Raw genomic sequence first — 129,530 nt, forward strand, 5'->3', positions numbered from 1 at the left:
CCAAAGTTGAACTATCATGATGAAACACAGATGAAATTTAGCCTTAAGCCATAATTTGATACACAATGGGAATGCTGACTACATGCTGTTAAAAACAATTAGGTTCCATTTATACAAGATCTGAGATGCACTGGGACAGTTCAGCGAAACAACACTCCCAAAGAAGGAGTGAATGATGGTCCAAAATGATATTAATTTTGAGTTTTTACAATCCACATTTATTCGGTAAGAGCCATTGCTCATGTATAATTAAAAAGTAACAAAATATAAGGGAAACGGACTTGGCCCAGTGGTTAGGGTGTCCGTCTACCACACGGGAGGTCCGCGGGTCAAACCCCGGGCCTCCTTGACCCGTATGGAGCTGGCCCATGCGCAGTGCTGATGCGTGCAAGTGATGTGGGCTATGGGTGGAAGGCTCTTTGTATCTTCAGAGATAACTAAGCTGTTTGACTTGTGAGTGTGGAACGGTAAGAGGCTGCAGTCCTGCCCTTAGGGAAAATGGCAACAGGCTCCAGTCCCAGGAAATGTTTAACAATGCAAGGGCTATAAACTTTAAGTATTTAGGGGAAATGCAAAAAGTAAATATGCTAAAAGCTTATCTAGAATATCTGGAGTCCATGCTAAAAGCTTACCTAAGATATGGAAGATATATGCTAATTGAAGCCTATTGAGAACTGAAACAAAGGGACCATTTGGCCTTTCCTATCTGTATAAAAGACGTTTGAAAATCTTGTTCAGGGCTCGGGATTCAAACTGAAAGCTCCCGAGTCCAGCCGGCCGTCAATAAACCATTTTTCCTTCTCAAAATCATTCTTGAGTCCTGGCCTCTCTATACTCAAATAATTGAACTTCTCTCAAATTCCACAACATTTTTGGCGACTCCGCCGGGACAACAAACGAAGGCCAGAGACGGTAGCATTTTGCTGCCCCTTCCAAATCCCCGAGGAAGCCGGGAGAACTCGGGTGAACCCCAAATCTGGGGGCCCCTGGATTAAATTTAATCCAGAAAAGATGTGGGCTCCACCAGAATCTTCCCGACAAAAATCAAGGGCAATGGAAGGTCTGAAGAGAAAGATTCTGGGAACGAGAAAGAACTCCGAACATGGAAGAAGGTAAGACTCCCCGGGTGAGCACAGTCTGGAAGGCCCTAGCTTTAATTGCTAGGAAGGGGAGGCTGATCACCTCCTGAGAGAACCCTAGTAGCCCCAGAAGGCTGGGGGGAAGCCGTTCTCTCTAGGCTTGGGAAAAGGAGGAAAACCGGGGAAAAGCCCTGGTGTTTTGGGTTTGTCTAACTGCATGTTAGAATGTGGTACTGGTCTTATATCCACTAAAGGAGTGGAGTCTCGATTTTAATAGGAAGGGCTATTTATAGGTTCAAGTCCTAATGTCCTGGAAATTGGTCTAGATTAAGGAAAACAAAACTTGGTCGCATGAAAATGGATCGGATTTTCTGGTGGAGCTTGGTCTGGGTGTAAAGTTTAAACAGTGGAAAAGTCTAGCTGAAATCTTTTGTTATGGTGCTAATTTGTGAATGAATTTGCTTTATACCAAATGTTAAGTGTTCTGAGGTTTGTGATGGCTGTGGGGGCAGCCATGGTGAAAATAAATATATAAACTTGTGAGTCCGATTAGTGACCTTTGTGCTTCTGTCTGTGTCAGCTCAATGCTAGTGTTGGAGTTGTGTCCTTATGTAAAGTAGAATTACAGCTGAGCTGGAGCCCTCCCTTGCCATTGGCAAGGGGGTGAAATGATTCTGGGGCAAAAGCTGAGGAGTCTGGATGTTTGCGGAGTCTAGATGTTTGTGCATGCTCTGCTGTCTTGTCTCTGGTCTGGCCCTTTGCCGGGGCTTGGAGGCCATCTGTGTCCGCGCCACGCACCCAAGTTTGTTGGGGATGTCCCAGTCAGGGTGGCTGGGTCCCCGGGAGAGTTGCCAAATTTGAGTAGGTTCTGTCTGTCCATTTTGGCTGAAAGCTGGAAAGGGGGGAGCGGCTTGCCCCTTTCCAGTGAGTCCACCCTTCTATTCATAAGCCGCATTCCTGTTTGTTGTGCGCCTGACTGCCTGGAAGGGGGGGAAGTGAAGAGGGTGAAAAGCAGAATCAGAATAAATGCGGTAAAGTTCCCTCCTTAGGGTGTCAAAGCCAAAATACCTTTGCTTTCTGCCCGGGTTCTTAGAAGGTATTGTAGTAACTTTAAGTAAGAGAATGTGTTCTGTGAAGGTAAAATTTGTCTTAAGGGTATAAATAATTATAAAAGTTTTACAAAGCATTGTTTAAATTAAGGTATTTAAATGGCTAATTGCAAAAGATCATTATTTAACAAAAACTGAATTAATAATAATAATAATAAAAGGCAATTTTATAACAAACATATTCGGCAGCCAGTCTCCCCTGCCAACTTGCTTCCAAAAAAACTGTTTCTGGTATTACATGCTACTAAGTATTTAAAGTGAAAAAAAAGTTCATTATTTTAACAAGCTTGTTTAGTATTAATGGCAATTATATGTTGTAAGAAGTTTGCCTGGTAACTTAGTATGTGGGATATATGGAGTGTGTTTTTATTGTTAAGGAAACAGAAGATGATTTTGTCCTAAGATAAAATGATTGATTATTGGAAAGAGTAGAGTGTGGGACAGAACCTGAATGAATACTGAAAGTGTAGAAGGTTTGTGGAAGGAAAATTTTTATGATTAAATTGAGTAAGATCAATATACAAAGAAAATCTTTTATCAATAGCTTCTTGTGCTTTAACCTCATCATTTCCTCAGTGTTTGAAGAAGAGTCTTACCTCTTTTAAAAACGGACTTTGGCCCAGTGGTTAGGGCGTCCATCTACCACATGGGAGGTCCGCGGTTCAAACCCTGGGCCTCCTTGACCGGTGTGGAGCTGGCCATGTGCAGTGCTGATGCGCGCAAGGAGTGCCGTGCCACGCAAGGGGAGACCCACGCGCAAGGAGTGCGCCCATGAGGAAAGCCGCCCAGCGTGAAAAGAAAGTGCAGCCTGCCCAGGAATGGCGCTGCCCACACTTCCATGCCGCTGACAACAACAGAAGCGGACAAAGCCGCTGACAACAGAAGCGGACAAAGAAACAAGACGCAGCAAACAGACACCAAGAACAGACAACCAAGGGAGGGGGGGAAATTAAATAAATAAATAAATCTTTAAAAAAAAAAAAAAAGAACATTTTATGTTCTAGAAATCAAATCCTGAAAAGTAGCCTTTTATTTCAAACTAACTGCAAGAGATTTATTCTTTTACTTTAAAGGAAAAATTAAAGTAATGGTTAAGTTCATTTAATATGTTATAAGTTGAATGAAAGGTATTTAAAGGTGTTATAAAATTAATAGGTTTTTAAAAAATTAATAAAAACTGTAACTAAGAGTTAAAATCATTTATAAATGCATTTATATTATAAAACAGTGGGAAGACAATAACTGAAATTATAGCTGGGTGAATTTAGCCTGAAACTATTATTTAAGTGTAAATTCTAAACTAACCTTTCCTTTGTTTATGGTTACTTCAAGCCTAACCTCACCCTTTGCCTTTGCCTACGGTTATTTCATAATTGAGAAGAGCTGGGACATCACTGTCTCCTCTCCTGGTATTAGTAACACTTTCTCTCATGAATTCAAGTGTAAACTAAATAAATGGCTGCCTGATGGAATAAGGTTAAATGACCACTGGAGTTTTATTATCTCCAAAATCAAAAAGGGGGGTGGAGGGGGAGAAGTCTCCTGCCTTGACGGTCAGTGTTCCTAAGAGTGGCAATTCATGAGAGAAAGCAGTCTGTCTCCCTGAGGCTTCAAATAGCCTCAGTAAATATATATAAAATTAATCTTGTTGCTTATCCAAAATTCTGCTAATTTCAAAGTAAAATATAAAGTTCTAAAACAAAATGGTGCTAAGACATTGAGAACATTTTGGTTATTACAATCCATTAAGTAAGAAGGAAAATTCTTGTGGTAAACTGCATGGTCATAGTGCAAATTAAGAAGAGTTTCAAAAGTCTTTGAAATGTTTTGCAGTCACACTTGTTTTGTAAGAATTAGAAGTTTAAAGTAACTAAAGTCATGTTGTTGTGTCAAACTATTCATGTCTGCCTATTTGCTCAAATTGTTGAGGTTAAATATGCAGTTATAAGTAATATATATTTCGGGACCCCAAATTAAGCTAAACAGTATATAAAATAATGCAAATTATAAATAATATCAATGAGTTTTGTTTCTGTGTCTAACTCTTTGTGTCTGCCCATTTGCTCAGTGTATGTCTTCATACATCAGGATAATAATATCAAATTAACAAATGAAAATTCTTAAAAGAGCTCTATTCAGATCGTTAATTGAATAGGCAGTTATATATGTAAATAAATATTCTTAAAGCCCAAATTAAACTAAGCAGGATGAAAAAGTCATAGAAATCTGATTATGGAAACAATTGGGAAAGGGCCTCCTCTTTGCAAGAGCTTTAAAGGCAACACCAGGTGTAGCAGATCAAATCTATCTACTAGGCTAGGGAATTAAGAATCAGTTTGCCTGGTAATTTCCCAGTTTAAACCTTTGTCAGCCATAAAATGCAAAAAAAAAAAAAACAACAAAGATTAGGTTAATTTTCACATAAGAAAAATGTTGATGTAACCCGGCGGCCTGCTGCCTCAGTCTCCCACTCCCGGGTTGGACAGCAGTGGAGGAGACCAGTTTAGGCCAGTCCTATGGGCAGTGGAAGGATGCCCAAGAAGGAGCTAACTAAGTCGGTGCCATTTCAGCACTAAATTCTATTCCTTATTTGACAAAGGGGGGAGCAGGTAAAAACTAAAATGGTTGGAATGTGATAGAAGAAGCAGTTAAATCAAACTTTTGTGTGGGAAAGTTAAATCTCAGATAAGCTGTAACTTCTGAAGTATCCAATCTATGGAAAAACAGGAAGAGCTTGCATGCTAGGCTTAGGGGTATAAATTGTGTCATTTTTCTTTGTTCGTGGCACCAGCCATATCTGGCTCTGCACCCCTTCTTGCAAGATTGAGAATAAATTATTTTCTTCTCCTCAATCTGGTGAGCCTTATTTTCTTCCAGAAGATTTCTTTCCAACAAAATAAAGGTAATTAGTGGCTCTATTAACAAATTTCAGTAAGTAAAGGAAAGTCCATAAAAACTATGGAGAGATCTTTCCTGGGTTATGATTTTTAAAAAATTAAGTAATTGTGTAATGTGTTTTAAAACCTGGTAGTCAGTATGCATGTGTTTTAAAACCTGGTAGTCAGTATGCTTTTAAATTAATAATTTTCATAACTTAAAGAAAAGAAGTTTTTAGCTTCCTGGAAGGGAAAAAGAGAACATTCCTTGCATAAACTATTATGGTTTCAATTTTATTTAACTTGAGATCCATCTCCCATAGTTAATTTATAAACTAAATTAACATTATGTACGAAATCTTTAGAGTAATGAAAATTGTAAGTTCACATTGGTGAAATTAGGCTAAAAAAAAAAAGGAGATTGTAGATATGCTCTCTTAAATAAAGAGTAAATTTCTTTGGTAATTGTAATTTAATAAGTTTATTTAAACATGAGGTGTCTAGTCAACGTGGTTATAGTCAATTATAAGGAGTTTGTAAAACATCTGCCAAACTGAAAATGTTTAAATAGTTCTAGTTCTAGAGAAGTCATTGTTAACTAAACTTAGATTGGTATTGGTAGCAGAAATAACTTAATGATAATAAAACCTGTCTGAAGGCCACCGCAAAGTACATATTTAAGTAAATGGTAATAAAAAGTTATCTTGATTATATTGGAAGTCTTCTGTTTTCATTTTAACAATGAAAAATATTTTTTCCTTTATTACTAAAGTAAAGTACCTACTGTTATCTTCAGAGTAAAATTGTGTAAGTAAACAGTCATTTGATATATGTGTTGCGTTAAATTGTTTAAAATATATATATGAACAAGGAAAACGTTAACATTATCAAACTCTTGTGCATTCGAACCAGGCCTTGAATACATTACAGGTGGCCTCTCCATGTGAGTTATTGGCTAGGCTGGTCACTGACCCCTCAATTAAAAATATGTGCTATATCAGTCTCTGGTTCTGCTCCTAAAGTCGATGGAAACTATATTGCAGTTTCAAGCTCCTGCAGCCAATAATGACTCGGTACAGCCAAGTGTACAATGGATATCGCCTCCAGACTGGCACTGTTCCATGGTGCCAGAGAGCACTATGCACCAGGCTAGTGGAATACTGGAAAATCTCTCTAAGATGAAGGATGCTGCGACTTGCTCACTGCGTTGAAGAACATGCTAAGTGGAGCCATGATACCAGGATACTGTAAGTGAAACTTAAACACAATTGGCATTATGGCCTGCTCTCATGGAGAGATAACATGTAAGGTATTACAAACCTGAAACTCAAAACTAATAATTGCAACTCTGAATCCTTATGCATTAAGTAATACATTAGTTAATATTAAGTGCTGTACTTTTATCCTGTACTAAATATATGCCTAATAATTGTAATGTTATCTTTTCTATTTTGGATCAAGTGCAGAAGTATATTAGACATGTTAAATCCCTGGTAAAATCATTTTCTAAACAGTTAATAACATGTCTATAGAATAAGGTGGCAGTCTCAGCCAGTCTCAGTCAACTTCTATATTCTGCTCTACTCTGCTGTGTAGCAAAAGTGAGGCTTGCTTGCTGATGGTGAGTCACCTATTGAACAAGTCAAAATTGCTAGAAATTGTACAATGAAAACCAAGGTGTAAAAATCTTTATTCTGTAGTTCTGATCACTCCCACAGGTGAAGACTAAGAGTATTTCCAAATTAGTGTTCTAATTCTGAGTGAAGCCAGTTGCCCAAGGAGTGCCAGTTCACCAGGAGCATCTGACAGAGCGAATGAGTGTCAATCATTGAACAGCTTGGAATAATATTGGAATGTGTCTTCAGACAAAGCTAAGTGTCTGTTGCAATTTCTCTCTAAAGATGGATAACTTAAAAAAGAATATATATGCTGTTCCCACCAGCTTTTAAGGAATGCCATCTTTATAGGCACCTAACCTTGTCTACCTCTGTAATCCAATGTGTCCTCTTTTAAAAACAGGTATTCCAAATTTTTAATTAAGTTTGTTTCTTTCAGAGTGAACATCTTATTAACCATATGAAAACTTCGTCCAACTTCGTACAGAAGGCCAGATCCATCTTCCTCCAGTTAGAATAAATTAAGAGTTTTACACCTTATTAGGCAATGACTACAGCCCATGCCCAGCAGGAAGCAGTTACAGAAAAGAGATCCATCTCCCTTCAGCACCCCTTTTAAATTAAAGGTGTAAACTCTTTAAGAGTAAAATAAAATTAATAGATGGATCTGGAACCTGACTGGAAATCCACGTGAGTGCCAGTGGCAGCAGAATAACTGCAGGAGGCCCCTGCCCAAGATTCTGCTGTCCAGAATGAAAAGTTCTAACCTTCTAAAAACAGTCCTGGATGCTGTACTAAAGACTGATAAATAATTAATCAAAACAACAAACTGCCATCCACCTCATAGCTCCAACAATAATTATGCCAAAGCTTAGCAAGTTAAACTTTGGCAAAAGGGGGGGAATGATGTGGGCTATGGGTGGAAGGCTCTTTGTCTCTTCAGAGATAACTAAGCTGTTTGACTTGTGAGTGTGGAACGGTAAGAGGCTGCAGTCCTGCCCTTAGGGAAAATGGCAACAGGCTCCAGTCCCAGGAAATGTTTAACAATGCAAGGGCTATAAACTTTAAGTATTTAGGGGAAATGCAAAAAGTAAATATGCTAAAAGCTTATCTAGAATATCTGGAGTCCATGCTAAAAGCTTACCTAAGATGTGGAAGATATATGCTAATTGAAGCCTATTGAGAACTGAAACAAAGGGACCATTTGGCCTTTCCTCTCTGTATAAAAGACGTTTGAAAATCTTGTTCAGGGCTCGGGATTCAAACTGAAAGCTCCCGAGTCCAGCCGGCCGTCAATAAACCATTTTTCCTTCTCAAAATCATTCTTGAGTCCTGGCCTCTCTATACTCAAATAATTGAACTTCTCTCAAATTCCACAACACAAGGAGTGCCCTGCCACTCAGCGGTGTCCCCCGCGTAGGGGAGCCCCACGCGCAAGGAGTGCGCCCAGTAAGGAGAGCCGCCCGCCAGAAAGAAAAGTGCAGCCTGCCCAGGAATGGCGCCGCACGCACTTCCCGTGCCGCTGATGACAACAGAAGTGGACAAAGAAACAAGACGCAGAAAATAGACACAGAGAACAGACAACCGGGGGAGGGGGGGAATTAAATAAATAAATAAATCATAAAAAAAGAGAGATAAAATTTGATCATTCGTTTTAAAGTATTGCACCATATATATTTTTTTAACTTAAGATCACTTTATTGGAAAGAAACTGTTGTAGAACATTCAACAAAAGTGACATTCTAACAAAATATAAAGAATTTAGAAAAGGGAAATGAGAAAGCTTTCATTACTATCAAAGGGAAAGAGTCATGTAAAAATAACTCTGAACCAAATTTCAGAAAGACTATTTTCTAGAAAATTATAGATTGAGGTATATTCTTAATGTGAAGAAAGGTTTTAACAAACTGAGTATCAAACTGTGATTTTTTAGTAGTCTTTATAATACCTCAGCATGGAAAATTCTGAAAGAACTTAAGAATGGATCTAGATGTTTTTTATTTAAACAGTTTATTATTTATATCAATGTTACAAGTTACTCAATAAACACAAGGTAATAACTACAACAACAATAAATCTGCTTTGGTCAGTGGTTACACCCCTCCCTCTACATCGCATTTTTGTTCCTTCCTCAATTTTGAGGTTTGTGGGAAGCTGCCTCTGGCACTGGTGTTGTATTGGCAATCCTGTCGCTAAGTGCTATTTTTTAGATACTAACTGGTTAAGTTTCCATTTCCCCACCCTCGCTGTAGTAATTAAGTTTCTATCCTTGCGCCACTCAGACCGTTGGTTTGTCGGAGAAAAGACTTTGTGACATGGACCAATCAGATCTGTGGTGCGAAACCTCATTCATCCCCGGCTATAAATACCCCTGATTGACCCTCAATAAACGAGACTTGATCAGAATCCTGTCTTGTCTCCATTCTTTGGTCTCTTGTCCCTTTTCATTCCCACTCCCTCCCTCAGGTCTTGGTTCGGCTGTTCCATGGGTCGGGTCAGAGGTTTGGGTATTAAGTCTGCTCTGACTGCTTCAGGCTGAGAAGAGACCTAAATATTACTAAGAAGCAGAGGAATGGAATTGTTTTGGAGGGTTTTTGTTTGTTTTTTACAAAGATGAAATATTCATTTATTCAAAGACATTAGTTAGCAGCAAAAACATCAAAAGAATAATTGACATTCATAAAATTATTTTCCTTCAGACATCTAACAGTAATTTGTAGTCTAAAAGCAATTAATTAGACTCTTAACAGCTCTAGGTGGTAGATATTGTATGATAATTCTATTTTTAACATTTTTTAAAAGAAACTTAGATTACATAAATGTTACACATAAAATATAGGTGATTCCCATATGCCCCATTCCCTAGCCCTCCCATATTTTCCCACATCAACAACCTCCTTTATTAGCATGGTACATTTGCCACAATTGATAAACATATCTTAGAACATTGTCACTAAGGGATGATTATAGTTTACATTGTAGTTTACACTCTCTCCTGCACATTTTGCCATTTATTAAAGATATACAATGGCCTGGATCTGTCATTATAACGTCATTCAGGATTATTCCTGATTCCCAAAAATGCCCCCAAATTATACCTATTTTTCCCCTCTCCCTCCCCTTAGAACCTCCAGTGGCCACAGCCTCTACATCCATGATAAAAGTTCTTCCATTGCTAGGATCACAACAAATCTACAATTGAACAACTGTAAGTCTGCTCTAGTCCATCGTCCATTCCCCAATCCTGAGGATTCTGTGATGGTGATGCCCACTCTGCCTCTAATTTAGAGGGCCTTTAAGGAATGGAATTGTTTTGCTTGCAGTTGAAGCTACTCATTGTTTTCGGGGGTGTATCTGGTCGATCCTCATCATTTTGTTAGTTGTCCGGGGCAGGCCAAAAGAACTGGAGAGTAGGAGAATATCATATATCTGCTGGATTTCAGGGCTCAACCAGCATATGAACAATCTGAAAACTTTGTCTCTGAGAAATATATTTAATGAATAAATTTAAAATTATAGGCTCAGATAAAAGGAATAGAAGAATCATGATTAAGGGATTTGTAAAAAAAAGTATAACTATGTTAAACTGGGGAAATAGAAACAGTTTTACATATATTCCAGATGGGACCCGCTGAGGGGGTGTTGATTTCATGAAACCATGTGGCTTGCCTATGGTGTCCAGATATCCCTAGGACCCTCAGAAGCACTTTGTTTGAGGTTTCATTTACTTCATTTCCTGTGACAGTTTGTGAAGTTTGGCTGAGCTCTCATAAGCATAATCTCCAGAATGACCTCCCATCTCACTTTGAAATTTCTTTGCCATAAAAACTCTTTTTTTTTAACTATTTCCCCCATTTGATCGAATGCATTGCTAATTAACACATGATAATAATCCCTCATTGCAAGGGAGGCTTATCTTGGGAGTCATGTCCCATGTCAAGGAATAGATATTGTTATAAGAGACAATTAAAATAGTGATATAAAAAAAGCAATTCATATGATGAATTAAAATATGTAGTAATATTTTCTGCAATAAAAATTTATCACATACAACCTTATTACAATATTTGAACACATTATGTAATATTTGTGGTTCATTTCTGAATTTAAGTAGTGCTTTAAGAGCTTTATTGGAAATTCATACTGCTACAACTTTTAACAGAGTGATTTTCTCAAATTGAAAGTTAAAAACTATCTAAGAACTTCAATAATTCAAGAAAGATTATTTAGCATTATTGGCAATACAACAGAAATTTAATGAAAATCTTGATTAGAGATTTTGCTGAAATTAAGGCAAATAATTTTGTGTGCAATTTGTGAATTATGTCTGTCCTTACTTTATGACTAATTCAAATATGACTCATCAACAGAATACCCAAGCCTGTGCGATAATAATTAACTGTGGTTTTTAATAATTGGCGACTTTTGGTTATGTAAGATTGTATGTATCTTTGCACATTTTTTGTGAGGATATATTTGTTTGGCAGGAGGATAAAACCAGTTTGCTTAAGTTGCATCTTTTAATCTGTAAAAAACCTGGTATATAGGACCCATTTGTACGTGCACCTTTGGTCCTGAAAATGCTAGGGGCAGGCCTGCCAGGTGTCCCCTTTGCTGAAGGAACACACTGGTGTTTAGCATCACCAATAAAAGCTTCCTTTCTTGTTGCTTGGTATGCAGCTTAATGCAAATGTACAGTCTTCTCTTTGTGATATAGCATCTATCAGAGACTATTGATATATACAAATTTACATGAAAAGCATCATTTTATAATGTGGTTTGTGCCACAATTAATGAATCAATAAGTTAATGAATTAACAATCAATAATGGAATGATTCTGGAAAAAACACAACAGCTGGAGACCCAGTCTCCTTCTCATCGAGGTTCATAATGATTGAACAGGGCTACATCTAGTGACCTCCTTCCAAAGAGTACAGCGGGGGCTGGGGGGAGAAAAGAGTCATTGCAGTAGAGAAACCTGGCAAATGCTATCTCAGCCAGAGGATCAAGGTTAATATCAATAAAGATAAGGCATACTGATAGTATGTACCCTTGATTCTATGTGATGAAAATGGCACTTTTCTTCTGTGGTTCCTCCCAAAATCTATAAATCTAATCTAATCATGAGCAAAGCATTAGACAAGTTCCAACTGAGGAATATTCTACAAACACCTGATGTGTACTCCTTAACACTGTCAAGGTCATTACAAACAAAGAAGGTCTGAGAAACTGTCACAGCCAAGGGGAGCTGAAGGAGACATGATTAAGTATAATGTGGTGTTCTGGATGATATCCTGGAACTGAAAAAAGATATTACAAAACTGTGGAAATCTGAAAAAAGTATGCACTATGACTTTATTTAGTAACAATGGGTCAGTATTGGTTCATTTATTGTGACAGATGCACAAAACTAATGTATGTTGTTGACTACAGAGGAAACTGGGTGTGGGGCATATAGGAACTCTACCAAATTTGCAACTTTTCTTAAATCTAAGTCTGCTCTAAAATGAAAGTTAAAAAAATGTGATGGAACATATCTGAAGGACAAAATGGCCCAACTGAGGCCTTCTAGTAGGAAATGAGAACAGCATCCCCTAAGAAAGCACGCACCACAGAGAGAGGAGACTGGAAGTATGACAGAGAGTAGTGTCAGGGACAGACTGGTCTGGGCATAGCAGGGCACCGATTCTGGAAACTTTTTGCCTCAGCCAGCCTGGCACCATGGACATACTTTGGAGGAAATGGCCATGTGTGTGCCACCAAGAGCCTCAGGCCATTTCTCCTTACCAGTCTCCTCTGTCTGAATCAGACCCTGAAGAAAGGTATGTGTTTCCTCCCGCCTGAGCAGCTGCCATACTACTTGATGGCCACAGGGTGGCTCCTGAGGTCATCAGGGGAGGCAGGCAGAGCTGTCCAGAGCGGAGGCATCTTCTGCATAGCCGCTCCCCTAGAAGGTAACCAGTAACAGAACCACACGTTTGATTTTCTCGTCATTGTAAGTGAACTCGACGCTGATTGGGGATGTGTTTCCATAGTCACAGCAGGTGTGTCTGTGTGTGCTTCCATAATCACAGCAAGGAACACGACACATTACAAGTTATTTTAATTTCTGAACTTTGAACCCATGGCCTCGCTAATGGCAGACAAAGTAACGTTGATGTCTTAGTCTCTTAGGGCTGCCCTAAAAAAGTGCCACAGACTAGTTGGCTTAAAAGAAGAGGAATTTGTTGCCTCACAGTTTCTGGAGGCCAAAGATGCCAACAGAGTCAGGCTTCCTCTTAAACCTGTAGGGGAGAATCCATCCTTGCCTCCTCCAGCTTCAGGTGGTTTGCCAGCAATCCATGGCCTTCTCCCCATCTGTCTATGTCCAATTTTCCCCTCCTTACTAGGACACCAGTCATACTGCGTGAAGAGCCTACCTTATTCCAGTAGGACCTCATTTTAACTTGCCTAATGGCCTAATGCCATCTCTACTGATCCTATTTCCAAATAAAGTCATATCTGGACCAGAGATTAGGACCTGAACATGTCTTTTGGAGGAACCAATTCAACCCACAACTATAGTCTATTAAGGATTAAGTTTTCCTCAGTCTAACAAAGCAAGTGTTCGGGGTTGTTTTGTTGTCTCTGTCACTTCCACTTTAAAACTGAATCAGTACAAGGTCTGTGCATCTCCATCCCAGGGGCCATTCTTGTTATTCAGGGAAAGTTTAAATCACATGGTGGCATCGAATGGGGTTCGAGGGACCCCCACCTGGGCCTTGGTCTTCTCTGGTGCTGCCCTCTTCTACTGCAATTTGTCTGTTCCCTCAGCAATGCCCATGACCTCCCTTGCTGACTTTGCTCACAGCTTGGCCCTGTGACATAGACAATTCTATGAGACTCCAGCCATGTGCTTTTATTGTTGGCAGTTTGGGCTGTCCATAGCCACATCCTTCCAGTATCCAGCAACTAGTTTGCTGGTTCATCCACTCAACTGTATCTTTCCTCAGGTCCGAACATTCATACTACTCCTGTCTCTTCATTTCAATTCATCAACTCTTTGCTGTTACAGCTCAAGTTTCCTTTTGTCTGGTTATTTTGGCTCCTTTTCTTGAAGAAAGAAAATAAATTCTTCTCTGTCTGTCCTGTACAATGCACAGGACAGTTCCCACAACAAAGAATTACTCAGTCTAAAATATCAATATTGCAGAGTTTGAGAAACCCTGCATCACACCAGGAATTTAAAATTTTAGGAGATAAAAATGGAAATGGAGCTGAGGGCAAGAGCCATGGGAAAAGTCACAACACAGTGTGGTCTGCAAGCCATCATCCCTTGCCTTTCCTTGATCCATATTACCAGAGGTCTTCTAAAGAGAAGAAGCCAGAAGCCAACTACCCCCTGGAATGCTGCCGACATTGGGGAGAAAACGTGACCTTGCTGACACCTTGATTTTGGACTTCTGATCTTCAAACCATGGGCCAATAAATTCCTGTTGCTAAACCAAACCCTTGTGTGGTATTTATCATTGCAGCCTGGCAAACTAAGCCTTGACAAACTAGTTTAGGCTGCCGGGTTGAAATACTATGCCCACAAAGTTGCTTAATGTTGCCCACACCTTGGTTCTTTTTCTGCAAAATAGGGATAACTACAGGACCTCCCTACATTATTAATGTGAGGTTTAAATGACGTAACATATATAAAGTGCCAGGTACAATGTGAGTGTACAATAAACCTTCATATTACCACAAGGAGCTCAGTGTAGCTAGGAGGCTCCCAGAATGACAACAGGAGTGGAATATGTAGAGAGAACTAGCTTGCCAATCTTCAAAAATGAAAAGAATATATTGCTTTATATTTCATGTTTTTTAAACTCATGACTTCAGTTAAGTACTTGTCTATCAAGTATTGTAATCACCTTTCTCTCTTCATATATGCAGTGTAACAACATACAGTTTTAGTGCTTAATGATCTTCTTTATTTCTTTAATAAACATTTGAAAAAATATAGACAAAATATTTTCTTCTAATATGTGGCTATTTAGTTGTTCATTTCCTCAGAAGTATTAATATAAAGAGACATATAGAAATATATATGTGTATGTTTGTATATATGTATATATATTTATATGTACGTGTATACCTATATATGTATAGATATATACACACATACTTACACACTTGTGTATATACACATAAATACATACATATTTATACATGCAAATACATGTACACATCTACACACACATACATTTCCCTATTTCCCAGCTCTATGTGCTAAGAGAGTTTACAAACAATGGTACCCCACGAGCAATGAGTACTCCTAACATCTAGACTTTGGTTTATAAATATCATTCCATACTGAAAGGAGCAGAGCTCCTTGGAGAAATAGCTTATTTCAAGGATGAGTCAGGGAAAGTAGAAGTTGACACTGGAACATCTCAGTATGCAAAAATATAAGGATATGGGGAGTGGATATAGCTAAGTGTTTGAATGCCTTCTTCCTATCTACAAGGTCCCAGCTTCAATCCCTAGTACCTCCTAAAAGAATTAATTAATTATATTAAAAACAATAAGTATATGCTCAAAGAATGACAATGACATGTCAAAAGACACAGGATTCGGTTTGAAGGGGTACCCATTGGCCAAATCTGAAGTAATCTGAACATCAAAATAAGTCATGACAGTAAAGGATTATAACCTATTGAATAAAGTAAGAATCCATGGGTCTACAACAATTTTTAATTAATTAATTAATTAATAAGTTCTGCTTACATTAGAAAGTCAACAAAGAAACATAAAAGGAATGCTAGAACTAGAAAACTACCAATTGATAAATATAATTGGTTTAGGCAGGAATCATGCATATACATGGGTGAGTGTTTTAGGAATAATATGATTGTTACAGAATCTCAAAGTATCTCCTATAAGAAATATATTAATTACAAAAGGTAAAATACAGTTACACACACCTTCTAAACCATTATCCAAAGATATCATGGTCAGTAATGGGACTAACCAAGAGACTTTGCCTCCTGAGATGATGCACTGAGAAGAATTCACCATCAATTCTGTAGATTTCTTACCAAAATTGCATCACCTGAACCTGAAACAAAATGAAATTAGAGAATATTCTACAAGATAGAATAAAATATGACAACTGCCTGGTACACTTAAGAAATGTCAAGGTCATGAGAATCAGGGGAGGGGGGAAACATTCCTCAGGAACTGTTCTGGGTTAAAGGAGACTAAAAAGACACAACAAACTGGATGCACTTCATGCTCTTGGATCTTCTGTTGTTAGAAACTACTTTGTGGAGGCAATTGGTACAATCTGAGTAAATACTAGATCATAGTATTGAATCAGTGTTAAATTCCTGATTTTGATAATAGAACTGTGGTTATGTAAGAGAATTCCTTTATTACCTTGTTTTTAGGAAGACTCACTAGGGATGTCTTGGTTTGCCAGGGATACTATAATAAAATGACACAAACAAGTTGGCTTTAAAAACCAGAAATGTATTGTCTCACAGTTCTAGAAGCTACAAGTCCAAAATCAAGGTGTTGGTAGGTCCATGCTTTCTCTTAAAGGGAGAATCTGTTCCATGCCTCTCCCCTGCCTTCTGGTGGGTGGTCTGCAATCCGTGGCATTTCTTGGCTTGTGGTGCCATGACTCAATCTCTGCCTCTGTTACTTGGCTATTTCTGCCTGTCTCTCAATCTGTGTCCAAATTCCTTCTCCTTACAAGGACAATAGTAATATTGGAGTTTAGGGCCCACCCTACTCTAATTTGGCCTCATTTTAACTAATAATATCTTCAATCTATTTACAAATACATTCACATGCACAGGACAGGGAATTAGGACCTGACCACGTCTTTTTCAGGGACACAATCCATGACAAAGGGTAAAATAGCATCATGTCTGCCAACTAGTCTTAACTGCTAAACTGTTTTAATTACATATGTGTGTATATACACATATTTTTCAGACATATATGAAACATATTTATTAATATATTATACCTAACATACTTATTTCTCTTTTGTCCATTGCTAGAAAGTAAGGGCCATGATTTTCATGTTTTATTGATCACTGAATCCCAGCATTGAGAACCATGGCTGTCACGGTGCTGAGAAAGAATAAACAAAGAGTAGCCCCTGACATTCAGAAGCCAGCCAGCTACTCATAATTAGGTCATGTTATTATCCTATTAGACATCAATGTCATAGAACACCAACCTTAGACAAGGTTACTCTGAGACCATCATAAAATGAGACCTGAATTTTATCTAATCACAGACAAAAACAAGGTCCCTGTGTCACTCACAGGTTACCAAATTCCTCCTCTCTTGACATAAATGAGAAACTGCTACTTCTTTATTAATTACAGCTTTACCCCAATCTAGTCTCTGATTTATTGAGACACCACCTCAAAGAAAGCACTTTCTGACAGCATCCAACTTGAAGCAAACCTCTGTTTCCCAAGATCCTCAAGAAAAATCACCCAACCAAAGCCCTAATTACATAACAGGATTTTTGTAATACCCCTTTACTGGGACACCCATGATTCCCCATGATGACTGTTCTTCCTCAATACAAGGAGTAATAAACCCAACTTATTCAACTGCAGGTGTGTTCCTGAAGCCCTTTGACTGAAATGCCTTGACAGTGCTCAAAAAAATATCTTCTGGATGAATGAATGAATGAATATTGTGATGGTTAGGCTAATGTGTCAGCTCAGCCAGGAAATTGTGCCCAGTTGTTTGGTCAAACAAGCACTGGGCTAACTGTAATACAAGGGCATTTATGGACTTTAGCACCAGTGATTTTACTGCACAGATGGTTGATTACATCTACATCAAACAGGGAGATTGCCATCACTGCCATCAGCAGTGAATGATGCTTCATCCAATCAGTTGAAAGCCTTAAAAGCGGAAGTGATTTCAGCATTCAGAAAGAATTTCCCAGCTTGTCTTTGGATAGCCAACATCTCCTAGAAACTCATCAAGGACCTTCACTGAACTTTCATTGGAGCCCAGGTTTGCAGTCTGCTTGCAGAACCTGGACTTGTGCATCCCCATGGTCATGTGGGAGACTCTTATAAAATCTCACACTATTTACAGATATCTCCTATTGATTCTGTTTCCCTAGAGAACCCTGACTAATACAATTATCCTATGAATATAATGTTTCTAATCCAACATTCACTACTTAAATACATTGCCCTCTATTCAAGGGTGGAGAGTTATGAACTCAGTGGGAATCTTAAACTGTTGATCTTTTAAGTTCACTTAATTCAGTTCTTACTGAAACTTAGTTTTAATCCAATCTCTCTCTAGAACTGGCAGTTAATGAATCAATGACGAGAATGATAAATACTGATATTAGGACAAAGGAGACCTGTTCAGCTATTCAGTGCTTTTCCTTTATCTGGTATGAGAAAGAATTACCTACCACCAAAGAAAATGTCACTGCAGGATGACACTTGGTAAACAAAGCCTGAGTCCCCCATTCATTCTATCAGCTCCAAAGTTTAGGTATATTGGATACACTGTCCTACAATCTGCAAGCCATACTCTGACCTTTAGGACACTCCATTATATTCATAGAAATTGACATGAACCTATAAAATGTATTTATTTGTATTACTTCTTATGTACTTGCCCTACACCATCCTGGAATTATGGGGGATACAATGAGGTATAAATCCATTGTCCATTTACTCAAAGAGCTCAGAATCTACATGAGAAAGTGTCAGATTTCTAACTTACTGTGCAATGCAGGGGTTTATATTTCATTTATCCATGAAAAAGAAACATAAGAATCATAACTTTAATTCACATTGCCTATACCAAATAAAAACATATTCTTCTCCAAACCCTGAGGGCAAAATATCCTGTCTTGGCAGAAATGTTGACACAATTCTGGCAGCCTGTGCACACTGCCAACTCAAACAGATCCCTAAGAGTAGTTCAGGAAAAGATCTACTCTACTAGGAGTCAGTGACAGTCACTCCATCCTCAGGGAAAAGTTCTGGGTTGTTTAATTACCACCCTTAAGTGAAAAGCAAGCTGAGTCTGTGTCTGCATCACTTTCAGGAGGTTCCCAATATTTCATGTGATTCATGTCTATGGAATGCATGTCACCTGCCTAAAAAGGTGTTCATTACTACCCTGTGTTGTAATGCAGAAGAAAAGGTTTTCTGCGACTTGGAACTCCTTGACAATGACCTGGAACACCGATACAGACAGATATGAACAGAATATGGACAGCTGAGCAAATATTAAAGAACTCTGTGAATTAATAAATAATATTAACATTTTGTACAAGTGGAGTGAGTACATAACTTGAACTAGGAATGTTGGCAGGAAGCTTTGAGGACTGCATGCTCAAAGAGGATAAAGCTATGGAAAATCTTTTTCTAATTAATCATCATGCAATGTAGCAGGCTGATAAAATAAACTTGGTTTTCCAACACCATGTTCTGGCCTGCTTTGGGGAACTGGAATTTTTCCAGGAAGTCAAAGTCCTAGGAGCATTCTCAGGATATGTCAATTACCCATTGCTGGCTAATAACAAAAACTCTAGTAACTCTAAATCCTTTTCAAAATAAAGGAATGAAACTAATTCCCCTCTTTGCTTCAACCAAACAATAGATAAGAAATAAGAATATTGGTAGAACACTCTACAACCTAGAAAGTACCTTTTCCCTGCATATCTCTTTTGAACCTCACAAAAGCCTGGGTGAAGATGGTATTATTAATACCCATTTTACAGACAATGCTCAGAGAAGTAAAGTTTCTGTGTAAGTATACAAATGCTGCTTAACATTTCCTGAGATCTTTTAAGATTAAAATTAGACAGTAGAGAGCAAGTATTTTGAAATTTTTATTATTAAAATTCTTTATATTTCTGTTGATCAATAATTTCCTTGAGCCTGTAGGTGGCAAGCCCAGTGTTACATATTGATAAGAAGGCAAGGTTCTGAATGTTCTCTAAATATTTAGAGAAATGAGGATCAGTGAGGACTGGCTGGTTAGAGAAGACTTAGCAAAGATAAAATTTGGGTGAAATTGAGAATAATACGAGATTTGTGGCTAAGTAGATTAAAGAAGCAAGGGCAGTTGGGGAAGGAAAAGGGGAGCCCTTGATGAAGCAAAATGGTATTAATGTGGAAATATAGAAAGCAATAGAAAAGAAGAAAGTGATCCATGCAGCACCTAAAACAGGGTCTTAAATGTAAGATGCATTAGGTAAAGAAAAAGTTTTAGGAGGAAGAAGTTGGGCTTTAACTAAGAAGTGAAATTTCCCCATTCTTATTGATCAGATAATCAATGGTTCTCCTGCAGAAAACCGAAGTTTCTTTCCCATACTTCCCTGAAAGAGTAAAAATGTCAGCAGAAATTCCTATTTTGTGAGAAGGTCTGATATTTTTTGATTTTATGAAAAAGATAGCCATTCAAAAATTTTAAATAGAAATATGAAGGCAGTGTTTAAGGAAAAGTAACCTGGTCATGGGGTGTGATTTAGGTTAGAATGGAAAGAGAGTGATGTTGGCAAATATGATAAACTCAGTTAAATTACCCAGGTAAAGAAAGTTTAGGGTCGTTAGGGGAGTTTTCAGCAAAAAAAGAGACAAAACGGTCCCATAAAATTGTCATTACACAGTCAAAATTGATAGGACTCAATGACATATAAAATTTTAAAAGGGGAGGAAAATATACCAGATTATACTCTATGATTTAAAAGCAAGGGAATTCTGAGGAAACATTGCTAGTGAACAGAAATAGAGTGCCAAGGAGGCTGCAGTAGAAAGGAGGATGCTTTTTGAAGATATAATATCTTTCCTTCATCCTCTCAGCTGTTAATGAAGGACAGTTATTTTTGATCCTCTATTGAAAGGGGGACTCTCTCTCAAAGAAGATGTAGGGAAAATGCCCAGAGATGTCAAGCTATACGATCACTGTGAACTTTTCCAAAGTTTTGAACTTGGACAGGCTAAATTCCAGATCTAACTGCTGAGTGTGGGTGGTTGCGAGGGAATGCTGAAGGGCGCAATCCTAACGCAAGGAGAGGAACACCAAGCCATTGTACTGGTTCCCAGTGGGTACATTCCTGGAGTCGGTACTTATCACATGAAACATTCCTGGAGTCGGTACTTATTACATGACTATTTCCGTTTCTGCAGTGCATCGCTATTATCCCCTCAATTTAACCGCCTGAATCCGGACAATGCAGAGGAGAACAATGCAACTCACAAAAAGAAATATTTGAAAGGGTGCTGCAAGGGCTGTTGGCACAGTTTCCAGCTGCTTATTCTCTGGTGGACCTGGAAATGTGAATAAGAGCACTGAGATGATCAAGATTGGGTGGGGTTGATTTCCTTTTGTTTTGTTGGGCAAGGAGGACAGATAGTGAGTTGCACCCCGGTTTATGTATACCACAGTACCGTTTTATCTAATTTTTAAAAATTCCCCTGACTTCACTCCAGCGTGTAGCCTACAGTTCAGACTTTACATTTTTTCCTCAAAACTCCTATAAATGTCTAATTCAAATTTTCTCAATGAAACAAATAGGAAGGGGAGTTCAACACATTACAAGCTCTTAACCTTATAACGTGTATTCCCTGATATTTATTTGGGGGGGGGGGGGGGAGGCTGTGGGCTCATGGCTTCGAGTTAACGTCTAGTCCAAGCATTAACCATCTCTTGACTTCAGTAGCCAACGGCGCCTGTAAATCTTGCCCCTCAATGGACTACCTTTCCCGAGACGCCACGCGGAGTGAGTTGCACGGAGTGCCTTGTGGGAATCGTAGTCCTGGGTGACTTTCTTTTCTCTCAACTCTTAACTCGCACTCTGATTCAGGGACGGGTGAGCCCAAGAGCTACCAATTAGCTGGGGCCATGTCGGTGCGGCCGTGGTCCAACCGGGATTGCCGATGTGATGAGCTTTACACAACGATTGGTCAATGTCTGACCCGCCTCAGGGGCGGGGCAATGGAGCAGGCCACGGCGATTGGGCGGGGAGGCCGAGGCGGCGGGCGGGGATTGGCTGTGCCCTGGGACAGGGAGGCCTGGGAAGGGGCGCAGGAAGGAGGCCGGAGCAGGAAGAGCAGCGGCTAGACGGCGACTGAGGCAGTGGTGGCAGAAGCGAAGGCGACAGCACCAGGGGGTGCCAGCGGCCCCTAGAGCAGGATGCGGGCTCGGGTCGGACTGACGCTGCTACTCTGTGCGGCACTGCTGGGCGCGGCCTCGGCGTCCCCGGGTCAGTATTTGGCTCTTGGTCTGGAGGCCCCGAGCCGCCGCCCTCGGCCTCCATCCCTGGGCAGGGCTGTGGGGGCTCCGGGCTTGGGACTGTGCTCTGGTCACACCGCTCACCGGCCCCTCAAAAGTCCTTCCTCGGGCTTCGGTTGGTCTGGGCCAGAGAGGCTTTTTAGGGATGGAAGGAAAAGAAGGGGCGGACACCCTCCCACACCTCTCCTGCACGTAACCAACTTTACCCGGATCCTTCTCAAGGATAATGACTCCCTACAGCTGGCTTAGACCCACAGTGACTCCTAAGCCCTGCTGGAGCTTCCTCGGTCCTCCTCAGGTCTGGAGCCCTGGATTTGGGATTGGTAGGTGAGGCAACTGTCATGCCCGGGACTGTCATTCTGGACAGAACAGGATCCTTTAAGACTAGGATGTTGAGAGTGGTTTCGTGGGTTTGCTTTGCTCCTGAGATGGTCAGATGGTCACTGGTCTCTTTTCTATTAAGAAATGAAGACTCTTGATGTAATTGTATCCACCTCTGCCACCTTTGTAAAAAACATTCCTGAGAAAGTGGTGTTTACCTCCCTCATGGAGTTGCCACTTGCTTGTTTACAGAGATTCTATGATTTTGAGAAACTCCTGATCCCTATAAGTTTAGAATGATTAGTAAATACTTTCAACATTATATCAATAGATAGATAGAGAAATTTGTGTGCTTTTGGTTTTCCAAAATCTAATTAGCTGATTTATACGCAGGTTCTGAAAATGATTATATTTTCTTTTTAATGTTTTAACCGGTCTGCATCTGGAAACTTCTGTTTTGAGAGTGTTGTTTGAGAAACAATTAGTACAATAAAATTTTGCAGTTTTAATCAATTTCAGTTAATACTACAGCTGTTGCACAGCTTTAAGTCATTTTTGGAACAAGGCAGGGTATACATTTAGCTTTTTTTATTTCAACAGAAAATTTCCCAGGTGATTTTTTTGAATCTCCAAGTTACCTGGCCTAGTTATGGTCAATGCCATAAAGTTGTTCTTCTTCCAAAATAAGAAATCTAAGTCTAAAATTCTCTTCATAATGTGACTTGAGATACCATTTCAAAAGCAACAGGCACAGGCATATGCTAGTTACTTTACTGCCAACATCATGCTGAGTTTGCATTCATGACGAAGTCTGTAAAGAATATACATAATTCTTGAATTACTTCTAGCAGTTATTTGATCATACTAAGCATGAAAGAAACTTGATTTTTATATGTTGAGTACCAGGTAAACTGTGAAGTGCCTGCATCACAGTTCCTCTGAAGGGTTTGCTAAAAATGTAGATTTAGGTCTGGGACAGGTCCAGGTATCAATAGTTTAACAAGCAACACCAGTGATTCTTCACACTAAAGTTTGAGAATACTAGCCAAACAACATGGTGTGTATTCCTTTGAATTCAATTTGCAGATTTAAAGAAAATTAAAGCATACATTTTCCTGCCTCTTGCATGACTATATTTCATTTACTTAGAGCTCTGTGTCAAAGGAAATGATACTTGAAGTTATAATAAGGTTTACTCTTGGACAGTTAGAAGACTGATATGTTAAAACTGTGGGTTGTGTTGATGTAAATAGAGGATTATATTCAAGAAATTTCTTCTCTGATGGCCATCATAGTTAAAACTATGTCAAAACATTTCTTTTGTAGAGGCAAAAGTCTTACTTAACCAGAACTAAAATAATAGAAATGTGCATGCCAAAAGGTAGTAAAGGCAGTACTGTTCTCACATAGGTTCAAAGATCATGAAGCATTTGTGTGGGATAAAGTTTATAAATTGATTTGTGTGGGATAAAGTTTATAAATTGAGTACATGGATTTTCAGTTGATCTTTTCTATTTATTAAATTGCTTATTTAAAGAGAGTTCAATCTTGTTTTTATAGTTTAAAGATTTGTTCCTATATGTTCCTATCAGGTTTTTGTGATAATTTTGTGTTGACTTAAAATTTGAAGGTTTTAGTGATTACGCAGGACAAGTTGCATTTATCATTGGTAGAATGTGGTCAGCCAACAAATGGGATCACTGTTAGAAGCTGATTATTGAATAGCTTGTTTCAGTGGCATGTAAATGTTTTTATTTATTACAAATGTTTTATTTTTCCTGTGAATGAATTAATTTAAAAGAGAGTAAACAAATTTTTCTCTTTCATTTTCTCAAGATAACAGTGAAAAAAGCTATACTTTTTCTTGCTTAGAAATACATGCTATCTTATTTTTGCGGAGAAGAGGGAAATGCTTCACTTTTTTTTCCTTTGCGTCAAACGATGTAGTAGTAGTCTTTATAATTAGGCCCACTATCAGATATTGTAGAAAATAGTTATACTAATTCCATAAATTTATAGAATAGCTTTCAGATTACAGAGAATGTTTAATTTCATTCTTTTCTTTGTTACTTAAAACATTACTGTGAGTCAGTAGAACAGGTGATACTATCTCTTTTTGACAGATTGAGAAAATGTAGACTGAACAAGCTTGTGAAGTCAAACTACAGGTGTCAAAACTAATACATAGTGAAGCCAGGTCTCAGAACTAGCTCTCCAAGCCTAATATTTAGAATAATTAAGAATCAGGAGTATCATAAGATCTGTACAGAATCAGTGGCAAAGCAGAAGACAACATGTGTCTGGTCTCTTTTCACCAAACTCTAGGCTTACTGTGTTTGAAAATGGAAAAAAGAATTTGCAATGGTCACTTTTCCCTGAAAGAATACCACTGGCACTGTGCAGTATTGTCAGCTGATAAAATAAAAAGGAAAATTGATATTTTCAAAGGGAGATGTACAGTTACTAAAGAAATCTAAATCATTTATGTTTTTGATGTGACAGTATTGAGAGAGAAATTCAAAACCCTTTTAATCCTCTTGCATTTTTTCTCATTGCCTGATATCTTTGATAAAATCTTTACCATCACCTTTTTGTTTGTGCAGAACTTCTGTGTTTTTGATCCTTACCAGAATATTACATTATCAGAGGTTCTTAGGTTATAAGTGGCTTCTTTAAAAGTGTTATGTGAAGGAGTGTGTCAGTTTGAAAGAGAAAATAGTTTTATGTTGTAAGACTACCATCTGGAGCAGGCTTTCCCAGTTTAGTAAATGAAAAAGAGTTATCTTATTTACCAGTAATCTTAATATACATTCCTAGTTGGTGAAGAGAGAGGGGGAGAAAGAGGGAGAAGCATGATGCAATTCACATGAAATAACCCTGATGTCACAGTGTCTCCTAGAGTTCAAAAATACATTTGCTACTGTAATGCCTAACAGTTTGTGGTGTCTCAAACTTGCATGTCTTTAAATTTATTTATAGTATCTATATTATTTACCTATCACTTGCCTCTGTATCCTTTTGTGATGAGGTACTAAATTTAGTGATATGGTTACTAGCAGTTTAAGAGTTCTACCTAATCTGAAATTTCAGTGTTTGGAGAGAAATGATGTATTTCTGCACATTTAATATATGCTCTTGATAAATTAAGTAGTTAATGTTTGTGATTAATTAAATACATCCACATTCACAACTTTGATATATAATAATGATGAATTTTTTCTTTATCCAAAAATTTGCTGAGAATGGAATCTTTTTTCATCTGCTTACTATTCTGCTTTGATTTGAACTGTATGTTAGAACTTGGAGTAACTTATGAATAAGTTAGCATGAAGGATGATTGTTAATTAATTGACACTACAACCTAAATGTTAAGGGAACCCATCTACCAGAAATAAAATATACTTTGAAGGTAATGTAAAAGTAGTGAATATTAGCCATATTGTACATTTTCTTTGTATTAACACTTATTGTTTGGCAAAACTTATACACTGGTTTTCTCAAATGCTCATAACTTATATAGTTAATGGAGCAGGCAGTATTGAAACTTGCTTCTGGATAGAGTCAGGTAATTTTAAGACCAAGAGGGAAACTTGGAGATCATCTAGCAGTTGTTTCCCACCCCCACCCCACCCCACTGGCAAAGAATACAAAGATCAAACACTGGGCATGAATATAAGATTGTTGCATGTGTTTATATAAGAGCCAGAAAAAGAATAACAAGCAGCCAGAATTGAAGTAATAGCAGGAAGGGACAGAAAGAATAGTAGAGAGAAAATGTAATTGGAGAAAACCAAAGCAACCTCTTTGATTTTGGAAGAAAGTTATAACTAGTTGATTCGATTCATTATTTATTTAATATAAGCTATTTCTTAATAAATAGACCTCATGATATTTTTTTACCTGAATCTGGTTATCCCTTCAGTAAACTAGAGCACAAACCCTAAATACCTTTGCCTGACAATTCTGCTCTCAAATAATAATAATTCTTAATTTCCATTCTCAATAGTCTTAGTGAACAATAAAAGGCTAGTCACCTGACCAGAGGAGCAGAAGAGGTGGAGGAGGCCCAAGCCACAAAATCAGATTTATTTTTATGAACTAAGTAACTCATCTTCAGCAACAGACTAAATTTATACAGAAGAATTGGATGTAATCTGTTTTTGGTGGTCATTGTTGTCATTGATTTTCCTACCTATGTAACAAATAAAAGTAATATGGTTTTTTTCCTGGAAAAACAAAAATACTGACCCCCCACCCCTCTTTTCTTTTTACTTAATCTTTCCTGAACAGTCAGTGAATACAACCAATGTTCAGAAAACTATGTCTTTTCAATCCAGTGTCTGATTATTAGTTTTTGTAGTTATGAAATGTCTTTTTAAAATGATGTTTCCCAATAAGAAAGATAACTAAGTTGTCTTCAATTTCTTTTTCAGATGAAGAAGGCAGCCAGGATGAATCCTTAGATTCCAAGGTATGTAGTAAGGTTTGCATTGGCCAATATTTGCTGCCCGCTTTAAAAACATAAATTATGTGAAATCTACATTTGAATAACAGAATTGAAATTCCTAAAAAAAAAAAGAAAGAAAAAAAAGATAGGTCAATATTGAACATAGTACTTCTGAGGGGAAAACCACTGACCTACAAAAGTATCTCGGTTTTCCACATATTGTTATGACTTGGAGCCAAAGAATAATAAAAAAGGAATAGTAAATATTTTCCCTTAAGGTTGGTTATTAGATTTAATTTCACTTTGAATGCAGTATATTTGTGTGTGGTTTTTTTTTCAAGAGTGATTGGTATTTTTTTAATATAATATTAAAAAAATAAAGACAAAAAAAGAGTGAGACATTGATTTTATACCTATTTTCTTTAGTTTTTAGTTTAATCTTTTGATTTTTGGAGTCTTAACCTCAACCATTTGTTTCCACGTATGTCACCACTCTCCCCCACCAAAAAAATGTACTGCGTGAATGTACCTATTGGTTGGTTGAACAAATAAGGCTGATTATTACGTATCCAAGTAGACCAATCAGTTATGGTCCCTGATCTCTACATTAGAGGGAGTACAAGTAAGAAACATGAGGCTTCAGTACAGTGTAGTGCTACAACGGAAAGTGCAAGGTACATAGAGAGCATGTCGCAGAACCTAACCCAGACTCAGTGAATTAAGGAAGGCTTCCTAGGGCAGGTAACATCTAAGTTGAAATCTGAAGAAAAAGTAAGGTTTGGACAGGTGATGAAGGGAAGGAAGAGTATTTCAGGCAATGAGCAACACATGCCCAAGCCTAAGGAGATGAGTGAGTGGGGCACATTGAAGGAGCAGAAGGAAATATGTTTGGATTAGTGAAAGAAATGGTCAGATTGGGTTGGGAGAAGTCTTGGTATTGTTGGTAACAAAAATAATTTATATCCTCAGAATTCCTTGCCATCAGATGAGTCAGTAAAGGACCACACCACAGCAGGCAGAGTGGTTGCAGGTCAGATATTTCTTGATTCAGAAGAATCAGAATTGGAATCACCTATTCAAGAAGAGGAAGAAAGCCTCAAGAGCCAAGAAGGGGAAAGTGTTACAGAAGAAATTAGCTTTCTAGACTCTCCAAATCCAGAAAACAAGGACTATGAGGAACCAAAGAAAGTATGGAAACCAGGTAGTCTGGCCATTTTCTTTGCATTTGCCTGATGTAGGAAGGAGTCAACTGAAATTTTAAAGCTAGTGCAGAAAGATGCTAAATAAGGGTGGCTTTACAGATTGTTAACCAGGCATAATGTAGAGAGTGAAGTCTTATAAGTTTTAGTATTTTAAAACATAAAAATTATTCACTTAACATATTGTCTTTATGACCCAAGTTATATAATCCAAATTATTGTAGATGAAAATGCATTTGTATTATATTAATAACATAATTTTTCTTTCTGGACTCCATTATGTAAATAAATTTCTCTCTGAAAATTTTAGAAAATTAATATTCCAGGGGTATATGAAATAGAAACTAAGGAAGAATTATCTGATGTGTTCCTTTGGTTATTTTCAGAATTGTGTTAGGATTTTTATCACAATCCTTTTTAATCATCCTAGGTAACTTGTTTAGGTGTTTATCCCTAACCAATTGAAACTTATAGGAACTTTACTCTTCTAATTTTCACCTCCTTGATACCCTCTACTTTTATATTTGTAACCTAAACATTTTTACAATGCAGTATACCGCAAAGACCTGTCTTTTTAAAAATTAATCATTAACATGTTTACTCTGCCCTGTCCCATCACCCTTTGGTCATTTAGTTAATTTTGTCAAAGATTACTCCTCTGCCCACTTATTATTCCATTATGAGCCACTTTCAGGAATCGATCTAAATTTAAACTTAAGAAATAATTTTTTATTACAAGTGTACCATACTCATACATTTTTTTAAAAAACAATTTTAAAGTTATCTTAATCCCATCAATTAGAAATAAGAGCTATAAATATACATGAAGAATAGTCTTTCAGGCTTTTTTCTAGGTTTATATATAGTTTTTAGAAAAACTAAATTTGGTCAAAATATATATATTACTTTATAGCTTATTTTATTTTTTCCCCCGGAGGTACTGAGGATTGAACACAGGACCCCACACATATGAAGTAGGCACTCAACCACTGAGCTACACCCACTCCACCATAGCTTACTTGTTTTTTACTTAACAATTTGCCACAAACATTTTCCCATGTCATTTTAGTGTTTTTTTACTAAGAGAATAGTTAGCAAATCCTTAACCAAAAGTGGTTAATGGCTATAAAGATATTTTATATATAAATTTTATAAATAATTTTTAGAGGTTATTTGCCATGTTTTGCCAGGAGATTGGTTCAGATGTATCTTACACATATCTCTGTTTTCTTAGAGTTAGTTACTAAAAATAAGTTTACTGGATTGAATATAAAAAATTTTGAAGATATTTGATACCTATTGGTAAATTGTTCTTCAGAAAAATTATTCTTTTTACTTCCTTTGAAACTACTCTGTTTTTCTATACCTAAGCCAAGTGTGTCTTACAACTTTAAAAATTTTGCAAAAATATAATTTTTCTTTTTTTTTTTTTTATTAGAAGATTTCCAATCATGCACAGAAGGAGAAGGTATAATGATCCTCTTTTACCCAGCTTCAACAATCAGGAACATTCTGCTGCTCTAGTTTCATCTTTACTACCCTTCTGGGTAGAGTAAGATAATTTTAAGAGCAAGAAAGAAACTTTTTTCATTTTTCTTTCCTGCAGTATTTTAAAGCAAAATCCAAACATTATTTGACCTATGCATATATCTCTCATAAGCATTTGTTTTCCAACAAAACCGCAATACTATTATAATAACCAAAAAACTAACAATTATTTCTTTATCATCTAATACCAGACTTGGTTCAGTTTTCCAAATAGTTTCAAAATGTTTTTTAGCAATTGGTTTGTTTGAATCAGGTCCAAGCTGAGATCTTAGATTTCTTTTCATCTGTAACAGTTCTGCATTTTTTTCTTTCTTTATTATCCAAGTTTATTTTTGGGGTCATTTTCTATCTGCTTGGTATACCACTATGTTGCAATGAATGCTGTAGTGACTCTGCAGTTCTCTAAATCAGTTGAACTGGGGCTCTCTTAGGAATAGATCATAATTAAGTCAGGGGTAGAATGAGCCCAGAAAAACACTAACAGTAGAGCCCTTTCTCTAGGTAAGTTCTTATACTATGCAACCTGTAAGGCATGATCTATCAGCTGATAAGACTCAAGTAGTTGTTGGTGGAATAAAACAGAAGTTGAACCCATTTTCTATTCTTCTTGGCAAGATAACTATAGCTCCAATGCAGGAACCTTAAATTCTAGGTCTTGAAAAAAATCCCTAAGCTCCCAAAGCAAGTGAAATAAGACATAAAGAGGAAAGGACCAAGAACTAGGTCAGTGAAGGATACAGTAAGTAGAATTGGAGGGAATGGAAACTTCTGGAATGGAAAGTAGGTGGATTTAGATGCCATCTGAGATGACAAAGAATATAACACAGGTAAAAGCAAATGAGAAACAGTTCAAATATTCGAAGTTGTTCAGATACCAGAAGTTAAATAAAATTTCCTCCCTTGGGCAAAAACTGATTTTTAAAAATTGGAAAAGTAAATTACTAACAGGGAAATGAGTACCTGAGTAAAATTAGTAGAATCATCTATGCCAAGAATAGTTTATGATATACAGGAAGTCTACAGGAAGGAGAAGTAGATATGGTAGCTTGTTATCCAAACTTGATTTGGAGTAACATGTCAATATAATGGCTTTGTCTTTGAGTTTCTGGTATGTTTTGTAGCACAGATAGCTTTGAAGAAATATGTTCATAACAGTTGATATAAGTGATGTGTTTGCTGAAGGCTGCCAAATCAATACACCAGAAATGGGCAGACTTTTATAATGGGGATTTATTAACTTATAAACTTACAGTTCTGAGGCTGTGGAAGTGTACAAATCAAGGCATTATCAGGAGATGCTTTCTCCCTAAGTTGCAGCTGTGGGGTGATCCGGCACATGGTGGCGTCTGCTGGTCTCTACCTCTTCCTCCAGGCTCCGTTGATTTCAACTTCTGGCTGCTCCTTCTGTGACTTTCTCTCCCCTAAATTCGGTTTCTGGCTCCCAGGGCCTTCTCTCTCAGCTTCTAGGAGTTTTTCTGTTTCTCTGGAGTATTTTTTTCCTGTATCTCTGCAACCTTGTATTCCTCCACTTATAGAGGACTCCAATAAGAGTAATAAGATCTACCCTGGGCTATGCTTTACTGGAGTAATCTAATCAAATCGCCCCTAACTGAATCAAACCTAATCAAAGGTTCACAATAGGTTCACACTCACAAGAATGGACCAATTTAAGAACATAATTTTCTGGGGTCCACAAAAGACTCGAACAACCACGTCAGAATGCAAATTACTATAGTATAAACATTGTTACCCTCTTCAACCTATTCCTGCAGGGTAGAAGGTATTGCCATGCTGGAACAGCTATGACTAAAGGTTTAAGCCCTCCCACCACACTTGTGAGAAAAATATTAAAGAAGGTAACAAAAAAAGTATCAAACGAGTTAGTGGACCTTATACCAAGTAAAGAGCAGATAATTTATGGTGACTTCTGCATGCAGCCTGAGAAACTGTTCTGCTTTTTTTTTTAAGTGCCATTTTATTTGTTAAAGAAATAATGTCTTGTCCTATACAGTTTCCCACATTCTAGATTTATCTTATCATAGCCTTTGTAGCACTTTGAGATTATTTATGAATCCCAAAAAAAGAGAAAGATTATGTTTGTAAACTAATCTGTTCCTCTGGGCATGATACCGTTTGATTGCATTAAATTCAGTTTAGGGGCCTTTATTAGATTATTTGGTAACATTGCTTTGGGCTTTTGAGTCAACTGCCGGTGGGCATGACTAGGGTTGAGTCCCACCCCATTGGTAAATCTGATATAAATGGACACTCAGAACACACAGGAAGAGAGTGCTGTCATTTTTGATCCTGCCATGTGACAGAAAGGACAAGGCTCAAACAGCCGAAGCCCCAGGAAGAAATGAGTCATTTTGCCTGATAGCTTACAGCTGAGTTTAGGAAGAGACCAGCCCAGGCAAGACTGATACAAGAGGATGGAAAGAAACAAGCCTTATGCCAGGAGAGAGGGGACTATAGGATCACTTAAGCAGGAAGCCTCAAGAACCTGAGCCCACAGAGCTCTAGAGGAAAGGGTGAACTTGGAGGGGAAGGCAGAGACATGCCAGAGATCAGCAGCCGTCTTATTCAACACGTGGCAACTGACCTTGGTGCGAAAGCACCTCCTATGGTGCTGTGAGTTGTACTTTTTATGGCTTTGTAACTGTAAGCTTTTATCCCAAATAAATCCTCTTAATAAAAAAAACCAACAAAATTTTTTAAAGAGAAAGAAAAACACCAACAGATTTCTGGTACTTTGCATTGGCACCTCTTTGGCAGACTAATACATCCTTGTACTGTCATTTAGTTTCTCTCTCTGCTGTGTATTTTATAAACTGGAAGCTAGCTCTGGAGGCTTGGATAGATTTGGTTCTGTTTTTATTGAGACTATTTCATAAGTGGTGTTTACTTCTTACTGCTTTACATTGGGTGGCAGATGGTTCCTGGCTGTCCTAGTTTTAGTAATGTGTTAAGATTGATCGGTGTCCAGTTGTCAGCTTACTCTAGCCATTATAAAGTTCATTTCACTTAGAAATTTTGGCAACTATTGATGTCCATTGTCTGGATCCATTATTTCATTAGGGTTGCAAAGTAGTGGTTTTCTAATTGTATCATTCCTCCTGCATTTATTACCTGGGTTCTTTTACAAAGAACTTTACCTCATCAACTATTTAGGTACCCTGAAATATAGTCCACACAGGAGAAGCAAATAAAGGGTTTATTTCCCTTTAAATGTTTTCGAAATAATGTTTTGGTGCCCTAGCAACCTCCAAAGGAGACCTGTGAATATATTTTTATTGGTTTTGCTTGGTTTGTTCTTGAGCTTGATTACAGACTCAGGAATTTATGCTGCACTTGACAACCATGCTTTTTAAAATTGTATTGTCGTAACCTGTATACAATGTAACATTTCCCATTTTGATCCCCTTTAAGCCCACAATTCAGTGGCATTAATTACATTCACAATGTTGTGCTACCCTCAGCACCATCCGTTACCAAAACATTTTCAGAGTCCCATCAAAAACTCTGTACTTATTAATCATTGATTCCCCATTCCCTTTCCCCATCCATGCCATGTAACCTGTAGTTTACTTTGTGTCTCTATGAATTTTGTGTCTAATACGAATTTTCATATTATAGTTATTTAGGTAAGAGAAATCATATCATCTGCCTTTTGTGTCTGACTTATTTCATTAACATATTTTCAGGGTTCACCCATTTTGTGCTATGTATCAGAACTTCATTCCTTTTTTGCCTGAATTTAGTCTGTGTATTTATATACCACATTTTGTTTATCCATTCATCTGTTAATGGACACTTGCTTCCACCTTTTGGCTATTGTAGATTATACTGCTATGAACATTGGTGTACAAATATCTGTGCAAGTCCCTGCTTTCAGTTTTTGGGGATATATGCCTAGAAGTAGGATTGCCACATATGCCATGTTCTAAGTTTAAGTTTTTGAGGAATCCCCAAACTGTTTTCCACAGCAGCTGTGCCATTTTACATTCCCATCAACAGTGTACAAGGGTTCCTATGTCTCCAATTCCTTGCCAATATTTGTTAATTTCCATTTTTAAAAATATTAGCTATTCTAACGGGTGTGAAGTGGTATCATTGTGGTTTGCTGTCAGCAGTTTGAAGTTTTATGAATCCCAAAAAGAGAAAGATTATGTTTTTGAACTAATTCATTCCTGAGGGTCCGAGACCCTTTCATTTGGACTATTCCAGTGAGGTGTGACTCAGGCTGATTTCCCGCCCTCTTGTTGGATCTGATTAAAAACAAAGACAAAGAGAAACACACACACACACAGGAAAAGGGAGGTGCCATATTTGATCCTGCTATGTGAGAAAAAGGATTCCAGTTTCACACCCTGAGCTTGCGAGGAGACAAGCCCCCCAAGAAGCTCAAGAAGCTGAAGGAGCTGAGGTCCAGGGAGAGATGAGCCCTATGCCTGTTAGCTTTCAGCTGAACTTGGGGTAAAAAGCACAGCAGCTGAGAGTGATAAAGGAGACCTGGAAAGAGCCAATCCCTTTGCCTGGTTGCTCACAACTGAGCACCAGTAGACTCTTATAGATTCTATAGGGCAGGTCTTCTTAACAAGGAGTTTGTGAGCTTGAGTTTAAATTCAAACAAAACATTTTTGTGGGGACTTCTTGGTGCAGGTGTGATATATTTATTAAATAATACACAGTATAGTGTGGACTTAGTAAGGGGTCCATGGAACAAAAACTAAGAACCCCTTCTCCAGGGGAAGGCAGAGACCTTAGGAGAGATTGCTGGCCATCTTGCTTCACCCTGTGGCAGCTGACTTCGGTGAGAAGCACTTCTGATGTCATGATTGGACATTTCATGGCCTTGGAACCGTAAGGTTTTACCCCATATAAATCCTCCTTATAAAAGCTAACTCATTTCTGGTACTTTGCATTGGCAGCCCTTTGGCAAACTAAAACATTGGCATTTCTAATAGCTAATATTGTTGAGCATCTTTTCATGTGCTTATTGGCCATCTCTGTATCTTCTTTGGAAAATATTCAAGTTCTTTGCCCATTTTTTTAAATTGGCTTGTTTGTTATTGAGTTGTAGGAGTTCTTTGTATATTCAGTTCTTTGTATATTTGTATATTAAACCTTTGTCATCATGGTTTCCAAATACTTCTTCCCAATCTGTAGATTGTATTTTCACTTTCTCGAAAATGTCCTTTGATGCACAAAAGTTTTTAATTTTGATGAAGTCCAGTTTATCTTTTTTTGTTGCTTACTGTAAAGTCTAAGAAGTCGTTGTTTAATACAAGGTCTTGAAGAATGTCCTAGAAGTATGTTTTCTTCTAGAAATTTTATAGTTTATTTCTTTTATTTAGGTCTTTGATCTATTTTGTATATGGTGTGAATTTTGTGTATGGTGTGAAATAGAGGTCCTCTTTAATTCTCTTGCATATGGATATCCAGTTCTCCTAGCATCATTTGTTGAAGAGACTTATTCTTCCCCATTGAGTAGACTTGGCACCTTGTAAAAATTAATTGACCTTAGCCCCTCATAGTTATAGTTATGAAGGTCAAGCTAGCTGTGCCGTTTCAGGGGGTACAAGGTGTATCCTGGACACAGGAGGCACTATGCCTGGACCAAGGGGAAGGTTTTCCAATTTCTTAATGAAAAATGTGAGTTAATATTCCTTTCCAAGAGGAACCCTTGGCAGATAAACTGGACTCTCCTATACAGAAGAAAGTGCAAAAAAGGGGCAGTTGGAAGAAATTCAAAAGAAAACTCCATGCAGTCAGTCCAGAGAGCTGTCACTGTGCATCTCTTGCTGATTTTGAAGCCAAGAGGAATCAGAAATCTGAAGTTAGAAAGGCTCAGTGAGAAAATTCTATGAGGACTGCTAAGGGACTAAAAAAGGCTGAGCAAACATCTAAAAAGATAGCAAGGGCTGCTGCTAAGTCCCTCACAAAGGTAACACTTAAAGAAAAGATTGTGAAGTCTGTGAAGGTTTCTGCTTCCTGAGTTGGTAGAAAACACCTTAAATTGGCACATCATATTTTTGAATAAGGATTTGGCTATTTTTAAAAAAACTTGGTTTTAGATTTGTGGGTTTTTCTGAACTCTCAGTTCTGCTGCATTTGTCTATAATATATCTGACCTTGTGCCAATACCATATCTTTTTTTTTAACATTTTAAAAAATTATAGTGTTAAAAATTACTTGTTAACACAAGATAATAACAACAATAAATCCACTTTACTTATTGGTTACACTCCTTTATTTTTGTTCATTTCTTAATCTTAAGGAATTTGAGATGATGTTCACGCTGTTTCAGGCTGAGAAGGGACATAAATATGGGGCAAAAGAAAGGAATTGTTTTGCTTGCTGTTGAAGATGCTCTTTGCTTTTGGGGTGGGGCTTGTCCAGCATCATTGTTTTGTTAGTTGTCCAGGGCAGAACCGAAGTACCATACTATTTTGATTATTGTTGCTTTGTAATAAGTTTTGAAATTGGCAAGTATTGGGAAGCGGATTTGCCTCAACTGATAGAGCATCTGCCTACTACATGGGAGATCCAGGGTTCAAACCCAGGGCCTCCTGACCTGTGTGGTGAGCTGGCCCATGTGCAGTGTAACCCTGATTCCTTTTTAATGGGAAATTATATTTAGGTACCACAGTTTAGGTACAAGGACTGTGTGATGCTACTGTGTTTTCATTACTTTCTTTGGTGGACAGAGCTAGGAAACGTATCAGTGATTCATGCTGATACTTCCTATTCAAATTAACTATTGCAGGTGAGATAGCACAAAGAGTTGGGTTTGTCAAACTAAACTCACAAGAAACAGAAATCTTAACCAATGTTAAACTTTTAAAATCAATTTTATGAAACGTATTTATAAACCATGTAAAATGTACAATCATTGGCTTTTGGTGTTATCATAGAATTATGCATTCATCACTGCGATCAATATTAGAGCATATTCTTTACTCCCTTAGTAGTCACCTTTCAGTCTGTCTTTCCCCTGCCATATATAACTGCCAATCTATTTTTGTCTCTATATAAAATTTATTTTACTTACATTTTGTATAGATGGAGTCAAATAATATTTTGCACTTTATATCTGTTTTCTTTCATTTCACCTACTTTTTTTTTTACCATCAATAGAAGAATATTATTATATTACTATTTCCTATAGTCCATAGATTGCTTTAGTTGTATTTTTGCCCAGATATCACCCCATTATTAACATCTTGTAATGTTAACATGCATTTGTTCTATTGCAGGAAAAAAACGTTCTTAAACATGTACAATTAACCATACTCATTGTCCACAAAAGGATTTGCTGTGCTATATGGTCCCACATTTCATCTTTTAGCTTTCCTTCTAGTGATACACTTGACCTTAACTTTCCCTTTCAACCACTATCACACCCCTATATTAGTGCTGTTAATTACAAACACTATAATGTGCTTTCATCACCTGTCCATTTCCAAACATTTACAAAAAAGCTTTTTACAAATTCTGCACAAATTAAGCCTTAGCTTTTCATTCTCTGGCCTAATTCTGCCTTTTGGTAATCTTTATTCTAGCTGTTAATGCCATGAATTGGCTCATTATATATAGTTCATATTAGTGAAATCATGTGTTTGACTTGTTTCACTCAACATAATGTCCACAGTATTCATCCATGTTGTCATATGGCTCACAAATTCATTCAGCTGAATAATACTCCTTTTCATGTATATACCACAGTTTGTTTATACATTCGTTGGTTGATGGGCACATGCATTGCTTCCATCTTTTGGCATTTAAATAATGCCACTGTGAATATCAGTGTGCAGATATCTGTTCATGTCCCTGCTCTCCGTTCTCCTGGGTATATACCTAGATGTGATATTAATGGATCCCGTGTCTGATATGTATTTAACTTCCTTAGGTCCTCCACAACAGCTGTACCATTCTACATTTCCACCAACAGTGAATAGGCTTTCCTGTTTCTCCACATCCTCTCCAACACTTGTAGTTTTCTGTTTTTTATTGGGAATCATTCTAATAGATGTGAAATGATACATTTTTTATTTGTACTTCCCTAATTGCTAGTGATGTTGAACATCTTTTCATTTGTTTTTGTTTTTGTTTTCCATTTACATTTCCTCTTAGGAAAAGTGTCTATTCACATCTTTTGTCCATTTTTTAATTGGGTCATTTGTCTTTTTATCGTTGAGTCATAGGGCCTTTCTATGTATTATGGATGTTAAACCTTTATTGCTTATGTGATTTCCAAATATTTTCTCCCATTGAATAGGCTGCCTTTTCATCCTCTTGAAAATGTCCTTTGAAGTACAAAAGTGTTTAATATTGAGGTGTCCCATTTATCTCTTTCTTCTCATTGTTCATGCTTTGGATGTGAAGTCTAAGAACCTGCCTCCTACTTCCAGATCTTGAAGATGCGTCCCTATATTATCTTCTAGGAGTTTTATTGTCCTGGCTTTTATGTTTAGGTGTTTGATACATTGCATTGATTTTTATATAGGGAGTGAATAGGAGTCCTCTTTTATTCTTTTGATTATGGATATCCAGTTCTCCCTGCACCCAGTAACATAAACTTGGTAGACTTGTCAAAAACCCATTGTACATGGAGGCAAGGGTCTATTTCTGAACTCTCAGCTTGATTCCATGGATCCATGTACCTATCTTTATGCCAATATCATGCTGTTTTGATCACTGTAGCTTTGCAATATGCTTTTAGGTAAGCGTATTACAAAGTAAGTGTATTCTTCCAACTTCACTCTTTTAGGATGTTTCAGTCTATTTGGGACCCTTTTCCCTTCCAAATAAATTTGTTAATTGACTTTTCTAATTCTGTAAAATAGGCTGTTAGAATTTTGTTTGGGATTGCATTGAATCTGCAAATCAATTTGGGTAGAATTGATATCTTAGCAAAATTTAGTCCTCCAATCCATGAACATAGAATGTCCCTTCCATTTGTTTATGTCCTCTTTTGGTTTCTTTTAGCACTCAGAGAACTAGTAGTAGAAACTAGTAGTTTTCTGAGTACAGATCTTTTTCATCCCTGGTCGAATGAATTCCTAAATATTCGATACTGTTAGTTGCTATTGTAAATGGAACTTTTTTCTTGATTTCCTCTTCAGATTGGTCATTACATTCTAATGTATAGAAACATTCCTGATTTTGCATTGATCTGCTGTTTTGCTGTTCTCCTTAGCTCTAGTAACTTTTTTTGTATATATTTCAAAATTTTTTAAATGTAGGATCGTGTCATCTGTGGGATAGTGAGAGTTTCACTTCTTCTTTTACAATTTGGATGCCTTTTATTTCTTTTTCTTGCCTAATTGCTCTAGCACAATGTTTAATAACAGTAGTGACAGTGGACATACTTGTTTTGTTCCCGATCTTGAAGTATTCAACCTTTCCCTGTTTAGTATAGTGTTGGCTGTGGGTTTTTCTTACATGTTCTGTATCATGTTAAGGAATTTCCCCTGTTAAGGAATTTTCCCCCTTGTGTTCCTCTCTTTCAGAATATTTTCATCGAGAAAGGATGCTGGATCTTGTCGAATGTGTTATTTCTTTCTTCGATTTGTTGATGTAGTGAATTACATTAATTGATTTTCTTGTGTTGAACCACCCTTGCATACCAGGAATAAAACCCACTGATTTTGTTGTATAATTCTTTTAATACACTTTTGGAGTTTTTTCATCTATATTCAGTAGAGAGATTGGTCTGTAATTCTTCATTCTTGTAATATCTTTGTGTGGCTTTGGTATTCACTTCATAAAATGAATTAGGTAATTTCTCCTCTTCAATTTTTTGGAAGAGTTTGAGCAGGATTAGTATTAATTCTCTAAATGATTGATAGAATTCACTTGTAAAACCATCTGGTCTTTGGCTTTTCTTTTTTGGGAGATTTTTGATGACTAATTCAATCTCTTCACTTGTGATTGGTTTGTTGATGTCTTGCATGTCTTGTGGAGTCAATGTAGGTTGTTCTTGCCTTTCTAGGAATTTGTCTGTTTCATCTAATTTGTTGGCATACAGTTTTTCATAATATCCTCTTTTCCTTTCTATTTGTGGGAATTGTAATGTCCCCTCATTCATGATTTTATTCATTTGCATCTTCTCTCTCTGTTTTCTTTGTTAGTCTAGTTAAAGGTTTGTCGATTTTATTGATCTTTTCAAAGAACCAGCTTTTGATTTTGTTGATTCTCTCTGTTGTTTTATGTTCTCAATTTCATATATTTCTGCTCTACTCTTTCTTTCCTTCTGCTTACTCTGGAATTAGTTTGCTATTCTTTTTATAGTTCCTCCAGTAGTTCAATTAGGTTTTTTATTTTAGCGCTTTCTTCCTTTTTTATATAGGCATTTTAGGGTTATACATTTCCCTCTCAGCACTGCTTTTGCTGCACACCATATGTTTTGATAAGTTGTGTTCTCATATTCATTCATCTCAAAATAATTGCTAATTTCTCCTGCAATTTCTTCTTTAACACACTGAATGATTAAGATTGCAGTGTGTAGCCTTCATATATTTGCAAAATTTCCCATTATGGACTTCCACCTTCATTCTGTTATGATCAGAGAAAACACTTTGTATAATTTCAATCTTTTTAAATTTCTTGAGACCAATTTTGTGACCCAGCATGTGATCTCTCTTGGAGAAAGATCCATGAGCACTTGATAAGAATGTATAACCTGTTGTTTTGGGGTGCGGTGTTCTGTATGTTTCTGTTAGGTCTCGCTCATTTATTATAGTGTTCAAGTTCTCTGTTTCCTTGTTGATCCTCAGTGTAGTTGTTCTGTCTATTGATGTGAGTGGCATATTGAAGTCTCCAACTATTATTTTAGAGGTGTTTATTTCTCCCTTCAGTTTTACCAGAGTTTGCCCCATCTATTTTGCCTCATCCATGTTAGGTGCGTAGATATTTATGATTATTATTTCTTCCTAATGGATTTCCCCTTTTATTAATATATAATGTCCTTCTATACTCTTATACCATTTTTGCATTTAAAATCTCTTTTATCCAATATCAGTATAGCTATCCCTGTTCTTTTTTGGTTACTATTTATGTGAAATATCTTTTTCCATCCTTTCACTTTCAACCGATTTGTATCCTTGAATCTAAGGTGAGTCTCTTGCAGACAGTATATAGGTAGCGCATATTTTTTTATCCATTCTGTCGGCCTGTGTGTTTTGATTGGGGAATTTAATTTATTAATATTTAATGTTATTAGTGTAAAGGCAGATCTTACTTTCCCTATGTTATCCTTTGACTTTTATATGGCATATCTCATTTTTTCTTTGTTTGTACCCTTTTGGTTACCCTTTCTGATAATCTTCATCTCTGTACTCTCCTCCAAGCTTCTCTCTCCATCTTTTTCTTTCAGGCTCCAGAACTTCCTTCAGTCTTTTTTGCAGAGCTGGCCTCTTGTTTACGAACTCTCTTAGTTTCTGTTTATCTGTGAATATTATAAACTCAACCTCATTTATGAAGGACAGTTTTGCTGGATAAAGAATTTTTGACTGGTTTTTCTCTTTCAATATCTTAAATATTTCACACCACTGTCTTCTCACCTCCATGGCTTTTGATGAAAATTACAGAGTCTAATTGGACACCCCTTGTGTGTGATGGATCACTTTTCTCTTGTTACTTTCAGAATTCTGTTTATTTTTAATACCTGACATTCTGATAGCATGTGTCTCAAAGTAGATCTGTTTGCATTTATTCTTTTTGTAGTACATTGTCTTCTTGGATGTGTATGTTTATGTCTTTCATAATAGTTGGGAAGTTTGGGGCCACTGTTTCCTCAGATACTCTTTCTACCCCTTTTCCCTTCTCTTCTTCTGGAACTTCCAATCTGTACTTCTGTCTTCTGGGTTTAAGCTGTTCTGTCTTCTAATTCACTTACTCTTTCTTCTGCCATTTCAGATATGTTGTTGTATGCCTCTGATGTTTTTTAAATCTCATCCTTTGTGTCTTTCATTCCCATGAGCTTTATTAATTTTCTATTCAAGTTTTCAGATTCTTTGTGCTCACCCAGTGTCTTCTTAGTGACACCATCTCTTTAGCCATATTTTCCTTCAACTCCTTTAATTGATTTAGGAAATTTGTTTGAACATGACTGATTAGTTGTTTCATATCTTGTGTCTTGTCTGGCATTTTGATTTGTTCCTTTGACTGGGCCATATCTTCCTGTTTCTTAGTATGGCTTGTAACTTTTTGCTGATATCTAGGCATCTGATTATGACGGTGAGTTAATTCTGAAGGTGAGTTTCTTTCTCCTGCCTAGGATTTTATTGTCACGCCTTGTGTTACAGCCCTTTGATTCTTGCTTCAGCTTATTCTAGTCTTTAAAACTGCCACTAATTATTTTTTGGACTTGGAATTGTCCTGAATGATATTGCAGGGACAGATGCAGTACATTATATATCCTGCCATAACCCACTGAATGGACTGGAAGAAAGTGTAAACTACAACATAAACTATAATCCATGCTGTGTAGCAGTGCTCCAAAATGTATTCATTAAATGCAATGAATGTACCACACTAATGAAAGAAGTTGTTGATGTGGGAGAAGTGGGGGATATGGGAACCTCTTAAATTTTTTAATGTAACATTTTGTGTGATCTATGTACCTTAAAAAAAAGAAAAGATAATAGAAAAAAAATTGCAACTAATTTATCGAAACAAGGTCAGGGACCCACTAATGTCATGTAGACCATTTTCCAGTGGTCTTGGGGAGGGGGACAGTTAAGGCATCAAAAACCCTTTTTCTTTTCATAAAATGCACTTTCATGACCTACCAGAAGATGGTGCTCTTTGGCAAACCTTTTTGCTCAAACCCTATGGGGAAATATGTTTACTGGAACTATGAATGGGCAGGTGGTTCCAAAACAGTGTCCTGGATAATTACCCCTCTGGGTGGGCCATTCATAGCCAAGCCTCTCAGTTCAAACTGGCTGATCAGAAGCCACTCAGTGCAACTCCTCAGCTACACGCAACTTTCCTTTCCCCAAGGGGGAAATAATTCCCCATTCCGCTCTACATCAGCCACAGCCAGTCTTGGTCAGTAAGGAGGGTGTTTGAGAAGGCAGGGTATCTTTAGATCTCTCCTGAATGCTGGGTGGGAACAATGATGTGGCCATACCCAGGCAGGATGTGTGGAAACCTCAGGACTCTACGTCCAAATTCACTGGCCACAAGCTAGATCAGCAGCAGGCTGTGTCCCTCCTCCCTGTTCCTGGGGAAGTGGATCCCTGCAGCCCTCTATCAGTCCATAGCTGCCCAACAGAGGCAGATGACATCAAGCTGTCTGCCCCAATTATGGGAGATGGGCACTAGCAGCAGCAGCTGGAGTTAGAGCTCCTCACTGCAGTGTTTCTTTCTCTTCCTCCTGTTTGTTTCTGTGCTGCCCAGTGCTCCTCTGGTCTCCTGGTCTCCAGAGCTCCAAAAGAGTTGTTCCAGACAGTTTCTGCTTGTCTGCTGTTTCTCTGGGAGAGAAATGAACCCTGTAACTCTCTAATCCTCCATGTTCCTGAAAAGCCCAGTGGCCTTGATAGTTTATCCAGTGAGCAGCCTAGAAAAGATCAGTACCTTTCTGAGGATAGATGGATTTAATAATCAAATTATCCTAAGGTGTGTGTATCAGGAGAAAGGTGAGGGAAGCAGTATCAGGTTATCAGTCAATTGTTGTAAACTGCAACTAATCTGGAAAGCTGAAAACTACAAGTTTACAGCAATGAGACGCCCCCAAAGGGAGGATGGAGAGTGCGATCAATCTGTCAGTCTATCAGCAGTGAGTGGAGGAATCAGTCTTTTGGTGATGTACCTTCCCCCAACTTGCAACTTTTGGCTATAATCACAAGTTAGAAATGCAATCATTTGCATTTGACATCAGAAATAAAGAGCTAGCCGATGGCTCTATTACAGATGGTCCCATCAGAAAAGAAGTCCTTTCCTTTGTGACCCAGCCAAGAATTCCTGATGTCGTGATACTTTCTGCAGTGTGGGGCCCCACAGAGGGCTGTCCTAAATCTACAAATGTCCCAGAGTCCAAGTTATGTTCATTGAGCCTTTACCTGCTTACAGTTCAGCACTTCTTGTGCTTGAGGCTGAAGCAGCCTTTAGCAGACACTATCAGGTTTTAACTAAGAGTCAATTCTAGGCAATTAACATGATCTATGGATTCAGAATTAAGAAAGAAAAAAGAGACTTTTCTTTAGCAATAGAAAGCCAGACATCCGTGTTTACTTTCCAAGTGACATGCAAGGCTTTCCTAAGCCTTTTTTTTCTTGTCAGTCTTATAGTCCAAGTCTAAACTTGTCAGTTTTAGAGCCAAAACTGCACTTCAGTTAGAAAATCATCAGCTTCTAAGGGTCAGGCATCTGATTTTACAAGAGCTGATGAGCAACAAAAACTTCTTTTTTTAAAAACTCTGAAACTCTATTTTCATTTAGAGATTGCCTTTCTTTTCATGTAGTCTCCCTTTTTCCAAAGACTCCATTAAGCAAAAATCTACATCTTTCATAGCAGAAACCATTAGTTACAGAAACTTGTTCTGTTTCCAGTACTCCCAGAGTTTAAATTCCAACCCACACACCGGTGGCCCAAAAAAAAGAAGTTTTATCCTACTAACATGTTTCTTTTTTTGCAGTTTCTCTAGCATTTTTGTAATTACAAGCACTTGACATTTTTTATCAATTTTTATCATATATTAGATGCAATAGGCACAAAATATAAAGCCCTTTAAGAAACACCACCACCACCTTTTTTTTTCCATTGCAAAACTACTGAAACCTCTGGTAGTAAATTTAGCATTTTCAGCATTAACATAAAGCTTCCTGGAAAGATCTGGTTGTAATGCCAGGGAGACAGAGGGGAGGGAGCACTTATGGCAGCAGTGGTGGCAACTAGCCTAAAGAAACTGGAGTGCCCCCCCCCCTTTTTTTTTTTACTGGTTTTTCTAAACTTTTTCTCCAGCACTGGGGAATGATTTAACTTTTATCTGCCCACTTAGGGAAGAGAGTATTGCGAATGTTTAATATTTTTGGCCCATCCAGAACACACCTTTTGTAAATTTTGGGGCCCTTCTCACTTGGAGAAGAGGATAAAAACCAGAAGTATCATTCCGGCTGCACATTATTTTCTCTTCTTTAGCCAGCGCAATCAAAAAGCAGCAAGGGGTTCCATCCAGTGAGCCCACTCATTCTAAGTTGTATCTGTTGTTTCCGTATTCCATAGGTAACTTCACTTCTCACAAGACAGCAGCTCAGCTGCTATTTCATACCATGGATGACTCCATAGCCACCCAAGCAGCAAAGAGTCTTCATACTCTACCCTTTTTCCTTCCTTTTCCTAAACAATGCTCTCACCAGATTACAGTGAGTCAGGGTCATTGTAGCAAATCCCATTTCTGATGCCAACTGTGTTGGGGATACCCAAGGCCACCCACACTGAGTGATTCATTAGGAGTACTCACATGACTCCACATTCAGTTGTCATCACAGCTATGATTTATTACTTCAAAAAAATCCCATGCAAAATCCACAAAAGGAAAAGCTACATGGGACAAACTCCAGAGGAAACGAGGTGCAAACTTCCAAAGGTCCTCTTACAGAATGTCCATAATGCCCCAGCAATGAGTTGTGATGGCACATGTCAAATGTCTACCAGGGACACTTGCTAGAGACTCAGTGCCCAGGGTTTTTACTGGGAACTGGTAATGTAAGCACTCTCTGCCTATCATATATTCAAACTGCAGATTCCCAGAAGGAAAGCATGGGTTCAGCATACACCACATTATTAAGGCACAATGAATTACTTTTATCATTTAAGGTGATGGGAACCCTCTTGAGATCTATGTTCTCAGATGCCACCTAAGGGCCAACTTTATAAGCAGGCCTGTCAAAGAATAGCTGGCTGTTATATCAACTATTTTTGTCCACTATTTCAGTAAACCCTTATTGAAAATGAATGAATAACTAATTGGCCATCAGGAGGGGAATGATTACAATGTTATCGCATATAATACTTATAACTAATTTTTTAGGAGGTACTGAGGATTGAACCCAGGACCTTGTATGTGGGAAGCAGGCACTCAACTAATGACCTACATCCACTCCCCAAATACTTACAAGTAATTTTAAAAGAACGGTTTTGTTGTGAGTAATTAAAAAATCCTCCAAGTAGTGGCAGAAACAGGTTTGTTTGTCTTATGTAACCAGATCTTCATACAATAGACAGTTACAGCTTGTGGCCTTTAGGGATCCTGGCTCATTCTTTATTTCCTATTCAGCCTCCTTAGTAAATTGGCTTCATCTTCATGTTTGTGCCAACTGGCTACACCTAGAGGTGGCTATACCTCCATATCTTGTGTCCTGAGAAGGAAGTATTATAGTATCTTTGTCTCAGGAGAGCAAAAGCAGAAGCTTTCCCAAGTCACTAGTAGAACTTCCAAAACACCTGGCCATCCCTAGCTCAAGAGAAGGTAAGGAAGAGGTAAGGAATAGATAGTGTGCCAATCTGCATGGTCTGCCACTGGAAGAATTCACTTAGAATGATCTCTTATGTGAAGAAAAGTCATTTTTTCATATGTTTGCAAATGAGAAGAAAAAGTCTGGAACTTCTTTTCTGCCAACAGTTACGTGTGGAGAAAAATAATTTAAAATGGTAGGAAAAGAAAACTAGGATTTTTCTTCAACTTTGTAGTCTTTCTTATTGTTTGCATTGTTTTTTCCTGCAATAAGCACATGAAAAAAATGAAATAACCAGAATCTTGCTCTATTTCAAATAGCACAAAAAGAACTGAGTTTAAACTTACTAAATTTTACTTAAAATTGGTTTCTGACGTAAGCAAATTGGTTAAGTAACAGAATAGTATTTATACTTTACTATTGCTTGCATGGAGGTGGCAGGCAAGGAACAACCCATAATCTGGTAGTAATCAGATGAAACAGAAGGTAAGAGGCTAAGAAAGTACAGGCAATTGCTTACAACAGGTCTTGATTTTAATGAAAAGGTTTCTAAATTGTTTTATTTTGTTTGGTTTGGTTTTACAAGAAATTATCTGTACAAGGAAACTACTCTAGGAGACCATCCTTGTGGAAGAGACTTTTCTAAGAGTCCTTCTTCCTTACCCTCACCAGGGCTTTTCAAAAAACTATGTTTAAAGCCATTTTTTAAAACAGGTTTTACTCTATGGTTCTTTACAGTGCCTGTTACCTGATTCTTATGAAGCCTGTCACTTTGTTCTGGGTACATGGGCTAGTACTTGCCTCTATTTCTAAACTATTTATGGTATTCAGTACTATAAAATGATTAGTTATTCCTCACATAGAGAACTGAGCTTGGTTTGAACTCTTATGTTTTGTTCATGTTCCATATAACTACATTTCATTTTTCTTCTGAAAATTGTATTTGAGACTATAAAGCAATGACTTCCTTAGTTTTTCCTTCCTTCCCTCCCTCCCTCTCACCTTCTTCCTTCTTTCTTTTCTATTCAACCTCCTTAGTAAATTGGCTTCATACTTAATGTTTGTGCGCCCTGGCTACACCTCGAGGTGGCTACACCTCCATGGATCTTGGGTCCTGAGGAAGAAGTAGTACCTTTGTCTCAGGACAAGTAGTACCTTTTTCTCTCTGCCTCCATTCTTCCTGTGTAGCTTCTCAACTTTAGCTAGCAGTCCTCAACCTTTGATAAAACAGGTTTGTAGCAAATCACATAATATCGATATTTTACCCCAAGAGATTACCATAGCATGTTTTCCAAGCAACAGAAAATAACCTTTTTATTTAGTCTACACCATTTACTTTATGCCAGGCATGGTTTACTTTAAATCATCTATGCTAGTGCTTTGCTCTTAGTGTGTTAGGAATTTGGGAGAGGTGATCAGTGGTTTCTTAAGTTTTTAATCTTGGTGTTTACTAATATTAATAAAGAATGTAATAGTTGTCTTGAGTTTGGTAGCCTTTTAACATTAAATAATTGTGTCTTAACCATGTTTGACTAGAACACTATTTCCTGCTCTATGTTTGTAGGTACAGGATTGCTTCAGACAAGCAGCATGATTAAATAGGTTAATTTTCTTATTACAGAAACACCCATTTAAACTTAAATATCAATCTTTAATAATCATGTGAAAGCTCTTGAGATATTTGCAAAATGAAATCATTTGCTTTCATCTGTGCAAATTAAGCTAATCTTTCTGGTTTTTGCTTTGTTTTTATTTTACAATAAAAAATCAGGAAAAAATGAATGTTTATATTCCCAAGATATTTAATTCTGTAATATAACAACATTCAAACCACATTTACTTACTCTCATTCTCTCTCTCTCTCTCTCTCTCTCTCCCCCTCCCTCTCTCCCCCCCCCTCCCTCTCTCTCTCTCTTTCAGATTATTTCCTTCAACATGTTGTAATATCTTATACACTAAAAGGAAAAACTTTCTGGCTCCAAATCCTTCTCCAACTACCACTCTGCTACTCTACACTCCTTTAAAGCAAAACTCTTGAGTTTTCTACATTTACTGATTTCACTGCCTTTCTTCTTCTCTAATCTAGTCCCCTTCTGGCCACTAAATCTACTCTTCTCATGGTTACCAATCATTTTCTAATTGTTGGTATATGGTCAGTTCTGAGCTTCATCTTACTGACCCTGGCCAGTGGATCCCTTCCTTTTTCTGGAGATTCTTTCTTCACTTTCTTCACATATCTCAGAACATGAGCTTGCCCCAGGGCCTAGCCTTTGAGCCTCTCCTCTGCCTACACTACCCTTTGTGATCCTTAATCCCATCTCTCCTGATGATGTCCAGCTTTTCATCTGGATCTGGCTACGTCATGTGTGATTTAACCAGTCTCATGTCCATAGACGTTTGATTTCTTTTTGGTTGTTTTTAAAATTACAATAGAGTACTGCACAAGTATTCTCTTACACATCTCTCTTTGTCCTTATGGAGAATTTTGTAAGTAAATACCCTAGAAGTGGAAAAACTGCATCTAAAAGTACAGACCTTTTTGATTCTAGATGTTGCTAAATGCCCCTTTTAAGAAGTTTTAGTAATTTTATGCTCCTGCCAATAGTACGAAAGTGCCCATTATGTCCATACTCTGGCCAGCACTGAATGTTTTCAGTTTTTTTCACCTTTTCTATCTTTTTTGTGATTTTAATTGACTTTGCAAGAGCAGATTTCTACTAGTTTAAATATAAAGCAGTCTGTTCATTATTACAATAACTTTTCATGTGCCATAAAGTAAATATCTGACTCCTAAGGTATCAGTAGATTAGGATACTATTTTACTTTCGTAGAGCCAAACATGAGTCCTTATCTAGAAAATGTGAATTTTTACATTAAAGTGCAGAATTGACTTAATGATACATTTCCCCCTACCCAACCCCTCATTTTAAATGTCAGACTTGATTACTGGCTATCATTAAATTAAATTGCTTAATCAGTCAGCATCATTATACCAGAGTAGTAATTACTGTTGTTTTAAAAACTGGTACTGTTTTGTGGAGGTTTTATAAATGATTGCTTTGCTTTCAGAATTTCTCCATGGAAGGAAAATTAACTGAAATTAACATTATTGTGAGAAATTTGTACTTGAGATAATTAGCTTGAAACTAGAAGATCTCTAACTTTTGGAAGATTTTAAAACAGGTTTAAAAGGTAGTAACAATTATGATTTTGTTTGAAGAGAGGATAGTGGCAAGATACAGATTTTCTTCTAGCAGTGTGCTAATAAACACATAATTTGGGAAAGCTCAGTTTTTACTAAATTGATGAAGCAGGTGCATCTTGTGGGTTCTTGCTTGGAAGTGCTGAATCAGCAGTTTGTTAAAACCTTTTGTTACCAAAACTTTTCATCCTTTTTAGTTTCTTTTCTGCTGTACAGGTCCATCATATGAAGGAGAATTTTTTTGTATATTTGAAACATTTAGAAAGTCTAAGTTTTGACGAACTAGAATTCCTATGATAACCTCTTTGTCTTTAAAACAAAGATTTCTATTATCATAGAAAAATGGAATATTCTCTTACATATTGTAGGTTATTTAATTTAAAGTTAAAGTTTACAAACTGCAGTTTTATAGGTAACATATTTCTAAAGCAGATTTGTATCTAGTAGCAGTGCATAGGAATAACCTTTTCAAATTCTGTAGTCAAAATAACCCCTCTGATGTTGTTACCATAGGATACTTTGCTTATATTTTGTATTAAAGATCATTTCTTTAAAATGTGGACATATCAAAAAAAAGTAAGGACATTATTTGCTTCTGGACTTTGATTACCAGCATCAAGAATGGCATTTCCTTGGCAGTAAACCATTTGAAATTCATTTTGTCTTTCATAAATTAACTGAAAATCTTTTACAAATTAATCTTAGGATATATACTTTTTCACACTGGAAAGAAAAGAGGGTACTTTATAGACTTTCAGAGCAGGGGAGCCAGTAACAACAGTAGCAACTGACATCTCTTGAACTCTTTTACCTTAAGCTACATGCATCATGGTGAGGCCTTTACAAGTGTTATCTCAGTTAATCATTGCAAATATCCCTTTACAGTAAGAACTGTGTATTAGTCTGCTAAAGGGAAGCTGCTGCAAAGTACCAGAAATCTGTTGGCTTTTATAAAGGGTATGTGTTTGGAGTAAAAGCTTACAGTTACAGGCTGTAAAATATACAACTCAAGGTTGCTTTCTCACCAAAATAAGTTGCCACATGCATTAGTCAGCCTAAAGGGTACTGATGCAAAATACCAGAATTTGGATTTTATACAGGTATTTATTTGGGGTAGAAGCTTGCAATTACCAGGCCATAGAGTATAAGTTACTTCCCTCACCAAAGTCTTTTTCCACATATTAAAGCAAGATGACTGCCAACATCTGCCAGGATTCAGGCTTCCTGAGTTCCTCTCTTCCCAGGGCTTGCTTCTCCCTGCGTGTAGTGTTCCTCTCTTCCCAGGGCTTGTTTCTCTCCGAGCTCAGAGTTCCTCTCTTCCTGGGGCTTGCTTCTCTTTCCTCACAACCAAACTCCTCTGTGTGCTTACTTCCCAGGGCTCCAGCTCAAGACTCCAGCATCAAAACTCCAACTTCAAAACTCCAACTCCTTCCTTTGCCGTATCTTTTATCTGTGAGTTCCTACCCACCAAGGGTGGGGACTCAACACCCTATTAATGTGGTCCAGTCAAGGCCCTAATCATAATTTAATCACACCCAGGTACAGACCAGTTTATAAACATAATCCAATACCTGTTTTTGGAATTTGTGAACCATATCAAACTGCTATACCATATGTTGAAGCCAGATGAATGCCAATCTCTGGCTGGTCTCTGCCTTCCTTCTGGGCTTCCTCTTCCTCTTGAAGCTTGGTAGGCCCAGCCTCTTAAGGTTTTGTACTTAAGTAAAGTCCTCTGCCTCCTGGCAGAGGGCTTGTTTCTTTCGGGGCCTTCTCTGTCTCAGCTCTCTTCCTAATCTCATCTATAAGCTCTCCCCAGGGCTTTAGCTGTTTGAGCCTTCTCCTTTCTGTCACATGGTAGAATAAAAAATGATGGAGCTCTCTTCCTATGTGTCTCCTTGAGTGAATGTCCATTTATATCAGACCCAGCACGGGGGACTCAACCTGAGTCATCCCCTCCTGACATGGTCGAATAAAAAAATGCCCTAAAAGCAACCTTAACAGGTAATCTAATCAAAGGGCCCTCAACTGAATTTAATACAATCAAAGAGTATCAACCCAGAGGAGCAGATTAGTTTACAAACAAAATTTTTCTCTTTTGGGGATTTATAAAATAATGTCAACCTGCCACAGACTTTTATCCTTATTTGTAGTTAATTACAAATAATTTTACAGATAAGAAGGGTAATTAAATAACTTTCTTCTCAAAGTGCATGGCTATTAAGTGGTAGGATTTGAATCAGGCATTCTGACTCCAGAACCTATGCTCATAATCACTAAACTCTGCTACCTAATTAAATTCTCCATGTAAGAGTGACCAGTGAAAGTCGTCTCACATCTAATACGTATATTTCTAGGCTCAGTCCTGGTCCTCTCTGTTCTTCTCTTATATATTCTCATTCCACATTCTTATGCATATATCTGGCTTCACATGTTTTCTGTTCACTAAGGAACTGTCTCTGGCTTCAACCAAAGAAATGTCTAACCCACATCCATGGGTTTCTTGTTTTTTTTTAACTTGTCATCTTGAATGTAGAACTATAAAAGCCTAACTTATCTCTATCCTGATTCATTTCACCCCCTTCCAGTAACCTACCCCTCCTCCAGTGTTCTCTTTAGTACCCATTTTCTCAAGTCTGATACCTGGGAATCTTCCTTGACTCCTCTTTCTTTTCACTTGCACATATCTATCTCCTTAGCATCACTTGGGTACACCAGTTTCTTTCACCCCCTTTTCCCTATTCAGGCCACCATTACCTCTTGACGAGACTTCGGTACGATCTCTAAACTGGTCTTCCTCTGCTTATCTTCTCTACGTTCCATTCTCCCCTCTCTTAATAAAAAAAATTAAAAGTTTGAGCATGTCACTCCCATTTAAACTCTTCAGTGATTTCCCATTGCTCTCAGGATCAAGTCTAAATTCCTTAATAAGACTTGTAAGACCATCCCTGTGTTTCTTCAACAACTTCTCCTGCTTACTTTATACTCACCTTACATGTTCTGCAAATCTGAACTCCTTTTATTTTTTGTAATGTGCATATTTTCTTTCATCTGATTCTTAACACATTATTCCCTCTGCCTGCAATACTTCTGTCCACCCCACCATCCAACCTTTCATCTATTCTTTACTCCTGCATTTCCCTGAGGTTTGATTTAAACCTCAGTTCCTGGCCGGGGAAGCTTTCCCTCCCATCACATCCACATACTTTTGTTTAATGTCTCTCTTCCTTGCTAGGCAATAAGTTCTGTGTAGGAAAGACCTCGGCTCCACCCAATCTCCACCACCTGGCATATTTCCAGCACCTAGGAGATACTTGGAATGTATTTTTGGAATAAATTAGAGTTATCATCTCTACCCTTAGCAAGCTCAAAGACAAGTGTAAACTAGAGTGTGATAAAGAAATAACCTCAGTGCATATGAGAAGTGCTCTGATGAAATGCTGTAGGATTGCAGAGGAATGTGTGCATTATTAACTTTCCATGGGAGGTGAATTTTGCCTGTATAACTTTAGGTTACTGAAGAAGCTGGCTTACAGTATTTAGATAGAAAAAAGAGCTGTGCCAAGCAGTGTAATTAATTCAGGTGTATTTTGCCTATTTTTTGCTCACTAGTTGGGCAGGATTTTTACAGTAGACTTTTAACATCTTTGAGGCCATATCTCAAGATGTTTAGAAATTCCAGGCTACATATAGCTGCTGGGTAGTCAGCTACGCATGTTCACAAATGATTTAACCTCAAATCACCCCATATTAAAATATCTGCTAGACTCTTATGTTCCCAATTGTATAAATAATGTATCATGGATCTTCGTTTGCAAATGCTAATAGTTGAAATTGACAGTGTTGAGTCCATGAATACCAGAGTGCTCTTCATGTTCTGATTTTTTTCCATATCTTTCCAGCTTTGACTGCCATTGAAGGCACAGCACATGGGGAGCCCTGCCACTTTCCTTTTCTTTTCCTGGATAAGGAATATGATGAGTGTACATCAGATGGGAGGGAAGATGGCAGACTGTGGTGTGCTACAACGTATGATTACAAGACAGATGAAAAGTGGGGCTTTTGTGAAAGTAAGTATTACACAGAAGGAGACTCATCCACATTGTTTTATGTCTAGGCCAATATTTTTAAGGCCTTTTTCTAATGGTCCTTTCCACCTTTGTTAGTAGTCATTGTTGGTGATGTAGTTATAGCTTTAATGAATGGGCTTAGGAGCAAGAAGCATACAGTGTACTTATTTCCAAGCTACCTCAGGGACCTTTCATAGTCATGTCTTGTTTAGAAATGGTTTTTAGTTGGTGTGTACAGGCTGTTCTTTGGATTTTACAGACAGGCTACTAAATTAATTAATGTAAAACAAATTTTTGGCAACAAAGGAAACAAACTTTTTTGGTGAAGGTTAATAGTGGTTAGAAGAAAAATAACACCTTTTTAAAATATTTTGAGGGAGATGTGCTATGCTGAGGTAACATTTGGCAGCAGGTATAGTATATTTAATGATCTTAAGTGTAATGTCAGTATAAAGGGGCTAATTATTATACGGAAACTATTTTCTGGAAAAAATTTCTGTAAAAGAACAACAAAATTTTGAAAAATTTCTCTTGATATTAAATAACATTTTCAAAATAATAACTCTAATAGAATATTTGGGCATTCCTAAAGGATAACATCAGATATAGTCCATATTTTTGGGTATAGTTAAGGTCAGTATGTCTGGGTACTCCAGTTTAGTACATCAGATTTTGTTTTTATATTACAAGAAGAATTCACTTCTATTTCTATAAGTATTTACCCTAAAATGAAATATTCAAATGTCTGTTGATGCAGTGTGTATTTATCTTTAAAATGCTGTATTTTAATAGCAAAATAATTTTTGAACAATCTGTAACTATTCTGTGATTTTTAGTGTTGTGTCAGTGAATAGGAAAACATTTAGTGAACTCATTTAAATTAGTACTTATATTTAATAAAATCAACTTTACTACTGTTTTATTATGTAAATAATCACAAATACTTTCTACTTATAAAGTAATACAGTATTTTAGATAAGACTAAAATGTTCTCTGAGTACAGCATATTTTTCTGACTACTATTTTGTGTCTAATGTCCTTTTGTTCTGACTTTAGCTGACCTTGGCATATAATCCTAATGTAGTTTCCTTCGCTGCTCAAGCAAATACCATACAGTGAGTTGGCTTAAACAATGGAAATTTATTGGCTCATGGTTTTGAGCTTAGGAAAAAATTCAAATCAGGGCATCATCAAGATGGTGCTTTCTTACCAAAGATAGTTATTCTGGGGCTAGCTGCCAGTGATCCTTGGTCCTGGGCTTGATCCTTACACCATGGCAGTACATATGGTGGCCTCTCTTGGCCTCTGCTTTCTCTTTGGGGTTCCTTTCAGCCTATGGTTTCCCATGGCTTTCTCTCTCTGTCTGAATTGCATTCCACTTATAAAGGACTCCGGTAATCGGATTAAGACCCATCCTGATTGAGAGTTGGGCCACACCTTAACTGAGGTAACTTCATCAAAAGGTCCTACTTACAATGGTTTTATACCCACAGGAAGGGATAAAGCTAAAGAATGTGTTTTTCTGGGATATATAGTTTGAAACCACCATACATAATCTACTGAAATTTTAGTTGAGCTGTATAAAGGGTTTTAGAATTACTTGCAGAAAAAAACAGCCTCCAAAAAGCAACTTGATAATTGCTTTCTCTAAAAGAAAGTGACTTCAATGAGTTTTATTTAAAAAAAAAAGTCTTAAGAGCACATTTAAACCAAGCATCTTTCAAGTCAGATTTGGAAATAGTGAAGGCTCTTTAATTATGTTTGTATGACTCCCCAAAAGAAATAACAATTATTCATGCTTTATAAATAATTGGTGTAAAATTAAAATCCATTTAAATGCATATGACATTGACTTTTTTTTAGCTGAAGAAGAGGCTGCTAAAAGACGGCAGATGCAGGAAGCAGAAATGATGTACCAAACTGGGATGAAAATCCTCAACGGCAGCAATAAGAAAAGTCAAAAAAGAGAGTAGGTAGCACTGCTAAGTCCACTCTTCCCCAGAGAAAGGCACTACTGAGATAAATAGCTAATTTTTGTTTGTTTGTTTGTTTGTTTAAGGATACTGCTAAAGACAGAGGATTTCTTAAATTACATTACAAGAAGACTTAGTATGATACAGGGACTTTAACGTCATTACTTTTATCAGATTTTAACTTGTTGGAATAAAGGCGCTACAAATATTGATCACAAAAATGAACAGATAGCAAAATAGAAATAATTGACTAAGAACTTTCTAAGAACCAAGAATAGATATACTATTTAGAATTCAAAATGAATTAAACAAAATAAAAGGAATTGTTATAGAGTGTTTTGTTTAGTTTTTGTTTTGTAATGTTCTTCCAGGCAAAGATTGAGATTTAGGAATTTGCACTTGGAAAGAATGTAGAACAAATGACTTTATTTTCTAATATTTTATGTCCTATTGATTTCAGCTAATTTTTTATATAGTCCATAGAAAGATTTAAAAAGAAAATTGCAGCAGTTATCATTGGATTGTTTACTGGGCATCATGATGTTACTTTAGTTCTTCCATTGCAGATTTAGTTAACTTTTACAATAGAAGTTTTTAAAATTACTGTTAATGTCATTGTACTGTTCTGAGAAATAGGGTAATAGAACTGATTAGTGCCTTATGTAAAAACAAAATATCCAGGAAGTTTTCTGCATGTATGAAATAAGATATCAGAGGGATTTTATTACATAATGAAATTATTGATGCATTTTAGTCAATTTTGAAAAAAACTTTAATGGTGGTTTCAAAACATTGCTAATTTCTTAAAATTTACTTACATTTAAAGAGCATATCGGTATCTTCAAAAGGCAGCAGGCATGAACCATACCAAGGCCCTGGAGAGAGTGTCGTATGCTCTTTTGTTTGGTGATTATGTAGCACAGAATATCCAGGCAGCTAAAGAGATGTTTGAGAAACTGACTGAGGAAGGATCTCCCAAGGGACAAACGGTCAGTGCACTTTTTTTCTTTTAATGTATTGAAATACTCATACGTAAACATACATAAACAACAAGTGTATAAAAGTTGTGAACTTACAAAACAAACGTATATAACATCTCACCCTACCACTAATAACTTGCATTGTTTTTAAACCTTTTTAACTAATGATTAAAGAGCCTTGTCAAAATATTACTACTAAACAAAGTATTTTCCCCTAATCAATCCAATTATTATCTTTATATCATTTATATATGAATATATATAAACAATTATATAGTAAAAGTTGTGAACTTACAAAGCAAACATGCATAACATCATACAGAGGTCTCATACATCCACCCTCTACCAACGCCTTGCATTGTCATGAGACGTTTGTTACAAACTATGTAAGAACACTGTCAAAATCTTACTACTAATCATAGTCCTTATCTTACCTTTGGTGTGTTTTTCCCGCAACCCACCCTATTATTATTTTTTAAATATATTTTTTTATAACAGAAGTTGTAAACTTATAAAAAAAAATCATGCACATGTGCAGAATTCCCAAACAACACCCCTCCATCAAAACACCACAATGTGGTGTGTCATTTGCTACAGATAAAACAATATCATCTGATTATTACCACGTCCATAGTATACATTTGGCTCACTTTTTCCATACTGCCTCAGTATTAGTACAGTACCTCTTTTGCATAGGTATAAGAATATTATATCATTACTACTAACCTCAGTCCATAGGTCACTCCAGCTGTATTTTTCCCATGCTTTTCCACATTCCCATCACCCTGCAGTAGTGATATACATTTGTTCTAGCTAACAAAGGACACTCTTGCATCCATACCATTAACCACAATTCTCACCCACCTCTTGGCTCACCATGCCATCCAGTTCCTAGATTATTCTCAAGCATTCTGCCAATTGGCATTCACATAACTAGACTACCATTTTCAGTCACATCCCCATTTATAAACTAGCTGTTACTCACTGTGTGTTACCATCCACTCTATACATTTCCACAATTTTACAGTAAAGCTAATTAAAACGTCTACATACATTAAACATCAGTAGTCCACTCAGTCCTTCTCTTATCTCCTTTAAGAATCCACCACCTACCATCAGGTCTTGAAGATATTTTCCAATAATTTCTTCTAGCAGTTTTATTGTTCTTGCTTTTATTTTTAGTTTCTTGATCCATTTTGAGTTAATTTTTGGATAAGGTGTGAGATAGGGGTCCTCTTTCCTTCTTTCAGCACCTTTTGTTGAATGGATTATTCTGTCCGAACTGTGTGAGTTTGACAGGTTAGTTAAAAATCACTTGACCATACCTGTGAGGGTCTGTTTCTGAACCATAGATTTGGCTCCATTGGTCTGTTGTGTCTGTCGTTAGGCCAGTACCATGCTATTTTTACCACTATAGGTAGGTATTATGATTTAAAGTCTGGAGATGAGGATTCACTTTTCCTTTTTATGATGTTTCTGGCTATTCAGAACTCCTTACCCTTCCAGATAAATTTAATGATCACGTGTTCATTTTTTTCTGTAATGCTGGTGGAATTTTTATCGGGATTGCATTAAATCTGTTTATCAATTTGAGTAGAATTGATATATTGATGATATTTAGTCTTCTAATCCATGAGCATGGAATGTTCTTCCAGATATTTAGGACTTTTTTGATTTGTTTTAACATTAAATTGCTGTTTTCTGAATACAAGTGCTTTACATCGTTGGTTAAGTTTATTCCTAACTATTTGAGTTTTATCTGTCATATTTTATTTCCACCACTTTTGACACTTTCAGTTACTTTTATTGATATAATCTTCATTTCTACACTCTCTTCCAGGCCCCTCTTTCCTATCTTTTCTTTTCAGGCTCTAGCACACCCTTTAGTATTTCCTGAAATTCTGGTCTCTTGGTTAGAAATTCTCTCAGTTTCTGTTTATTTGTGAATATTCTAATTTTGCCCTCATTTTTGAAAGACAGTCTTGCTGGATATAAGTTTTTCTTGCTGGAATTTTTTCTCTTTTAGTATCTTAATTATATCAGACCACTGTCTTCTTGCCTCCATGGTTTCTGGTGAGAAATCCGCACTTAATCTTATTGGATATCCCTTATATGTATATGTTATGCATTGCTTTACTCTTGCTGCACTCAGAATTCTCTCTTTGTCTTTGGTCTTTGACATTCTGATTAGTATGTGTCTTGGAGTTGGTCTGTTTGGATTTTTTTGTATGGGAGTACATTGTGCTTCTTGGATAGGGATATATATGTCCTTCAATAGGGTTGGGAAATTTTCTACCATTATTCCTTCAAATATTCCTTCTGCCCCTTTTCCCTTCTCTTCTCCTTCTGGGACACCCAGGACATGTATGTGTGCATGTATTTTGCTGCCATTTAGTTCCCTTAGACTTTGTTCAATTTTTTCCATTCTTTTCTTTATCTCTTCTTTTGTATGTTCACTTTCAGAGGCCATTTCTTCAAGCTCACCAATCCTTTCTTCTGCCTCCTCAGATCTGCTATTATATGATTCCAATGTTTTTTTAATTTCATTTATCGCACCTTTCATTCCCATAAGATCTGTTAGTTTTCTATGTATGCTTTCAAATTCTTCTTTGTGCTCATCCAATGTCTTCTTAATATCCTTAATCTCTCTAGCCATCTCATGGAATTTATTAAGGAGATTTGTTTGAACATCTGTAATTAGGTGTCTCAACTCTTGATGTCATCTGGAGGCTTATCTTGTTCCTTTAACTAGGCCATAGCTTCCTGTTTCTTGGTGTGGGTTGTAATTTTTTGTTGCTGTCTTTGCATCTGGCTTACTAGAGTATTTTTTCTGGGTGCAGTTTTTCTCTTTAGTTTAGGGCTTCCTATCATTTCTCCCTTGATGGTTATGCAGTAGGAGCCAAGCATGTAGTTGGTGCTGTAAGCTGTGGAGGCTTAAGCTGCCCTCATTGCACCAGGGACCAATGAAGCTTCTTCCAATTTTCTCCATTGCCAGGGCAGGGACAGAGTCACAGCTATGTGGAATAATCCAAATTGTGCAGGCCTAGGCTGCAGTTGCCCAGAGAGACTGATGAAGCTTCACATCCCTTTCTCCCCTGGCTGTCTGGGGCAGGGATGGAGCTGCAGGTGTGGGCAGCAGTCTATGCAGTACGTGTCCAGGATGACCGCAGTTGCCCTGGTAGACTTCTGATTTTCAGTCTATGCCAGCCAAAGTTACCGGCAATTACCTATATAGGCTGGTGCAGGGCTCCTCAGCCTCCTCCCTGCCAGAGGCAGGGCTGAAGCCTAGGCTAGGGCTGCAGGCCGATCTGGGTGAAAGAAACTGGTTCCTGCTGACACTGAGAGTTTCAGTCAGTCCGGCTTCCCCTCAGACTGGTGGTGGGGTCAGAGTGGTAGCTATTGGCCTCTTTCTGACTTGGGCTGGTTCTCACCCCAGACATTCCCACGGTTATCTCTTAGCCAGTCAAGTCTCCTATTAAGTAGCTGAAATCAGCAGCCAACAGTCTCCTCCTCCCGTGTTTCTGGGAAATGGAGCTTCCAATTCCCATCACAGAAGAGCTCCTGGGGCAGCTCGTACCGCCAGAGTAGGATGATCACCGGCCTCCACAGCTTGGCCAGTCATTTCCCAGAGAGCCTCACACAGGTCCCTGCAGCTTCCTTCCTGCTGGAGGTGGCACTGGGACCTAGGCTAGACCTGCAGTATAATCTGGATGGGAAGAAGCCGGTCCCCACCAGCACTGGGATTTTCACTCCGCCCCGCTTCCTCTTGTGCCGGGTGCAGAGTAAAGATGGCAGCTCCCAGCTTCTTTCTGACTCAGACAGTCTCAAACTTTAGCTGTTCTCAGGATTATACTGTAGCCCACTGAATTTCCTCATCATAGCTGAAATTGGTGCCTAACTGTCTCTTCCTGCCCTGTTTTGGGGAAGTGGAGCTTTCAATTCCAGCCACGGAATAGCTCCTGAGGCGGCTTGTACCTACAATGGAGGATGGGCACCGGCCTCCGGGGCGTGGAGCGGTCTACTTCTGAGTCTTCTCTGCAGATGAGCAACCTCCTCCTTCCATTCCTTCAAGGACATTGCAGGATGCTCTTCTGGTCTCCTGGAGCCCCTGAACAGGTGCTTCAGCTAACTCCAGAGAGCTCTGGGTGTTTGCTAACTGCCCTGTAGCAGGAGCTGACTGTAGGAGCTCCTTACTCCGTCGTCATCTTGCTGGTTCTCCTCAGTCAATGCACTTTTGATGGAGAATCTCCCTGCACAAAGCCCTGTTTATTTTAACAACAATTCACTCTCTATTCCCTGACTTTTTTTTTTTTAACAAGTAAGACTTTAAGGTAAAATACCTTTAAATATTAATTTTGTGGCAGACCATTTTACCAGTCTTCTTAGACAGTCGTTCCGCTTGGTCTAAGAACATTAACAGTCAACTGAAGCACTTTTGCAATTGCATCCTGCCACAATTAGATTAATAGTTTTACAAATTTGATTTGCAGAGAATGAAATGAAGGTAATTATTTTTTATCTAATCACTATTTCATTTTTTCCAAAAGTTTAAATGTTCCAGCTCTTATTAATCTTTTTGTCTTTTTTTAGAAATAGTCTTTTCTTACAGATGAGGTACATGTGTATTAAAGAGAACTGGAAATGCAAACTAACAAAAATAAGAAATTAAACTTCACACATGTACTACCCCAGACATTACTGTTGTTACTATATTAGTGCATGCGTACCCTTCTAGACCTTCTCTATGTGTATATGCATGTGAATTTTTTATTAAAATGAGATTATACTATATGTTTTCCCACAACTTCCTCTTTTCAATCAACAGACTTCATCTTTTCATTCCAGTAAATATTTGTCTTGTAATACCCACACCATATTCATACGGTGTTGAATCAAATTTTTTTCTTTAAATCTGTTTTAATTTGCTAAAAGCTGCCAAAAGAAATATACCAGATATAGGTTGGCTTTTACAATGGGGTTTATTGACTTGTAAGTTTACATTTCCAAGGCTGAGAAGTGTCCAAATCAAGGCATCATCAGGTGCTGCTTTCATTCTGTTTCTTTGTTCTGTTGATTTCAGGTTCTGGCTTCCATGGCTTTCTCTGTCAGCTTCTGGGGGTTTTTCTCTATGCTTCTGTGCTTTCTCTCTCTGTAGTCATCATGTTTATAAAGGACTCCAGGAAGAGAATTAGGGCATACCCCAGGCCTCACCTTACTGAAGTGATCTAACCAAAAGGTCCCAAACCCACAGGAATAGATTAGCTCTAAGGATATGATTTTCTAGAGTCAGTCCTGCATCAAACCATCACAGTATCAAACCTTGTATCTAGTTGTTCTTTCTAGAGTAACTTCCCTAAATACACACTTTTTTTTTCTGTGACACTTAACTTGATAGTGCTAGGAATTGTTTTTATGCAGAATGCCCTACTCTAGTTGTCTGTTTGCTTCTCCATGATGTCATTTAGTTTGTTTCTCCATGACCTATATTTCCTGTAAACTGGACATCACAGCCAAACACTAATGAATTCAAGTAAAATATTTTTGGCTACATTGCATTTTAGGAGACTTTCTGTATTCCACATTGCATCAGATCATTTGCTTAATATTTGCTTGATAGCTGCTTGATATTGAATCAACCATAATATCTGCTTGATTCACCATTAGCAGAGCTAAGATTGTCCTAGATTTAGGAGGTCACCACATTTATTTAATATGCCTTCAATAATTAAGATTTATTCAAGTTATGTGATTTGCTTAAAGAAATAACAAAATTTCTAACCAGGGTTAGAGGAATTCTCTTTTCAGACTATTAAAGTAACAGGAATCTTGACCATTGTTCTCAGCAGGATTGAATATTCAACTATGTTTAGGACCTTTCTGTGCTGAAGAATGTTTTTACTTTATATAACATCTTTTCCCCTTACTAATAAGGCCTTATAATGCTCCAGTGCTTTATACACTGTATAGCACTCTCTCCATCATAATTAATTTTAGCTGGCACAACAGATAAAGCGCTAGCATCACAGTGGTTAACAATTCAGACTGTTGTTAATTGTCATGCCAGGTTTGATGCAGTTCTCCTACCTGCATCATTCTTTTCCAAGTGATAACTGAAGATTGTGGGCTGCTTCTGTCATGTAACTATACCATCTGGAACATGGTGCTTCCAAGCCATTATGAAAGGAGAAGAGAGGGCCAGTGGATTCTCCAGGGTGTTTTTAAAGGCCAGACATAAAAAATGGCTTATACTTCCAACTACATCCCAGAGACATGGCCCTACCTACCTACAAAGAAGCTGGAAAATATAGAGGTGCTCATGGATATTTGATAAGCATTAGCAGTCCCTGCCTCATTTGCCTTTATATTACTAGCTTTAGCTTACACTTTCATGTCATGAAGGTTGATCCAACAGAAAGCAAAGGGTAGAACCTTACCAATGCATTTTGTGTGTGTGTGTGTTTTCAGAAAACCTTCAGACTTTTCTCTGATTCCTTCAACTAGACTCCTGACTGCCTCTTTTTATTCCTAGGACACTTTATCATGAAAGTCTCTTGTCTTTTTTCATAATGTATCCCACTCTTCATAATAGATAATATGTGTATATAATGCTATAGGAATTATTTTGTCTTAAAGATGAAGTCAGATTGATGTTTAAATGTGTTCACCTTTAGTTAATATTTTATTAAATCTTCAAGCTAAATTTTTAGACTTGTTTAAAGTTGTATTTCATTATGTAATTTGCAAAACACTGAAAGCATTTCTGAGGCTCTTTAATTCCACAGTTGTATATACTTACACAGTTCAGATCTTTTAGCAATTAACGACTCTTCTTTCTTTTCATAGTGCATAAAACTGTGTCTGTCTTGGATAAACTTTGAAAAACTAAAGAATTCTTTTATCATTTTACTTCAGGCTCTTGGCTTTCTCTATGCCTCTGGACTTGGTGTTAATTCAAGTCAGGCAAAGGTAATACTATTAAAATTTCATTGTATATTCCAATTTGAATTGGATAGTGATGTGCCTGTATTCAGTCAGACATCTCTTTTTCTTTCACAGGCTCTTGTATACTATACTTTTGGAGCTCTTGGGGGCAATCTAATAGCCCACATGGTTTTGGTAAGTAAGACAAGTAAAGTGAAGGCTGGTAACATTGAGTAGTAGAAGAATTTATTGTTTACAGTGGTCACAACTGATTTTTTAGATTGGCTTGTTAGAGAGTATGCATTTAAGCTGATAAAGAACTTACTATACAAAAAAGTGTGTCCTATAAAGGACACTAAAGCGTATCTCTGTGTGTTACCTGGTAGCATTAATTAATGGAAAATATATAATCTTTCCACCAGATTCTTTACCTTTTTTTTTTTTCTAATTATAAACTGACTTTGGATAAGTTACATGATTTCTGACCCATGTTACCACGTTCCAAATGAATGTTAGTTCTTTCTTGAAAAAGAGAGCCACTGCCATCTTTACGTTGCCATGCGTGAGAGAGGACTAGAACTAGAGGACTGCTAGCAGCCAAAGCTGAAGCATGAAGCCCCCAAGAGGCTGCGCCCAAGGAGCAGTTCAAGGGGGAAGAGACCACCATATGCCTGATCACCCACAGCTAGGCTCCAGGAGACAGTGAGCCCAGAGGGGAAGGCAGGGACCTCAGCAGAGATTGACCACCATCTTGTTTCACCATATGGGAATGCCAAGATCACTAGCAGCTAACTTTGGTGAGAAAGGATCTCTGCTGATGCCTTGATTTGGAAATTTCCTGACCTTGGAACTACTTGAAAAGGGAATAGTAGATTGAAAAATCAACTAGATACTTTGTACAACATAGACCTCTTCTTGATCCAATGATGAAAGAAGTAATTTCTGACAAAACAGGAAGCTTCAGAATCTCACGACAGCATTGTGACTGTAGGTCCTTAGGAATGTTTCAGGAGTTGCATTCAGTAATGTATAGTCCTCCAAAAGTGGCCATCATTTCTGTCTCATTTATTGAATTGGACTGTTCTGAGGTCCCATCCTATCACCAGGAAGGATGCTGAGTATGAAGTGGAGACAGTAAGGTCAAAAGGCAGGAAACCAAAAACATAATAGGGATGGCATAAAGGAAATCTTACCAATCTCAATAAATACCCAACTGCAGGGCTACATTTTATGACATCCTGGCATCAGTATATTGGATACCCTGGTAATGCTCCAGTTTCCTCTCTTTGAACCAAATGTATACACCACCCTTTGTTTCCATACAGTCATTCCACTCTTTGGAACTTCTGATAATGCTAAAGTTCATTACCTTGTGGTAATTAATACATCAGTCATGCAAGCCTTTTTCTGCTTCAGGTATCACTGTTGATCAAAAATTATAACTAAAAGGATAAAAGTGATTGATGTTTGGAAATGTAAAATTTACACTTTCCAATTTCTTCTCAAGGCAGACTTTGGAGGGACATTTTGAGAAGACTTTTTGCTTTTTTTATTCCTCAAAGAAGAACTCGTTTTCCCTTTTGAAAGGAAAGAGTCGATTTTGCAGATTTTTCTCATAGGGAAATAAAATATAAAATAGAATAGAAAAAGTATTTCTCCAGCAAAAAAAAAAAAAAGAGAGAAAGGAAAAAAATTGTTGAAAAGAGGCTCTTTAGCAATACCTAACTCCCCAAAGAAACATTAATAAGAAATTATTTATTGTGGAATAGGAAGACCTGTAACCATAAAAGTATTTTCATGCACTATACTCTTAACCATATACTAAATAGCCCTGGGGTTCCACATCTGGCTCTTTCCCTGGCTAGCTGTGAACCATCCTGACCAGGGAAAACAGCTTCCCAATAAAATGCAAATAATTACAGTTGCTCTTCTTGCAGTTCAGGTATGCTTTTAGAACCTTAATTTGTTATTTAAATATGTACTGTTCTTCATGTTGTTGTTGGTTCTCTTAATCTTGCCACCTTAATTAGATATTTTAATGTAACATTCATTCATAAGTTACTCAGTGAACATTTATTGACTACCTTAAGTGAAGAGTTCAAATGAATGTTTCCACTGATACAATATTCTACATATACAGATAAAAGTACATTCTGAACCATTATTTTCTGTTCTCGTTTCTAATGTTCTGTGAGATGGAAGAGGGAGAGGAGGAGACAGATGCACAATAATTGATAAGATGGTTTAAAAGGGAAATTAAAGCACACATAACTTTTAATAATTTCATTTTGAAAAAGGAATAAAATGAAAACAAATAGGGAAAGGACAAATGATAATACAGAAGGGGAAATCCTGTGTGGCAGTGGAATACATGAAAGTATTTAAAGGATCTGGTACTACTGGTGGAATTTGCCTGATACTGACTTATTACCTCTTTTGCTCTTAGCTGATATTTACTAATCCCCTAGAATGTGCAGTGGTTAAGAGCAAAAGCCACAATGCAAGGTTACTTGTGTTTATAACTATATCTTGGCTCCATTGCTTATAGCTGTATGACCTTAAAAAATTAGTTAAAATCTCTATGCTTCCATTTTCCCATCTATAAAATAAGGATGATAATGGTACTTACCTTATAGGCTTGTTGTGAAGAGTAAATAGGTTCTTATGTGGGAAATGCTCAGAACAGTGTCTGGTACATCTTAAGCACCATATTAGCTGCTAAATATTATTACTATTTCTACATTTTGTCATTATAGTTTCTAAATGAAAATCACAGCATGATAATTGATGTTAAGGTCGATTATTTGAAATGAGAACCATCCCAGAAAATTTAGGACACAAATCATAATAAAAATAACTACTTTATATAAAGAAAGAGATTAGTTTTGCCTGGTACTGTCCTAAATTTGTTACATCACACACACACATGCATGCATGCATGCACAGAATTTAGTCAAACTCTTCAGGTTTTTTCACTGTAATTTCTGTGGTTGTCTTAAAAGCTGCATGTCATATCACTGTACACAAATGCTTTGTTGTTCATGCACCATTGATAGTGATCTGTATAATTTTCCTCTTTAATTGTACAGTAATATGGAAGGCAGACTATCCTCAGGCTAGAAGAAAAGTATATCGTATATTTTTGTGTGTGCAGCATACATTTTTAATTATTTTAGAGTAAGCACATGAGATTTTTCACTGAATTCTGTTACTTATTTTATTATTCAAGGTACATGTACTTTTAATATGCAGAATTTGTATTTTTATGTTTAATCATTTTATTCCTGAATAACAGCTGATTATATAGTATATAGTTGGAATTTAGAGAAAAGTGGAAAATGTAACAAAATGCCCTCTTCAAAACCTTGAATAAGTACGGTAATTACTTCATTTTACATGTAACAAATTGAGGCATCCAAAGATACTTCCTCAAGGTCTAACAGCTAAATATTGGTGGAGCTGTGGTTTGAATCCAGACACTCATATCTTGCACTAACTTGTATTTTCTCTGAAAATGCCATATTGATATAAATATTTATATCTGCAGTATTTCAAAGCTTCTTAAACTAATAGCAAAAATATCTAATTTCTCAAATATTCTAGAAAAATAGAATTTTATGATACATGCTTTTGGTGCATCATTAAACTTTCTAATAAATTCTAAATCCTGAACTTTAATAGTAATCCTACATAGTAAATTGTATTAATAGATTTGCCATAAGATGGCAAACTTCACTAAGAATTTCTCATGCTTGTCAGGTGCAAAAACCTCTAATTAGTTATTTTATAACAGCCATGGAAGGAAGAAAAAAAAAAATGAGTAGCCTTCTCTGAGTGTTCTACATAAGCAATGATATTTAATAATATTTTAGCCATATTCACATGTGCAGGCAACATGCAACAGTTCTTTTCAGCTCATGCATTCAAAGCTATGTTTTTCGTTTCTCTATTAAAATCTTGTATTCTGTTTTATATATTCATTTTTCTGGTTTCAAGATTAAAGCTGTTGGTCTGGCTTTGCAATGCTTTCACATGAAATATTTTGATTATGCAGAGATTATGTATCCCCTGGGAAAAGCACTCTTTCAACATACCTGTCCATATGGGTGCTTTGGATGGAAATAAGCATTTGCATTTGGGAAAAAAAAAAAGAATTCATTCTTGCAGGAGTGTAAAGAGTAGATTGAACAGAAATGAGACTAAAAGCAGAGAAACCAGTCAAAAAGCTAGAAAGGAGGGACAGGGATAGGTGTTCAGTTTACAAGCTTGGTCACTGATGGGATATAAGACTTAACCAAAAAGAAAAAATCTAGTTCTTTGGCCAACTGAATGAATCCTAGATCATTTTCCCCACATGTATTCAATAAATAGTTATCGAATACCTATTTGCTAGTTGTTGGGATTTCAATATGATATTATCACTGCCCTCAATAAGCTTATAATCCAGAGAGACAGAAGGAGACCATTACAGTACAGTGTGAAAATGTTTGGGACTCACCTAGAAAGATACCTAACCTACCTGGGGTTGGAAAGGAGGGGGATTTAAGGAGCTACTAAAGTGTTCCAGAAAGACAAATAGGAGTGAGTTAGTGGAAGAAGTAGAACCAGGGGTACACAGACAGCAGAAGCAACATGGGAAAGGGGGCAGAGTAAAGGGAATGTTGTGTTTGCAAGAAACTACAAGCACTTTTAGTATGGCCAGAGAATAAAATGCCAGGTAGTTCATAAGTAGGACAGGTAGGGAATCATTTAAATGGGCTACAAATCATGGTTAGGAGCTTGGACTTTATCCTGTTACAGTGATAAACCACTAAAGGAGTTTAAACAGGTGAAAAGCAAGGGTGTTGCTTTAACTTTCTGAAACATTCCTCACTGATTTTGAAGTTGTATTTTTTTCCCATTTGTTTAATATACAGTAAAATTTATTCCTCGAACAGTAATTTAAAAGTTGCTTTTTAGGTGAATTTTCAAGAAAATACAAGTTTTCAAGAAACATGAAATTATTTAACATGTTTTGTATGGCAAAAATATTTTAAATATTTTTATCAGAATCTTTTAAAATCATATTTATCAATCTTAAGCAGTGGCTACTTACGAATATTACATTACCTGTTGTTATTCAGTAATACTGTAAAAATTATTAAGTTTGGAAAGTTATTTGGGTCTGTGCCAAATGACTTCAGCAAACTCTCCTTTGTGTTTTCGGCTTTTTATAATTAGCTATCTTCCCACTTACTCTAAAGTCACTTATTCCTGGTATTACCGTGTCTGCTTTTAGTAGTTTCTTATCTTCCTTATTTTTCTAATTTTTTGCTTCTTTGCTAGCTTGGATGGCTAACCCATTTTTGTTAAAAAAAAAAAAAAGAAAAGCATCTAAAATAAGATTAAAATCAGTTTAAGTAATTTTTCATGGGTAAAATGTACACACTTCTTACATAAAGTTCATGGCATCTGTTTTGATTGCTCTAGGGACTATTATTTGTTTTCTAGTTCTTAGCTATTATGTAGTTCAAGTTGCTGAATAAATTAAAACTCAAGATAAATGGCATGTTAGTATACTAACATCAAGAACAGCAAAATTACATTCTGATTATGGTTAGCCTTCTTTGTTCCAACAAGAATTCCAATAAAGCACATGAAACTGCTGTTATCTCACTTTTTTGTTTTATATAGGGTTACCGATACTGGGCTGGAATCGGAGTCCTCCAGAGTTGTGAATCTGCATTGACTCATTATCGCCTTGTTGCTAATCACGGTATTTATTTTTATCCCTTTCACCTTTCAGCGAAAAAAAACATATACAGAATTAATTTTAATCACAACTATTCTTGAACAATTTGAAATATCTTGAATGGCTGTTTTAAGTGAAATCATCCTTATGCTAGTTGATTAAGGGAAAATTTTTAACATTAATTTTACTTTGGGTTCCACTTCTAAAATATTTGTTGGAGAAAGTGTGATTTATTAGTAGATTGCTATTTTCTAATCCATAGACTATTATAGAAACTGTTTTCTTTAACATGTAGTCTCTGACAAGATTTGGCAGCTAGAATTGTACGTACTTGTCTCTCCAGTACAATCTTTCTGACTTTCCTCCATGCTATTTCTCTTGCTCTATTTCAGTTGCTAGTGATATCTCACTAACAGGAGGCTCAGTAGTACAGAGAATACGGTTGCCCGATGAGGTGGAAAATCCGGGAATGAACAGTGGAATGCTAGAAGAAGATTTAATTCAGTATTACCAGTTCCTAGCCGAAAAAGGTGATGTACAAGCACAGGTATGTTTAAACAAGCATTCATATCCATAAGTGCACATGTTCATTGCACTAAGCAATTATTAGCTCCATATTAGAATCACCTGAGGAACATAAAAAATTATCACGGATCCCATATTCTCAAGAGATTCCATTTGGATTTGGTGCAGGGTTGGGCCTAGGCATGAATAGGTCTTAAAAACTTACCAGGTGAATCTAAAGAACCCACAGTTGAAAACCTCTGCTTGAAAGGAGTAATATTAGCATTGATGATGATGGCTCTTACTGGATTCACCAGGAACAGAAGCTGTCACTTTATAAGATCACTGGAATATTTGGAGTTCAGATGCTTTTCAGAGCTGATTACTGTTAGTGTTTCATTTGCTTACCTTAGACCATGGTTTCCTCAGGGTCAAGGACAGAAGGAGGCTTATTTAATGTAAATTATATTATGTCTATCAAAATATCATGTATAATTTGCTGCTTCTGGGGTTATTTTGATGATATTACAATAGAAAGGAGAACGTCCACATCAATTTTTTCTATTAAATTTACAGTTCTTTCTGATTTAGAAATATAGAGAGATGAGCAATAGATACTTATAAGAACAATAATTTTAAGACTAACAGAAGGGAATCTTAAGTTAAAAAAAAACTACAGTCAAAGATGCAAATCTTAGCTCTGGAAAAAAGTGATCATATCCTTTAACATCTTCCTTTACATTAGAGATCAATTAAAATTCAAAATAATGTAAATGTACAATAACAGGGAATTATCCATCTTTAATATGATGCTCTTATACAATGGAATACTATACAGCTATTAAAAATCAATAGAATGCTACTTAATATTGCGGAAAACTAATTTCACTGTATTAATTGGAAAGCCCCAGTTAAAAAGCAGTGTAATACAGTGTATGTCATTTTCTTTTCCTTTTTTTTTTTTTTACTTTACTGAATTATGACACAGAAATAGGCATACATCTGAAGTGTACAGCTTAATGAATTATCATAAAATGAGCCTCTTGTATAGCATAACAGGCTTCCCAGAAGCCCCTTCATCATGAACCCTTCTTCCTTCCCAAATATTACCCACTCAACTGACTTCTAACATTGGTTTGGCCTGTTTTTGAACCTTACATAAATGGAATCATACAGCAATCTTTTGTAAACCTGACTTGTTTTGCTCAACCTTACGTTTTTTAGTTCAATTTGTGTTTTTTCATGTAGGTGTAATTCATTCTTTTACATTGTTATTTATCATGAAATGAGCGTTATCTATGGAAATGTTTTTCACTTCCAGTTGTATTTTCTTATCTTAGTATAGCTATACCACTTTCTTTCAGTTAGTATTTACATAGAATAGCTTTTCTTTTACTTTCAACCTTCTTATGTTTAAGGTATGTCTCTTGTTTTATTTTTGTCCATTCTGACAATCTTTTATTTGGAGTAATTAATAATATATTTGGGTTAAATCTTCTACCTTACTTGCTTTCTCTTTCTCCTGCTTTTCCATGTTCCTTTTCTCTTTTGCCCTCTTTGAGTTTGAGTGCTTTTTGTTATTTATTGTACCTCTTCCTCTCTACTAACTTGGTGGTTGGACCTTCTTTTACTACCCTTTTAGTAGTTATCCTAGAGATCACACACATATCCCTGACTAATAAAAATAAAATAAGAATGAGTACCTTCACCATTTCCTGGATGATGCAGAGACCTTAGAGTACTCTGGGTATGTTTTAATTCTGTAAAATTTTGAGCCCCGTAAGATATCATTATTTTGTACAGTCCATATTAATTTAGGTTTACTCACGAATTTGCTTTCAGTTGCTCTTTATTTCTTACCACATTCAAGCTTCTCAGGATGTTTTCATTCTGCCTGAAGAAGAACACTCTTTAGTATTTCCTTTACAGCAGGTCCTGTGGTGACAAATTTGATTTTTGGTTTTCTGAACATGCTTTTATTTTACCTCCATTTCTGAAAGATAATTTATATTTAAAAGTAGACATTTTTAGTTTTTGACATTTTTAGTTTTAAAATATTTGATTAGAGTAATATTTTCAAGCGTTAAGGCTAAATCTTTAATTTATTGAGCCACAGACAAGAACGTGTGTATGATCAAGTACTTTCCTGTTGGTCTAATTTTAATTGCATGCCAGATTTGTTAACTTTCAGGTTGGTCTGGGACAACTGCATCTCCATGGAGGGCGTGGAGTGGAACAAAACCATCAGGTAACTTTCGTGCTCCTAGGGTTTCACATTTCATGTTGTAGCAAGAAATGATGCCCCAGATGTATTTCTTGCTAAGGCAATGCCAATATCGTTTGTGTTATACACCCAACAAGTGACCTTTCAAAATCTAACTAAATCCTGAGTAAACTGAAGAATAAAAATGGAAATATATCTCATAGCGGTAGGAAAGATTTTATTCTAAAACCCTAATTCTCAGTATTGCCAAAATAATAAACACACAAGATCTTGATTTCTGTGTATGATACAAGTATGGCTGAAAACTCCTATTGGAAAGTTATTTTTGAGCACTAAGGAAAATTCTGTTGTACAGTATGTGTATTTATACTGATGCCAGTGTGTTTAAGTGTGTGGATTTAAATAAAATAATCTTTCTCTAATATGAAAAGGAAGATTTATTCCTTTAGATAACTTTGAAAATATGTCCATGCCTTATAAAAGACTAGTTTCTCCTTTTCTCCCTGGTTACTGGTAGAGAGAGAGAAGAGAAGTTGAGCTGCTGGTAGATGTTTTTTAATCAGTCAGATGCTCACATTCCCTGTAAATATCAGAAGTTTTCTTGGCTCTTAAGTTTAGGAAACAAAAGAAATTTTTTTGCACCTGTAACTATGAAATGACTTAATGATAAATGGTACTTTGATGCACCTATCTGATGAAATAAAACTTCTGGGTTGCACTAATGTCTATTTTGAAATATTGATAACTGGGTGATGTTCTTTTTAAAGCCACCACTACACTATAACACCATTTTGTAAATGTTCCCTCAACAATTATTATGGTTAAAAGCCAAGGAGATTCTATTAAAAACTAATTATTTTCATAAATTCTTTTCTCACAGAGAGCATTTGACTACTTCAACTTAGCAGCAAATGCTGGTAATTCACATGCTATGGCCTTCTTGGGAAAGGTACTGTACATCCTGTGAATGTATTATGCAATAGTGAGAGAAATTTGTGTAGTTAACATAAATTGTATTTAGACTGTACAACTTACCAGAAATAAATTTTAAAATTTCCAATGCAAAAGTATTATATTTTGTCTTAAGATAAACATTATTCTGAGCCATTTTTGTAGGCATTATAAATGTAGCATAGCATTTGCCCATCAGTATGTTAATTCTTTGTTGAAATTATCATGATCTGAGCTCCTACTTGTTTTTATTTTATGACATAATGAGTATTTCAGTTTCTTTGACGGCTCAAGCAAATACCATGAAATAGGTTAGGTTAAACAATGGGAATTTATTCACTCATAGTTTTGAAGTTAGGAAAATGTCCACACCAAGGCATCATTAAGGTGTTGCTTTCTCCCTAAAGACTGTGGTGATCTGGGGCTGGCTGCTGGCAAATCTTCGTCTTTAGCATGATACACGGCAAGGAAGATGGTGGCCTCTGCCTTCTCTTGTGGATTCTGTTGATGTTCAATTTCTGGCTGCTTCCTCTGTGACTTTCTCTCCATCTGTCTTTCATTCCACTTCTAGAGGACTCCATTAATAGGATTAAAACCCATCTTGATTGAGGTGGGCCGCACTTTAACTGAAGAACTCATAAAAAGGTCCTACTTACAGTGGGTTCACACCTACAGGAATGGATTAGATTTAAGAACCTGTTTTGCTAAGTCTCTTATAATTGCCTGTTTCCTTCCATGCAGTATAGAAGCAGTCAGTGTTTGTTGAAATTTATGGGCAGACCTTTTAATTGCCTTAAAACGTTCACCATCATCCACTGCTCAATCCATTTCTTTTCTTGAGCAAGGGAACATTTAAGTCCAGAGAGTTCATGAATAGATTCCATATGTCATGGCACAATTTGAAAACCTCCTTTATCATTATTTCAAAATTTAATACAGTGTTAACCAGTGAGTATTTTCATGCCTAACTAAATCCTAAGGTATGAGGAGGTTCAGATAGGATATATCTCAAAGATTTATACAAATAGGAAAATCTAATCAGTTTTTACCACATGTATACAATTAGAAATTGGGACCTGGCAACTTTACATTTAAACCTTCCAATCTAAATATTAAAGCATAGGAATTGCTCTTGCGTCATCTATTTTTATTAAACATTTGAGCCCTTTTGGTTCTTGCTCTGAATTATCACTTATTGCTATTTCAAAAAAAGATTTCATTTATAATTTCCTTAATATGTACATGGATAAAAACAGTATTGGTCCAGTATTGGTCCATTCTGTTTTCCTTTTTCTTGGCCCTTTCTCATGTTCCGTACCTGTACGCGAAGTGTCCAGTATGTGAAACTTTAAATAACCTTTTAGTTACTTTTTTTTTCTGAACTTGAGACCCAGTCTTTATCTTATCTTGGGGAAAGGAGAATAGACATTTCTAACAACTCCCTTTTCCTTGCTTAATCATTAATCCAAGCAATATTTTAAACCCTGGGATAAAGAGTAAAAAAAAGAAAATCTTGGGGTTAAGATTTCTTCCCCTGACTCTGACATATGAATTGGCTTTATGTGTGCATGTTTCTGTATTCATAAGTTTGATATGACCTAGAATAGAAAATAATATAAAAATGTTTGTTTTTAAGAATCTTTCATTCTAAACTATCCTGTGGGGAATTCTAAACTTTGTTGAAAGATTCCATGAGATCTAACAAAAATCAGAATGAGATGAGGTGGGAGAAAATTGCAAGTGGGTAGAGGGTTACAGATCTTAATGAAATTGGGGTCTATTTTTCAGATGTATTCAGAAGGAAGTGATATTGTGCCACAGAGTAATGAGACAGCGCTTCACTACTTTAAGAAAGCTGCAGACATGGTAAAGACGTTATGACTCAGTGTAATGAAATATGTACTGTATTGATATGATAATATGTATATTATATATAGTTATTGTTTATAAGCAGCTCCTCCCAGAACTTATTGAAAGTGCTTATGTAAATGTAATGTATGTGAATGAATTGACTAGGAAAAAATCTTCCAGTAAGAAGCTATTTTTTAGGGATCAGATTGTTGAATAGTAAATCTCTGTTTAAATTTCATTAAGAAGTTTCTTTTTTATATTTTTGTACTTTTTTTTTTTATTAGAGAAGTTGTGCATTTATAGAACAATCGTACACAAAATACAGGATTCCCATATGCCACTCTGTTATTAGCACCTTACATTGGTTTGGAATGTTTGCGACAATAGATGAGAGCACATTTTTATAACTGTGCTATTAACCACAGTCCATGGTTTAACTTAGTATTTGGGTAGTATAGTTCCATGGATTTTTTTTTTTTAAGTTTTATTCTGTTACCATATATACAATCTAACATTTCCCCTTTTAATCACATTCATATGTATTCAATGTATACAGTGCTGTTAATTTCTAGATTGTCACTCTATGAGTTTTTGTCTTCTAATTGTTTCAAAGCTGTGAGATCATACAATATTTGTCCTTTGTGTCTGGTTTATTTCACTCAACCAGTTATCTCCAAGATTCATCCATGTTGTCACATGTATCAGGACTTCACTCCTTTTCATGGCTATATAATATTTCATCATATGTATATATCATATTTATCCATTCATCAGTTGGACACTTGGATTGCTCCCATATTTTGGCAATTGTGAATAATGCCACTATGAACATCAGTGGGAAAATACCTGTTCGAGTCCTTGCCTTCGATTCTTTTGGGTTTATCCCTAGTGGTGGGCTTGCTGGGTCATGTGGTAGTTCTATAGACATAGCTTTCTGAGGAAATGCCAAACTGTCTCCCACAGTAGCTGCACCTTTTTACATGCCCACCAGTAATGAATAAGTGTTCCTATTTCTCTGTATCCTCTTCAACACTTATTTCCCATTTTTTAAATAACAGCCATTCTAATGGATGTGAAATGGTAAATTGTGGCTTTGATTTGCATTTCCCTAATACCTCATGATGTTGATGTTGAACATCTTTTCATATGCTTTTTGGCCATTTGTATATCTTCTTTGGAGAAGTATCTATTCCAGTCTTTTGCCCATTTTTAATTGGATTGTTTCTCTTTTTGTTATTGAGAGATTTCTTTATGCCTCTTGGATAGCAAGCCTTTATTAGATATGTGGATTCCAAATATTTTCTCCCATTGTGTTTGTTGTTTTACTTTTGTGATAAAGTCCTTTGAGGTGCAAAAGTTTATAATTTCGATGAGGTCCCATTTATCTATTTTTTTTTTCTTTTGTTGCTGTGCTTTGGTTGTAAAGTCTAAGAAACTATTGCATAACAATATGTCCTGAAGATGCTTCCCTATATTTTCTTCTAAGAGTGTTATAATTCTGATTCTTATACTTAGGTCTTTGATCCATCTTTTAGTTGAATTTTGTATATGGTGTGACTTCATTCTTTTGCTTATGGACATCCAGTTTTCCCAGCACCATTTGTTGAAGAGACTGTTCTTTCCCAATTGAGTGGTCTTTACTATCTTGTCAGGAATCAATTGGTTATAAATGTGAGGGTTGATTTCTGAGCTCTCAGTTCAGTTCAGTTGGTCTGTTTGTCCTTGTGCCAGTACCATGCTGTTTTGATTACTGTAGCTTTGTAATACATTTGAAGACTACGAAGTGTGAGTCCTCCAACTTCATTCTTCTATTTCAAGATGACTTTAGCTATCAGGGCCCCTTACCTTTCCATATAAATTTGATGATTGGCTTTTCCATTTCTGCAAAGAAGGTTATTATTGGAATTTTGATCAGGATTGCATTGAATTTATAAATTGCTTTGGGTAGGATTGACATTCTAACAATTTAGTCAGAATCCATGAACATGGGATCGCTTTCCATTTGTTTAGGTTTTCTTTATTTCTTTCAGCAATGTTTTATAGTTTTCCATTTACAAGTCCTTTACATCTTTGGTTAGATTTATTCCTAGATATTGTTTTTTTCCTATTGTAAATGGAATATTTTTCTTGATTTCTTCTTCTCCTTGTTCATTGTTTGTGTATATAAACACTACTTACTTTGGGGTGTTGGTCTTGTACCCTGCCACTTTGCTGAAATCATTGCTTAGGTCTAGGAGCTTTATTGTGGATTTTTCATAATTTCCTGTATATAGGATCATATCATCTGCCAATACAGAAAGTTTTACTTCTTCCTTTCCAATTTGAATACCTTTTATTTCTTTTTCTTGCCTAATTGCTCTGGCAAGAACTTCCAGTACAATGTTGAGTAAGAGTGGTGACAGTGGACATCCTTGTCTGTGTTCCTGATCTTAAAGGGAAAGCTTACAGTCTTTCACCATTAAGGTAGAATGTTGGGAAATGGACTTGGCCCAATGGATAGGGCGTCCACCTACCACATGGGAGGTCCGCGGTTCAAACCTCGGGCCTTCTTGACCCATATGGAACTGGCCCATGCATAGTGCTGATGTGTACAAGGAGTGCTGTGCCACGCAGGGGTGTCCCCAGTGTAGGGGAGCATCATGTGCAAGGAGTGCGCCCCATAAGGAGAGCCGCTCAGCATGAAAGCAAGTGCAGCCTGCCCAAGAATGGCGCCGCACACACAGAGAGCTGACACAGCAAAATGATGCAACAAAAAGAAACACAGATTACTGGTGCCACTGATAAAGATAGAAGCGGTCACAAAAGGACACACAGTGAATGGACGCAGAGAGCAGACAACTTGGGGGTGGGGGGAGAAATAAATAAATAAATCCTTTTTTTTAAACCCTATTTTTTAAAAAATGGAATGTTAATTAACTCCAGTCTTTTCATATATGCCCTCTTTAATGTTGAAGAAGTTTCCTTCTTTTCCTAGTGTTCTAAGTGTTTTATCAAAAAGGATGTTGGATTTTGTCAAATGCCCATTCTGCATCAATTGAGATGGTCATTTTTCCTTCAATTTGTTAATGTGGTGTATAACATTGATTTTCTTATGTTGGACCACCCTTGCATACCAGGGATAAATCCCGCTTGATCAGGGGGTATAAATCTTTTAATATGCTGTTGAATTTGGTTAGTTAGTATTTTGATGAGGATTTTTACATCTGTATTCATAAGAGATACTGGTCTGTGGTTTTCTTATAGTATTTTTATCCAGGTATGGTATGAAGGTGATGTTGGTCTTGTAGAATAAATTGTTCCCTCCTCTTTACTTTTTGGAAAAGTTGGAGCAAAATTGGAATTCAGTGTTCTTGTAAGGTTTGGTAATATTTCCCTGTGAAGCCATCTTCTTCAACCTACTGTCTGTTTGCCTCCATTGTTTCTGATGAGAAATCGGCATTCAATGTAATTGGGATTTCGTTGTATATAACTTGTTTTGGGTTTTTTTTTTTGTAGCTTTTAGAACTCTCTCCTTGTCCATTGCATTTGATAGTGTAATCAGTGTATAATGGGGAGTGTATTTCTTCATGTTTGACCTGTTTGGTGTTCACTGGGCTTCTTGGATGTGCATATTCACATCTTTTGCTAAGATTGGGAAGATTTTTGTCATTATTTCTTTGAATATTCCTTCTGTCCCTTGCTCTTTCTTTTCTTTTTTAGGAGTCTCATGATGCATACATTGGTATTCTTAATGGTGTACCAGGGGTGTATTTGGGTATTTTCATGTTTAATCATTATTTTCCTTTCTGTACCTCAGCCTAACTCATTTCAAGTGTCTTGTCTTCAAGTTCACTGATTCTTCTTCTGTCAGCTTCAGTCTGCTCTTGAAACAACCCTGGAAATTTTTCACTTCCATTATTATGGTCTTCAGCTCCAGTACTTCTGTTTGGGTCCTTTTTATATTTTCTATCTCTTTATTAATATTCTCATATTGCTCATTCATTGTATTACTAATAGCCCTTAGTTCTTTCTCTGTATTTTCCTTCATCTCCTTCAACATTTTTAAGATTTTTTTAAAGTCTTTGTTGTATGTCCACATTCTTGTCTTCTTCATTAGTGTTTTCTGGGTTTTTATTCTCTTCCTTCCATCATTTACAGTTTCTTTGTCTTGTACTCTTTTGCTGCACACTGTATAGTTTAATTTTTTAAAACGTTAACTCTAGGATTTATTTCCTGAGATCTCTGTTTCTTGATTTTGTAACCAGCAGGTAAAAACAGAGATTTTCTTGAGGTTCAGCCCTCTTTTCAGGAAGGTCTGACCAAGGCAAATGCAGTATGCAGGATTTTCTCTATCTTTCTGGTCCTCTGTCTTGTCAGTTGTTTTGGAGTTGCCCTGTTTACAGCAGTTTGGTTTTCCCACTCTTACCCACGAGACAGACCTCCCTCTCCTGGGAGTTTGAAGCCAGTAAGCCTTTGCCCCAGCTTGTCTGCCCCTATTGTTTCTTACAGTCCTTTCGTTGTCTTAAGCTGCTTTTGCCTAAAGGCAATATTATGGGAGAAGGGTATGCTGAGACGACTTTTCCAAGTCAGTCTTTCTCAGTCAAAACATGTCCAGGGATTCACAGTGAGCAAGGACCAGCCCCAGAGTGCTCTGGGGAGGGGATTAGGAAGGGCACCATAGCTTCTGTGACAGCTCCACAAAGCTGAGCTTTCCTGGCCTGCCCAACAAATGCAGCCCTTCAACTAACTGTGTCCCGCATCGCTGAGGAAGTGCAGTGTCCTTAAGTCTTTACTGCCACTCTTCCTCTTAGGGATAGGTTGAAACAATGACTGCCCTCAGAGCCAGGCCCCCAGCAATCCAAAGTCATTAATCAAAAGCCTTTATCAGTGAATAGCTGTGCCCACTGTGATCGTAGAGGATTTTTATGTCCTTTCTGTCACCAGTGAGCAAGGCAGAGGCTGGACCCTGCAACTACCTGCTGCAAGAATAGGGAATAGATACTGGTAGCCACCATGCAGTGAGAGCAATTTACTGTTCTTTACCACAAGTTATTCGCCTCTCCCTCCTGCTCTTCCCTGGATGCTATATAGTAGTCTTCTGACCGGCAGATTTTCAAAATAGTTGTTTCAGTTCCTGCCTGTTTAATAGTTCTGGTGGAAGGAATGAGTCCTGGAACTCCTTACTCTGCCCTCTTCCCACACTCTTCCCTATTGAGAGGTTTCTTGATCAGGGAGATAATTGATTTTCATAGTAGAATTGTGAGTTATATAATCTACTCCTATTTGTATTGCAACTTGAGGTTTAAAGGCTTATAAAATTAGGTACTTTTAAAAATCTGAATGCACAATTTATACTTTCTTTAGCCCTTAGTATACTTTAGAAGATTATGTATGAATGATTAAGATCCTCAGTGCCTACAGTGTGTACACTTATCTCTTTGCCAGCTACTTCCCCTAAGGAGCATTGTACCATTTTTTTAAAGACGTGTTCAGATCTGTCTGAGTTTAGGCATATTCTAGATTTTTCTCTTTTATTTCTCAAAACAGTGATTATCTTTGCTCTACAATACTCCAGTAAACGTTAGTATATCTTTGCCATCTGATAGCAATTTTGTTGTAATTACATTACTTGTTGGCTATCCGTGGCATCTTGCTTTTTTACTGAGGTAGAGAGTTACTAATGAAAATCTCCAACAACAAGAAAAATGTGACTTATCTAATTGAAAGAGAAAGGTAAAATAGTCTTATATTTTGTGTTAGAAATCATGATACAAATAAGGTAAATCACCAAAACTTAATTTTAAATTTGAATTTACTGTTCTTTTCAGTTGAATTTATGAAAGCCTCCTATGTATGTAAACATCAGTATTATGTTTAGTCTGATGGGAAGGAGGAGGCTTTGTTTTGAATTGCAAAGTACTAAGACATGTTTTTAATATGCTTATAAATGATTTATTTTGCAGTCATTTATTCTTACCTACGATTTTAATGACTCCTTTTTGCTCTTTTGTCTGATTTCTCTGGTTTGTAGGGCAACCCAGTTGGACAGAGTGGGCTTGGAATGGCTTACCTCTATGGAAGAGGAGTTCAAGTTGTAAGTGTTCAATCTGACATTCTGACTTTAATAAGCAGTTAGCTGATGAGTTAGAAAGATAGTCCTTAAGTATCCTTGAGTCAGCCCAGGTGAGGCCATTTCATTGTAGCCAAAATGGAACCTTTTCCTATTAACTCTGAATTTAGTTCTTTACCACCCTACACCCCACCCCTGCCGCCTAGGAGGGTTCAGTCTCTGGCATCTACTTCTGAAGATGTGAAGCTGGACCTCTTCTTCCATCTTTGTTCTTTACTGTGTTCTACACTTGCCATCTCTTTAGAATTTAAACAATCTCCCTTGCTACTTCTTCATTCAAGACTAAGAAAGTACATAAATGTCTCCCATTTAGGAGAAAGAAAGCTTTCTGTTCTACCCTTTGCCCCTTCTAGCTACCTTCTTTCCTCTCTCCAGCCCTTCATTATAAAGCCAAATTCATCTAAAAAATGAACTACATTAGCTGCTACTACTCTTAGCTCTTAGCAGTGAGGGTTCTGTCTTGTATAACTTACTTGTGTATATCAACATATCCTACATGTCAACTTCAGTTGACATTTTTTGGTTCTACGTCTCTTGGACTCTCTCTTTCCTGGGGTTCTGGCTGCAGACTCTCTTGGCTTTTCTTAGCCATTCCTTCTCATCTTTCTGTGGGTCTCCTCACTTTGGCTGCCCCTGAATTCTCATTACTGCCCTCTTTATCTTCTCTATATGATGTCTCCAAGCAATATGATCTTTAAGTTGGTTCTGAAACTAAGAGCAAGATTCTGGCCTACGGGTATTCCCCAGCACACACAAAGAGACATAATGTGATCTCATTTTCGTTCTTTCTGGTTGTTTTAGATACTAAAATTCAGTAGTAATTTTTAACTTTTCTCTGTGGGCGCATATGTTTGATATCTAATAATTATATAGTACTTGATAAACTACACCGGTAAGGAACTAACAATGAATAAATAAATTTTTTTATTTAATATTAGTTAAATTGAGACTTAAAAAGGAGTGGTTGCGTCACCCAGTGTCCAAAGTGTAGGAATCATTTCCTGGAGAGCTGATGAGGTCATGAAGCATGCAGTGGTGACTTGTAGAGGAACCTGTCTTTGAAGCTATTCCTGAAGTGACAGCAGGGAAAATCCAGGCAGCCCCAGGAACTGAAATCCAGGCATGGATATGGAGTCTGCAGAAGAAATGGGTTCATTATGGCAGATGACCTAAGTGATTTCCTGTATAAAAAATTACCAAGTGTCAAAGGGTTCCATGCTATTGTTGTATCAGGTAGAAATAAATTATCTTTTATTAAAGTTACCATTGATACTGCCCCAGAGCATGCTTTAAGACTGGTTTCTTATCTACTTTTGCCCTTGCAACAGACCAAGGGAGCAAACTTGGACTTTAGAAAAAACAAAAGTATTGTCTGTTGCTATAACACCTATCAGGTGGTTCAATTTAATCACTTGCCTTTCGTAGTGAGTTTCATAGCCAGCAGTAATGCCAGCATAGGACTAATTGGACTAATTGTCAGCCTAGAAAAGGAACTTCCTTCATTGTTTGAAGAATTGAGACAAGTTGTGGAAGTATCTTAATCTGACAGTGGATTTGAAATGTACTTTGTCTTCATTATGCCAGATACAGTATCAATCCAGTAATCTGTAGACCACAATATTATACTTGTATCCATGTATTCTAGAAAGGGCCCCTTTTCTACCTTTATTAAGAAAGGGCCTATAGATATTACTTCTGGATAGATTGTTATGTTTCCTTGTTTAGGTTCTTTTCTTAGAAGATCTGGGGACACTACCAAAATGGTTAGGTCTATCTCAGCTCCCATGGACTAAGTTCAGTCACCAAGTACACTAAGTTTCTCTTCAGTGGATCACAATCAACATGGTATCTTCATCCACTTGATCCATTAAGTGATCCCTATTGTGTAAATACTCCCAGACCTTCAGAGTAAAGTAGACCCTTTTATTGTGAATTACGAGGACATATTTTTCTTCATATTAAGTTTTATTTATTTGCATCGAATGTGAAGAAGGTAAGATGGCTTAGCAAAAGGAATAAAGCCAGTACAATCACTAAGTTTCCTATGTATATACTAATATAGATGAATATCATTAATTATTTGATTCTTCTTAGAGAGTGCTGCTTTTTACCTAAAATGCAGATTATTAGCTGATGGGTTTTCCCCCACTTTGCTATCTATAATTAGTCAGTGTTTTAATATTTGTGTTTTCTTTATAAAATTTAGATGTGATTTGTTATTGAACTCTGTTTCCAATATTGGTATGTTTGTAAACATGATAATACAATGACTTTTTACATACATGAGTATACTGAAAAGTATTTTTAAGAGTATAATTTGAGCACTAACAAAAAACAAAAAGAAAAAAAAGAAAAAAAGTAGTAGTTGGTTAGGAGTAAAACAATGACTTTCTTTCTTTCTTAATTCCTGGCTTGGTGTCCTGCTGATACTGTTTGTGTTTCTCAGAGCTAACACACAAATTATGTCACAAAAAACTCTATTTGCTTTTCTTCACAGTCTTTAATACTAATTCCCCTCATGATCATCTGTGTATCATAAAAAATAAGAAGGTAATCCTTCTAGTGTCTCTTGGAGGGTGTTTCATAAGTATGCTTTGTTAATTCCTTTTAATGAATGAATATCTAAACTTATGTGTATATCAGCTTTTGAGCTTTCTGGTCATGTGGCCTCTTTTTCAACAGAATTATGATCTGGCATTGAAGTATTTCCAGAAAGCTGCTGAACAAGGCTGGGTAGATGGGCAACTACAGCTTGGCTCTATGTACTATAGTAAGTAACATTGGAATTAATGATAAAGTAAGATCTAAATTACTTGATTTTCCACAAGATGGCACTATGATATGGAAATGAGAACCATTCAATTCTGACCAATTCCTCTTCTCCCAATTGATTTGTACATCTTGGTTTTCATTGTAAGTTATTATTAATCAGGTTCACATATTTCTTAAATAAGAACTCTTGACCTTCATTTATAGTTTTGTTCCTCATATATAAAGCTTAAGACTAGTACTGACCTTTCATGTGGTTTTTCTTACAGATGGCATTGGAGTCAAAAGAGATTATAAACAGGCCTTGAAATATTTTAATTTGGCTTCTCAGGGAGGCCATATCTTGGCTTTCTATAACTTAGCACAGATGCATGCCAGTGGCACAGGTGTGATGCGATCATGTCACACTGCAGTGGAGGTAAGGTCTTCTCTACCAACTTATAAAGGAAATTAATTTGCCCAGTAGGAAACGCTACCCTTTTAATTCTGGTTTTCTTTGCATAATTTCTTCTGGAAGAGAAATAGACTCAGCCTACTGGCATTGATATACATAGGGAAGATTCTGAGGGTCTGTGTTTACAATGTACTCATTTATTTAGTTTGTCTCTCCCTATTAGAATCACCATTTATAAGGGTAAATATTAGTGTCTACAATATCTCTGGCACCTGGAACAAAATGATGCACATGCATATACATTATAAAGGGAAATGTTAATATTTCCTAGTCTAAAAATTTCCTCTCAAATTGCTCTTTAGTGTACTTAGAAGAGTTTCTAAACTCCTCTGTGCTTTAGTTTCCTCACTTATAAAATGGGGTTATTAATAGGACTTACCTCATAGGGCTATTGTGAGGATTAAAAATGAGTTAATATACGTATATCACTAGAATAGTGCCTGCTTGGCACAGAGTGAACAGTATATAATGGTTTGCTCTTATTTTATGAACCTGTTGTTTTCTAAAGACTAAGTAAAAGCTTCAAACATCTCAAACCTTTGTGTAGATTTAATACAGCTGCCAAAGATTCAAAGAGCAAGCTTAAGAATCACATATAGCCAAAGTGCAAACATTATTTTCTAATATAGATTTCCACTTCTTATTTTTCATTTTATTTCTTTCCCCACTCACAGCTGTTTAAGAATGTATGTGAACGAGGCCGCTGGTCTGAGAGGCTTATGACTGCCTATAACAGCTATAAAGATGGCGACTACAATGCTGCAGTGATCCAGTACCTCCTGCTGGCTGAACAAGGCTATGAGGTGGCACAGAGCAATGCGGCTTTCATTCTTGATCAGAGTAAGGTTGAGCTGAGTCTTGCTTTAGATTTGGATTACAAGGGTTCACATCAGATTAATCTGTTGAAAAGAAGGACCACAAAGAAACCTTCCTTATGTTTGCAAATGCAAGGTTTTCCACTTTTATTTTACCTCAGATCTCTAAGCCATCAAAGTTAGTGTTATAGAATTGACAATAGGAATAGACTTGACACTTACCGTAACATTACCTGCTTTCAATAAATACATTTTTAAGAATACAGAGGACAAGAAAACATTGGGGATTTTTTTTCAGCAATATGTCTATCCTTAAGAAGTAGTTTGTTAATTAGTTTCATTGCTGGTTCTGTGGATAAAACATGTTTCAGAAATTATGCTGTCCTGAATCCAGGGATTTCTTTGAACTCAGTATTCTGTTACTCATTTAATTTTAATACTTGTTTAATGTAATACTTGTTTTATTCTAATTCGTGTTTAAATTGTGCTCCATTTATCCACCCTAGTTGACAAATGAAGCCTAAAAGTCTAGTGCATTACTGTAAATGTTGTCTGACTTGTATTTCCTTTCTTTACTGTAGGAGAAGCAACCATTGTAGGAGAGAATGAAACTTATCCCAGAGCTCTGCTGCACTGGAACAGGGCTGCCTCTCAAGGTGAGGGTTTAATTCTAGGATAAGAGTTTCATCTGGGGACCTCTCTGAATTGTTTTTTTTTAATCTCCCTATGAAGAATAAACAATGCCATTCATTACCTTGAAATTAAACAGGGGTAGTAACTATTGCTTAATATGTTTGTGCCATGATTGGTACTTATTGAAATAGAAGTTCTGTTCCAGGGTTCTATATTGAATTACAAAGTCTTTGTATTGGACATTTATAGTCACACTGTGGTTTGCTCTTTGGTTTTTAGTTTGAGGTTAATACGGTATAAAATGGATCTGGAGTAGAGCATATAATAAAATATCAGCCTAAAACTCAAAAGAACTCTAACTTTTCCCTAATCTTTTTCTTTCAAATATTTCTCACACATACCCCTATCAGCATTAATATCTACCTGTCTTTTCTCCAGCCTGCACAGTGGTCAAACCGAACTGTTGTAAAAATATGAAAGGCATGATGGAAGTAGAAAATGATCATTTGAAGAGTATTTTGAATGAAATAGGGAGTACTACTGACATTTTACCTCTCCCTAACTACTACAAAGGCTTCTGCAGAAAAGCTACACTTCTGCTTTAAATTTTTACTGAATTTATAGCACAGCTGAGGGATTTGCTATAAAGTTCTTTGTTTTATGTAAGCATGTTGGCAGGAGGAGAAATAACCTTTTGGTATCATTTAAACACTTTATTGGCAGTTTTGTATTTAACTTTCTTTTAAGGTTATACTGTGGCTAGAATTAAGCTTGGAGACTACCATTTCTATGGATTCGGCACTGATGTAGATTATGAAACTGCATTTATTCATTATCGTCTAGCATCTGAGCAACAACACAGTGCGCAAGCTATGTTTAATCTGGGATATATGCATGAGAAAGGACTAGGCATTAAACAGGTGAGTTTGGCTTCAAAACAGATTTTTTAATAATAGACTTGTGATTTGGGGGGAAGCAGCTGCATTTTTTTAATACAAAGCAGGCTTTCTTTGGAACACATTCAGATTTTAAGCCATAACATTATAAGATGGTTTTGTAATTTTTCAGAAGACTGCCATTGCATCTTGCTCATCTTGCTGTCCACGCATATATTAATATCCATACTGTTATATTTAGGATATCGAGCTAAAGCAAACTCATGAAAATGGAAATGCAGTACTGCTCCAATTAATAACGTCCTCTTTGAGAAACTCTCTATACATCTTAAGCCAAATGCTATTTCTAAATCATTTTGAGAATGAATTATAAGCTACTGAAACTTATTTCTGATACTTACACCTTCCTAAAAGAAGTCTTAACATTTTCTAGACCCATGGTCTTAAATTTTTGCCTGTGTGCCCTCAGAAGAATTTTGCAACACTATGCACACCCTTCACATTTTAAGTTGACACTTAAATTTTCCATCATAACTTTCAAAGAGTCTAAATTCTAGCATATTTAAATTTCAACATTTAAAAAGAATAAATGATTAAATTTCTTTAAAATATATCCAGTGGCATCTAAGTAACAAAATAATTTGATTCTGACCATTCTTATTTAAAAAAAAAAAACACGAGCAAATTCTTTATCATTTTTAAGAAGTTGTAGGTTTACAGAAAAATCGTGCAGAAAATACTTCTCATACACCCACTGATATTTTTAACTTGTTGAATTAGTGTGTTACTTTTGTTACTGTTGATAAAAGAATATTATAATTGTACTATTAACTATAGTCCATTGTTTGCATTAGGGCTCACTGTTTGAACAGCCCTATGGTGTGTGTTCTTTATAAATTTTTATTTTAGTAACTTATCAATTTCCCCTTTTAACCACATTCAGATTATATATTTCAGATAATTAAATTCACAATGTTGTGCAACTACCACAGCCATCCATTTCCAAAACTTTTCCATCACCCCAAACAGGAATTTTGTGCTAATGAAACATTAACTCCCCATTCCCTACTCCCACCTTGCCCCTGTTAACCTGTATTCCAGTTTCTACTCTATGAATTTGCATATTCTTTTTCATAACAGTGAGATCATACAATATTTGTCCTTTAGTGTCTGGTTTATCTCACTTAAAATGTTGTCTTCAAAGTTCATCCAGTCTGTCACATGTGTTAAAACTTCATTCCTTTTCACAACTGAGTATTATTCCATTGTATGTATATTCCACATTTTGTTTATCTACTTATCAGCTCATAGATAATTGGGTTGCTTCTGTCTTTTGGCAATTTTGAATAATGCCACTATGAGCATGAGTATACAAATAACTATTTGAGTCTCTACTTTAAGTTTTTTTGTATATATACCTAGAAGTGGTATTGCTGGATCATATATCCTGAAGAATTGTCAAACTGTCATAGCAGCTGTATTGTTTTAAATTGCCACTTGCAATGAATGTTGGTTTCTTCACATTCTCTGTAACACTTATTTTCCATTTTTTAAACTATAGCCATTCTGGTGGTTGTGAAGTGTAACATCATTGTGGTTTTGGTAAGCATTTTCCTAATGGCTGATGATGTTAAGCATCTCTTAATTTGCTTTTTGACCATTTCTATATCTTCTTTGGAGAAATCTCTATTCAAGTCTTCTGCCTATTTTTTAATTGAGTTGCTTGTCTTTTTGTTGAGTTGAAGGATTTCTTTCCATGTTCTGGGTATTATAAACCTTTTTAGATACGTGGTTTCCAAATATTTTCTCCCATTCTATAGGTTGTCTTTTTATTTTCATGATAAGGTCCTTTGATAAAAAATGTTTTTCATTTTGATGAGGTCTTTAGCTATATATCAATTTTATTTCTTTTTTTGCTCATGCTTTTGGTGTAAAGTTCATTGCCTAATACCAGGTCCAGCAGATGCTTCCATACATTTTCTTCTAGGAGTTTAATAGTCCTGGTTCTTCTGTTTAGCTCCAATACATTTTGAGTTGGTTTTTGTTTATGGTGTGAGGTAGAGCTCCATCTTCATTCTTTTGCATTTAAACATCCAGTTTTCCCAGCACTATTTTTTGAAGACTATTCTTTCCCAATTGGGAGGACTTGGTAATCTTGTCAAAAATCAATTGATCATTGATGTATGTGTGGGTCTATTTCTGAACTCTCAATTCAATGCCATTACTCTTTATATATGTCCTTATGCCAGTACCATGCCGTTTGTGGCTTTGTAATATGCTTGAAGATCAGGAAGAGTGAGTGCTCTTTTCAGTTTTGGTTATTCAGGACCCTGTATGCTTCCATATATATTTCATGATTGACTTTTTCATTTCTGCAAAGAAGGCTTTTGCAGTTTTTTGATTGAGGTTGTGTTGAATCTATAAATCACTTTGGGTAGAGTTAACATCTTGACAGTATTTAGTCTTCTAATCCATGAGCATGGAATGTCCTTCAGTTTATTTATTCTTTGATTTCTTTTAGCCATGTTTTGTAGTTTTCCATGTATAAGTCCCTTATATCCACAGGTGTATTTATCCTAGATGGGTTTTTTTTAGTTGCTATTGTAAATGGAATTTTCTTCTTAATTTCCTCTTCAGATTGTTCATTATGGTATATAGAATCACTATATGTTTTTGCATGTTTATCTTAGACCCCATCACTTTGCTTAATTCATTTATTAGATCTAGTAAGTTTGTAGTGAATCTACAAGTGATCCAGTAAGTTTCTATGTGTATAGAGTCATGTTGTCTGCAAATAGGAAAAGTTTTGTTTCTTCCTTTTCAATTCAGATGTTTTTAAATCCTTTTTCTTGTCTAATTGCTCTGGCTAGAACATCCAGTACAATGTCGAATAACTTGACAGTGGGCATCCTTGTCCTGTTCCTTATCTTAGAAGGAAAGCTTTCAGTCTTCACTGCTGAATATGGTATTAGCTGTGGGTTTTTCATATATGCTCCTTATCACATTGAGGAAGTTTCCTTCTATTCCTAATCTTCTAAGTATTTCTATCAATAAGGGGTGCTGGGTTTGACATGCCTTTTTTGCATCAATTAAGGTGATCATGTGGGTTTTTTTCCTTTTTTCTGTTAATGTGGCATCACATTAATTGGTTTTCTTACGTTGGACCATCTTTGCATGCCTGGAATAAATACCACTAAATCTTGGTCTACAATTCTTTTACTGTGCTATTGGATTTGGTTTGTTAGTATTTTATTGAAGATTTTTTTCCCTGTGTTCATAAATGATATTGGTCCGTGTGGTGGTTTGGATCTGTATGTACCCCACAATATCATGTTCTTAAAGCTAATCCATTTCTGTGGGTGTGATCCCATTGCAAATACAATCTTTTGATAAGGCTACTTTAGTTAAGATGTGACCCACCACATTCAGGATGGGGCTTAATCCTCTTATTGGAGTTCTTTATAAGAGAATACAATTGAGACAGATAGAGAAAGCCACAGAAGCAAGAAACTGAAAGCAATGAAACCTGGAAAAGGAGGGAATGAGCAACATACTGCCATGTGCCTTGCCATATGACAGAGGACCCAAGCATCAGTGGCAGTCAATTTTAGGGAAGAAAGCATTGTCTTAATAATGCCTTGATTTGGACATTTTCATGGCCTCAAAACGGGAAGCTCATAAGCTAATAAATTTCCATATTAAAACCAACTCATTTTATGGTATCTGCTTTCAGCAGCCTAGCAAACTGAAACAGTCAGTAATTTTCTTTTCTTTTATCTTTACTTGGCTTTGGTATTAGGGTGATGTTGGCCTCATAGAATGAGTTAGGGAGTATTCCCTCTTAATTTTTTTGGAGAGATTGAACAAGATTGGTGTTTATTCTTCATGGAATGTTTGATAAAATATACCAATGAAGCCATGAAACCGTCTGGTCTGGGCTTTTCTTTTTTAGAAAGTTTTGATTACTGATTCAGTCTCTTTACTAGTTATTGGTTTTGTTGGGATCTATTTTTTCTTGAGTCAGTGTAGTTTGTGTGTTTCAAGGAATGTGTTCCTTTCATCTAGGTTTTCTAATTTGTTGGCATATGATTGTTATTATTTCTGTGGAGTCTAGTAATGTCCCCCCTTTCATTTCTTTTTTCTTTTTCAGCCTACTTAAGGGCTTGTTGATTTTTATTTTGTTCAAAGAACCAACTTTTAGATTTGATTCTCACTATTGTTTTTTATTCTCAATTTATTTACAGTCTCACCTTTGTTATTTCCTTCTTTCTACTTGATTTGAGTATAGTGTACTCTTATTTATCAGATTCTCAAGCTGTAAAGTTAGGTCTCTGGTGGGAGATCTTTCTTCCTTTTTTAATGTAATCATTTAGAGCTATAAATTTCCCTCTCAGTCCTGCCTTTCCTGCATCCCATAGGTTTTGATGTGTTATGTTTTCATTTTCATTTGCCTCAAGATAGTTTCTCATTCTCTTGTGATTTCTTCTTTGACCCATTGGTTAGTTAAAAGAATGTTTAATTTCTACACATTTGTACATTTTCCAATTTTCACTCTTTTATTTTTAGCTTCTTTCCTTTATGGTTGAGAAGGTGCATTGTATGATTTCAATATTTTTTAAAAATTTACCGAGACCTGGTTTGTGACCTAACAAATGGTCTGTTCTGGAGAATAACCCATGTGCACTGGAGAAGAATGCGTACTCTGCTGCTGTTGGATGAAGTGTTTATATATACACACACATATACACCCACCTGTTTATTATAGCTAGTTGGCTTAGAGTATTGTTCAAGTCTTGCATTTCCTTGTTGATCTTCTGTCTAGATCTTCTATATACTTTTACATTTTTTTTTATTTTTAAAGAAGTTTTAGATTACATAAATGTTACATAAAAAATAATATGAGGGATTCCCATATGCCCCACCCCCTCCCTCTCCCACACTTTCCCATGTCAGCAACATCCCTCATCAGTGTGGTACATTTGTTACAATTGATGAACACTTATTGAAACAGTGCCACTAGCTGTAGACTGTAGTTTACATTATACTTTATACTCTGTCCTGCACAGTTTTGTAAGTTATGACAAAATATATAATGGTCTGTATCTGTCATTGCAACATCATGCAGGACAATTCCAATGTCCTGAAAATGCCCCCCTATTAAACATGTTCTTCTCTTTTCCCTCCCCTCAGAAACTCCAGTGGCCACTGCCTGCACACTAATGGTAAAAGTTCTTCCATTGCTAGAATAACAATAAGTCTATAGTGGAAAAATAATAAGACTACTTTAGTTCATTGTTAATTCCCTAGTCTTGAGGACCTTGGGATAGTGATGCACACTCTGCTTCTAACTCAGAGGGAGCTTGATCCCATGGGGCAGATGGATGAAAATATCTTCCTTGCAGTTGCAAACACACTCTGTTCCTTGGAATGGACGTTATCTATCATCATCTCCTTGTTAGTTGTCCTGGATGAATCCAGTGAACTGATAGAATAGGTATTACAACTCTGCTGAAATTCAGGGCTCGGCGGCAGACTTGGCCCAGTGGTTAGGGCGTCCGTCTACCACATGGGAGGTCCATGGTTCAAACCCCGGGCCTCCTTGACCTGTGTGCAGCTGGCCCGTGCGCATTGCTGATGCACGCAAGGAGAGCCGCACCATGCAGGTGTGTCCCCCGCGTAGGGGAGCCCCACGTGCAAGGAGTGTGCCCCATAAGGAGAGCTGCCCAGCGCGAAAGAAAGTGCAGCCTGCCCAGGAATGGCGCCGCACACACGGAGACCTGACACAAGATTACTCAACAAAAAGAAACATAGATTCCCTTGCCGCTGACAACAACAGAAGTGGACAAAGAAGACACAGCAAATAGACACAGAAAACAGACAACCAGGATGGGGGTGGGGGGAAGGGAAATAAATAAATCTTTAAAAAAAAAATTTAGGGCTCAACTGGCACATGGACACAAGGATTTAAGTCTCTGGGATATACATTTATCAAGTATAGTGCTAGTTATAGGTTCAAGTAAAATGGACAGAAGAGCAAGGTGTAAAGAACCTATAAATGAGTCTAACTGTGTAACACTGGGGAGCATAAATTCCAAAGTAAGGCCCTCTGACAGGGTGAAGAATCCTGAGCAGTCTGCCCTGCATTATAGTTTCAGGATGTCTCTTGAGTTCTCAGGAGCCCCACTATTTGAGGCACTATTTGCTCTGGCAGTCAGTGAGATCCTGCTGAGATGTGTGCATAAGCATAACCTCTGGAATGGCCTCCTGATTCACTTTAAATTTTTTTTTTTAATGTTACATTCAAAAAATGTAAGAGGTTCCTATAACTTTGAAATCTTTTAGCCATTAAAACTCATTTATGTTTACCATCTCCCCCTTTTGGTCAAGGTCTTTTTCCAGATACATTGCTAGTTGGCACTTGGTAATAATTCCTTGGTGCCATGGAGGCTCATCCCTGGGAGTCATGTCCCACACAAGGGAGAAGATAACTCATTTATATGCTGAGTTTGGCTTAGACAGAGGCCACATTTGAGCAACAAAGAGGCTTTCAGGAGGTAACTCTTACTTAGGCAATATACAATACTAAGCTAAGTTTCAATTTCACAAGAAAAGGTTCATAAGTACAGTCATCAATATCAAGTGCCCATTGTGATGATCCATCGTCCTTCACTAGGCACTACCCCTGTACTCAGGGACTTGTTGCTGTCCCATTAGAGAATGTGGCAGAGCTCCCCAGGATGGGAATTTTATATTCTTTCCATTATTGTGCGGATCTCTACCCACCACAATGCCCCATGAATACTTGAATACATTTGTACTGCATTTTTCTTGACTCTGCACTTGCCCAGCATCCCTTTTAACTGTTTTCTGTAGGTTTGAGGAAGGTACTGTGCTTAAGACTCCTCTTCTGCATTTGCCAGTGGGGGGTTAGAACAATAACTGCCCTCATACCAGCCCCCAGTGATCAGCAATAGCTGATCAAAAGCAGTGATTAGCCATCAGACTACACAACCCCAGATTTTGAAGAACTGGGTCTTTATATCCCACCCTGGCACTAGCCAGCTATACCAGGTGCCAGGACTATAGACTCCACTGCTGCCTTCCACAAAACTGAGGGAAGCTGGCAATGGCTGCTGCAGAGAGAGTAAAAGCTACACAATTTACCATCCTCTTCCTCCAGCTCTTCCCTGGATGCAGCACAGTGTCCCACTAGACTCTGGCATTTCAGAATACTTGATTCATGTAGTTCTTGCCAAATCAGTAGGTTTTTTGGGTTTTTTTTCCTGTGTTTTTTTGTTTTTATTTTTGGTGAAGGGACTGATTCTTGGAGCTTCCTACCTCACTATCTTTCTACAATCCTCTTTAATTTTGAAAATTGTGTCTTTTCCTTTTCTTACTGAATTTATATATCCAGTCAACTATTCCCACAGAATTTCATGCTATCAATGATGTTTTAACACTTAGGTCTTTTATTGATTGTTCTTTCCTGCCTATATGAAACAAAAGTGTGTAATTCAAATTTTGGATTTTATTTTCTGTGATCATAAGACTCTAAGTGTTAAGGAAAATTTTTGAGGATTTTCAGTCACAGCTGGTCATGTAGTAATATACTGTTGATCAAATAATGATATGAATATTAATAAAATCTTATTTTTGTGTTATTGAAAATGCATTTTTAATGAGATAATGGAAAACTTTTTAAAAATGAGTTTTTGTCATCAAGCGGATTTAGCATTAATTCTTTTAGTCATTTTTATAGGTGTATGACTGGAACCTTGTTCACATAAATATTTGGGAAGGAGTTTTATTATAGCCAGATCACTTAATTTTTTTAAACTGCTTTGGAGTTATATGCCAAAAACTCAGGATGATCTATCCTTAAAAATCATTTAATTCTATTTTAATTATCATGCTCTGTCAGCTGACCCCTTAATTAGGTCCCCCTTCAGTTTTGTTGAAAACAGAATTGGAAACTGAAGATTTGAAAAGGGATGTGTTCCTTGATCATTGGAGTTGTTCATTTTCTCAGTTTCTGAGAAGAATATCAACAAGAATTATCAATTGATTATTAATTCTACCTCTTGCTTTGTAACTTAAGAGGCATTAATTAAGCTCATGTGCTCAAAGGTTACAGGGACTGTTCTTAATTTCAATATGCATTTTCTAGTGTAGTATTTTTTAGCAAGTATTTTTTTGTTTTGTCACTTTTAAATAGTAATTTTGTTTTAATTTCAAAATGTAAATTTTTATATTTTAAGTTTACCCTAATATTTGAAATATTAATTATTAATATTAAATAACTATAATTTTATCCAAAGCTTAGAATTTCAGGCTCAGTGCATTCAGTCTATGAAAGATCTCTGTCATGTAACATATTTATCAAAGCTGCTGTTGATTGTAGCTTTGGCCAGATCAGACTTCATTTCTGTCAGAAAGTCTGACTTCATTTTTTAATTTAAATGAAGTTTAATATGTGTTTGAGGACTAATACAAGGATCACATGGAAGTTATGGTATTTATGGGACAGTTCTAGTAATAATATATAAAAGCAATCAAGATTAAAATAACTATATAATCTGTGTTTTGAATAGGTTATAAGGTAAGAAAATTATGTTCTTTTCTCATCTCTCAATTCAGTTTTTTTTTTCACTTTAATCAGAATTTAATCAGAATTAAAAGTTCATTCATTTAAAATTGTAACTTTGTATTGTGAAAAACTAATGCAGGAAAAAAGATTTAAGAAACAGATTTCAATTACTTGGCATCTTTTCCCAAGACGCAGTACATATTATTTCTGGTAGTGTTTTGAACAATGTTTCAATGTTTTCTCTTTATGTAGTACTTTGCTTATAGAATAAGTCATTTATAATTTATCCTTTTGACATACTGAGCAAAGTTACTTGAATCACTTAACAAGAACTGATCAAATTTAATGCAGTGCCTTCATTCTGTAGTTGATATAGAAAACAAGATTTGAAAAATGTCTTAATTCTCCTGACAGCACAGGTGGCTATCTCCTGATTGATACCCACCCCTTTTCCCAGCCTACCTTTACAGTGGGCAGTAATATCTAGAATTCCTTTCAGCTACATCAATTCTAAGACTGCGAAACACAAAAAGGGGTTTTAGATGACTATACAATGTTGGACCAAAAGGGGCTATTTAAGGAGTCAGAAGAGCATATTGTATAACCTCAAATATCTATATGGGGAAAAAGGATCCAAATGGACAAAGATAGGCAAGGAGTCGAGAATGGAAACTTAATTTTGAAAAGTAAACATATATACCTGCTTCCTTTGTAAGTGGGCGTTAAAGGACAGGTACAAGGGAAAGAATTAAATAGCCCCTAAGTGACTCCTTATAGTTATCTAAATGGTTGGATCATTTTGCACAGGCCTCAGTGACAACATTTATGTGAATTATGTAATTATCATGCAGTACTTTTTGAGTCAGAAAAGACTTCCTCTTCCTCAAAATAAAAACATCAGTATACTTCCTAATTTCTTGTGTACTTTAATTTTCTTAAAATGCAAAATTTCTCACATCAGGAATCTTATTTATACCAGTGATTCTCTTGTCTCTTGAGTATTATGTTTATACTAGTGGTTCTCTTGTCTCTTGAGTATTATGTCAATTTAGTTTTAGATAAAAATATATAGCTAAAATTTTAAATTCTTGTGACCAGACATCATGATAAAAGGCATAGAACTCTTTTGAAAACAGTGTGGGGGAACTCTGGAGTTCAGCTTTTGAGAATAATTAATCACATACAAATATAAGAATAATTCCATTAAATTTTGTAAAACATCATAATCACCTTTTCCTACTTTTTTCCTATTTTTTAAATAAAAGTGACATATATATTGCTATAAACTAATCAAACCTGCATCTAGCATAGCTGGAAAATATTAAACTTAATAAGATGAGGATTGGCTATAATTGGAATAAATAATTTAGGATATATTTGATAGGTTTTCATTACCCTATTAAGTCATCCACAAATAGTCCATGTTACCATGTTTGATCTATGATCTTAAAAATTGTAGCAGTCCAAAAATGAATAATTCAGTTATATTTTTTTAGACATCAGAAACATTAGTCATACTGTTAACTTTATTGTTTGAAGGTACTTTTTAACTTTTGATACTTCTAGGGAGCAGGTATAAGGGATAGCTGAAAGTAACTTCTTACATTTACATGCATGAAAATAGTTGTTTTAGTGTCTATCCTTTCTCATGTTCTCATGGAATTCTTTCTTAAGACTTTAACATTCTTTGTCAGTAGGGCATGAAAGAAGTGAGGTTGTTAAACAATAATTGTCACAGCTCCCACCATTCCATTCTATCATCCTCTGCCCCATTCTACCATATATCTGAATTTAGAACATTCCAGCCTCAGCCAAAATTAATAATGACATGTTTCACCCTTTACAGAAATATGTCTAAGGGAAACACAGGATGCCGTATGGTTTTATAATTAATCATTAAAAGAGCCTTCTCCAAAACCAATATTTCAAATTATCCTTTTATTGACCCCTGAGGTTTTTATACCCCAGAGCACTGCATCTGGGTGGTGAGGAATGTGTCTTCCTTTTTTAAAGTGGAGAGAGATTGCTGGGCACACAGACATGTTCTCATATCCCTCTTAGATCTTCCCATGTGGAAGTTTGAGGATATGAAAAACAGAGACACCGTCCATACTAGTACACCTTGGACAGTCCTGAGTCCCATTTGAAGATCATTGCTCTAAACTGAAACCAGGAGTTTGTTTAAACTAACTGAATTTTTAGGTAGGAAAAAAAATAGCTTGAGACATAGCTTGCCCTAGCAATCTCCAGGTTAACAGTGTTATGTGGAGTTATATGGCTGTATCCAGCACATCTGCACAGCAAATATGATATTGAATAGGAAAAAATTGAGCTAAATTTTCTAATCTTTAATTAAATTTTTTGTAACTAAGCAAAATCAGATAAAGAATTTTCACCCAAGTAAAACTTGGGGTTTTTCTTTAGATAAGGGAAATGCATTTTAAAATGAAAACTTGAAAGAATAAGCTTTCCTAATACAGGAAGTACTATATACTTTTACACATTTTGACCAAAAAAAATTAATTTTGGTTTATTATATTTTAGGATATTCACCTAGCAAAACGTTTTTATGACATGGCAGCCGAAGCCAGCCCAGATGCGCAAGTACCAGTCTTCCTAGCACTCTGCAAATTGGGAGTTGTCTATTTCTTGCAGTACATACGGGAAACAAATGTAAGTGATCCATGCTTTTTGTGTGATTAAAGTACAAACGTAACCTTCTCAGTCATGAAGAATTGTGGGGTGGGAGAAGGTACCCTGCAGTGTCAGGTCACCCCTTCTTCCCGCTGGGTGAAGTAAGCAAGGACCTCATCAGGTGAGTGATGGATATAGACACAACATCCTCACACTTTTCAGGTAGTATTTGACAACAATTCCCAATGCTTAAAGCATTTTTCATTGATGAAGATATTTTCTGCTTTAAGGAAATTGTGAGACTAACTTATGGCAATTTAAAACAGTAGTTAACTAAATTCAATAAACATTAACTAATATAACTGCCTGTCAATTACTCAGATCAGTCCTTTGAAAAGGGGTGAAAAAAGAACAACAACAACCTGAGAAACTGTGGAGGCCTGTTGTACTTCAGATTCTTCTGAAAAGAAATTATACGTTTAAAATGCCACCTGAACTTTGTTCTTTAGAAATAGCTTGCATTATTTAAATAGACTAATGGTAGAGGCTAGTTAAGAGATGGGTTACCCATTCTCTTCATGCCTACCAACTTTAGTTAACAATACTTAGAGGAAGATGTTTTGTGGTTCTGCTACTTTTATATTTTAGTTAAAATATCTTTAGTTAAAATATCTTAATTTGCCTATCTGCTATGACAAATACCACAAACTGATTTTTGGCTTAACAACAGGAATTTATTGGCTCATGATTTTGAGGCCAGAAGAAGTTAAAAATCAAGATATCAGCAAGGCTTGCTTTCTCCCGGAGTCTGCAGTGCTCTGGTGCCTGCCAGTAATCCTTGAGGTTCCTTGGCTTGTATCTCTGCCTTGTGTTATATGGTGGGCTCCCTTCCTTTTGTCTGCACTTTCACTTCTCCACTAACTTCTGGCTTGCAGCTCCTCTCATGTTTTTCTGACTTTGATTTCTTCTCTTTATAAGTCTTCCAGTAGTATGGATTAATGACCACCACCACCACCGCAACCCCCCAGTTCAGCTGGCCAAACCTTAACTAAAAGTGACATCTACAAACGGTCCTATTTATACATGCACTCACACCCACAGGAATGAACCTGGATTAAGATTAAGATCATGCCTTTGCTGGGATACATAATTCAATCTCCCACATGCTTGTCCCTAATAATTAACTGGTACAGGATTTAACGCTGAAAACCCTAATATGTATGTAGAAGCAAGGGCTATTTAACTTTATTTCATTTAGGACCAGAAAAGGATGATGCTTCAAACCTTTGTTAGTATCTTTTGGAACAAGTTTATATACCATTTCAGCATTAGATTCAAGAAGGGACTTTCCTTCCTATGTGACACAGATGTAAAAGTGCAGTATGCTTCTCTAGCATTTATAAAGAGAAATCTGACTTCTTACTTTTGCCACCCCAGCCTGTGGCACTGAGGTCCTCCATATCTAGGGCTCCAGAGTGCTGGAGATGTCAGATTCTTGCCTCCCAATTGCTTATACATTTGTAGTATCAAGTTGTTATAATTACTTGATAGCAAGAGTCAGGGTAAGTCTTACCTTCTGCTAACTAAAACAACCTTTGTTCCTTTAATTAAAAATCAACAGTGTAGGGAAGCAGCTGTGGCTCAATCAGTTGGGCTCCCGTCTACCATATGGGAGACCCTGGCTTCCCGTCCCAGGGCCTCCTTGTGAAGGCAAGGTCCCATGCACACTGCAGAGAGCCACCGACCCACAAGCACTGTGGAGAGCCAACTCAGCAAGGTGACACAACAAAAAAAAGGGAGACAAGCAAAAACGCAGAAGAATGCACAGCGAATGGACAGAGAGCAGACAGCAAGCAAGCCACAAGGCGGGGTGGGGGGAATAAATAAAATAAATACAGACACAGAAGAACACACAGCAGATGGACACAGAAAGCAGACAGCAAGCAAAAAAGCCGCAAGGGGGCTGCTATTTCTATGTAGTAGCCTGCTATTTCTCTAAGAGGACTATTCCAGACCCTGTCCCCTACAGCTTTTATCACTAATAATTAAACTATTACAGTCCAAAGATTTGCTCATACAATACACCATTATATCTGTATGTTGTATTATATCTTTGTTGTTTTTTTGTAAGTATGAAACACAATAAAATGCCCCATAATTATACTACTCAAATATTACAATTGAGAATTTAAAAAGAAGAAAGGGCCACTAAGTATTGATGGTCAAAAAGTCAGAGTAGAGAAAAGCACAAAATGAAAAGTGCAAGTCTCCTCCTCCCCCACCCCACATCTCCCATCTCAGGTCCCTCCCCGGGGAGTGTAGTTAATAGTTCCAAATTTTTCCAAAAACTTAGCACTTGTAACTACAGGTATGTTGTGGGTCTTTGTAATTTTATTTAAATACGAATTTCATAACCCTTGTTAACTTTCTGTGTGGTTAAGTAGCCATCAGAAAATTTTTTAAATTATAGACTAAGGATATAATTTTTAAGTTTAAATTCAGGTGTTTAGTTTTGCATTTTAATTAAATCTTAACTAAAAGTATATGAAAGTAGTATTCATTTGGCTAAATTTTAATTCCTGCCCTCTTCAGGTACATGAGAGAACTGGTGAAATATTCCTGCTTTCATTAGAACAGACCTTTTCAGCCTGTGTGCTGTCACTGCAAACAGGTATTAGGTGTGCCAAGATACTGCTCCTTTGGCCTTCCATTCTCTCCAGAGTTACTTCCAAACATTTCCTGTGAAAAATGGTTAGAAATTAGTGCATTAGATTACTGATGGAAAGGAACTCTGTTAGATGTTCTATGTAATAGTTATTATAAAATAATAGCTTAATTTATGAGACACATTTTTTTTGAGTGTCAAAGGCTTTTGAAATTTTTTTTCCCAAAACACCATTGCAGGGGATTCCATAATTAAGTGTTTTAATAAGTTTTATATTTATCTTTAATTTGTGATATAGCTTTTCCAATTCCTTCTCTGAAGTTTTAGTGATCATAATGATTTTTATTTTCTTTATTTTCTTTATTTTCTTTTCATTAAGATTCGAGATGTGTTCACCCATCTTGATATGGACCAGCTGTTAGGACCTGAGTGGGACCTTTACCTCATGACCATCATTGCGTTGCTCTTGGGAACAGTTATAGCTTACAGGCAGAGACAGCACCAAGACCTGCCTCTGCCCAGGCCTCCAGGGCCACGGCCAGCTCCACCCCAGCCAGAGGGGCCACCAGAGCAACAGCCTCCACAATAACAGCCACTGTGTCCACCTTGATCAGTGACAACCAAGGACATTGTTTGCTGAGAACACGTGCATTTGATTTAGGACTTTGGATCAGTGGCCACCTCCTGGAAGAGGCACGAGGAAGCATTTAATTCTTAAAGCTGCTTAGAATCTGATGCCTTTATTTTCAGGGATAAGTAACTCTTATCTAAACTGAGTTGAATGTTCGTTTCAGTGCCATATGGAATAACAACTCTCAGTGGCTTTCCTTTCTTTTTTTTTCCTGGAAACATATGCAAGACAGTCAAAGTAATGTCTGCTGTACCCAGCTGTCTTTCTTGGGTCCTTTGGTCATTCTCTCAATATGCATAAGTTTTTATCTCAACCATCTTTAAGGTCTTGTCAACAACACTAAATACTGATTGATGTGAAAAGGGAAACCCAGTTAGTTGCAAATTTAACATGTTTCAAAGTCTGAAAATAGAACTTGCCTTTTAAGTTAGAAAGAAGAAAGATATCATCAAAGTGTTTTGGAACTGTTGAGAAACTGTTTTATCAGACCACATACAAGTATACATATTCAGCATATTTGTTATTTTTAAAGGGCAGGTTGGGAGCTTTCTTATTATTGGAGATTTGTCACACTTTATACCATACTTCTCTCCTTCAGAGATTGAAAGACCTTGTTAAAGTTACTTAGGTGATTTTAATTCTCTTTGGAATGGCATATATATAAAACATTGTGAATTGACTCCTTGAGCAAACGTGAAGTTGACCCATCTACTCACTGTAGTTCGCTTGTTTTGAGAATACAGAGCTTTGGTCTGGAAGCTAGAGAATGGACTAAATGGGAGAAATTAGCAAACAATATTTAAGAACTCTGGATGGGATACCAAGATCATGGACACAGTTTCCCAAAAGTTGAAGCATTTGTTCCCAGGATTTATTTTACTTTGCATATCTTATTGCACAAAGAACAGATCACCCTCCTGAATTCTTTAATATAAAATAACATTGCCAGGATATTAAATATAAAATAACATTGCCCAGATATGGCCCATGGTGACTACCATTATAATACTAAAACTCAGACAAAGAATCAAAGACTGATTAAATTCAGTGGTTGAGAAAAGCCAGGGTCTATTCACACTACTCTTTACTGTTCAGGCAGGTATTTATTTCTGCCAGTTTCCTGTTAGAGTAGAAGAGATCTGCATGCCTAGCTATCATATTCACCCTCCTCTCACTGTTAACATTGCGAAATTCAAGGCTACTACACTTCAGATTTGTCTGGTTTTTAAATGGTATGGAAAAAAACAAAAAAAAATGGGAACTTCACATATCATAAACACAAAAAAGAAAACTTAAACCGAATTTGTATTTCTTTTTATTAGCAGATGGTGATATTCACCAGCCTGTTCTAATCTGAGACTGCATTAGCAGCTATCAGGCTTTCTATGCTTACTGACCTCAGTCTGTTTATATTAACCTGTATACCCTTTTCCTATAACCCATCATTTGCCAGAAAACTTGAAGAGTTTATTACCTGTAGAGTTGTAAGACTTTGGTTTTTGAAATTGGGATTGTATTTAGAAGTAGATTCAGTTAATCTATAATGGACATGAAGGCTTTAAATGTGAAATTACATAATTTTTTTGGTTTAGAGTATTATAAGGAACCTGGTAAGCAAATTGCTTCCATATTTGAAGAGATGGTCATGGACAGAACTATATGTATAAGAACATATATCTGTGAAAGGTAGGAAATTTTGTCCTCAAAAGTGTTGCTTTGGGCAGCTCTTGTAAATATGAAGACTTGTTTGATCTCTTGCTGATAGAGATGTGAGTGCAGTTATTAAAATATATTGGTGTCTTCCCCACTGCCTCCTCTCCCCACCCTTCAAAATAAGTATAATCCACACTTCATGTAGCAGGAACTGTTTTAATTTATTTAAAAGTTTAAAAACCTCTAAGATGACTATCAGTGACCATTTTTTTCCTTTGCCATCTACCTAATTTTTCCTCGAGCAACATTTTTTCTCTATCTTTATTTCCCTCCATTATTACTTCGAGACAAAAAAAACCATTAAAACGGTATGCACCATCTAAGGCTAGATGGGACAGTATAGTCTTGTTCTTCATGCAATAACAAAACTTCCTGTTAGTTTACCACTTGTCATATCCTTTTTCTTACTGTTATTAAAAATATTCATTTCTTGGTTTGCTTCTACCTCCTGTTTTACCCTGGGGTCATTTGTTACCAGAAGTTTGAATTGAATATATAAAATAAACTTAGTTCCTGTGACTTCACTTAAAGAATGTCTCAAAAAATACTTTGCTCCTTTTTTCTTTTTGTTCATGGGACATGGTACCTAAGAAAAAGGAACTGAGTTTGGCTTTTCTCCTAAAATAATGTTCAATACTTACCTAATCAAATGGCATCCATTTGAATAAAATGACAGTAACAAAAGCTAGTTAATGTCAGTGACATTAAACTAACTCAGGGATTCAGGAGTTTTAAAGTTAGAATTTATAGTTAACAGATAGAGTGCGACTTCATTTCTCCACAGTAGCCCATATTCTCCTGATCCCTTTATAGCCCGTCTTTCTGCCTTAGAAGGTGATGATGACAGCAGTACTCTTTAGTTTCTGTTCTCTTGTGCAGTTGTGCTGTTGGTTAGCCAACTGTTTCAGAATCTTGAGACTATGCATTTTGCTTCTATTTTATGTTACAAAGGTAGCGTGTTTTTTTTTTGTGCGTGAACATTTTGCTCTTTTTCTAGAGGAGATTTATCTTAGTTTCAGTTAATAGTCAATGGTACAGAAAAGGTAAATGATGAAAAGACTTCTTTTTCTTCAAAATTCATTATTTAGTATTTAGTCTATTAGTTTGTGAATCATTAAACTTTATATTCTTGAGAATTTGTTACTCTCCTGCCTATAAGGATAATTTGTGAGTTCTTCTAAGCTCTTTTATCTCTGTACATTGGGAAGTTTTAGAAACTTCATCAGTGATCTATTGATGATCTGATGCTTTATTTAATTAAGGAACTGCTGTTGCCTCCAGGAAATTTAAGTATTTTGTATAGGATTTTTTTGCTTTTTGTTTTTCCTTCCCTTCCTTGCTCCTCATGTTTGTTCTTCAAACCAGTGTTTTGGAATTGTGCATGCAGGCCTGTAAATGAAAACCACAACTCTTCTCGGGTGTATCATATATACTAATGTCTACATCTGCAGAAAACTTCCTTTACAGAGGTTTGGACTTACATTTCACATGCACATTTCAAAACAAGATACTTCAGGTAAACATCCCCTTTACCTAAGATGCCAATGTGGACTCTCTTTGCTCCAATGACAACTGGTATTTGTTGTAAAAGTTAGTTTAATATGTTACACAATATTATGACTAAACATGTGCAGGAAATAATCAGAACAAAAGAAAACATTTTCATGCAAACATTTTTCATCAGTCATTGGTCTCATGGAAATATAAAATTTCTGAATGCCATATAGTCTGAGGCATTAGCTGGTTTTCAAGTTTGTAGTATTCATTGGAAAGCTAAATTTCTCCTTTCATTTGGCATTTCAAAAAATTTAAAATGATCTCAAGTAAAAATGATATTGTAGAGTGACTATTCAAGTACAAATCCCATTTTTTGTGCATGAGATCTCTCCGGTATGTGCAGGGAGGCATCTCACATGCATTGCTTTTCCTGTTTGGATTAACAAACAGTCTGACACTATTCTCTGATTTTTAAAAATTCATATCATTGATATGATCAAGATCTAACCACTAAATACATAGAAGAGGAAGTTTTAAAAGACCATCCGCTGGCATTGTGAAGAAAACACCATGGAAGACATTTTTGTAAATTTAATTTTGTATTTAACAAAATGCATTATAAAGGCTGGTGAGTGTAATATAATTGTGTAAACACAAATCCTGTTAATAGAGAGATGTACAGATTCGTTTTGTACTGTATCTTGAAACTTGTGAAATAAAAATTCCACCTCTGGTTATCCTGTATGCTGTAATATGTCATGGCCAAACTTTCCAGTCAGACTTTTTTTTAACGTGAATACTTCAGTTTTTTAATGAACTTTTTGGAATGTCAGAAGCCTCTGGAAAAGCATTCATTAGGGACTATTTTAACCCATCTTTCACTTGCTTTTTACTTCTAAAATTCAAATTCCTCCAAGTTAAATATTGCCCTAGGAAAAATGTGCATTTGCTAAGAATGTTACCATTTCTTATCTCTGGAATCTGTGACCTGAATCAGCCTGCAATATATATTGAGCATAATTCACATTAGCCTGAATATATTAATAGTATAACTTATCTAAAGTTTAATTTACTTATGCATTGCCTTGTCCCAGAAAGTATTTGAGGCCTTAAGAATATGCATACAAAACAACACAATAAACTATATGTAAATATATATAAAATAGACTAAGGAGAAATAAAGAATATTAAAGCAGGAATGATCTTTGTACACAAAATGCATGTTAGAAATGGCTACAAATTTGACCCTAGCAGCCAACTTAAAGAGGGAATTGAGATAGAATGTTCCAGCTTAGAAGCATCAAGTCCTTGGGTAAAAAGTCTGGATGATGCAGATTGTGGCAAATGGGTAGTTGCTTCTCAGGTTTTACTTCTGGGAGCACAACCAGTCAAGATTCTGGCCTTGGCTATATATAAATGTTGCAGGAAGTCAGATGTCAGAGCTGTAACTTTAAGTAAGCAGTTTTACCATTCACCCAGAGCTGGGTGATGCCTACTGACCACTTACCCTCTTTCTGGCAAGTCATTAAATGAGTCCTCCAACTTGGTTGGATATGACTAATGAGAAACAGCCTTTCTGCTTTAACTCCCCTGAGGATACTAATTTTGATTGGGTATATTCACCTTGAAATTTGCTTATACATGAATATATATGCAAGTGAAAAATTAGAAGTATTTTCTCTAGTAGAGACTATGAAAACACAGGAAAAGTAAGATTTTTAATTTTCAGTTATTTTCTATGAATGGGCAAGTAAAAACTGAGCTTTGAAATCTGCCATTTCAAAAGGAGGTCCCAACTATGTCGTGGGCCTTAATTTTTCTCTTCTTGTCATTTCTGCTACCATTTAGACATCAGATTGAACAGCCTTATAAGTGAATCCCGAAAATTCTACCAACCTTATACCAAAATGTAGTGTGACATTTTGAGCAAAACCTGTATTTCCTAGAGGCTAAATTATTTTTGTCCGGGTTAATTTCTTTTAAACGTGTATTAAACTCACTTCCAGAAACCCCACAGAATTTCTTCTCATGTTAATTTGAGTAGAATGTGGTTAGCTGAATTCAGAGCATTCACATAAGTATTTTTTTTGTTGCTGTTGCTCAATCCAGTTTCTTCTCTACCTCAGAATAGAACTCTGTTCAAGGTAATTAGCTCTCAAGATTGAAAAAATGTTCTCAAGACTCATTAGATATGAGATTGAAGCATCCTAAATAAAGAAATGACCATTGAGTTTGACATAATTCAAGATTTAAATGTGAACAACAGAAACCTCCATTGCTTGGAAACATTTATTTAAAGATGTGAAAGCACAGCTGTGGGTTTCAGAGTTTGTCCATCTGGGTTTCCCCACTCTTCCTTCGTGGCCTTGCCCATAAGTTATTCTTAGGAAAATGTGATTAACTTTGAACTTTTTTCTAAATGAAATCTTTTAAGATGCATAGAGACTAATCCTGGTTGGGGAAAAAGGGGGTTGCCATCAGCTGGTCTTGTTTCCCTTATGTACTTGTAAAGAATTTAGTTGAACTCTATCAATCTTCACATGTAAGTTATTTTACGTACTCTCTGGAGAATATTCTTTGGCTGGTGACTTCTTACACAATGCACAGGAATTTGCATTCAGGACAGAGAGGTGAGTATGGCACAGTATTTTCCCTACAGTCCTTTTTTGACTTTAGATGAAATAAGTAATGTAAGTAGAACTGTTCTTACTGGAGCTGTGAGCAGCCCCATATATTGTTTCAAGGGCAAGCAGTAAGATAATTGAAGATGCCCTAAGTTTGTTTAATTGATACTTGTTTGTCATCACTCATTTTGAGTCTTAAAAGTAATAAAGCCTCCAACTGACTGATGCTGATGCTCTCCGTATTTCTTGGCTTAGCTAAATCAAAGAAGAGTCTATTAGGTCTATCAGACACTGCAAGGTAAACCAAGAATCCGGACATTTATGTCTTAGAACAGTGAAACAGAAGAAAGTCCTATGAAGTGGGGGAACTCCAACTTAATTGCAGGAAATTTAACTGCATCCGTCCATTAGACCTATTACCACTAATGAAACGGGTTTTATAATTGCAAGTGAGTCAATTTTAGTGCACAATGTGACAGAAACTAAGTGCTTTACTCACGTTATTGAAATTAATCTTAAATATTCCATGATTTGAGTATGAGTAGGGTCATCCCCATTTAGCAGAGAAGGGAACAGGCTTAGAGCTCAAGAAAACTTGTTGAAGGTCACAGCTAGAATAAGTAAGTCTTATAGAATTCAAATGAAAGACTGTCTTGAGTAGAAAACCCAACTTCTTAACTATGCTATGCTATATCTTTAATGCAACATGGTAAGGTTTATTATAATGGAGATGCGAACACAGCTAAAGGGAAGAGGGAGGGGTAATAAGGCAAACAACATTCTCACATTTACATGCAAACTTTGTTCTGGTCCATGTTAACGTGCTGTTCTCTCTTTAGCATGTACTGCTTTATGTGTTTACGGTTATCTGCTGCTGCTTTAGAATTTTAGAGGCATGAAAGCAACATTTAGGGCATGCAGGGTCACTGGTCTCTGCTCCACCAAGTCTGGGGCCTCCACTGGGGTGCCTTAAGTGGCATGAGAAGCCATGCAGCTGGGCCCCTTTTCCTTCATTTGGCATCTGCCAGGCCAGGGCCGGAATATCCAAGACGACTCCTTTACCCACAGGTCTGCGCCTGGGCTGGGCTGGCTGCAACAGCTAATACTGGCCAACAGTGCCCTCTCCACATGCTGGGATCTCAGGGTGGACAAAATCCCCTCAGGGTGAGCTGTCCAAGAGCATTCTAAGAACCCAGGTGGAGCTGCAAGGCGTCTTGGGATCCAGTCTCCTAAGTCTAACAACATTATTTCCACTGCATCATAGTGGACAATAAGATACTTAAAGCCAGCCCCTCCCCCCAAAATAATAATAAAGAAAAAGTTAAAAAGTAGTTATTGATATAGTTGGATTAATATCTACAAAAGAAAATCCAGCCCAGATCCAAAGGGGGTGGGGTAGACCCCACCTCTCGGACAGGGAGGGCAGGACTCCGTGGTGGCCATCTCGGAGACAGGCTACCACAAGCACAGATCCGTTTTCCTCTGCATCATCAGTTGCCTTTGAAGTTAGAAAATAATCAATTGTTAGTGATAGAAATCTTCAGTGAAGATGAGTGAAGCTGACTTGCTTCCAGCTAACTCCTCTGAATTTAACATGGGTTACTAATTGTGATCCCACAAGAGGGACACTGAATCAGGAGTCCATCCTCAAGGACTTCAAAAACAATGACCTGCAGGAGCTTTTCAAGACCAAAACTATTTCCCTGACTCCAATTTTTAAAACCTTCTAATTAAACTCCAACAGCCACCAACACTGTTTAAAAGTTTAGAATAGACCTTCATGTCCTTTTTCCTGAAATAGCTGAACTCATGTAAAAGAGTAATAGAGCTAACCAGGGAGTGCATGTGCTAATCACACCTGACAGTGTGCAGTTCCTCAAACCTGCTGAGCTCATGCGCTTCCTTCCCTACATCTGCCCTTTGACCAGGCTCCCTCTTCCTCCTCCAGGCCTCTGCTCAGCCTTGCCTACCCCACATTAAATTAGCTCCACTTGTTAAAACCATTCTGTGTTTTTCCTTTGCGGCACTTCTTATTGACTTTTCAAAATATTTTTTACTTTTGGTTTCCCTTCTGGTAGGGTCCTGGAAGGCAGGCACTGTGTCTTTCTTACACTCCAGCATGTGGCCAGAGCAAGGCACCATGTCTGACACACAAAACGTGTTCAATTAATGTTTGAATTAGTGGATGGACTTTCCAGCAAATAACATAAACACTTTAACATAACAAAAGGTGGATAAGAAGACCCAGACCAGCTCTAGAAAAAACCTACCTAAGTGCAAATGTACTTGAAGGACTTATGAGGTACTCTGTGGCCGACCCACTCCATATGAGGTTTCTATGGAGAATGAACGCCCTGCCCTATTCTCCCTATTTCCTCGCAGGGAGGAGCAATACCTCCTGGGAAAACAGCCCTAGAGGAGGGAGAGGAAAGCGAGTGCATCCGGCATTTGCTGCCTTCATTACTTATGAGGGTGTTGCTCCCGCCCCTCAGCCATGGAGGAGCTCCAGAATAGGGACAGGAGTTTTCCACATTGAAGGGAGCCAACTGAAGTGACAAAGCACTTTACAAACTGAAAAGCAGGAAACATTTTGTGCTTAAGCCACTCTTGAAAAGAAACCAAGACAACCTCTGCCCTCTTAAGCCTCATTGTAACAATTCCTATCAATACTTCCTGAATGCTCATGATGTACAAGACTTCATGCTGGGAAGAGGGATGGGAGGAGATAAGAAGGACGATGAAGTTAGGAGTTAACCGGACTGGAAGTGCTGTTATATCCGTGTTTGGTGTGTGTTTCAGTTTGCTGAAAGCTGCTGGGAGCAATATGGGCTGCTTTTTACAAAGGGAATTTATTAGGTAAAAAGCTTACATTTCTGAGGCTGTGAAAGTATCCAAATCAAGACATCATCAGGAGATCCTTTTCTCCCCAAGGACCAGCTGCTGGTGGTCCTGGATTCCTCTCCAGTGGCAGGACATAATTGCAGCCATCTGCCAGTCTCAGTCTCTACCTTCTCCTCTGGGCCACTTACTTTCAGCTTGGGCTGCTCCATCTGTGACTTCTCTCTACAAGTTTCATTGATTTCAGCTTCTGGAGGCTTCTCTCTGTCTCTGCATTTTTTTTTTCTGTGTCTGTGACTTTCTGCTCCTCCATCTAAAAAGGTCTCCAATAAGAGGATTAAGACCCACCCTGGGCCACATAATCTAATCAAAGGCCCTTAACTGAAGTGGTTTAATCAAAGGGTCCCACTTACAATAGGTTTGCATGCATGGGGATGAATTAACACTGAGGAAATGATTTTCTGGTCCGCAAAAACTTCAAATTGCCACAGTGCGTATTAAGTTTTAAGGGAAGGGTTCCTCTTCAAACAGCTCTTCATCTCATTGGTTAATACTGTTATGAGAACAAAATGATCAAAAACTTTCAGGGAATATAGTTGGAGGATGGTTTTGCTTTTTTTTTTTCTTCAAAAGTCTTACCAAGAATGATACTCTGGCCAAAATACTATTAAAAATTTAAAAGTTTGCAATATCTTTTCATTACTGTAAACAGCTCACTCCTTTCTTAGGATTTCGCATCTGGGAGAGATACCAAGCTTTGGTCTTCTTTCCCCCTCCCCCAGCTGGCTTCCTTCCAGGCTTCTTTTGTTTATGTAAAGAGAAAGGCAAAGGAGACCTCAAATCCCAAAGCAAGCAGTCTCTTTTTACTCTACCCATCCTCAATTTTCTTGAGGACTAACAGAAAATTGTAGTGGCATATAGTATAGATGCTCCATGATCTTTTCTTGTTTAATTTCTGTCTTATGTTTCACATACCTAATTGTTTTAAATATGCAAATACCAACAAGTATGACTTATAGTTACCACAACTTCCACTAGAGAGCACCAGATGGCTGTTTCTGTGTCTTTTCTGGGGGCTAGTGATCATCTGACAGCAAATGCACCAGAGCTTCCCAGAGGAAAATCATTGTAACTGCTGGAAACCTTACGGAACTTTGAAGAATACAATCGCTCGCCAATTTAAGCTGTGAAAGGTACACAAAATTTTCTAATTTAGGTATCACTGAAGTGTGAACACCTCCACTGTAGGCAGGTCATCTGTCCCCTACCTCCCGAAATACTTGAGTCACCTCATACCATGCATTCTCAGTAGAGGTGATATGACCTCCAAGGACAAGAAAATTGATTCTTAGGGCAGGGGCACAAAAGTCAGATATTACCATGGTTTGTGACCCTTTGAAGAAAGGGCCACATTACATAAATAAGTAGCATATCCATGGTATTAAAACTTTAATTACGGTGAAAAAGTCTGAAAGCGACCCTTAGGGGGATGATTTTTAAAAGTTGAGAAATACTGCCCTACACTTACGCTGCATATACATCAGTACTACTTTTAATTTTTAAGATGACAGGAGGAAAAGCTATGGTGAATGGATAGAAGGGAGGGAGGGATGGAGGGACTGAGGAAAGGATGGAGGGAGGAAAGAATGAAGGGTAAAAAGGGAAGGAAAGGAAAGGAAGGGAGAGAGAGGGAGAAAGGAAAGAGAGAGGGACAGGACAGAAGGGAAAGGGAGGGGATTAGGAGGAAGGAAGGAAGGAAAGATAAGTGAGAAACAGCTGGGCCCTATGGTTGGTTGTTTTACTTTAGTGGTGTTTTTTTCTCAGATGAAGTCATTATAGACCTCCTCTTTCCTAGCCTCATAAGTACAACCAATATGTATGCTGGGCACACAATATAGAAATGAAGAATCAAGCTTATTGCCCCTAGAGAGATGACAGACCAGACCATACTTTTGACATGAAGGGTAAGAGCTATGATGGAATGATGCCCAGGATAGGGTGCAGAGGGGACCCTACCCTTCCTGGCTGCTGAAGGGGAAACTTCCTGAAAGAGGAGCCAGAGTACTGTTGGAGGCAGAGGACAAGTTTGAGTGAACCTGCAACGGCTTGCTTGGTCGGTAGAGGTGGGGTCTGGCTGCGGACGAGGGGTCGGTCCAGCTCTGGACGAGGGGTCGGTCCCGCTTGGGACGAGGGGACGAGGGGTCGGTCCGGCAGCAGACGAGGGGTCGGTCTCACAGGGGTTGCGCGGTTCGGCTGACGGGGTCACCCGGAGAAGCCGGCGACGAGGGGGTCACCCGGAGAAGCAGGCGACGAACTGGGGACAAGGGAGGCCAGGCCCTTGTCGAGGGCTTTCAGGACTGGAGGGCGCACGGCAGAAGAACTACCCCGGAGACAAGGTAAACACGCAAGTCCACTTTATTGAGGGAGAGGCAACAGTTTTATAGGGGCTGGGGAAGGCTGATTGGTTGAAGCCATGCCCTGTTCTGATTGGTTGCCAGAGAAAGGTCAGTGGGCGGTACTGGACGGGGGAGGGGTGGTGATTAGGGATTGGCTGTTGCTGTTGCTAGGGGAAGTGGCAGGGTTTAGGGATTGGTGGCTGCTGTTGCTGGGGTAGAGGGCAGACTTGAGTTTCCCGCCCACGCCTGGCTGTTGCTGCTGTCCAGGGGAGGGAAAAGGGCAGACTGGATTTTTCCGCCCTGCACCTGCGCAGGGAGAAAGAAGAAGAAGGGTGCCGCCCCACAGGCATCGTGTGGCACCATCCGGGAGGAGGGGCGGCCGCGGAAGCATGGCTGCCGAGAAGGGGAGACCCGAGGGCACTCTGCGCCCATGCCGAGCTCCCTTCAGGGGTGGCGGTGAGCCCGACCAGCCACCCTATTATGGGGGCAGCGGAATTAAGCCTACCACGGCTGTCCCCCCCCCCCCCCCCCCCGCCAGGCCAGCAAACCACACTTCAGCCCGAGGGGTGACCGCAGAACCAGGCAAAGGGGAGGCAGGGGTTGTAGGCAGAGCGAATATTTCCATCTCAAAATAGAAATTTCCTCTGTGCTCTGTCTCAGATCCCCTCCTTCTTCATTTCTCTGGTTTCCACCTGGGTTTAGATCTTCCAGTCACATCTAAGTAACAGTCTCCATGCCATCTCTGCTCCCATCCTCATCTGGTCTCTCCTGTATACCAGACTATTTTTCATAAAACAATTTACACCATGCATTTTCTCTGCTCAAGAGCCCTCCAAGGCTCATCATTACAAGATAAAATCCTCCTCAAGCTTCCTACTGAAAAGTTAACAATCCCATCCCTTCTTTTTCTTTCTCTATTCCTTTCCACTCAGCCAATCCTGTGTTTCTCCAGACATCACCATGCTGGAGGTAAAAATAATATCACATTGACAATTGCAAAAAAGGTTATTTCTTTGGTTCTAGTTCCAACCATACTGAGAACATTGGACTTCTCTCAAAATTCCTCTCAGTTAGTTTTTGGAGAATGCAAGCAGGCTCAGACATGGTCTTAGAATCTCCTGTGGACTAGAGTAATGTCTCCAGTATGTAATATTTCTTTTGCGTGATTGATCTAATACACTGTACCTTCCCCTTTCCCACAGTCTTCTGCAGTACCGCCAGTGGAGTGGAGAATGTACTTCTCAGCCCAATAGTGCCTGTGGTGGTCTGGAACTGTATGTACCTCAGAAAAGCATGTTCTTAACATGTGGGCTCATTGCAAGTAGCATATTTTAATGATGGTACTTCAGTTAAGGTATATAACAGTTTGAAGCTTTTTATAGACCCCAGAAAAGATCATGCTCTTGGAGCTAATCCATTCTTTTGATTGGATTGGATTCGGTTGGGGGTCTTTTATTGGATTGCTTCAATGAGATGTGACCCAGGATGGGTCTTGGTCCTCTTGCTGGAATCCTTCATAAACAAACGGCTGAAAGCAGAGACACACAGAGAAAAAAAGCAGCAGACAGAGAAACCCTGAGAGGCTGGAAGAGAAGAGGCCCAGAGGAGAGGTGAGAAATGAGCCATGTGCCTGATTGCCCACAACTGAGCTCTACAAAGAAGTAAGCCTGGACCAGCAGAGACCCAAACCAGCAGAACCACCATTGTGTCTTACCATGTGGCTGGAGTCCAGGATTGCCGGCCGCTGTTCTTCAGTGAGAGAGCCTTTTTGATGATGCCTTGATTTGGACATTTCCAGAACCTCAGAACTGTAAGCTTTTAACCTAATAAATTCCCATTGTAAAAGCCAACCCTGGAGCAGACGTGGCTCAACTGATATAACGTCTGCCTACGATATGGAAGGTCCAGGGTTCAAACCCAGATCTTCCTGGCCCGTGTGGTGGGCTGGCCCACGCACAGCACTGCTGCACACAAGAAGTGCCGTGCCATGCAGGGGTGTCCCCTACATAGGGGAGCCCCACGCACAAGGAGTGTGCCCCACATTGAGCTGCCCCACGCGGAAAAAGCACAGTCCACGCAGGAGTGGCACCACACACACAGAGAGCTGACGCAGCAAGATGATGCAACAAAAAGAAACACAGATTCCCGGTGCTGCCAAGAATGCAAGAGGACACAGAAGAACACACAGTGAATGGACACAGAGAGCAGACAACCGGGGGTAAGGAGTGGTGGGGTGGGAAGGGGAAATAAATAAATAAATAAATAAATAAATAAATCTTTTTTAAAAAAAGCCAACCCATTTCTGGTATATTGCTCCCAGCAGCTTTTAGCAAACTATGGCAAGGTATGACTCATCTCATTCAGGATGGGTCTTAATCCTCTAACTGGAATCCTTTATAAATGGGATGTATACAATAAGGGGGAGAGAAAAGCCACAGAAGCAAGAAGCTAAAAGCAATGAAACCTGGAAGAGAAGGGAGAGACCAGCAGGCACTGCCATGTGTCTTGCCATGTGGCAGAGGACCCAAGGATCACTGGCAGCCTGTCTTCAGGAAGAAAGCATCACCTTGATGATATCTTTATTTGGACATTTTTCTTGACCTCAAAAGTGTAAGCTAAGAAATTACCATTGTTATTTATTTTATGGTATCTGCTTTCAGTACCTAGGAAATTAAAAATGTCCATTCCATTAAGTTGACTCCAGGGGTAGCATCACCATGTACTCATTATACTGGAAAGAGAGAGTAATGAGGCAGCTCTTTCAGTTTTATTGTTGCCCCTCAGGCTCTTGTATGAAACCTAGATCAAGGGACATAGGGACACAATCTAAGATGCAGATTCCCAGGCTGAACTTAAATCTTTACCCTTCTCTCTCTATAGCCCATTGTCTTTACAATACATCTTTGTGCTGTCTACTAGCTTTTGGTGAATTCTTTCCAGGAATGAGTCCAAGATAAGACTGGATCCTCAGCAATCACAGCTTATGGAGCCAAGATGCCCCTGCACCTGCATTTTACCTGGCTTTAGGGGACCACTGAATATGTTCCCTGGCCTTTCCAACCCATGGTCATTTTTCCATCCTCTGGACAGATTGCATTGATCATCTGGTCCTCCATTTGACTTATTCATGATATCACTCATGTTGTTTTTCAAGGTTTGTTTTGTCTTGATTTTTAACACTGGGGTAGCCAAGGGCATAGGTTGGTTGTTATTACCCAGGTGAGCCATCCCTTCCACCTGGTTGTGGAATGCAATGACATGAGAAACAAAGATCTGCAAGCTTTGTATCCACGCCCAGAGGCCCACTCAGGCCTCCCCGTCTCCCATCTTCCTATCTTGCTCCCTCCACATACCTTAGCTTAGACTCAGAGAGAGGCAGGTATTCAATGTGGGAAACTGACAGAGTGCAAAGTATCTTCAGTTGCAGAAACCTAGGAGATGGGGGTGGGGGTTGGGTGTCTGCTATATAAGATTATCCCATTTTCCCAAAGTGGAGGCCCAAAGAGCTATCAGCGTTAGTTTAATTTGCATTTCTTTCATGAGTGAGGTTGATTATCTTTGAGGTATTGCAGTCATATGCGTTTCTTTTTCTCTGAACTGTTAATGGTATTGTTTGCTTACTTTTCCTATTAGATTGTTGATCCTTTTTAATTTTGATTAGCTTTTAAGTATTAGGGAAATAAATCCCTTGCTGTGAAATACGCTGTTTTCCCGGTCTGATGTTTGCTTTTTTAACTTCGGCAGTTGTAGGTCTTGTGATGTGTACTTTTCTTTGCTGTGTAGTGATTATGGATTGAATTGTGTTCCCCAATGAGATCTATTGAAGTCCTAATCCTCAGTTCCTCAGACTGGGACCTTATTTGGAAATAGGGTTTTTACAGATGAACTTGGGCACGTTAAAATGAGGTCATACTGGAGTCATGTGGGCACTTAATCCACAATGACTGGTGTCCTTGCAAGAAGAGGAGAGGACACACAGACAGACAGAGGGGAGAGGCAGACTGAGCCATGCCACAACCCAAGAACGCCAGGGATTGCCAGCCATGGCCGAAGGCCAGGAGAGGACATGGACCAGACTCTTCCCTACAGACTCAGGCAGTGCAGCTCTTCCAGCTGAGTGCAGTCCTCAGCTGTGCACCTCTAGTCTCCAGAACTGTGAGACAAGAAAGTTTTGTTGTTATAAGCCATCAGTTTGTGGTTCTTTGTTGTGGCAGCCCTGGCCAACTAAGCCAGGGGTCAAATTTATCAGTAAATATTTTCCTCTATGGCTTCTGGGACTTAAGGGACAGTTGGAAGATTATCTGTTTACATGTATGTTTCCATCAAACAAAAAAAGAATATCTAAGAAAATATGAAACCGATTAGGGCTGCATCAAAACCCATGGATACCCTGGGAAGGTTAATGATTGAGACACGAATATTCTGCAGCTGCGTGTTCAGATCCACTTAGAGAACACAGTGGAAGGGAAGGAAGGGGAAGGAGGTGACCGGGAGAAGCCTCTCGTCCGCTCCTGAGCGGGTCTGGGCTAGCTGGCCTTGGATTACCGTATCTCTGACGCTGGGGTGAGCGCGCCCCCTGGACGGGTGAGGGGTCGCCCCTTTCCTCCTCCTCCCTCCCCCGCCTGCAACAGCCTAGCGAGAGTCCTGCCTGTGAATTCACGGAGTGTTCTCCCCGAAAGGAACGCCTTTCCCTCATCTGGTTGTATTTCAAGGGCTGTCCTAGCGTTGCAGTGAGCATGTGCCCTCTCAAAGCGGAGGCAGGGGGCGCGGCTGGCGATCAGGTGGGAGGTGGAGATCGGGGCTGATGGGCCGTCAAAGGAGCGGCCAGGTGCGGTCAGGGAAGGGGCTTCCTGCTCCTTGTGGGAGTGGCAGAGAGGGTTCTGGAAAAGACACTGTGCGTGACCCCATAAATCTTCAGTGGATAAAATGCTAATTGTCTTGTGTAGCCATTGGCTCTTAACAGGAGAAGGACTGAAAATAATTACCCCACGCACACACCTTTCATTTTTTTCTCATAGAATGTCAAAGGCTAGAAACTCTAAAATCAAGAGGAAACTGTTAATACTTCAAAGGTTTCTGAAAAAGTCAAGAGGCCAGACTGTCCCTGGAAAGCTCTGTTCACGCCTTCGTTTCCTGTCCTGCTCCAGAATCGCCGAGGGCAGAATCTAAGGAGGCCCGCGGGGTGGGGGCTCCTGGAGAGGTGACCACCCCGGCAGGGGCGCCGGCAGCCTCCAGACTGCGGCCTTGCAGGGAGGTCTGCGGCGGGCGCTGGGCGCGCTCTCCCGCTCGGCCCCCGCGTCAGCGTGCGCGGCCGCCAGGGGGCGAGTCGGAGCCAGTCACCGCGATTCTGCATTCCACGAGAGTGGTAATGGGGCTAAAGCAGTGTTGCCCGTATTTCATTATCCGCAGGCTAAGGAACCGTGGGAGACATTTGCCCTCCCCGATCGCTTCCATCTGTGAAATTTTAATACCATTGATATTTATGTACTGTATATACATCTGTGTTTTATTTTTTAAAGAGTAACCTTTTTTTTTTTTTTTTTTTGCCGCTCCCAAGAACCAGTTTTGCCCCTGTTGAGGATGCTTAGTGCGAGGGGTATTGTACCATCGTTTGTAATAGGAAAGGACTGGCAATAAAGTAAATGCCCTTCAGTAAGGACTCGTTAAATAAACTATGCCACACCCAAGGACTATGGTCCTGTGTAGTCACAAATGAAGAATGAGGAGTCCATCTATGTACTATATTTTTATATTAAGTGAAAATGCAAGGAGCCATGTTTACGGAATGGTGCCATTTTTGTAAAAATAGGGAGGACGAATAGTTATATGTATTTGTATGTGCCTAAGTTATCACAGGAGTGATATATATGGAATGAATGACGTAAGTGTACTTAACAGAAGTAAACTGGGTGACAGCAGGACTGAAGTGGAACATAAATTTCTGAATGTATACCCTCAATCGTGATTGTGTTTCCTATTCAAACATTAAGTTAAAAGTAAAAGATTTGAGGTGAAAGTTAGCATTTATGCTTTTCGGTGTATTTTCTTAAAACATTACTGCTAGCAAAATTAGTAATGTTTTTCCTTTTCATTATGAATCTAAGGATTCTCTTGTTAGCTGGATTTAAGGACCTGATAGAAAAGCAAATGACTTTTGTCTCCATTTTCTGTTTCTACAACATTGAAGAAAGGTTTTATCATTGCAGGTTTTTCCATTACACCTCTGCAAATGGAAGAAAACTCTATGCTTAGCTCGAAACTGAAACTTCCTTGACTCCCCATTTTCATCTCTCTGCGCAAATACACAGTTAATCCATGTGTCAGTCTAGCTAAAGGCCTGTCAATTTTATTAATCTGTTCAAATAACCAATTTATGGTTTTGTTTATCCTCTTTATTGTTTTTCTATTCTCCATTCCATTTATCTTAGCTTTGATGTTTATTATATCCTTCCTTCTGCTCACTTTGGATTTACTGGGCTGTTCTTTTTCTAGTTCCTCCAGGTATGAGATTAGGTTATTGATTTGAGATCTTCCTCTTTTTTTTAACTTTTTATTTTGAAATACTTTCCAACTTAAAGGATAGTTACAAAAATAATACAAACCATATATATATAAAATAAACATCTCCCAGCACCCCCCAGACACCCAGAACCACCAGTTTTAACATTTGGCCACATTTACCATATCATTCTATCTATCCATCTACTTGTCTATTTATCAATCCATTTTCTGAACACTTGAGTGTAGTTTGTATACATCAAGCTCCTTGCCATGTACATTTCCTAAGAACAAGGATATTCACTTACATAACCATCTTAAGTATAGTTATCAATCAAGAAATAGCATTGATATAAGTTACAGTCTATATTCCATTATGTCCCAGTAATGTCTTTATGAGCCTTTTCTCCTTCCTTGTTAGATTCCATGCAGGATGATGAGTTGCCTTTAACTGCTCCTTTTTTTTTTTAAAGTTATGGGAATCTATAACTAAATGTTTCTATCTCAACCACTACTGAGCATGCCATTCAATGGATTCATCACTTTCACAATATTGCAGTACCCTCACCATCTTCCATTTCTAAGACTTTCCCATCTCTCCAAAACAAAAATCCCACACCCATTATGCATTAACTTCCCACTCTTCCTGCCCACTCTCCTTCCCTAGGCAATCTAAATTCTTAAGTTCTGTTTCTATAAGCTTGCAAATTCTGGTATTTTCTTTGTAGTTGTGAAAGGGCTTAAATTTAATACCCTAAATCTTAAATAATCACATTTGCTTTGATACCAACTTAACTTCAATAGTATATTATGTTCCTATACCCCTCCATCCCCTCACCTTTATATAATTCTTGCCACAAATTACATCTTTATATATTATGGGTCCCAAACCACTATTTATCATTATATTTTATGCATTTGCCTTTTGAATCCTGCAGGAAGTAAAAATTGAGTTACAAACAAAAATATAATAGTACTGGCATTTATATTTATCCATACCATTACCCTCACCAGATATTTTTTTCTTTATTCAGCTTTAATCTATTGTCTATCGTCCTTTATGGTCAACCTGCAAAACTCTCTTTAGCATCTCTTGCAGGACCCAGCCTAGTGATGGTTTTGTTATCTAGAAATGTCTTCATCTCGTCCTCATTTTTTATTTAAAAATTTATTTTTATATCAATGTTACAAGTTACTCAGTTAATACAAAATAATAACTACAATAACAATAAATCTGCTTTAGTCAGTGGTTATACTTGCCCTCCTTATTTTCATTCATTTCTCAACCTTGAGGGATCTGGAATGATGTCAACTCTGACTGCTTCAGGCTGAGAAGGGACTTAAATATTATGGGGCAGATGGAATGGAATTATTTTACTTCCAGTTGAAGATACACCTTGCTTTTGGAATGGAGCTGATCCATCATCATCATTTTGTTAGTTGGCCAGGACAGGTCTGAAGAACTGGAGAGTAGGAACTGGCCACATATGTGCTGGGTTTTAGAGCTCAACTGGCAAAGGAACAATCTGAAGGCTTTAAATTTCTGAGAAATATTCTTAATGGGTAAATTGAAACTTATATGTTCAAATAAAAGTAGTAGAAAAATCATGATTAAGGAATTTATAAATGAATTTAACTATGTTTTGGGGAGGAAACAACTTTTCATATATTCTCAGATAAAGCCTGCTGAGGGGGAGTTGATTTCAAATGGCCATGTACTTACATATGGTGTCTGAATGTCCCTAGGGCCCTCAACAGCACTTTTGTTTGAGGCTTTTTTTCGCTGTGGCAGTTTGTGAAATCTAGCTGAGATCTGCATAAACTCTGGAATCACCTCCCAACTTGCTTCGAAAGCTCTTAGCCATAAAACTATTTTATGTAATATTTCCCCTTTTTGATCAAGGTCTTTCTCCAAATACCTCACTGATTTATGCTTATTATTATCCCTCAGTGCCAGGAAGGCTCATCCCTGAGAGTCATGTCCCACATCAGGGGAAGGTAGTTAATTTAATTGTAGAGTTAGCATAGAGAGAGGTCATAACTGAGTAGCAATGAGATTTTCAGGAGGTAACTCTTAGGCATTAATTATAATTAAGCTTAGTTTCATTATTAGAGGAATAAGGGTCATAAGTACAAACATTGAGATCAAGGACTTGGCTTATTAGCCTGTTTCCTTTTATTGGGCAAGGCTTATGTATTTCAGAGCTTTGGCCATCTTATTTGAGAAAGTCTCAGTACTTCCCCAAAAGGGAAGTTTAATATTTTGTTGGCTACTGTGCAAGACTCTGTCTATCCAGAAAACATACCTGTGACAACAAGGACGCATTTATATCCCATACAAGTATGTAGCGATATAATGTTCAAGATGTTCAAAAGGCCCTGTCAGTTGAGACACCTGACCATGTTCCACCTTTACCTTCTTACCAGGATTCTGTTAATTGCCAGGTGAATTTAATTTATATATTTGCCTTGCTTCTCATGTAAAGTTTTTCTTCTTTTTTTTCTGAAGATGAAAATTTGAACTACAACTGGCTGCATGTATTTTCAGAGAAGCTGCAGAGTAAACCAGTGTAACTGACAAGGAAATTTGGTTAGTTCTGTGACATGTAACATTTTTCTAAGAATAAAAATGCAGTATTCCCATAACCACCACCCCCAGTGTTAACACTTAACATTGGTGAGGTGCCTTTGTTACAATTGATGCAAGAACATTAAAATGTTACTATTAAACTTCTCCCTCATTTTTTTATCCCCCACCCCCCCACCTTGTGTCTTGCTTGCTGTCTGCTGTCTGTGTCCATTCACTGTGCGTTCTTCTGTGTGTCTGTATTTTTATTTTTATTTACACCCCCCCCCCATGGCTTGCTTGTTGTTTTGCTCTCTGTGTCCATTCGCTATGTGCTCTTCTGTGTTTTTTTACTTGTTTCCCTTTTTGTTATGTCACCTTGCTGAGTCAGCTCTCCACGGTGTTTGCGGGCCAGTGACTCTCCACGGCATGCAGGCAAGCCTGCCTTCACAAGGAGGCCCCAGGACATGAATCCAGGGCCTCCCATATGGTAGATGGGAGCCCAACTGATTGAGACACAGCCGCTTCCCATTCTCCCTCATTTTTGAAAGGCAGTTTTATTAGATATAGGATTCCTAGTTGGCAATTTTTTTTCCTTTTAGTACTTGAAATATCTCATCCCACTGCCTTTTTGCTCCATGGTTTCCAATGAGAAATTGACACTTAATCTTGTTAAGCCTCACCTGTATGTGACATGTTGCTTCTCTTTTGTGTCTTTCAGAATTCTCTTTATCTTTGGCATTCAACAGTTTGATTATAATATGCTGTAGCATGTGTCTGTTGGGTTTATCCTGTTTGGAGTTCACTGAGCTTTTTGGATGTATATATTCACTTCTTTCATTAAGTTTGGGAAGTTTTCAGCTATTATTTCTTTGAATATTCTCCCTGTCCTTTCTCTCTTTCTTCTCCTCTGGGACTCCCACAATGCATATATTGGTATGCTTGATGGTGTCACACAGGTTCCTTAGGCTATGTTCACTTTTTTCATTCTTTCTTCTTTCTGCTCCTCAGACTGAATAATTTCAATTGTCTTATCTTCCAGTTCTCCAGTTCTTCTTTTGCTGTTAAACCCCTGTAGGGCATTTTTAATTTTTGTTACTGTGGTCTTCAGCTGTTTGGTTCCTTTTCATAATTCCCATCTCTCTATTTATATTCACTTTACATTCATCTATCATTTTCCTGATCTCCTTTAGTTATTTGCTCATGTTTTCCTTTAGGTATTTGAGCATTTTTTAAGTCTTTGTCTAGTATGCCCCAGTTCTGGTGCTCATTAATAGTTGCTAATGCTTTAATCTTTTCCTTCACCTGACTATTGCTTCCTGTTTCTTTGTGTGTTTTGTGACCTTTGTTGAAAACTGGAAATTTGATATTTTAATGTATTGCCTGAATTTAGACTCTGAGCTCTGTTTCCTAAACTGGTATTCAGCTAGTCTTATGACAGACCTTTCCTTGATTGCCAGGAGAAAGAAAGAAAGAAAGAAAGAGAGAGAGAGAGAGAGAGGGAGGGAGGGAGGGAGGGAGGAAGGAAGGGGAGAGAAAAAAGAAAACACTTTTCCAATTCCTTACAAATTGACCTATATGTATGTTCTCCTTCAGTTAATAGTGTAGCTCGAGGCCAAAGTGAAAAGTGTTCCCTGATCCTTTCTGCACATGTATCTTGAATTGGGTACATCTGGCCCTGGGAATTCCCCCATTTACAAGGTTCTGATTGTCCCCTCTTCCCTAGAAAACAACTTCCTCATGGTCCTGGGCACTGCACTAGACATACTATAGCTAGCAATCACTTTCCCCAGGCAGCACAACTTGGCAGTTCTTCCAAAGAGTTCTAGATACAGGGCAAGTGCTGGGATGGCGAGTCACTCAGGCCAACAACAGACAGATTGGGCCAATATACATGCTCCTAGTGTGTGCATGAGGGTTACTCTGCTCCCTCAAGAACTGGAACCAGGGATCTGCACTGGGAGTATGTGCAGTCAGTGGATAGGGGGGGAGGGACAGCCAGGACATCAAGAGATCCTGTCACTTTTAAGTGGCCTACTTCTGGATTTGGCACTTGTTCTGTTACTGCAGTCTTTTAACTTATTCCTGGAGCTTTGAGAAAGATGTTCCTACCAGTATTTACTGGTTGTTCAAAGCTTCTATGGGAGGAGGGAAACTGAAGTGTCTCACTCTGCCATCTTCCTTCCTTCCCTTCTTTCTTTTTTTAATAATGTAAGCGTTTTTGGCTACAAATTTCCCTCCCAGCTTTGTCTTTGCTTCATCCCACAAATTTTGATATGTTGTGGTTTTAATTTTCTTTCATCTCAAGATATTTCCTAATTCCCCTTGTGATTTGTTCTTTGACCCATTGGTTTTTGAGAATGTAATGTCTAATATCCACGTATTTGTAAATTTCCCAATACGCCGTCTGTTATTGATTTCTAGTTTCATCCCATTGTTGTTGGAAGAGATATTGTGTAAAATTCCAATCTTTTAAAATTTATTGAGACTTGTTTTTTGGCCTAACATATGGTCTATTCTGGAGAATGATCCTTTGTGCACTTAGAAGAATGTATACTTTGATCCTGTTGGATGAAGTGTTCTATATATGTCTGTTACATCTAGTTGGTCTATAGTATTGTTAAAAGCCTCAATTTCCTTACTGATTTTCTGTCTGGATGTTCTATCCATTATTGAAGGTGATGTATTGAATATTCATACTATTAATGCAGACCTGTCTATTTCTCTCTTATATCTGTCAAAGTTGACTCCATATATTTTGGGTGTCTTTGTTATGTGCTGTTTTAGGTTGCTAGGATGCTGAAAGCAGAAATTTATTAGCACAGAATGGATCAGCTTTTAAATGTGGAAATTTATTACCTTAAATGCTTACAGTTTTGAGGACATGAAAATGTCCAAATAAAGGCATCATGAAGATGATGCCTTCTTCCTGAAGACAGTAGCTAAAGATCCTGGACTCCTCTGTCACATGGCAAGGCACATGGAGACATCAGCTGGTCTCTCCCTTCTCTTCTGGATTTTGTTGTTTTCATCTGCTTGCTTCCATGGCTTAGTACCTTTTAACAATTTTTTTCTCTAAGTCTGTTTTGTCTGTTATTATTAGTGTAGTCACTCCCATTCACTTTTGGTTTCTGTTTCCATAGGATACTTTTTCCATACTTTCCTTTTCAACTTACTTTTGTCTTTGAATTTAAGATGAGTCTTAAATATAGTTTTGGTCATGCTTTTTTTAGGCAATCTGCCAATCTCTGACTTTTGACTGAAGAGTTTAACCTGTTTAGACTTAAAGTAATTGCTGATAATGCATGACGTCTGCAATTTGCTCTATGGTCTTATATGTCTTATACCTTATTGTGCCTCAATTTTTCCATTACTACCTACCTTTGTATTTAGTTGATCTTTGGAATAAAGTCTTTAGAATCCCTTCCCATTTTCTTCTTTGCATATTTTCCCAATATTTTCTTTGTGGTTACCATGGGGTTTAAATGTTATGTTCTAAATCTATAACAATTTCATTTTATTTGTTACCAACCTAACTTCAACAGCCTACATAATCCATGTTCCTATACCCCACTATCCCTCACCACCTTTATATTGTTCTTGTCACAAATTACATATTTATATATTATGAGTTCAAAACTAATCTATCATTAAAGAAGTAAAAAGAGAATTATAGGCCAAAAATACTATAGTACTAGTATTTCTATTTAGCCATGTCATTACCTTTGCTGGAGATCTTTATTTCTTCATATGGGTTTAATCTAATGACTTTTCTTTCAACTTGGAATACTCTGTCGAGCATTTCTCATAGGGCCAATCTTGTGGGGGCAGATTCTCAGCTTTTGTTTATCTGGGAATATTTAAATCTCTCCCTTATTTTTGAAAGACACTTTTGCTGGATATCAGATTCTTGCTTGGCAAGTTTTTCTTTCAGCACTTTGAATATGTCATCCCACTGCCCTCTTGCCTCTATGGTTTGATGAGAAATTAGCATTTAATTTAAGTGAGGCTCCCTTGTATATGATGCATCTCTTCTTTCTTGTGGCCTTCAGGATTCTCTTTTTGTCTTTGGCATTTACTCATTTGATTATAATGTGTCTTGGTGTGGGCCTATTTATGTTTATCCTGTTTGAGTTGATTGAGCTTCTTGAATGTGTATATATAAATATATTTCATTAAATTTGTGGTGTTTTCAGCCATTATTTGAATATTCTCTCTGCCCTTTCTCTCTTTCATCTCCTTCCAAGACTCCCACAATGTGTATATTGGTATGTTTGATGGAGTCTGTTTTAGTTTCTTAGGCTGCTGAAAGCAGAAATCATGACTTGGGTTGTCATAACAATGAAAATTTATTAGCTTACATTTTTAAGGCCAAGAAAAATGTCAAAATCAAGGCATCATTAAGGTGATGGTTTCTTTTTGAAGACTGGCTACCAGCAATCATGCAAGGCACATGGCAGTATCTGCTGGTCTCTTCTCCCTTCTCTTCCATGTTTCATTGGTTTCAGTTTCTTGCTTCTCTCTCTCTCTCTCTTTCTCTCCCTTCCTTCTTTTATAAAAGACTCCAGTGAGAGGATTAAGACACACCCTGGACCATGACTTAACTGAAGTAACCCCATCAAAAGTTCCTACTTGCAGTACATTTACACTCACAGGAATGGATTAGACTTAATAACATGATTTTCTGGTTCCACACCACCACAGTGTCCCACAGGAACTTCAGACTCTGATCACTTCTATTCATTCTTTTTCTTTCTTCTCAGAATGATATTAATTGTCTTATCTTTAAGTTTGCTTATTCTTTCTTCTGCAAGATCCAATCTACTTATGAACCCATAAAGGGTTCTTAAGGACTTTTTAAAATTTTCATTAACTGTGGCCTTCAGCTCTGTTTGATTCCATTATATGATTGCTATCTCTTTACCGATAGTCTCTTTTTTGTTTCTCTATCATTTCCCTGATCTCCATCAGTTGTTTGTCCATGTTTTCCATTAGTTCTTTCAGCATATTTAGGACAATTTTTAAGAAGTCTTGATATACCCCAAAGTCTTGTCCTCCTCATTGATGGTTTCTAATGCTTTATCTTACTCCTTTGCATGGACCACCATTTCCTTTTTCTTTTCATGGCTTGCAATCTTTCACTGCACATCAAACATTTTGATATTTTAATAAATTATCTCTGGAATTTTGTCTCTGAGGAGTCTATCTCTTCAACTTATATCCAGTTAGCATTATGACAGATTTCCTTGAAAGCCAAGAGCTAGTAAAAACAGGGGGAAAGAAAATCTCTTTTCCCTGCTATACATGTTGACCTGTGTGAGTGCCTAACAATGAATTTGAAAACAACCCAAGGCAAAAGCACAGGTCCTCCCTGTTTCTGATGGTTTAAAGCTGCATGTACCCCTAGGAAAACATGAACTTAAATGTAATCCATTCCTGTAGGTGTGAACCCATTTTAAGTAGGACTTTTGATGTGGTTACTTCAGTTAAGAAGGTGTGACCCACCTCAATTAGGATAGGTCTTAATCTTACTACTGGAGTCCTTTATAAACAGTGAAATTCACACAAATCAAGAGGTTGGACATTGATAGAACCCTGAAGAGAAGGGAGAGACCAGGAGATGCTGCCATGTGTCCTGGACGTGTATGTTTGGTCCTTGGAATTCTCCCATTGTTGAAGATCTGAATGTCCCTTTTTTCCCCTAGGAAATAGCCTTTCCTCCTGGTCTTGAGTGCTTACACTGTTTGTCCCACAGCTGGCAATCCTTTGCCCCAGACAGCTGCAATTTGACTTTTCTCCTACAGCATACTAACTGGCAGCATTCTAGACACATACCTACAGGGCAAGTTCAAGGATAACAAGCCCGCAACAAGTGTCCTGGTTCAATTCTGCAGGCAGCCACCAGACAGATGCAGAAATACATGCATCCTAGTGAGTGCACAAGGGTCACACTGCTCCCTCTGGAAGGGAGTGCCAGCTTGCTCTTTATCAAACTGGGGAGGGGTTCCTTCCTCTTTCTGTTAAGGTTGTCACCCTTAACAGGATGTCACCCTTAACAGGATGATACTCTACACTCGACTGAAACTTGGGTTAAGCTCTTGTCTAAATTTAGTCACCAAGTTCCCATTAACAGGGAGCAGGTGAACACAAGGGACTGGTGGGTATGTGGTTGAAACTATAATGTTGAGAAAACTCTTTTGACAATATAATAAGGAAGTGTTACTGGTTTAGGGTGTTGGATGGGGGGCATTCGGCACAGGGTGCACCTGGGGCAGGCTTCTAGGGAGTGTGTGAGTGCTCATCTTGTCGTAGTGTGTTATATCAATGGGTGGGGACCCATACAATGAGCGGGAGGAGTCCCATCCTAGAGAGGCTCGAGGTTCTCAGACAGAGGGGAGGGTATCTCGAGAGTATGGGTGGCTCCTAATGGGGGAGGACAGACTAGTGTATCAAGCCCTCAGCATTGTTGCAATTATCTATGAATCTTGTCCTTCAAGCAGTGAAGCTTGGTTGTCTCTGTGGGCCCCAAGGGGAGGGGGAGGAAGGAATAGAATAGATGGAAGAGGAGTAATTGGGGAACAATGGAAGTGTTCTGCATGATCACGCAATGAAGGATACAGGCCATGTTAAATTTCACCAAAAATTCATAATAGTGTACAGTCTAAAATGTAAACCATAATGTGAACTACCGATAATGGTTATTAGCTATGTTTCAATATTTGTTCATCAGTCGTAGCAAATGTAACATCCACATGTAAAAAAATCACTGGTGGGGAAGGGGGAAAAGGGGTAGGATATTGGTTATATGGGAGTCCCCTATATTCTGTATGAGACTTTACTGTGACCTAAAACTTATTGGAAAACATAATGAAAAAAAAAGGTAAGACACTAAGGAAGAAATGGAAGAGATTGCTACTCTACATACAGGACAACACCTATTACAGTGATGAAAGGCAAAATGTCAAAAAAATTTTTATAATATTTTTCATTTTCTTAATACCCCAATTTTTTACTTCATTTTAGTTTTTCTAGGTTATTTTGTATTCTATTTCTAATGTTTAAACCTAGCATTACTATTTCATTTTCCTATTCATTGAATTTGGCAATATATTAGGCTCCATTTTTGAGGACATTTTGGATCACAGAGGGGTTCAACTGTGGCAGGGGAGGAGCATTGGTGTGGGATGTCATTGATGGGGGATGCATGGGAGGGAGTTCACCTGGACATGCATATAGAGTATGTTCAGATGTTCATTGGGTATTGATACAGTGGATAGAGATTCACACGACAACCCAGGAGGTAGTCCTGGGTTCCCATTCTGGGGAGCTCTGCCACATTCCACAATGGAGTAGCAACAATCCCTCAAGTGCAGGGGCAATGACCAGTGAAGAAGGATGGTTCAATGATGGGCCCTTGATACTGATGACTATACTTATGAGCCTGTTGCACCTGAAATTTCCACTTGGCCTAGTGTTGCAGGATGCCTAAGAGTTACCTCCTGAGAGCCTCCTTGTTGCTCAGATATGGCCGCTCTCTAAGCCAAGCTCAGCATATAAATGCATTACCTTCCCCCCAGCATGGAACATGACTCCTCGGGATGAACCTCTGTGGCATTGAGGGATTAGTACCAAGCACTGCCTGGTGATGTAACTGGAAAAAGACCTTGAATAAAAGGGGAAAATGGTAAAGACAAATGAGTTTATATGGCTAAGAGACTTCAAAATGAGTTGGGAGGTCATCAAAGGGGTCATGCTATGTACATCTCAGCAGGATCTCAGAGACAGCAAAAGTAGATATTAACTCAGGTAGTAGTGCTTCTGAGTGCCATGAAGACACCCAGGTCCTATGGTCATGGCAGATTGCTGCAGAGTTTGGTGCCTTGCCAGCGGGCCCTATTGTGGAATTTGTGCTCCTGAGTGTGATGGAGTTGGTTTCAGATGAGACTTCTCTACACCTGCCTCTTCTCTCCCTTTTATTGAACCTGTGGTTGGCATTGGGGTTCGTGTATGTCCAGGAGACTTGAATCTCTGGGCTGTCCATGTGTCAGCTGGGCCCTGAGCCTCAGCAGAATTGCAACACAGTTCACTGGACTTACCCAGGTCAACTGACAGGGATGTGAGGATGGACAACCACCACACCAAGGAACTGAGAGAGTCTACAGCTGTTAGCATGAGAGTCCCATCCATCAGCCATGTGGGATCAAAGTCCTCTCTCAATTGAGAGGTGGAGTGGACATCACCATTCCAGAGTCCTCAGGATTGGGGAATAAAATATGAATTAGAGTAGACTTACTGGTATTCTACTATAGAATTATTGTGACTCTAGCAATGGAAGGTATTATATCATTGATGTGGAGACAGTGGCCACGGGAGATGCTGAAGGCAGGGAGAGGGAAAAGGAGGTGTGATATGGGGGCATTTTCAGGACTTGGAGTTGTCCTGAATTATATCGCAGAGACAGATGCAGGACATTATATATCCTGCCACAACCCACTGAATGGATTGGGAGAGAGTGTAAACTATAATGTAAGCTATAATGTAAGCAATGAATGTACCACACTAATGAAAGTTGTTGATGTGGGAAAAATGGGGGGTGTAACATTTTGTGTGATCTATGTATTTTAAAAAAATAAATAAAAAATATATTAAAAACAAAGAAACAAACAACAGCTATTGAGCAAATGATGCCTATTGACTCAGCACTGATTGATACCTCTCTTAATAGCAGTCCTTGGGTTAGTCCAAAAGCTACCGAAAGGGCTTTTTGGTGATGCTTAACTTACTGTGTATAACCATGGGCCAAACACAAAAAAACAGAGGATAATACACATTATTTTTATAGTGTGTTTGCAGCCCAAAGCAGGCA

The 129,530-nt window shown here is 37.6% G+C and overlaps 1 protein-coding gene across 1 annotated transcript; it reads left to right on the forward strand.

Moving 5' to 3' along the window:
• The first annotated feature begins 21,624 nt into the window (after positions 1-21,624).
• On the forward strand, positions 21,625-104,479 carry SEL1L (SEL1L adaptor subunit of SYVN1 ubiquitin ligase). Its single transcript, XM_058292790.2, has 21 exons — positions 21,625-21,925; positions 26,709-26,746; positions 27,692-27,923; positions 53,037-53,204; positions 55,068-55,173; positions 56,004-56,166; positions 63,070-63,123; positions 63,214-63,273; positions 68,752-68,833; positions 69,202-69,356; positions 71,505-71,561; positions 72,418-72,486; positions 74,277-74,354; positions 80,350-80,412; positions 83,131-83,218; positions 83,487-83,635; positions 84,346-84,511; positions 85,068-85,142; positions 85,867-86,039; positions 97,147-97,275; positions 100,281-104,479. The coding sequence occupies exons 1-21, from the start codon at positions 21,856-21,858 to the stop codon at positions 100,488-100,490; spliced, it is 2,385 nt and encodes a 794-aa protein (XP_058148773.1). The 5' UTR covers positions 21,625-21,855; the 3' UTR covers positions 100,491-104,479.
• The last annotated feature ends 25,051 nt before the right edge of the window (positions 104,480-129,530 follow it).

This window comes from Dasypus novemcinctus, chromosome 3, assembly GCF_030445035.2.
Source record: "Dasypus novemcinctus isolate mDasNov1 chromosome 3, mDasNov1.1.hap2, whole genome shotgun sequence".
Lineage (NCBI taxonomy): Eukaryota > Metazoa > Chordata > Mammalia > Cingulata > Dasypodidae > Dasypus > Dasypus novemcinctus.

Excerpts from the sequence above, each read along its gene's own strand:
- SEL1L (XM_058292790.2), top strand. The coding sequence starts at position 21,856 with ATGCGGGCTCGGGTCGGACTGACGCTGCTACTCTGTGCGGCACTGCTG. Across the intron at positions 71,562-72,417 it reads GAGTGGAACAAAACCATCAG|AGAGCATTTGACTACTTCAA; the intron begins GTAACTTTCGTG and ends CTTTTCTCACAG. Across the intron at positions 86,040-97,146 it reads AAGGACTAGGCATTAAACAG|GATATTCACCTAGCAAAACG; the intron begins GTGAGTTTGGCT and ends ATTATATTTTAG.